The sequence below is a fragment of the Macrosteles quadrilineatus genome, unplaced genomic scaffold (genome assembly GCF_028750875.1).
Source record: "Macrosteles quadrilineatus isolate MER2022 unplaced genomic scaffold, UCM_ALF_1.0 Scaffold_1__1_contigs__length_201487025, whole genome shotgun sequence".
Taxonomy (NCBI): domain Eukaryota; kingdom Metazoa; phylum Arthropoda; class Insecta; order Hemiptera; family Cicadellidae; genus Macrosteles; species Macrosteles quadrilineatus.
In genome coordinates, this window is record NW_026542594.1 from 196,247,226 (window position 1) to 196,369,121 (window position 121,896).

General features: G+C 35.3%; 4 protein-coding genes across 7 annotated transcripts; 2 read left to right on the forward strand and 2 right to left on the reverse strand.

Moving 5' to 3' along the window:
• The first annotated feature begins 4,701 nt into the window (after positions 1 to 4,701).
• Positions 4,702 to 30,352, forward strand: LOC129003747 (uncharacterized). Its single transcript, XM_054432045.1, has 4 exons — positions 4,702 to 5,010; positions 25,768 to 26,002; positions 27,240 to 27,591; positions 30,032 to 30,352. The coding sequence occupies exons 1-4, from the start codon at positions 4,702 to 4,704 to the stop codon at positions 30,222 to 30,224; spliced, it is 1,089 nt and encodes a 362-aa protein (XP_054288020.1). The 3' UTR covers positions 30,225 to 30,352.
• A 6,343-nt stretch (positions 30,353 to 36,695) lies between these two features.
• LOC128993432 (dedicator of cytokinesis protein 1) lies at positions 36,696 to 92,462 on the reverse strand. Its single transcript, XM_054417325.1, has 37 exons — positions 92,319 to 92,462; positions 87,623 to 87,806; positions 84,712 to 84,808; positions 83,962 to 84,107; positions 83,139 to 83,262; positions 82,542 to 82,772; positions 81,712 to 81,965; positions 80,542 to 80,668; positions 79,398 to 79,604; positions 71,548 to 71,705; positions 70,497 to 70,614; positions 69,869 to 70,037; positions 68,872 to 69,059; positions 67,999 to 68,099; positions 67,646 to 67,780; positions 66,858 to 67,040; positions 66,496 to 66,670; positions 60,205 to 60,318; positions 58,584 to 58,739; positions 58,000 to 58,193; positions 57,350 to 57,582; positions 57,019 to 57,221; positions 56,244 to 56,372; positions 55,812 to 55,925; positions 55,081 to 55,332; positions 54,045 to 54,245; positions 53,410 to 53,545; positions 52,696 to 52,789; positions 52,148 to 52,366; positions 51,870 to 51,993; positions 51,363 to 51,578; positions 48,485 to 48,594; positions 46,684 to 46,776; positions 41,092 to 41,305; positions 40,245 to 40,380; positions 38,653 to 38,813; positions 36,696 to 37,570 (listed from the first exon to the last, which is right to left on the reverse strand). Exons 1-37 carry the CDS (start codon positions 92,368 to 92,370, stop codon positions 37,475 to 37,477), a joined length of 5,844 nt encoding a protein of 1,947 aa, XP_054273300.1. The 5' UTR covers positions 92,371 to 92,462; the 3' UTR covers positions 36,696 to 37,474.
• A 1,176-nt stretch (positions 92,463 to 93,638) lies between these two features.
• Positions 93,639 to 101,185, forward strand: LOC128983468 (general transcription factor IIH subunit 3). Its single transcript, XM_054402765.1, has 7 exons — positions 93,639 to 93,890; positions 94,539 to 94,716; positions 95,151 to 95,345; positions 95,890 to 96,013; positions 96,323 to 96,587; positions 96,887 to 96,923; positions 101,035 to 101,185. Exons 1-7 carry the CDS (start codon positions 93,878 to 93,880, stop codon positions 101,099 to 101,101), a joined length of 879 nt encoding a protein of 292 aa, XP_054258740.1. The 5' UTR covers positions 93,639 to 93,877; the 3' UTR covers positions 101,102 to 101,185.
• Positions 101,186 to 101,733: 548 nt separating this feature from the next.
• On the reverse strand, positions 101,734 to 121,540 carry LOC128993438 (protein O-GlcNAcase). 4 transcript variants are annotated; one of them, XM_054417347.1, is made up of 17 exons: positions 121,145 to 121,540; positions 118,694 to 118,745; positions 117,714 to 118,047; positions 116,809 to 116,971; positions 116,315 to 116,590; positions 115,468 to 115,802; positions 115,045 to 115,221; positions 114,556 to 114,629; positions 114,175 to 114,364; positions 112,899 to 113,073; positions 110,923 to 110,976; positions 108,914 to 108,999; positions 106,945 to 107,123; positions 105,973 to 106,165; positions 105,182 to 105,344; positions 103,698 to 103,845; positions 101,734 to 103,253 (listed from the first exon to the last, which is right to left on the reverse strand). In XM_054417347.1, exons 1-16 carry the CDS (start codon positions 121,419 to 121,421, stop codon positions 103,715 to 103,717), a joined length of 2,859 nt encoding a protein of 952 aa, XP_054273322.1. In that variant the 5' UTR covers positions 121,422 to 121,540; the 3' UTR covers positions 101,734 to 103,253; positions 103,698 to 103,714. The 4 variants fall into 4 exon arrangements, 3 of the variants coding, with proteins under 3 accessions (XP_054273322.1, XP_054273313.1, XP_054273330.1); XM_054417338.1 differs by having other exon boundaries at positions 114,175 to 114,367; XM_054417355.1 differs by lacking the exon at positions 110,923 to 110,976 and having other exon boundaries at positions 114,175 to 114,367.
• Between the last annotated feature and the right edge of the window lie 356 nt (positions 121,541 to 121,896).

A 121,896-nucleotide genomic window follows, 5' to 3' on the forward strand; every position in this document is an offset into this window, starting at 1 on the left:
AGTGATGATACTATTTTTAACCGTATCACCCTGAAAAAACACGTTTTAAAATACACGTAATCTATACTTATTTAATACGCAAGCAGGTTTTTTGTAACAATTACTCCTCCAAAACTACTGAACTAATTGACACGTTTTTGGTGTCATTGGAAAGAGCGTAACGTGAAGTTGTACAGGAAACTTTCTTTTTATAGAAATAATTAGAGAGTGAGGCCCTAGGGTCCTTTAAAGTTTCGTATTTCTTCATAAGATTAACATGGGAAACAAACATTGTTTGTTATGAAACTCCAGCTGTTGTCAGAAATTAAAAGTGCGAAGAAGAACATTTTGCTAATTTAACAGTTTGCTACAAACATTTACTTACTTGGTTGAAATGAAATATTTACAATTTTAATTTGGGTTGGCGTAAATATTACATTGGAAAAACGCAAGAGAGCCTGGATAAATTGATATACTAAAAACAAAACTGAATTAACACTGTGCTGCATTTCTTAGTAATCATTGAAAGAACCGATTTGCAAACTATGGGAACATTGGAAAGTCATAGAACACCACCAAGGATAAGAAATAGAAATAATGTTTTTTAGAATTTATAGTCGTTATTATGTACAACCTAATGCGGCTATGAGTAAGGCTATTTGTAGAAAACAATAAAAACAAGATCAGCTTTTGAAAAATGATAAGATATTTACAACAAATGTTGAGTATATCGATCTGTTATATACATCTTGAGTATTTCCATAATCTTTGAGTCTAATCTTTTAAAGTCATCAGAAATTATGACTGTTATTTGTTTAAAATAACGCACAGGCGATTAAGTATCACAGGATACTTAGCAATTGCTCGAATTCGAGCAACAGGGACACTAGTACATTTTAAACCCGGACAAAATTCTATCGAACATTTCCTTCAAAACATTTTGCATTGCCACAATTGGAAATGTGCTCACCAGAATCAGGGCATATCCTGAAATTTCAACAGGTTAAATCTGTTTCCACATTAGATTGAATCTTTTAATGCATTGTTGAAACACTCACCACAGAACAGCTGATCATGACCTCATCTCCCATCATGCACTTCGCCGCTCCTCTTTCACGAACATGTTCACCAATTAACAACCTATTGGCGATCATATCGAGACTGACTGCTGGTTAATAACTTTAATGTGTTGGTATTGAGTGGATACTCCCACCTATGTAGTGAGCATGTATTGTAAAGAGATGATGTCAAACTAGTTTTTTTAAATCGAGGTACGCGACGCGACGAGGTGGGGACGCAAAAGAATATAATGTTGTCATTGTGTTTTTCTAAGAAACAGTTTAACATCCACCATTTAATTGTAACTTAAATAATTAAATACTAAGTTGTCAGTTTAAGCATAGTTGAAACCTGTTTCCATATACATTTATTGTCGTGTTGAGTCTGCTGGTAAAAATTTGAAGGGGTAGAATGTTCTTTGTTTACAATTTATCTCTTATAAACTCTCACACTCTCATACATTTAAAAACATGTTTCATCAAGATCAATAAAAGTGTTTAAAAAATATTTAACTAATATGTAAACAATTGGAAAACTTATATACAAAATGAATATACGGTATCAGCAATCTGACATATTCTTTCCCCCATTAGCTTGTCAACAACCTTTATCATGGGTAAACGGTGGGAATAACTATGATATTTAATAAGGAAAATCAAAAAATCCTCAATAACCCTTGAGCCGTAATTTTTACAGGAATGGGGGGGTTGCACTATTGTTTAGAAAGACCATAACATACTAATTTTAATCAAAACCAAAGTTTTTCAATAAATTCCTTTTTTTATTTTATGTGGTTTTTAATAAGAAAATAACAAAAGTTACAATAACTTTTGAACCATAATTTTGACAGCAATGAGAGTTACATCATTTTGTTCAGAATTTAAAGGGATATAACATACTAAAATTATATCAAAATCGTTCTGGCCATTTCCTAGAAAATTCGACTGTTCTATTAATTTATAGAGTTTTATAGAAAAATCACCATTGAAAATCAAGTTGAAAAAAAATGGAAAAACATACTTGGAAATATCATGGACTAATACCTGAGGATAGTAAGACGGATGTATCCACTCAAAACACACTAAAATGTTGACGAAAACAATAGTAATTTCTCCTTATACTATGGTATAAAGGGAGAAAGTAAAAGTGTGAGCACTAAGAAGTAAACATTAATTTACTTAAGGAAAAAAGACTCACTATTCATAATACTTTATATTGTATAATCTGCTCTGAGGTATAATATAGAAACAGTGTGGACGTAACTGCGTGTGTCTACTGAAGTTTCCTGCGCTCCTGATACCTCGGAGGTCCTGCCCGCAACCTGCTAGAGGTTTGGAATACCATCACCAGTGTGAATCACTTCCCCAGTGTCATAAATCGTTTACCGGTCCGGTACCATTGACTAGTAGGCTACACACGATGTCGTGGTATCTCTTCCAGGTGATATCTGACTATAACACCTGATCCAACCTATGCCACAAGAAAAAATACAAAATCCTGATAATTTAATTATTTTTTCCTACCACCTGACAAAGTGGGCTTCCTTGCACTGATAATAGCACGCCAAGTACAGGTTAAGTGTAAGAGAGGGCCATGTGGCCCCTGTGGCCCTAACTTTGGCTGATTAAATAAATCATTTTCATTCATTCAAGTAGCTAACTGCTGTATTTACTTACTTTTTAGTAACTGTAGGAAAATATAATGTGTAATTCGAGTGCAAAGTGCCACTTTGCACACTAGTTACACACAAGTATAAATATTTCTTTTCATTTTGTTTTGTGGTTGTTTACTATTTTATTCATTACTTAACTTGATCATGGCCCAAGAGCCAAAACATGTTAGTTGTTTGGTAAAATTAAAATAATAACTTCAAATGTGTTTTTCTTTAATTATTTATTATTAATTACTATAATATAGCCAATCTATAAGAGTAAAATGTATAACTAAGGAAAACTTATTCCTTGTTTTGCAGTAAATTCCTGTATTGTTTTATTATTTATAAGTCGACAGTTCTTTGCATTCTTGACGTGCGTTTGTAAAATAACAAATACACTGCATATTTTAACCTACACTAACCTAACCTAACATGAACTAACTGCCCAAACCTAGCCTGATAAGAAATAAGTTATTGCAGCGTCCAGTTAAATAATCAACAAACAGTCTTTTTAGGTTTTGATGAGTTCAAACAAAATCACTTTCAGCCTTCTTGTACAGAAGCAGGGGTTGAGAATTATCTGCAAAATAATCCTTGAGTGAAAGGTAGTGAGTTTCGGAGAAGTTGTTACAAATAAACTTTATGACTACAAAATGTCCGCGGTCGTACGCTATACTAAATATATAGCTAATATATCAAGATAAGATCTAATTACTTAAACGTAAATAATTCCTTATAGCACCACACAATGCGATAATTTTAAAAGGTTTAAGAGTAGTTATTTTATACATAGGAATTCGATCACCGGCTTTCACAAACTTTCAACAATTCCAATTTTTGTTGGTAAAACCGTTGGGTTCCTACCCAATGGACCATTTCATAGATAATATATACAATCGGTAAAAAGTTGAAGACAGACACAGACTGGTAGATGACATGTTATTTATGAAATGGTTCATTGTTGAGAAGCATAACCTGCGGCGATGCTGACTAGCAGGGCATTGAAGTGATCTTCTCATATTATTTCGAAATTGTGCTATAGAGACGATTAAATCTTTCTAATAAATAAACGAATGACATCCGAAATTTGCTAATGTTAAGGGATTTGCTTAGCAGACGACTTTGGGTTCAAGAATAGTGGAGTTGTGGGAAGGATGTCTAATTCGGCTGGGTCGAATTGGACAATATTCTAAATGTTTAGGAAACGTCTAAAAGAATGTATACATTTCCGAATTCGTTCTATCATAGATAAAACCTACTCCATTAGTAGATTTCTCATCCTTATGGAACAGCTTAAGCCAATTTTATTGTTAAGTTCTGTCCGGTGCACTGTAGATGTCGTGTTTTGCTATTTCAGTCATTTAAACCCTCGTTCAACCAAATAAATAAATCAGAAACAATAACTCGTTCCCTAGTTATATAACTTACCATTAAAGCACAAATCACGAAATTAACCCTAAAATAATAGGAACAATATTTTGTCGACACTAGCGATCAGTGTCACCGAAAACTAGACACGAAAACGAGCTTCAAAATGTACAATAGAGTCATAACACCTATCCGGGAATAACTACTCGCACGGGCCACATCATATTTGCACCGTAAACTGCGTTAAACACTTAATTCCTAGCCTTTCAGCGTAATATATACGACCGACCCTTAGCCTGCCTGACCATAGACTAACCAATACAAGTAGACTTATAATCCCATTGTAAATTTATAAGCTCGTTTTTCGTGTCTAGTTCATGTCCGGTGACACTGATCTAGTGTCGACGAAATTTTGTTTCTATCATTTCAGTGTTAATTTCACGATTTGCGCTTTACCGTTTGGTTAAACTAGGGGACGAGTTATCGTTCATGATTAGATCATTTTATTTGACGCGGTTTTAAATTGATGGAATAATAAGAAATGAATTGTAAACAAAACACGACCTCTACAGAGCACCGTACAAAACTACCGCAAATTGTCTTCAGCTGTTCCATACGGATAAGAAGTCTACTAAGGGAGTATGTTATATCTATGGCTCAACCCTAAGACTGTCCCACAACCCCTGGAGAGGGTGAGGTCCACGAGAGCTCTGGCCCAGTGCCCAGGAGCCCAGAGGTATATATGGCGCAGGAAGTCCGCGCCGCGTCCAGTCGTCATGTCCCCCTCAGTCGCGCTCGTCCTGCTCCTCGTGTCCTCGGTCCTGGCCCAGGACTCGTTCCTGGAGACCGCCCGCGCCGCCTGCTTGCGACAAGGACATCTTCTACCCTGCGCAAAGTACAAGATTGCCAACTTCGTACATAGGATAGCATCTAGTCAACGCTCCTTGGATGTGAGTTCCGATTTGTTGTGGTTTAGACTGGAAATACATTTTACACCTTTGACTAGTGATATACACCATTCCTATGTTTAAATTGTAGCTTGAATAAAATGCCCCCGCCGCAGCAAACCTGCTGAATGCGAATTTAATTTTTTCTTATTGGGTTTACACTCAAATGTCTCGTCAAAAATGTATATCTCACTAATTTTCCACGTGAAGTATATAATTCCCATGTTAAGCGATTTTCTACGGATTGGGACGGACTTTTAATTTAGATTTGGTTAAAAACCCATAAGGAGATCTTATATTTTCAGCTATTTTTAAGGCAATCTTCAAACTTATGGACTTTAAATTGTAAACTTGACAAATTAACCCCGATCAACATTAATTCAGGACATATAATTTTGTGGGATTACTCAGACCTGGAAATGCATTACCTATCACTAGGTTTGATTAGGCAGTTTAAAAATAAAAAAACCCTGCCGCCTAGGGTAGAAAATTGTTTATTCTAAACTATAGAATTTGTTAATTTGTTCTTTGTAAAAATTCAAAACGTTTGGTAGTGAAGGTCAAGTTTTAGTTGTCTATTCTACTACATAATACTCACTGTAATAACTTATTTTGATTGAATAGCAACATAAATTCAAATAGCATTGAGTATGCTGATTTTGAATATTACTCCGCATACAATTTTCGACCTTGAACTTTTTGTGGAATTTAGATGATCGTTATACTTTTAAAATTGTACACAGCCATTTAAAACTAAATTGGAGAGCCTGGTTTTAACTTAATAAGTCAATTTGTACTTATATTTTTTAGGTTAAAGGTAATTTGAGCAAAAAGCCTCTTTAATATTGTCAATGCATTTTTTGGTCGATTACTTAAGGACACCCAGTCTTTATAGTTTTACATAATTCCATCGGTATAATTTATTTGTTTTCAATAGCAAAATGAGCTGCGATACTACAAAGTAAGTACAAGTATATACTTGATACCCTAAATATAATTTAACTAAAATTTGTTTTAAATGTTCAATAATGTTCTTTTTAGGCCTACCTAGGTATTCAAGGTATTTGGATCCTTTGAATGTTACATTCATTGGTGAAATACACATTGAAATAATTACTTTTAAATTATTTGTGATATGAATTTGTTTATTATTTTTTGTAAGTGGTTATTTTAATTAAGCCTTAAATAACTAAAAAAAAAAACTCATTAAAGGTACTGAAAATTTAAAATTTATCTATAAATCATTTGACCCATGAAACTCTTCTTTTCTTTTATCAGTATTCGTATTGAATTCATAACATCAATTCAAGTTGTCTATTTAACAGTTCACCATGATACTAAATTATTTTAGCGTTGTATTAACAATAATATGGTAATTTAATATTCTGTCCATCTTCCTATCTAATTAGTTTACACAGTACTCTAAACGATTTAGCTCAAATATTTCTTTAACGGATTTTTGCAATCAATGTATAAATTATTTAGTAATGTAGTAAATGACCACAAATATCAGGAACATATCAAACTACAAACCTCAAATTTGATTTAGTCTTGGAACGGCTAAAATAAAAATCATTAAATTCTATGGAGTAGTTTTTTTAACGCTAATGTAAATAACATTAATTTATTATTTTCGAAATAAATGTTTTTATGAAAATGTGTACTTATGGTAATGAAAATGTCGATTATTCTGTACAAAAATTATTTTTATAAAAGTAATATACTGCATATGAACACGGGTTTTTATGTTTAATTTAAATCTGAAATACTTCGAAAATTAATTTTGAACCACTTTTTGTGAACAGTCTTCAACCTTTTGCACTTCCTTAACGAAGTTTCGTTAACATTTAAATTTAAGTAGGTACACCATGTTTAAAACCTTTAAAAATTATCAACATGTATAATAATAATACTAAAATAGGCTGAATGTATTTTGTATTTATTTTCATATTATATTGGATATTTTAATTTTAAAATCAAAAGAACCAAATCGTTTAACATTTATAGGGAAAATAATCAAAAATAATTTGTAATTCCCAACAAATATTTCGTGTGCATCTTTTTATGCTCTGGTGAAAAAGGCTCACGATTTGTTAACGTTTAAAATCTACATTTTAGACACAATTTTTTGAATAGCGTTAAAATAATTGTTGATTCATTCATAACACATTACATTTATTAAATATTAAATTTGCAGTCACTATAAATCAATTAATTGAGATGAGAAGTTAATTACCACTGAGTTAACTATGAATCTGATTTAAATTAAACTATTAATAATTAGATTTTAGAAATGTACTGTATAGAAACGATGTTTCTGAATAGTGGCATAGTTTCTTAAAACGTATAAACCAACACATGAAGCATTAACTAAAAATACTGCAAGGAAATAATTAAATAAATACAGTTTACATAACTTATATGAAGTCTTAAATGAAACCTTAGGTATTTAAACGAGAATATATCTTTGTTAATAGGATATTTTAAACATTTTTAATTATTTGTAAATTTTCAGTTGTATTGTTATTTGGTAGCCGTAAAAATCTCCTTTCTTTAATTTTAATTTAAAGTGTTACAATGTGGTTTGGTCAAACTAAACTTTGATCAATAGTCATGTTATTTGACGTAGTTGATTTTTCTAGTACATAAAAGCTTAGAGTGAGAATTCCAAATTGTTTACAAAGTGTTTAACAGCGCCCAGTTTGACAACAAACATTATTATTACCACTTAGTTAAATACCGACATTTATTATTTTATTAAATTATTAGTTAATAAATGAATATAAAATAATATTTCGTAACGATTGTTATACTAAAACTATTACGGTATATTTTGTTTTGTAATTTAAAAAATAAATTTTACAATTATTTTAATTCATGTTTTAATTGTTTTAAGTGAAGTATGTGACTTATTATCCAGTAAAAAAAATTTGTACTTAGGTGATATAAATATGTATAATAACGCTATGTGCATGCTAGAAAAAAATCTATGGTAAAAATAATTTACAATTAAATGTTAATAATAAATTATTAGCGATAATACATAAGATTCTTACCTATTCCATTCTATTGATATTTTACATAAAAAGAAATTGAATAGTCGTATAGTGAATGTGTTTCACGAGATTAAAAATAAAATTCCAAACAATTAAAATAATACTATTGTCATTTATCCACATAAAACTGTCACGTAAAACCTGCAGACTAGAAGAATATCCATTTGTCCGATTGGATTTTTACTAAAGAATCTCTTTAAATATCATACTTATTCTCTATTTTTAAATAACATTATTTTAAAGAGTACTGATGTATTATGCTACAGGAAAGTAATAACATTTTGATAGCTTAGTATAAAATAAACAGTTTAATCAAAATATTATGTCCATAAACAATTTATTCTCCATAAAATAACATGATAATTTTAAATGTACAACATTTTTGAATTTTCCCCTTGAACATTAAGTGCACAGCACTTCGATATACCTAATAATTTGTATTTAAACTATAAAAATAGTTTAGAAAGAAATTACGACATTTAATATTTTAGGACAAAAATGGGAAACCTCAATATTACCCCATACACCACAGTTTCCATAGTCCAATCATGCTGGTTCGCAAAATCGGCAGAATAAACAAAAGGTTTACACTTTTGAACCAAATTTTATCATTTCGGTTGATTTTTGCTCGAGTTACCGCGCTAACGGACACACATGCCGTACTTTGTGTACACAGCCCCTCAAGTCATATTGATTATTCATGACTAGAATATATAATTACCAACATTCTACCTTTCTAACTAGATAAGTGACTCTTCGGCTGAACTTTAGCTCTGCTTGTAGTTAATTTAAAACTACGAAGAGCAGTGAAAGGCGTGATGTATTTCTGCAGTTGGCAACACTTTTCATTACTTCAGAGCGATATATTGCTTACAGTGGCAACCCTGCATGCAAAATACTTGGTCCAATCTAGTCATATAAGTTATGCATTTTCTCGCATGTTAAGATTTCATTTATGACCTTTATGCAACTAAGTTGAAAATGTAATGTAAGCTAGGCTGTAATTCAAAATAACGAATTGCTAGATTGAGATGGTAGTTCCACTAATTGAGAAACTTCCGGGGCGTTAAACGTGGTAGGAGCGCGGTACTTCGGTCCATGAGGCGCACGGTTTCAAATACTATGAACTGTCTATGACTATGAACTATGAATCATCATGGTTTTAGCAATTTGCTTACGATAAACAATTTTCTTTACTGTACACATAATTTTTTATGAAAATGAAAAAAAAAACTAAAGAGGAGTAGTAGGCCTACATGAAAAATGAAAAGAAGAAACATAACTTAACAAATTGCCCACCCTTTTTTGGAGACTCGTCCTACTACCGTATGATGTATTTGTGCAGAACACTGAACACCGTTCATAGTCTATCCTATGCATCCGCAATCATATCTTATTCGGTTGAGTCAATAATACAGCCAAGTAGAAAAACTTCCGACTGCTCTAAATGATGGAGAAATTCTGTCACAATCACGACGCAACCGTTGCAACAAAGATCCAAAACTATTATTTTACAATTCGGCCTAACCCACATATTCCTCACGACCTTCTAATAACTGGCTTAATTTATTGACAGAGCCTTTAGAAAGCGAAACACGCGAATAAAACTTAAAGAAAGACTTTCGCCAGACCGGTGAAGCCAGAAGCAGGTTCCGTTTTGGGACAGACAACTGGACTGGTCTGATTTTGTGCAGCCGTGGGACAAGTTACAAGAACTTGAGAAAGTGGATTAGATTATTTTCTACACCACAAAACGTGTCCCACATATTATTTGGGAAAGCAATAATTTTACATAAATCCAATTTTATTGCAAACTCAAATCATAGACAAATTTTTGGTGCTCAAATATTCGTCAGTTATTCTTCTAAAAGAGAACTTTATTTGATTCTACCGTTTGTATGAGCACCTGTCAGGCAAAAGCATTATCATACCATAGCTTCCTCTATGCAAGGCATATTCTATCCCTATACCTCTATGTATACTTCTATATCTCTATACGTCTTCTACTCCCGCTAGTTCATTCCCTAGGGAGTAAAGAAACTACTTTAGACCCTTAACGCATATTAAAACAGCTGTTTTTATTGCAGTATGACGAAAAATACTTCATACCTATACACAGAAAAGTATCAAAATATCAAATACTTATAACGATCTAATCTAAAAACAGATTTCACACATACAGAACCTCCTGGTTCTTCTACAGCGCAGGCTGTCGAACATTATAATCTCATAAATAAGAACACAGGACTCGCCCTAGGGAGAGGTGGGACTGATCAGCTGATAGGGAGGCGGCACAACCCAGCTGATAGCTGCAATGTATCAGGCTTACCAATTACTCGCTTGGACTTTCAAAATTTATATCGAAAATCTGTTATTTTCCCCTCAGCTACTGCTTTATCAGGCGCCACATCGTAAAATTACAATCCGACATGATTTGGGATCTGGGAATCTGGGTAACTAGACTATTCTCAAACTGCGTAGAATGGGTTGGAACTAAGTGGAGTATCTATGTGCTTAATACAAGCATTGTTTTCTCTGCAACGTCCTATTTAACCGATTTTCACGATTAAGGTGTTATTTTAAAACTTATGATCCAGCGCACCTGCAAATGGTGATGAAAAGCGTAATTTCTTTAAGGGCTTATTTATTTCTAGAGAACACTTTAAAAGATCCAGTGCTGCTTACAAACTTTCTTTATGACGGTTTAATTACTCAATTAATTTTACAATTTTTTTTTACAATTGTTTAATTACAATTACTTCACTAGAAATCGAGAAAACCTGGCCACAAGCTCACATACTCTGCAACTTTTTACGAAGACACCTAAATATTCCGGTTCCAAATTTTATAATAAACTTCCTAAAGAAATCAAATTAGAAACTTCCAAAAATAAATTTAAATCAAAATTGAAAAAGTTTCTTATCAACAAGGCTATGTACTCCTTTGAAGAGTTTTAGTTCTTTAAGTTATTAGTTGCTCTGTTTAATATCAATTGAAACTTTTGGTTTTAAAATAATTTTATCTATATTTTTAATTTTGATATTTTCATGTGTAAACTTTCATATTGCACTGCTTGTTTTAATTTATTTGATCTGAAAAGCTATTAATATTGATGGTATGTTATTATGCCATGCATGATAATGATGAGTATTTTAGTTAGTTAGTTTTATTAAATTACTCTTGACGCCATTCCTGTATCTATGTATTGTACTTTAATGAATAAAGTTATATGAAATGAAATTAAATGAAATGAAATTCAATTCAATTCAAACAATTTTATTCATGCAATTTTTAAATTAAGTACATAATCCCATGTGCCATGCAAAGCACGCGCGGGATGAAAAACACATTTTTATTAATACATTTCATTTTCTGGCAGCAAACAGTTCATTTTTTTCTTCTTTGTCACTTTAACAGAACAGTGATTAGACATTTCCTATTGCAACAGTTTTAATCATATAAATAACACTTATGCTATAAATAAACAAATTAGAATAATTTAATAAGAACACGGTTTTTAAAAAGACAATAAATTCTACATGCAAATATAAATAGTAATTTATCTAAAACAAAGCTAAAAATAAGTTACAGATTATTTATGCTATATTATGATTGATAGAAAACAACAAAGCTTTTGACTTTATCACAGACCTTTTATCATTATAAACTTCATTACCGAACATTTTTACATGATGTTTTACATGATCGTACAAATCATTATGAATTGTAATCTAACACCAACACCTGATACTTAAGTTGAATGTTTAACCAGTCAGATTGTAAGTCTAGATTCAGACGAAACTGTTTATAATAAACGGTATCAGCATTCTGACACATACTTTCTCCCATAAGTTTGTCAACAACCTTTATCATGTGTAAGCGGTGAGAGTAAATATACAGAAATGGGATTTGTACAATTTTGTTCAGAATTTAAAGGACTACAACATACTAAATTTTTATCAAAATCGTTCGGGCCATTTTTGAGAAAATTCGATTTTTCCGTAATTTTATGGGTTTTTATGGAATAAACATTAAAAATCAAAATTTTAAAAACAAATATAAAAAAAACTCCTGGAGGGGAAGAAAGTAAAGATTATTCCTGTTATGATTTATTTCATTTTTTATTTTATTTAATTTACATTCCAACGGCAAAGACCATTACAAAAATGATTACGATACTTAATCTTAAATTAATAATTAAATATGCATTTATATAATTCAATAAATAGATATTAACAGGAAAACAAATAAATATATAAATAAACATTCAAGAGATCAATAAGACAAGAAACACAACTCAATTTACATGCACATTGATTAATAAATATTCTAACCTACCTATATAACAAATATAATAACCTAGAATCAATTTTATAAATTTTATTTTATTAAATTTTATTTTTGATTGGTACCATGAGTTTAAAGTTGAAACAAAATTGTTTAGATCGTGTCAATTAGGATGGCGTGTGTGGGTTGAATGATGGAAAGATTCCCAACAACATTGAGAATCACACTATACGCTAGTGTACATTCATTTATAGGTAATTAGTTGATGAGATGGCCGTGCAAAATAACAGAAGTGACGATGGAAGAAGTGTTATTTCGCACACACGTATCCCACTGGCCAATGTAATTGACACGATCTACACTGTGCTAGTTTTGGTCCACCCTGGGGGTCCATTCCCAGTACCCGCCATGTCTGACGAGCCTTCCCCTATCCGCCACCTGGGGAGGCGCCCGATAGGAGACTAGCAACTCCACACGGGAAAAATATGGTAGAGGTGGGCGGAATCATTTCTACAATATTTAACCCTTCTAATGCCAGTTAATAAATTTATAAAAGTCACAAAGCACGATACCCGTTGTGGAAGGTGGTGCTAGACATAGTAGTTTCCAAAGACTTCCTAACTTTTTAGGGATATTACATAACACTCTTCCAATAGATAAGAGTAATTTATATTTACAAATAAAAAAGCACATGCAGGGTATTATAGTTCTGCTGCTTCCCAAAAGGTATTCTAGCACTACTCCCAAAGATAAAAAATGACTCCGGAAGTAAACATTTTGTGCTGTTATAGTAAAATAAGAACCTTGTATTGAGAGACTTTCCAGAACGATCATCGTTAAGAAATGTTAACATAAGTGGAAAACGTAATAGATACCCTACCCACCTGATACAGGCCACCTCTAATACTTAACCTAACGTGACTAACCTATACTGCCTATGAAGGTGTAGCCATAGAGATTAGTTATACCTACTAACTGTAGGGGTATTTTCAAGAAGAGAGAGCCTGATCAAAATAATGTATATCCTCGAAAATGCATTACTCCTTAATACAATATTCAAACGAACGCAATTCATTTAATCTCTATAGGCACACCTGTAAATAATATTTAGTTGACTGCAATATATATTAAAGGCCCAGTTTTAAAATAGTAATATGCACCTTAGTACGTTAGTAAACTGAGTTAATATCCTGACAAACTAGAAGTAAACCATTTAAAAAATATTACGGAGCCTTTCAAAGATTTAATAGTAAATTAATAATATTAAAATTTATGGAATAACCCTTACTAAGGCCAAGATACCAGCCTAAACATATGACAATTATTATGCCTACTAAACCAGACAAAAAGCAGTGTAACTCAACCAACCTGTTTTCTTAAGAAGTCACAGTAGGTTTCTTAATTTAATATCAACTAAACTTTGCAGCTATCAAACTCTTTTCACACTATTCACTGCTCCGACGTTAACAAAAGTATAACATTGTTATATCTTTACAAAATATATTTTAATTTAAATTGTATTTCAAGTCACTCTTTAACCATTACCAAGTACTAAGAAATTTCATTTAGTAAAGCCAATTCATAGAATCAATGTTGGCAGATATTTTTCCGTGTATCCAGGCTAAATTAAAACACGTAAATTTTAGACAAACAAAATTAAATGCTTCCTACCTTTGGTTGGCTTCAGCTGAAATTTGACCGATATGATGTGAACAAAGGTATTTATATGAATTTCACTTAGGGTTTTCTCCAATGCTTATTTAAGAAACCTTTATATCTTTACAGCTATGTTACTTAAAGCTCCCAGCTATTTATAATGGTATGGCCTACACTATAATTAACCTGTATATACACTTATTTTTTGTTTCCAAAACCAATATACCAATGGACCCATGCATAACCTCCTCTAATACGTATGCCCATGATTTAGCCAAACCCATGTGAAAAATGTCTTTTTTATTTAACTTTACTACCAAAAAAGTAAGTTAAAACCAAAACTTCAAAAGGTTAATAGCTTAATCTAAATATGCATTCTATTTCAAAATTAATTTTGTTTTGTATTTATTTTACACGAATTGTACATTTTTACTGTCTTGATTTAAAAATAACAATTCCATATTGGTCACTTGCGTACTATTTTTATTTCCCCTTTAATAAATCTGTACGATAGAATGATTATTTAATTTTAATCAATTGCTTATGGTAAATTAATCTCTTTGCAGCTTGATGAAGGTGTTCACATCATATTGGACTTTTTTTTAGCAAGACACAAGACACAAACAATGAAATAATGTATACAATTGCCAAGATACATGTAACAAGAGAATATAATGTTGCTTACAATTACGTAGGCACAAGAAATTTCGTAGACTAAAAACTGTCAGCGTCGATTCAAACAACATATCGATATTTAAATCATCCGGCTTGTTGTTGGAAAATATAGAAAATTGCGTTTCTCGATAGTCTTCTTTCTGTTGATATTTTAGTTAACTGGCCAACAACACCAACTGACTAACACTTCTTCCCTTCACGCGGTTGAAATAGTACCAAATAATTCGATGTATGTTTCTACATATAAGGTACTTCGAACCGGTAGAACGTATTCGTATAGTAAACCTACCCGAAGCCTGGATACAAGAAATTATTTAACACCTTAAACACTCAGAGATATAAATTCTTACCTTTGGTACGACTGCAACCACTAACCTGAAAACAAAGTTGTTTTTACTATTTATGTGTTTAAATACGCGTTAAAAGCTTATCAAAGGTACATCAACATATTTTTTGACCATAGCATTTTTTATACAGGAGGTATCTTCAATAGTGGTTTTATGTTGTAGGCCCTATTAAACTATCGAAATTATAACACGTAAAAGGAACACTCTCCAATAAAATTGGAGTCAAAAAGCCTGCTTGAAATTCCTTCTAAATATTTCATTGCCAATGACAATTCATAGAAATGTAAATTTTACTTGAAATGCAAATATAAAAAACGAGAATTAATTTAGAGTTTCTTAAAGCTTAATAATTCAGGGTTTTATTACAAAAAATATTAAACAGAGCTTACGTAAACATAGGAGATAAAATATCATATTTTGTATTTTGTTAAGAATATACCAACGAAGTATCTTAATTTTTGTGGCTTTATTTGGTTGTTGATGTATTTTTATCAATAGGCCTAATAACATAAAATATATACTATTTTCTTTCAGGCTAAATCACAGTTTAAAATAAAGCTCTTAAATAAGCTTGTTAGTAATTATAATTCTATAAATAAATGTGGCCCTTGTTTGGGCTATGCTATGATTCTAAACTCCATCGTAATTGGAAATTGATTAACTCAAGGCTTAGTCACAATTTAAATACACTGTCCTTCAAAAACTGTTTTATTATTGTTAGGCTAAGATTAATTATTTATTTATTTACATCCTAATGGCAGCAATCATTGGTAATACAGTCCTATCACGTTAGAAATGATAAATAGGGCCAAAATGTAAGCTAACTATCCCTAAATTTTATGAAACTAAAATTTTATAAGGGCTATTTTTCCCGATTATGACTATGAAGGTCGAATAAAAATAACTATGTTAATATTTTACCGAAAAGTTGAAAATATGTAGTTGCAAAAGTTTGTGAACTTAGCAAGAATATCAATTTTATCATTAGAAGTACCGTTTATCAACACTTCATTCAGTTTTAGTAGGCCTAAATAAAGCACTGATTCAGCGAAAACCTAAGTAGTCATTTTCTAAAACAAAATAAGCCGTATGAATCATAGAGCCATTATTTAATCATTCTAATGTACGCCAGACTAGGATATTATCATAAAACAACAAGTAGACCATTGCGTAATCAACTGTGGTTTAATTTTTTCAGAAAATTTAAGCTTGTTTAATAATGCTGAATAATTGAAAGTACATACCAGAATTAATTCTGCAATGAATCTCCAGAACAAAGATGCATGTCGTCGCAGGAAAATCTGCATAAATATTATCACTGAATAAGTCACTTGACACTAACACTTTAACTAAATGTCTACTAATACACACTAACAAACACTACGTGATACAGATACTGACATTCACTACAAGGTCACGAATACTACGAGTAGTAACATGAAATACATAATACATCGTACAGTTCAACGACAGTTACGAGACAACAATGGACCAATAAGAAACGAGCACGTCATGCGAGTAGGGGACTCGCTGATCAGCTGATCAGCTGACAATGAAATAGGTTTTGGTTAGTTTATTAGCCAACGTTTTAATGCGCTACAATACAATGTATTATAATATTATTTATTGTATTATTTATGGAATATAATTATGTACCCTATGTATGTATTATATACTATTTAAATTAATATAACATTAAAATAGGTAAATAGCTCGACACGAAAAATATATTTCCGTTACAATGCAATTACGAAAGTAATCAACAGTCATAAGTAGTATTATTTTCACTAATAGTTACTAAATTAAAAGTAATATAGTTAGTAGATAGTAATATAGTTTAATGTAATATTTAGCTCAGTTCCTAATTTTGTGAATACCATTATTAAATTGTGAATATCGTAATACTGTGCTCATGCTATGATTTAAGAAATGTTAAATTTAATTATGCTGTATTATAAAAGAAATGATTGCGTTTATGCATGATATACATTCGGATTAATAACATTGAGAGTGTATTACTGTGAAATGGGATGAATACGACTGTTTTTACCTAGAGTATTTAACAGCAAAAAACTATAAATTACATTGTTAAACTAGAGTCTTGAGCGTTGTAGCACATACTATAGAATATGTGGTTTACTCTATAGTCTGTGGTTGTAATTTTCGACTACGGGTCGCCGGCGCGGGCGCGTTGTTCCACGATCCCATTGTTGCGACGTTCCGCGATCCCAGTGACTAACGCGTCGCAACAATGCTGACGAACAGATGTTATCAGGAGTTTGTTGTTGCTGAAATTTATCGTGGGAATTTTCAACATAAATGCTCGTATGCATATAAATGTTTGTTATTGTAGAAGAGAAATAAACTAGCTTTCTAGCTATAACAGTTAGGTTGCAAAAGTCATATTTTAAAACGTTTGGATTTACTTCTAATCTGCAGTTGCTACAGTATTTTACAATTGACCACATTTAGTTGTACTGGCTTTTATTCAGTCATTTATTAAACATACACCATTACAGATTTACAGTTACTCTTGTACGATTAGCTGGATATGGTTTTTATATTTTTCTGTCCGATATACAGTACATTTAACCCCTTTTAGGAGTTTAATACTAGTATAACACCATTATTATAACATAAACCGACTTAAATGGCTTAACAATTGAATATAAGCGGTATCAGCATTCTGACACATACTTTCTCCAATAAGTTTGTCTACAACCTTTATCATGTTTAGGCGGTGAGAGTAAATATACGGAAATGGGATTTGTAAAATTTTGTTCAGAATTTAAAGGACTATAACATACAACAATTTTTATCAAAATCGTTCGGGCCATTTTTGGAAAAATCAGATTTTTCCGTTATTTTATGGGGTTTTTATAGGAAAATAACATAATTTACAATCACTTTTGAACCGTATTTTTTACAGAAATGGGATTTGTACCATTTTGTTCAGAATATAAAGGACTATAACGTACAACAATTTTTATCAAAATTGTTTCGGCCATTTTTGGGAAAATCCCTTTTTCCCGTTATTTTATGGGGTTTTATGGGAAAATCCCCATTAAAAATCTAAATTTATAAAAACTGAAAAAAGCTATCAAAATTGTAAGGACCATAACATACTATGTTAAATCAAAACAGAATTTTTTTTAAATCCTATTTTTCATTGTTTTATGGGGTTTTTATGGGAAAATAACATATTTGACAATAACTTTTGAACCGTAATTTTTACAGAAATGAGATTTTTACCACTTTGTTCAGAACATAAAGGGCTACAACATACTAAATTTTTTTTCGAAATCGCTCCGGCCATTTTTGAGAAAATCCAATTATTCCGGTTTTTTTATGGGAAAATCCCCATTAAAAATCAAAATTTCATAAAAATGAAAAAAAGCCTGGAGATACCATGGATTAGAACCTACATACCAAATTTCATCAAAATCGGACCACAGGTGTAGTCCCTAGCTCTGTATACATCCAGACACACACAGACATCACTTCGGAAACCACTTTTTTGGGTACAGGGGGGCCCAAAACGAATATATCCAATCAAAACTCAAACTCGAAAATTTTGACGAAAACAATGCTTTCTCCATATACTATGGTATAGGGGGAGAAAGTAAAAAAGATTTTAAATGGATTATAATTTGTTATAATTAATTGCAGCCTGATTGAGGTAGGTAAATACTGTATCAGTCTTTATGGTGTAGATATCGATCTTTGAGTAGTAAAAGGGTATCGCATTATCATCTCTACCTTGTATTTAAGCTTTGGACCTTATTAAAATGCACGAATTGGGTATGGGCCCCGTCGTTGGTTGATATGATACCAAGTGGGGAAAATGAAGTCTACGTTTTTATTTGAAAGCTAATTTTATTTGCATTAAACTTAAAAGCTAGAACGCCCCTGATATCGATTGAAGCAATATCGTTTTGTAAGACAACTTTACAATAATTAAGGCTGGCAATACTTTTTGAGAACCTAAGAGTATTAAGTGTGTCGTTCATATAGAAACGACAATGCAACAATGTATTTCTCGAGTGTGGTTGATACATCTTGAATGTAGGTTGTAAAGAATGTTAACAAATTTTAGTATCACAGACGTGTTTATAGTTACTTTATAGATTACCATGTGTTTTGTACGAAATACAGAAGTCAATGTACTGTTAATACTGTTCAATGAAATGGCGACCATACATAGTAGGTATTTTAAACCAAGTATGAATGGAGATGAGTGTAGGATGAGTGGCGCGATCTTGTAGTCTTGTTAGTGACTAAGACCGACATTCCTTAGACACAGCTGTTAATTAATAGCCCACACAGCCAATGGCAACTAAGGGACCTAAAGTTTATAGTAATCCGAACCACATGTTTTCCTTGATAGTCTATATACGAATTGGTCTAATTATCAGGATAGTACTGCGGATAGTCGTAGTACTCACTCGTGCGGACGTTAATCCACACCAGGGAGTATCGCATCCACAGTGCATGCCTATAAATATCCACAATTCGTGACCTCCTAGGACGACACCACCCGTCCCAGTCGTTTATAAAGGACTTAAATAATTTGTATGATACAAATTTCTCCCATAAAAATTTCACTGGCGTAGATAAGAGACAAATATTGTAGAGATTTTGTTAAATTCTGTTCGTAAACAGCCAATACCAAAGAATATCGTTCAATACGCGTGTAATGAACTGCACACTGTACTGTACTGAACAGTAATCAAATCACTAGGTAGTGCATTAAGCTATTGGCGCAGGGCAAGAGGCATTCGCATAGCAACTACTGTCAAGGGGTGGGGGGGGCGCTGCTTTTGGGTTTGCCCAGGGCGCCACTGACCCTTAACGCGGCCCTGATACCAACTTTGCTGGCGCATTTCACCCATACGAAGTACTTGACCCCGTTCAGCAAGTATACAGACACTATTTACCCAATTCTACAGTACCGGGATATCTAGACGTTTCGTACGCCGAACTATACTAATGTTAGTTTCACCTCACGCTGTCTGCGCCCCAGGCTAGATAAGGAGAGCAGGAGAGGAAGTATCATTATCTCCGATGACCGATGCCGCGGAGTGGGCGGTAGTACACGTTCTTCACGCCTTGATGGTTGACAAACAGAACTGCAGGTGTCATGGTCACTTGGCGGTTCAGGGAGCTGAAATGACCCTGTAAAATGACACCCCGACGCAGAAAGCTTGCAAACTACCTCTTGTAATAGTCCGGTGGCTTAGGGCTTTAATTTACGAATACCGTTACCTGGTGGATAAAAGCACCAAATTTGGCATGAAGGTACCTTAGGGTATACTAATAAATTTTAGCCTAGGAGCCCTTTTGAAATTTTAAATATTTCCACACACGGCACCAAAATTCAAAATGGCCGACAAATACGACAAAAACTACCTTTAAAACAATCCATTCTCCTGTTAACTCTAAAATATAACTTAAATCCAACCAAGACTCTACAATACAAACCGGAGACATACTAAATTATATGAAAGAAATCTTATGTGTGTCTGTGTGTGAGTGGGTGGGGGTATGTGTGTGAGTATTTATGTAACGAAACCTGTACTGGACATTGCGCAAAAATGGGCAAACCAATTTACTGCAAATTTGGTGTGGACTTTGTTAGTATCATATGTCAACATTTAGATCTGTTTCCTTTTATTTATCTATTTTTATAATTTTATTTAGTTTATTTTTACAATTTTCATCTATTTTTTTTAGATCTACAGGGTTAGGCAAAAGTATGGAACCCCCCAGTTAACTTTTTAACGCGTTGCAGTACGAAAACCAAACTCAGCATATATTTACACAATAAAAATTGCACTTTTTATCAAAGTTACAACTTTGCCTCAGCCCCCAAAATGGGGTATTTTGGGGGCAGCCCCAAATTTTCAAACTTAAAAACCTATAATGTGACCGCTCATTTTAAAGGGTTTATCAAGATAAATTGAATGGTGAAAACCATGGGTCGATATCGCACCCCTAATCAAAATGGCAGCCATTTTAATTTAAGATGAGCAAGCAAAAGATAAAGTCTGGAAGCCTCCAGTTAACTTTATAACGTGTGGCAGGGGGAAAACCAAACTCGGCACATGTTTACAAAATAAAAAAAATTACTTTTTCATTATAGTTAGAACTTGTACCCGGCTCCCAAAATGGGGTATTTGGGCGCGGTCCCAAATTTTCAAATGTAAACACCTATCATGTGACCCCTCATTTTAAAGGGTTTCTCAAGAAAAATCAAATGGCGCAAACTAGAAGTCAATATCGCCCCCCTAATACTACTTACTTACTTTCCGTGCCCGGAAATCAGACTTCGCATTTCCAAAAATTAGCTACCGATATGGCTTTGTCATTCGCATGTAAAAGATCATCAAATGTGCAAGACTGGTCTAGGCGTGGGCAGATCAGCAGATGGCCAGGATCCTGGACAGCACCACACGCGCACAAGATGTTTTCTTTGTCTGGTAAGAGACCCCATTTCTGCATGTTTGTCCTGCATTTTGGTACCTCGACCCTAATTCGATTTAGGGTCTTCCACACCGTGTAAAGAAGGCCTCCACCAGGAGCCAGTTCCTCCCTGGCTGGTAAGGAAGGGTTAGTCAACGTGGCCTCCCACCTTGCCACCCGATTGATTGAGAGTGATCCATCCAGGACTCGTGTCCGTGATAAAAAGCTCTTTCTGGACCGAAGCTGTCACTCTGCAGCAGGTTGGTGGCCGTGTAATGGGTGACGAGGGTCTGTCTTTTGCTTAGTCCTTTCTGCGTCGGCAGCGACATCACGTCGGATTGATGGAGGGGCGATCCCTATGATAGGATAGTTTGTGTACTGGGGTTGGTTTCAAAGACCCAGTTACAATCCGAGCCATGTCATTGACTGCTATGTCAACCTTTTTTGCATGTGACGATGCATTCCATACTGGTGCAGCGTACTCCGCAGCCGACACACTGAGCACTAAAGCTGAGGTTCTGAGGACATTAGGGTTAGCACCCCAGCATCTGCTGGTGAGCTTCCTGATGATATTATTCCTCGCTGAGACTTTACCTCTTGTCGCAATACAATGCGCCTTAAATTTCAGTGTGCGGTCCAGTATGACACCAAGATATTCCCCCCTAATCAAAATGGCAGTCATTTTGAAATATGCCTTATTAACTTTGTAACAGGTTATAGCTGGAACACTAAACTCTACATACCTTTATTAAAAAAGATAATTCACCTTTTTGCCAGTATTAAAATATTAAATTTTTAAAGTTAACTGGGATTATCAAGACTTTATCTTTTGCTTGCTCATCTTAAATAATTAAAATGGCTGCCATTTCGATTTGGAGTGGGATATTGACCTCTGGTTTACACCATTCAATTTATCTTGATAAACCCTTTAAAATGAGCGGTCACATTATAGGTTTTTAAGTTTGAAAATTTGGGGCTGCCCCCAAAATACCCCATTTTGGGGGCTGAGGCAAAGTTGTAACTTTGATAAAAAGTGCAATTTTTATTGTGTAAATATATGCTGAGTTTGGTTTTCCTACTGCAACGCGTTAAAAAGTTAACTGGGGGGTTCCATACTTTTGCCTAACCCTGTAGATCTAAAAAAAAATAGATGAAAATTGTAAAAATAAACTAAATAAAATTATAAAAATAGATAAATAAAAGGAAACAGATCTAAATGTTGACATATGATACTAACAAAGTCCACACCAAATTTGCAGTAAATTGGTTTGCCCATTTTTGCGCAATGTCCAGTACAGGTTTCGTTACATAAATACTCACACACATACCCCCACCCACTCACACACAGACACACATAAGATTTCTTTCATATAATTTAGTATGTCTCCGGTTTGTATTGTAGAGTCTTGGTTGGATTTAAGTTATATTTTAGAGTTAACAGGAGAATGGATTGTTTTAAAGGTAGTTTTTGTCGTATTTGTCGGCCATTTTGAATTTTGGTGCCGTGTGTGGAAATATTTAAAATTTCAAAAGGGCTCCTAGGCTAAAATTTATTAGTATACCCTAAGGTACCTTCATACCAAATTTGATGCTTTTATCCGCCATGTAACGGTAATTACACTAAGCCACCGGACTATAAGTGTGATGCAATGCAAAGTAAGCGAATTTCCATTTGTCTGATTGGATTTGTACTAAAATCTATATTTACAATAATGGATATCTCTGCAACATATCCTGTAACATAAGCTGAAAAAGCTATCCTAATAGGCCTAGCACAAAAACCAATCTTTTTGCCCTTCTTGGCGTCAAAAGTCTTTTTGGTGTGTCTTAATAGTAAAGGATGAAAGAAAGAAATTTGCCAAATTTGATCAAAACATATCCATAAACAAGCAAACTACAACAGTTTACATGTTATCATTTAGGAAAATGTAAAAATTTTTATTAATCTAGGCTAAAGTTTCATTTTATTTTAATCGTCTTAGTACAGGTACCTTTAATTCTACAACAACGCTTCAACATACAAAATAATTTGTTTTTAAGCTCAGCACGATGGTTTCAGAAAGAAATTGGCATTTTACCCTTTTAAGGGGGGAAAAATTGAATAAAAAAATAGAAACATTTTTACAACCCCATTAAATTCCATTTCCATAACCCGTCCTGTTGGTTCGCGAACTCATTCAAGTTTATTCAGCTCTACCCGGGTCTAGGTGTTACCAACGGAAATAGCTTCCTCCTGAACAAGGGAAATCGTTAAAACATAGATACTGCCATAGATTAAACAGGAGTATGTTTAATCTATGATACTGCCTGCCTGCGAAAATTCCCTGAGCCATTAGGCCTACGATATACACTACACAGCTGTGTTTGAAGTTTTTCACACGCCATTTGCAGGCGCAAAACTTGAGTCTTTCCTCCAGAGTTTTGAATTTTGAGGTTATGGACAAAAATTTAATAATATTATTGTATTGTTTCCACTTTTAATATTTGATGAAAACACTTATGTAATATATAGCAATATACCACAATGAAGTAGATTTGTTCAACAATTTTATTTACAATCTGTTCAGTTTTTTTAACTTTCAGCAAATACAATAACAATTGATAAAACGCTAGTAGTTAGTCTCTATCTCTACCCATCACAGATCTGACTTTAAAATGTTTCAATAACAAAAATAACAATAGAAAATTTAAATCAAATCGTGAGCTGAGGTCTAAAACATGAGTTCTTTTCAGTCTGTATGTAGTGGGAATGATTTTGATTTTTTTTTACTAATCCATTTAACAGCTGGTAACAAAAATAGGTACCTAGTAGACGAAACATATTTACCCGACTTAAGGTAAACAGCTGTTATTTAGGAGCTGGATAAGTTATTTAGTTAAAATAATTTAAAATCAATGATTAACTAGATAAAATAGGTTTATTCACAGTTATAATTTCAGAAATGATTGTTAAGCTGATTAAAATTAAAATTTAAAATTCTTCTAGTATAAAACAGATTGTTTAATACACTTTTTATACAACCGGAAGATTTTAGTTTATATTTTTAAGTAACAATATACTGTACCTAGATCGAGACCAAGCTAGGCAGAAGATTAACTGTTTGTTATTCAAGGAATTCAGTAATAATGGTTTAATTTACCTCTGTCAATATGGTCCTTGCGTGTAGTTTGTCACTACTGCAGTTTCGTGCTCGTGGAGCACATCTTCAGGTGAAGGTCAAAAAGTTAAAACATTTTCCTCACGTGAAGAGGTCGTCAATTTTTGAAATCACACCGAAAAACACATAAGACACGAACGGTACGAAAAAAACATGTATAAACTTGGCCAATACATTATAAACGTTACACACAGGGTCCGGCGCCAGTAGAAGACAAGTCATGACAAGGAATTCAGCTTGGGAATTAATTTTTACATATCTCCATTTTTTGTAATATAATAACAGCTCCCAACAACAGACATTAAACTCATTACAAATAAATTAAAAACATGTATATGTGAAAAAGTAAAAATTTGACATAATTTGCATAGTGCTTTGTAAAAAAAAATCAAACACAAAAATAAACCATACATAAGGAACATATATTCAACATTCTGCAAGCTCTAGCAAATTGCTGATATAGTAAACCAATAGAAAGTAGTAGGGAGTCTGTAATACAAGAAGGTTGCCTGGGGGGCAGAAAACCACAATGCGTAGTTTAAAATTACAAACGCCCTACTATACATAACTACATAGCGTTAGGAGAAAGTTTTGTAACCTTTGTTTTGTCAAATTTTTCAAACTTAGGTTATTCAATTGGAGCTTTCTGAATTAGAAAAATTTTATGAGTAACTGTTTGTAAGAGCGTGTGTTAAGGGCAAATAAAGATTTTTTCAGGGGGACTATGGTCATATGTATTTTGATCTGTGGGTGGGAGGGGGGGGCAAATTGACCCCTACGGAATAAGGACTAAAAAAGGATCTCCCCACCAAAAAAAGAAATTAGATAAAACACTTAAAATTCTTTTTAGGCTGTATGTTTAAGATGTAACTTGCGATCTCTACCAGAAATAAGTTACCTTTTTTTATTTTAAGCTATACATTATTGCAATTGAAAGAATCACTACCATACGGTATTCACTTGTAATTTTTCATCAAACTTTTATTAGCTGCTTAAACAGGTTAAAGTTATACTGTTCAGGTCAAGATAAAAGTTGTGACCCCTACAAAAACTATTACCGGTACAAAATACCTTTTTAATGCTATACAAATGATGAAGAGGTAATTTTTTTTGTTACAGCTAGGTCCGCTGCGCCTAGTGTCGATCCCTGGAGGAAACTCGACCCAAGATGAGCTCATGGCCCGAGCTGCAGAGTATGCACCCAGAGAACCCGAGCTTCTGCGGATGTTCAAGTATGGAGTGCGGCAACTCGACCTGTTCCTAAACTCTCACGGGTTGTCGCTGCCTTTAGATTCCGCCGGAGCAGGACCTTACGTGGTACATGACGACGGAACCAGAGTCAACACCGTTGAGGGTAAATATCAACTAACTTACGAGTGTAGGGATTGAAAAGATTTCTAGTTATGATGGGTTTGGTTCAATTTGGTACTTAAAGATAGAACTCATACACTACTTACCGGTAACTTTTTATTCACACATTCATTTACAAAAAAAAAAAATAATAAAAATTCTTTCTTGAACCAAAGTCTTTTAGTTTCTACCAATTATTTTTCATACACCAATTTGATCTGTTGTTTACTTTTTGACGTTTCTAAAAGATATTTGACAGAAAACATTAAATTGCTATATCAAGAATTGTTTCAAACTGAAACATTTTTGTTCAAGAAAGTATTTTTGTATTTGTTTTAGGTAAATAAATGTGTGACTGGGGAGATAAGTACTTTTGCATGGGGATTAGTGGATTGGTGATAAATTAGATAATATTTGAGTCAAGTTTAATTGATTGGGTCTTCCAAATTTTAGTGTGAAAGTTTTAGGATAAGTGCAAAATATTTTGGATATTTCTTAGAACTTTGTTGCCAACAATTACGTGATTGGTCTGGTAAACGTTACTAAAATTTAAAGAAGAAAATACATTCAGATTTTCAGGTGTAATTTAGTTTACCTTTAAATACTTGATTTAAAGTCAACCATTTTAAACAGTCCTAGGAGAAAAAAAAAACAATACAACCAACTTAATTTTACAGCATGAAAATTTGCTTGGTTACAAAAAAAAGAGAGGTACAAATGTTGGTGTACAGATTGATCGATAGTTTAGCATAGTTATTAACATTCTAACCTACAAATATTGACTTGGATACTGAAGTAGACATTCCATTTATGTGCATCAGCTTTGGCCAGTTTTTGTAGTCACAGAGCGACTTTTTTGGTGCTACATGTTAAACTTTCTAACAGTTTTTGTGTAAACAACTTGGAATGAAATAGAAGCTCCAGTTTGTAATCAGTCCTTCTTTATTCAGCCAATTTTAAATATTTGGTTTGTTAGAATGGGGTACTTTAAAAAGAGGGAAGCAGTTTCAGAAGAACTGAAAGCTTGAATTAGATAACAAATATCTTTAGAAACTGGGAAAAATTACGTTTTAATTTGTTACGGCTAGTTATATCGTTACTTCTGTAACCAAAATTTCCAGCTCAATTTAACAGTGCTTTCTTTTATTGTGAACTGGCTCCAGCTTCACTAATGTAATGTCTACTCCACTGTTTCCATAGTCAACCCTACAAGAGCATGCTCTAACACTCTTTCCCGACAGCTCGAGGAATCCACTCCAAGAAGAAGCTGGCGTTGCTCTTCCCACTTCTTGTCATACTCAAGTTCGGCATCATCAAGGCAATCCTGGTTCCCATCTTGTTAGGGGTGTTATTCATTAAGAAAATGATAATTCTGGGGGTAATGGCTCTGCCTTCGATACTCTCTGTGATCAAGGCTTGCAAGATAGTTCCGCCATACCACACGGCATACCATTCCGCGGTATACCAGCCGGTAGAGGAGTACGGCCATGATGTGACGTCTTACGGAGGACAAGGTTACGGCTACGGAAGCTATGGAGGTTACGAAAGTGGAAGTTACGGGAAGGACTGGGGCGCCAACCAACGGAAGACACGGTACGGAAAATCCACCATGTCTTTTGCAGAACCGGAGCCATTTCCCCAGCAAACGGAACAGCCGTAAATTTAGCTAGAGTTTTAAATCTGATTTTGAACATTCATTACTGTCAGAATGTTTCAAGGTTATACTTTTGAAATATAAATTCAAATTTTTTGGTTGAATCCAAACTAAAAGTCATTTTTGGACCAAAATCTTGAGATTAAACTTGCAAAGATGCTTGGTATTAGTTCAAAAATAAAAATAAAACTGACTAATTTTATTTTTGAAATGTGTTTACTTTGTGTTATGAAAGTAAATTTTCTGTTTTGTTTGACTCCAAGCAAAGCATATTCGAAAAATATAACTAAGAAAAACTAAGTCGACATGCAAAACACACTCAATGTGTTTCAATCTTATACAACTTACAATTTTCTTTTATTTAGATAAATTCTTCAGATTTCACAAAACTTTCAAAACTAGTTGAACTGACAAATATCTTTTTAGCATAGGATTGCCAAATATAGTAGAATAACAAATCTATGTAGTAACTTGTACTAACCAAATGTGCTTTATACATTAACATTGTATGCATTGCTTTTTGCTTCATTAACAAAATATAATATTTGCTAACTAACCTGAAATAGCACAAATCCCTCACAACCCAGCACTTATGTATATATCAAACTACTTTATTTATTGTACATAAATTTGCAATTCATTTATTTTACTCAACTTTTGACACAGATTTTAACATTGGTAATTTTTCATCTTGAAAAAAAAATTACCTAAGAAACTTACTACAGGATTTTTATAGAAACTTCACTAGAAAACAAATCTTAGAATCCTATTTTTCAATTAATTGTGCCATTTAAAAATAAAACCATAACACTGCCAGATTAAACTTCATGTTTGAATGCAGGATACAGTTTCAAACATCATGTACATTACTATCCATAGCAAACATCGTAAAACTTGTTTTGTGGTTTCTTTTGGTGTACAATCTAGAGAAACCCATCCTCTCTTCTGTTTTCTGATATCTCCATATGATTACAAACATCTTTTTGTTGCCATTACAAACATATTTAACTAATAACAGCTGATTTGGTTAACAATTGAAATTAATCAAACCTGTCAATCAGCTGATGTTTCTTTCAGACTAATTGGGTTATGGCAAATTATTTCTAAAAATTTCAGACATTACAATAATGAATGTCATCTCTCGATACTAGAGCTATAACTAAATTATTTATTAAAATCGTTTCAGGAAAATAATCTATTATAGGTGAACCTTGTTAATCCAAAATCCAAACAACACGATGAGGGGAGGGGGGGGGAGTTTAATGGACAAGTAACAGAAAACAAACGTTTAGACAGGGCCGTATTTAGAATCGATTCCCCCGGCGACTCTCACCAGAAGTGCCCCTTTATTTTCTGATTCTTCAAAAGGATGGAACTTACGGGTTTAGAAACACACATGGTAAAGCTTCAAATCGATGAATTGACCTTTTATTTCCAACAATCCGATCGACAACAAGACCTAGGTTACTAAGCTAATAAATAAGGCTATTCTTTTTTTAAATAATAATATTAAGGGGTCTTAGGTCTTAGCCAGACATTTTTCAATTCTTGCGGGTCGATTAACAAATGTTGGCGTTCGGGCATCGGATCAAAATCGGGTGGTTGTGTAATTAATTGAGAGACTTTAATTGGTTTATACAAAATCTGTAATCACAGCCAAATTGTAAGCGTCTTCTGTGGTCACAGTAAAATCGAGGACAATCTGCCGCGGTCGCTGAGGGATTTTGAACATTTTCTATGTTCACAGCAAAATAGTGAACATAGTTATCATGCGCGATTGCGGAGACATCATGTTCGTCTTCTGCGATTGCAGGCAAAATCATGAAGGCTATGGCCGTGGAGAAATAGTTATAAGCGGATAAGTCATCTTCATCTCCTCCGATGGCGATCACAGGGAAATCATGAACACTATGGCTGTGAGCGTGGAGACATAATCTTCGCCTCCTTCAATTGTGACAAAATCTTGAAGATCTTCCGAGTTTGTGGGGACATGATCTTCGACTCCTGCGGTCACGATAAAATCCTGGATATCTTCTGTTATCGCGGATGAATAGTTACAACTCCTACGTTAATGGTGAAATAGTGCAGATCTTTTGTGGTCGCGCAGATTTCATTAACGTCTTCCGCGATCGCGGCGAAACAGATTATCGGTGAAATCAATTTATCAAGAAAAAAATTTTAGGCCACATGTGAGGACCTGGCAACCGCCGTCTCCGTCGTTAGGGAAGTACGGCCAAGCGTTTTTTATCTTGAGGTGTCAAGGATTGTGTATTGCACTAGTTTGGATTAACGAGGTTCGCTCCGTTCACAAAGCTTGGTGGTGGTAGCGTACTTGTCATTGTCTGTGCCGAAGTGTACAGTGTAGTGTTGTACATACAGAGAACGGCAGAGCGGCTCAGGCTCGAGGCAGAGGCAACCTCCATCTCATCGTCCCGCTCATCATAATGGCCAAACTGATGAGCATCAAAGCTCTCCTAATTCCGACGCTACTGGGCGTCGCTGCCATCAAGAAATTCATCATTCTCACAGTGATGCTTCTGCCCTCCATCATACACAAGCTGAAGGCATGTAAGATAGTTCCCCATTTGGTGCACTACACCCCCCACCACTCCCATTCCCACGAGTTCCATGATGATTACCTACCTCACCACGATCACCACGAACATCACGACCACCACGAATCTTACCACCAAGGAGACATCCACAGGAGGTTGGCACATTACAGGTCACTAAATGTATAGTCCTCAAGGTTTGTATGGAAAGATATTGAAAACTAGTGATATTGCTGACTTGTTGGTAAATTAAACAGAAATTTGTACGCTTATTAACATTTTTTTAGTTAGGTATGTATATCTTTGAAGTTCCAAAACTCAACCTTTCTCTCCTATTAACTTATCTTTAGTCTGTCTTCTTGTTCAGTCTTATTTTCATCTTTTTGTTTACCTATTATAAGTGTTGGCCCTTCTCTCGTGTATCTATTTCTCGTTTAATCAATGTTTCGATATTCCTTCGTATTTTACTATCCTTTCTATGTTTTTTTGTGCATAAATAGTGGAGAACCAATCGCCAATCTATTGGTATGAGATAATTCTATAACATGACGGTCCCACGGTAAGCTATAAGTTTACTAAGTTAAAAAACTAAAAACTTCTCAGAATAACATTTTCTGTATTGGTGGAGCGAGAGATCGCTCTAAAACGCTGAAACTTATTACTTAGCTAAGTAAATATTTTACTTTATCTTCAAAAATCTTTCAAAACTTGATATCTTTCTTTAAAAAACCTTTATCTCCTACAAAAATTTCAAAATACTATATTTCTTCATTTCAATCTTTTACTTCATTCTGTAAATTTAAATCTATCTCTACTTCTTTCACACTGTATAAAACGCTCAATGGAAAACATAACTGAAATTCTCAGTTTATAAGTTACCTTCAGCAATATCATTGGTTTATCTAAATGTTGGTACTTAATTTCAAACCAAAGTCAATACGTAACTGCAGTCCTCATAGCTTATTTACCTCTTTAGTGTATTCTTCGATTTTCTTTACTATTGTACGAATATTTCTAATTTTCAATGTCTCTCAGTATATTTGTTTACGAAACAAATATACACACTTCTTCCCTAGTCTGTTACTATAAGCTACATTCACACAATGCTTACAGCTTTTGTTACTTCTTTTTTTCTGTTGTATTTCTCAAACATTGTGACAATGCTTTTGCGTAGCACTTTTAGTTGTACAGTTTGTGCTTAAAAAAAATTGTGTTTTTGTTTTACCTTCATTTATATATTTTCTTACATAAATTTTTCAATATAAAAAATTGTGTATTTTTTTAAGTACACAATTAAACTAAACCTTGTTCTATTTTGTAGTGAAAATAGGAAACTACTAGATTTGTATATTTTGGTCTATGACCTACCCACTTGAGGTAGATTTTCTGAAAATGTTTAAAAGATCAGCAATTTTATACATTTACTCTTTTACATTTATTTTCAGTGTATAAAATAATTAACATACTACTCTATATAACATTTGATTTATATGCAAGTTATTCTTTCCAATCATACTTATTAACCAGGTGCCATTTTTACAATAGAATTGCTTTCTTCATTTTGATTACTTAAGTTTGTTAACCTCAACTCATGCTTTTACCATTACTATCATGAATATCACATAATTTGAAAAAAAATAAATAATTGTGTAGATGGGCTAGTTCAAATGACTTTGTTCAATGTTCAGTTCTATAAAACAATTCATTACTGTAATTTTATTATTTGCATTGATTTGATCAATCAATTTCTTTTCTTTTTCAAGTCTTTGCTCTATTATGTTACTTGTAACTCTTCTATGTATTAAAATGTTTTAAAATGACTATACACTTTATGGTAGTACAAATGCAGGAATTACAATTGGAATTTTGTACCAATGTAAATATTGTGTCATTACCAAGGTAAAAAATTATAGGTAGTACATAGCTTTTACTAAGTAGGCCTATTTATTTATTTAATATTTAAGGTATTTATTTATTTATATACAATAAATGTTTTGTTTATTGTAATATTGTACAATATATTATTGAACTTGTTATGCCTGTTATAACTTATTAAAAAAATATTTTGCAATTCATAATGGAAGTTTAATTACCTAGTAGAATCATTGTGTGCTTGACAAGCATTGTGAAAATTAAAACTTTCTGGTAGACGATTTGACGCAGTGCTGCTTGTTGGGTGCTAAATGAACCCTGAAAGTTATCTCTAACTATTCACTTATCTTTCGCCTACAGTGGCGTCATTTCACCAAATCCTTGGGGGGGGGGCAAACACCGGGGGGCATGGGGGATATGGAATACCCCCCAGTAAACAAGGGGGGTCCGGGAAAAATTTTGCAGTTTTGAAACAAAAAAAGAGGGGTTTAAGCTTATTTTAATTGTCAAAAACACTTCAAATAAAAATAAATATGAGTAAAATTTATTTAAATTTAGGCAGAAAATTGATGAAACTAAGAATTATTGACAACAGACAGAAACACAATAATTTTATGTTGGTAAGTTGGTCATCTAAGAAACGTGATCAATAGTTCCATGATGTATTAAAATTATGTTTGTTATTAGATTCATGACCAATTTCTCTTCTACAACATTTAGCAGTGAATACGGTTGTTCATAGCCTATAGTTTATAACCGTTTATTTTGGTTTTTAAATAAAATACAAGTATTTAAGAACTTAAAAGCAAATCAAGTTTTATCACCAATAAAATAATTTGACACAAAAGTACAAAAGGTTCTATTTAACTATATTAAATTGGTAGTCTACAATGTTCAAAATAAATTACGTAAAATTTATACGCATGTACGATTTTAATGCTTGAATAATTCATAAAAGTAAATGACAAAGCAATGCTTCTAAAAAATCTGAATTTGTATGTATATATATAAACTAGAAGTAAGTGGTTTATTGTACAGCACCAAACAGAAAAAGTAAATGAATAACAAAACTACTAATTTATGTAAACTCAAAATGTGCTGTCTAAGACAATAAAACAATAATAATTTTTGTTTCAAATTACTGTACAAGAATATACAGATTTTTGTCTGCTGTGCTTTTTAGGATTTGACAGGAGAAAATATTTGTATATTGGCTAGTACAGCATATTTTTTTCTCTAGCCCAGGATCCAGGGGGGGGCAGATGCCCCCCCCCCAAATGACGCCCCTGTCGCCTAACAAGATGTATTCTGGTGATGTAAAAATCTGAAATTTCTCTAAACATGTTTATCATAAAAACAACGTTTTCACTATTAAACTTATCAAGATGGATTATATTAAGCATGATTCACAAATATAAAACCAGCAGTACAGGTAATGAACAGTCACCTCCTTAATCTTAGAATATTTTGTTTTACTTTTTACTGTGGAAAGATAGCAAATGTTGAATATGGAGGAAACATTCATACGGAAGAATTTGCTACGGTTGGCAAGAAATTGAGCACTTAGTTGCAGCGATTAAAGTCAATTCCAAACAGTTGTATCATCTTCAAGTCATCTGTAAATATGCTAATGTGTGTTTCTGTCCAGGACAGAACGTTTTTAATGTTTGTTGAAACCCGATTTTTTGGTCCATATAGATGATTTGTGTTATTAAAATCCGATGTCAATAATTATGCGCAGAATGACATTAGGAAATAATTATTAATTTGTATACAGAATAATATTGTAATGTAATTGGATATTTTATTACTTTGATATGCATTTACAAAATGTCAAGGTTTACAAAACCACTACAGTAAAAGCTCTTAAAATATGTATGTAAAAAGTTTCTAGTTTAAAAATGCTGTGATAAAAATGTAAAAGCAAAGCTATAAAACTATTCACGTATTGGTAACAAATGCTGGCTTAAAGTAGCCTTGTACTTTCTATGTCTTTATCGATTCAAAACATCTACTGAAAGACATAATTTATGCTAAAAAACTGGCTAATGACTATCAAATGTTAGTACTTAACTCACCTAAACCATAATTAGGTCACTAAATTATGGGTTACAACCTGAAAATATTACATTATTGGACAGTTAGTAAATGTACAAAAATAGTGCAGCAGAAAATGTAAAAAATTTCCATCTTTAAAGTGATTAAATAGTCAAAGATGGTAAAACATAACCAATTCCTGATAATTATATATACATATTTTGTAATATTTGATACGCATCAGCAATAAAGATGGAATGAACACACAAGAAAATACATAGAACATATTGCTTGTACAGAAGTGCTGGTCATATCACAAAGTAGATTACAAAACGAAAACAAACACTTTTTGTCAATGGATCCAATGAATAAGAGTAAGACCTCATGGAATTTACGTATATTAAGGCAAAATTATTTTCTGTCATATCAAAAAATACAGGTATATACTCACATTCACAAGTTTATTACTACACTACGATGCTTTAGAATTCATAAGTAGTTTATGCTTTAATTTTTTTTACTACGACTAGGTTGCAAAAGCAAAGGCCAATTTAATATCATCTCAAAAATGGTCTCATTGTGGAAAAGACAATAGAAGAAGGAATCATTCAACCATGTTTTTTTTTTTATTATGGTGTAATTTGAAAGGAGAAAGTTATCTTTTAAATTTGTAAATATAACCAATGATATAGTGTTTATTCAATGACTGATATGTGATGATATCATAATTTTGTGTAAGTCTTTCTTTACATATTTGTTATGGAAAACAACAATAGTATATTACGTTACTAGTCCTGAAAATAGGTGTTTACCAGCCGAGCCGGTAAACACATTTTGGACGAGTGACGTACGATATTTTACGCCATACTACTAAATCCGTACAAATCCTTATATATTACCACCGACTAAAGGACTAACAATCACTAGTTATAACCTCTAAGAGAGGTTATGTTTTTGTTTATAAACTAACCACTCTCACTCATTTCCAAGACAGTATACAGGGTGTATATAAAGTCCCGCACGGGCTTAATATTTTCTACCCTGAACGAGGAGCAAGCTGGTCTATGTGATAGAGCGTGGGACTTCGGTTCCCCAGGTCCTGGGTTCAAATCCCGCGAATCAACAATGGATTTGATCTAAGTGATAATGACACAACCCTCTCTCTAGCCTGAAGTAACGTGGAAAACAATTACAGTCTAGAACATAGATAAAAATGACAACAAAAACAAAAACTTATGAACAACATGACACAACTTATATTGTTCACGGTTCAAAAGTGGTTGCCATTTTTGTGATTTTTCTTCAAAAAATCTACAATTCACCCCCTTCTACTATAATGGTTTTAAAGTTTTTGCTTCAAAAAGTAGTAGGATATTCAATATTAGGCCTAACGTCAAGGTAATTTTATTTAAATTTTTTAAGTGTATAAATGTCCATGATGTAGACAATGTTTATTTTGATGTTTGTCCATTAACTACAGCTAGAAATAGTTCAGAATTTATATTTTTACAAAAGTAGATCACAATTTTTAACACCAGGGTGGACCTAAGTTCCACACCAAAAACTATTATACACACAATTTCTATAAAAAAAAACTTTAGAATGCTTAATAGCATATTTTTAATTTTTTTTATTGAAATATTGTTTTACTTGACACAAAAGTTATTTAATTGTTTTTTTAGCAACACTTTAAAAGGTTTTTTCAATAAAATTTTATAAAAATAATGGGACACCTTTGAATTTCTGTAAAACTAACACATGCATGAATGTGTCAGAAAAATATACTAACCAACCGTAATCTTGTACAAAAATGGTTTCCATGTATCCTAGTTTTATGGAATCATATCTACAACTTTATCAACATTAGACGTCCTTTTTAATTCCCAAATACTATTTTAAGAGATACATAGACTTAAGTCTCATTAATACTTTTCAATGGCAGTAAAAATTTGTGCTGAGAAGACCGTTAATACAAGGCATAGCTAAGAAAAAGCTTTTCTAATGTCTTCTGACCTTTTCCATTAATACTATAAAAAATTAAATTTCTCTCGGTCTGTCTATCAATGACGCAAAAATTGCAAATGTGAAAAAGTTTGTTGAGCACATGCGATTCCTGCTTAAAACTCTATTAATTGATATAATTGCTCATTTGGGTGTCTACTAACGGCTTGCCTACTTGGGTTTTTAAATTTCTGAAGTGAAGGTTCGAGTAGTCAAAATATTAATTGACATTTCCTAATTTAAAGTAGCTTATTAAAAATGATAAAATTAAACATTTATAAGTGTATTTATTTATCTTCTGGAAACCCCTGTTGATTATAGAAAATAAGTTATATTCTATAATCAAAGGAGATTAAATATATCTGTTTTCCTAAAGGACATTTGAAGGAGTCGCTTTTTCAAAGTGTAGTCATATTATATTAAAAGCACAATTGTACATATTGCTTTGTAATTGTATAAAGCATAAATTTTATAAAGCTAGTTTATAAATTAAATTTTTTTAGTAAGAAACATAATGAAATAGTTTTTTTAATGTTCTATCAATGGGAATAAATTTTCACTAGTTATCACAATACATTGGTACTATTTTGATATTTTAGTTTTTTACTTCCTTTTAAAATGTGATCTCATAGTTATAATATATAGATATAAAATATTTCAGAACTGATATTTGACTAGTACACTATAGTAGTACTTTAAATTTATGTTCAAAATACTCAAGGCTAGCTTATTTTTTTATAAAAATGTAATTAAAATAATATCTTTTCCATTTTCTGCAGAAACTACCTAATAAGCATTCCCTTACTTAACTTTGGCGTGAAAATATTGCAGATTATCATGTATATATTACAAGAATACAATAAATACAACTTAACACAATAAAACTTAATAACTAAAATTACAAACTATATCAATAGGTGTTACTTAATGATACTATACAGTAAAATATACAAACTAATAATGTACAAATCAACACAATATTTATATGAAAAAACAACAACAAATAAATTAAACTAATAACAACAAACACATTAAAAAATACTATTTTCTGACTAAAATTGCTCTGATAAACAGAATTGTTGAGATAAAATTAGAAAATAGATACATAATGTAAATAAAATGATAAAATTCAACATAACACTAGTATTCATACTTAAATCTACATGCTAGGTCCAAATTGTGCGGCAGCTTAATAGTTTATGTAAAACTATTATCGCTTAAAAAGCTTAGTAAAATAAAACTTAAAAGGCACAAAGATTTCAGCCTTTTTACGTTATCATTATTGCAAATAGGAATAATTGCAAATGAAACTGCTCAGATAAATATGTTTAAGCATTAAGTGTGTCAGTCATGGTGTAGTTTAAACGAGTGGCATACTTAGCGGGGGTTTGATGTGAGGTCGTTTAGGCGGAGGGGTGGGCGGGGCCTGGCGTTCAGTGGGCTCTGGGGGTACAGGCTGTAACAATCATACAATATTTTGCAAAGGGAATTTATCAAATAGTTGTGTAAGTATAGACAAATGAAGAAGAAAAGACTAAATCTTGCAACATTTACTAAGCTCTCTAACATCCAGGAAAAGCAGAAAGATCTTTATAAATTATTTAAAAACAAAACCAACACTAAATACAGGGTGTTTCTTCAATGTTATTTCCATTAATTGCACGCAAATAATTAAAGTCCAGTTAGGATGAAATAAGAATAAGACCTAAAGTAAGGCAATATATTTCAGCAAACGATACTTTGTCTGAGTTCTTCTTTGGTGTTCACTTTACTGACAGCCTCAATGAAGCCCCACACAAAAAAGAAACACAGTCAAGTGACACAACATTAGACTTGGTTTAAATAAACCACTCCATGAGGAATGGTTTTTAAAAGTTTTTTTATAAACACCCTGTAGATTACAGAAATAAAACAAGACATGGGGAATCTGTGCGCAGATTGAGTATTTTGATTAATTGTGTTCGGAACTGGTTTCCGAGCCAAAACAAATGATTCAATACCCTTTAAATTTTCAAAGATTATGTAGTTTACTGACAGTCATTAGGTGAATAATATTACTAATTTACTGTTATACAAATATTTGAATTTTAGATCCACAAAAGGGATCTCCAACCTTCATCTTGTGACCGATTTTTTTCTGGACTGTAGAAAGCCAATGAAAAAAAATTCTTTTTGAAAACACACACCAAAGATTTTCTCCCACAATCCCCTGTGTTCTGGCGGTCTCTGCGAAAACCGCGATTGTCTCCCACGATTATGGTATCATTGTAAGCTTATGTTGCGATCTTGGCGATAACGTGATAGTCTCCATATCAACCTCTAAACTACCTATTATTACTTTAAGATAAATTTAGATTACTCTTTTCCATTTATTTTTTCATTTTTTAACTTTAAAGAAGTCACATTTTTTCAAAAAGTAACATTACTCTAGACAATATCGTATCTAAATAAATTTTTTAGGTGGTCAGAAAACAAAACTAATTTAAATGGCCTAATATTAATCCGTAAGTTTGTTAGACTATAGCTAGGAAACATTACCTTGGCTCGTACGGGTGTCCGCGGCGTGTGAGGAGAAGACGGAGAAGTGACGGAGGGGGAGGGGGACTCGTCAGGTAGGTTACAGTAGTCGGCTTCTCTAAGCTTCACTGGCAACGGAGGTGGAGTATTGTCTTCCTCACTGTTGGTGCTGTCTGTCGTTCCTGCCAGCAAAACATTAATGATAGTGAAAATTAGGTACTGAGCACCACAAATTATGTTGCCAAAATTAAAATTATATACATTTTTAAAAACAGATTAGGGATGGTCAAGTCTCGAAATTTCGGGAAATTTTCGGGAAATTTTCAATCTCGTTACTTGAGACGAGATTTTTTATTGGCCGAGATTTTTATCGAGACGAGAATAAAGAAATTAAAAAATTAAAAACGCCTGCAAAAAGTTAATGCAATACCCGCAATACAGGAGCGTGTTGTAGTTGCGTTTCCTTTGCGAAGGCGTTCTTATTTATTTAATTCTTTCAATGTAAATATTACTTTAATTATTTTAATAATATTACTTTAATAACATTTGAGAAGTTTTGTTAAGTGTAAGCAGTGTGAGGAATGTTTTATTACTATAAAAAAGTCAAAACAAGTAACTATTTTATAAAAATTAATATTGCTTTTATTTTATGATTTATTTTATTTTAGGATAAGTTGAACTCTATCCTAACTGATATCACCATGTTTCCTAATCGTAGGCATTTTTAATAAGTTAGGTGTGATTAATAAAAAAATGTTATGCTGATGTTATTTAAAAAAAGATTGTAAATATTCTTGCCTATTATCATTATTTTTGTGTTTAAAGTCATCTAACAATGTTACAAAATCAGGTAAAAATTTCGAATGAGCATTTCCCGTTGGGTATGAGAAGAGAAATCTCGTCTTTATCTCATCTCAAAATTTTATGAGAAATAAAAAATCTTGTCTCGTCTCGTCTCGAAGTAAAAATCCAATCTCGTCCATCCCTAAAACAGATACAATATTTTTTAATCTAACGCCATGAAGGGAGTAATCCAGCACAGTGAAAGTCCTGACTTCATAAGGATCCATTTTTTCATAGTTAAAAGGACTTAAAAAGTAATTCCAAATTACCAGATGAAGACATTTTTAACATTTGTTTCTATTTGTAATTGGCAGAATTTTAAGAAATAAACTCCAAGATATTAGTGTCATGCTCTAACTAGTGTTATTTTATGTCTCATCAACTAAGGCAGAAAATAAACAAAGAAATAGGCAACAGCTGATTCATATAGGCTCTACTTCAGTAACCAAAATTCAATACTTAATTTAATACTTAAGCCTTAAATACAATAAAACGTTAAAATGTTACAAAAAGGTTCAAAGGTCAAATGCCGAATGTCTACAAACCAAAATGTACAGTAACCACAGATAAGTAAGATAAAGAGGAAACTTGCTTAAGGGACTGCTGTGCGCTTTCAGCTCTGGTATGTTGTGTCGGAAATATACATGATGATGAGGGGGTGGTGTTGGACTTTGTCCTAGACACCAGCGACTAGTGCTAGACACCACTTAAGTGCACCATTGAATGTTTCCCTGTACCTTACTCCTCTGTGCAGTAACTACAATACCTACCAACGGAATCTCTGCTTGAGCCGTTGACCGCGGTGAGTCGCTGGTTGTTGAAAGCAAACTGTCCACTACTTGGTCTGCTGAGACTGAGTCGCTTCTCCCTCTCCATCTCCGACCTCAGCGGTCTCGTCGGCGTCAGCTGTAACAGACGAGTTGTTAAGGGGCGAAAGTTACATTAGTTGTGTCAGGTATGAAATAAAGAGATTAGAGGTAGAGAGCAGAAGGATAGCTGCTAAGTTACCTTGGCAGGCCATAGAACACACAATTGTATACAGAATTTCATAAAAACATCTTTAACACGTTTGATACCAATCGCCACATATTTTCGACGCTGCGTTCATTGCCACGACCTGAGGTATACATAATAATATTACTTGTCTAGACCTGGTGTCACTTGGTTAACAGTACACGAAGACCGTGGACCAGTGATGCAGCAAAGTAAAAAAACAGTTTTGCCAACTATCATATGACCTCACTAATCATCATATCCACAGGCCAAGTGATGCACATATGCGACAGACATCCCTATTGACCACTGCAGAGAATTCAGGATTTTCAAATAAACCATTACGGGGATATAAGTTTTTAATAACATTGGTACACCAATGCAAATATGCAACATCAGTCTATTTTAATGTGACCAGCAGTCTATGGGTAGAAACCGGCTGTCGCATATATGTGTCACTGGTCCATAAGAATGAAAAATGGTACTATTGCGGTAGAGAACATGTTAATAAAATCAGAGATATAATTGGCAAAATTCTAGCTAACGTGGCAGACACAAATTTGTATATTTGATTTTTGTTTCATTTTGACCTATAAAACCATTTCTCGGTAATCAGCTACCCACCTCCTGAGTCAGTTCAAACACAGGTGTAGACGACGGAGGTGTAGGTATAACAGGTGGTGTGACTGGGGCAGGCGCAGGCGTAGGTTCCACCTCGGGCGACGTGTACCACTGACTAGACCCGACGCTCTCTCTGTCGCTCAACTTTGTGGTGCTGCTGCGCCGTGTCGCGCGACGCTTCTTCTCCTTCTTCCCCGGACTCGCCTGCGACTGCGGCCTGTGCAAGCAGTGTGTTACAAGCGTGCTCAAGCGTTAATTACTTAGTACAAGAAGAACAGTGGCTTCAGCTCTAGGCTGGTCTGGCGATCCCTGGAAATAATGTGTGAATTACTTGACAAAATTACACAACCAAATCAACATTTACCCGCTGTGTTAAGACGAGGTTTTCATTCACTCAATTCACCTTATTAAAAATGCAGCTGAGTTTGTTAAATGCATCCAACAAATCCTGAGATAGGATTTTTTAGTGAGAGTTACAGGCTTACTTGAATGGGAAAAAGTCAAAACTAGTACAAGAAACTCAAAATATCAAATATTTCACTGTCACTGATACCATTTTCAACTAAAGCCGCGTTTACACAAGGCCAGTAGAGCAGGCAGGTTAATTGCCTCTAATGTATTTCAAGTTACATGAGTCAAGTAACATGCCTGCCAATTGGCCTCATGTAAACGCGGCTTTAAGAAGGATTTTTCTTACCCATTGAGGTAAGCCTGCTATCTTCACTAAAAATTCTAAAAACCTAGGATCTTTTGCCCTATGTTAGTCTTTGAATGCTAAAATAGGTTTGTTTGAAGATGCATCACAGGCAGAGTTTTATTGGAAGTTATTATTTTTGTTTGTTTGTTATAATCTAAAAAAGTCATTGCAGTGAAATTTTTTACCTATCTGTTCTAGTCTTGCGAGTCAAGTGTAATACTAAGTAACTGAGTGTTTTTGAAGGTAAAGATCCTAACCAAAAGTTCCCTTGTGTAAGCAGATTTTTTGTCAAGTTTTTATTATCAAATATATTATGTAAGTAAGTAACATTTACATACATATTTTTATGAAACAGTGACAAGATTGGATTGCAAATGAAAATGTTCTATACAAGTTGACAAACAAATATTTTTATTAAATAATTTCTTTGGGTATAATGAATAATGTTTCTGTTACATCCTTTCCACCTCAAAATTTAACTCTCTTCCTCCTTAATTCATATCCATTTAAGCAATTGACATGACAATCTAAAGCAGACACAAAACATTTATTTTCTACGGTTAGTAAGACATAACATAGCAAGTGCTTTAATAAGCAGAGTAGTCACAGAGAAATGTACATAAGAATCGTCAAATGTGTGAGAATTGAGTATATCATAAAATAAATATGTCTATATTTGTATTTTTTAAGATCTCCACAATATTTTTTTGTTGAGATTGGTGGCATCTTAACCTCGCATTTTCCCGTCCACATAGGTTTTAGGCCTGTGCGTAGAACGTATTAAGCTAAGCAAAGAAATTTTGATTCCGTTCGCAATTGACATGGGAATCCAATTTTTACTTGAATCGTAATATCTGAAAATGTCTGATTGAGATAAGATATTTTTAGACCTACATTTATTATTAAAATTGTGTTATTTTTCAATTTTATTTTACAATTGACTTTGCACAATTGGTTTTATTAGTTAAAAAATCTACAAAACAATTTTAGTGACAAATAAGTAGGGATGGACGGGTCCCGAAATTTCGGGAATTTTTCGGGAAAAAAATATTCCCGATTATCGAGACGGGATTACATTTGATTCGGGAATTTTTCGGGACGGGATTTAGTCCGATCGCCGGCGATTTTGCCGCTTCGCGAGTGCCGATGACGCCGCTATTGCGAGCGATAGGTCCGCGAACGAAGGAGACGAAGTCGTTTCGACGATTGCGCCATGACCGCGGAGTCATAACGACGATTGCGCCGTGACCGCGGAGTCATAACGACGATCGTGCCGTGACCACGGAGTCATACCGACGATCGCGCCGTGACCGGGGAGTCATACCGACGATTGCGCCGTGACCGCGGAGTCATAACGACGATCGTGCCGTGACCACGGAGTCATACCGACGATCGCGCCGTGACCGGGGAGTCATACCGACGATCGCGCCGTGACCGCGAGTCATACCGACGATCACCCCGTGACCGCGGAGTCATACCGACGATCGCGCCGTGACCGCGAGTCATACCGACGATCACGCATTGACCGCGGAGTCATACCGACGATCGCGCCGTGACCGGGGAGTCATACCGACGATTGCGCCGTGACCGCGGAGTCATAACGACGATCGTGCCGTGACCACGGAGTCATACCGACGATCGCGCCGTGACCGGGGAGTCATACCGACGATCGCGCCGTGACCGCGAGTCATACCGACGATCACCCCGTGACCGCGGAGTCATACCGACGATCGCGCCGTGACCGCGAGTCATACCGACGATCACGCATTGACCGCGGAGTCATACCGACGATCGCGCCGTGACCGCGAGTCATACCGACGATCACCCCGTGACCGCTGAGTCATACCGACGATCACGCAGTGACCGCGGAGTCATACCGACGATCGCGCCGTGACCGCGGAGTCATAACGACGATCGTGCCGTGACCACGGAGTCATACCGACGATCGCGCCGTGACCGGGGAGTCATACCGACGATTGCGCCGTGACCGCGGAGTCATAACGACGATCGTGCCGTGACCACGGAGTCATACCGACGATCGCGCCGTGACCGGGGAGTCATACCGACGATCGCGCCGTGACCGCGAGTCATACCGACGATCACCCCGTGACCGCGGAGTCATACCGACGATCACGCATTGACCGCGGAGTCATACCGACGATCACGCAGTGACCGCGAAGTCATACCGACGATCACGCAGTGATCGCAGGGTCATACCGACGATCGCGCCGTGAAAGCGAGTCATACCGAAGATCACCCCGTGACCGCGGAGTCATACCGACGATCACCCCGTGACCGCGGAGTCATACCGACGATCACGCAGTGACCGCGAAGTCATACCGACGATCACGCAGTGATCGCAGGGTCATAACGACGATCGCGCCGTGAACGCGAGTCATACCGAAGATCACCCCGTGACCGCGGAGTCATACCGACGATCGCGCCGTGACCGTGAGTCATACCGACGATCACCCCGTGACCGCGGAGTCATACCGACGATCACGCAGTGACCGCGAAGTCATACCGACGATCACGCAGTGATCGCAGGGTCATACCGACGATCGCGCCGTGACCGGAGAGTCATACCGACGATCGCGCCGTGAACGCGAGTCATACCGAAGATCACCCCGTGATCGCGGAGTCATACCAACGATCGAGCCGTGACCGTGAGTCATACCGACGATCACCCCGTGACCGTGAGTCATACCGACGATCACCCCGTGACCGCGGAGTCATACCGACGATCACCCCGTGACCGCGGAGTCATACCGACGATCACGCAGTGACCGCTAAGTCATACCGACGATCACGCAGTGATCGCAGGGTCATACCGACGATCGCGCCGTGACCGGGGAGTCATACCGACGATCGCGCCGTGAACGCGAGTCATACCGAAGATCACCCCGTGACCGCGGAGTCATACCAACGATCGAGCCGTGACCGCGAGTCATACCGACGATCACCCCGTGACCGCGGAGTCATACCGACGATCACGCAGTGACCGCGAAGTCATACCGACGATCACGCAGTGATCGCAGGGTCATACCGACGATCGCGCCGTGACCGGAGAGTCATACCGACGATCGCGCCGTGAACGCGAGTCATACCGAAGATCACCCCGTGATCGCGGAGTCATACCAACGATCGAGCCGTGACCGTGAGTCATACCGACGATCACCCCGTGACCGTGAGTCATACCGACGATCACCCCGTGACCGCGGAGTCATACCGACGATCACGCAGTGACCGCTAAGTCATACCGACGATCACGCAGTGATCGCAGGGTCATACTGTCGATCGCGCCGTGACCGGGGAGTCATACCGACGATCGCGCCGTGAACGCGAGTCATACCGAAGATCGAGCCGTGACCGTGAGTCATACCGACGATCACCCCGTGACCGCGGAGTCATACCGACGATCGCGCCGTGACCGTGAGTCATACCGACGATCGCGCCGTGACCGGGGAGTCATACCGACGATCGCGCCGTGACCGCGAGTCATACCGACGATCACCCCGTGACCGCTGAGTCATACCGACGATCACGCAGTGACCGCGGAGTCATACCGACGATCACGCAGTGACCGCGGAGTCATACCGACGATCACGCAGTGACCGCAGAGTCATACCGACGATCGCGCCGTGACCGGGGAGTCATACCGACGATCACCCCGTGACCGCGGAGGCATACTGACAATCACGCCGTGATCGCGGAGTCATACCGACGAAAGGCGCCGTGACCGCGAGTCATACCGACGATCACCCTGTGACCGCAGAGTCATACCGACGATCACCCCGTGACCGCGGAGTCATACCAACGATCACGACTTGACCGCGGAGTCATACCGACGATCACCCCGTTACCGCCGTCATTTTGACGATCGCACCGTGACCGTGAGTCACAAGTTTCTATAGGTACCTGAAAAATTGTTACCAATTTTTTGGTTTTTATAGATCAGTGCCACAAACGGTAAAGATTGATTTTGTATCCTTTTTTTGGTAACTGCAATACTCAAGACTTTCTTTTTATGCACAGAAAAAAATCCCGTCCCGTCTCGTCCCGAAAATCGGGAAGGAAATAAAAATCCCGTCCCGTCCCGTCCCGAAGTATAAATTCAATCCCGTCCATCCCTACAAATAAGTATGTTGTAAACGTCTCTTATAGGATAATTCCGACTTTTAGACAGCTCAAAATACGTTTCAAAGCGTTAAGTTTACAAATTGTTAACAGAGAAAGGCTATTTCCACGAGCTCTGGAACAAGAAACCGGTTACTTGATATTTGGAAGTCTCCCAAATATCAATCCACTGGAAGAACTTTAATCCTAAATATTTCTCGCAGGAGTCCTCACCCCTCAGCCCAGATGCTAAAGAGCTATCTTATGTATAATAATAATATAAAAAAAAACTGTTTGAATTGTTGTATATGAAACAATGTTTAACGGTATCTAAACTACATTTAAAACATTTTATTATCACCTAACACCTGTATTAAAGCTTGACTGCATTTAAGTCAATGTAAGTTGTGTCTCAAGCATTTTAGGTTATGTTTGTATTATCCATCATCTTTCAGCCACTCAATATCGTAGATAATCAAGAGTCTCCTGAATGGCCTAAATTATTAAGCACAATCAATGAATACTGAACCTTATAAGAAGCAAAACCGTCGTATTAAAAGAGGCGACGCTACGAAGATTGCCGCTAGCGGTAGTTCACGAAGACTTGGCTGGCGACGCTAGCGCTTCCTACATAAATCTTCATGAACTACCGCTGGTGGCAATCTTCGTAGCGTCGCCTCTTTTAATACGGCGGTTTCGCTTCTTGGTTCAGTATTCATCGTCACAATTTAGTAAACACTTTCATAACGATTCCTCTGCCCTTCTCTGTGACTCGTTCTTACCTGGTCAACGTGCTCGTGGACGAGAACGGAACGAAGCTTTTCAGCCCAACCACCTGGGCCTTGGTCAGACTTGACACGCGAGAGCTACTGCCCCTGGTGGCACAAACATGCACTAAGCAAAACAAACAGTGCGCCACGGTGCAATATTGTGCAAACACATAACATTCAGCTTACGAAGTTACTCGACTAATTGCTAAACTAGCTTCTTAGACGGTAATAAAATTGAAGTAAAATTTATAATATTTTCGGGAATTAAGGTTTATGCTCTGGAAAATTCAAATCACAAGAGAATCTTGATTGTCCAATGTTCAATGCTGCGATCTTCCCCGGTAATGGATCTTCTTCTCTTTGAGTAATGAGAGAGTGTACTAAATGTTTTATTTAAATACAGATACAAAAATGTTGTATCTCTATTTGGATAAAGCTTTTTTGTCTGGAGAGAGTGTACACCATAGTTTAGACAACTTTTATGTAAAGCCCGGCTGTACCTACTTCAAAGATACAGTGGAGTCCCGATAATCCGAACTTCGGTAATCCGAAAGTCCGCTTAATCGGAAACAAAAAAATATAAAAAAAATTTTTGAAAATTTTTTGAAATTTTTTTTATTAGACTTTTAACAGAGTTAGCTGTATCTCGTCAAAGTATTCTGTAGCGGCTGGGCGAGATAGACTTTTTTAGAGTATTTTAGTAAATATTTCACCATTTTTGTTATTAACATTTTTCATTTTCGTCCCGGGTTCCAATCCCGCCAAATCACAAATGGATTTTATTAAGTGATAATGCTGCAGCCACTAGGTCTAACCTTAAGTAATGTGAAAAATAATCATGGGCTTGTGCCTGCGTCTTAAGACAAAAAAAAAATTAAATAATTAAAAAAATTAAATATTTTTTTCAAAATTTTCAAAAAATAAAAAAACAAAACACTGTTAATCCTAAATATTTGGTAATCCGAAATGGGCCCGGTCCCAACCATTTCAGACTAACAGGACTCTACTGTACATTGTAAAATGTTTGTGCCTATTCTTGATAATATTTATTCTACATCCCAGTTTATGGCAAGGGGTATTGAATATAAGTACTTGAATAAAGGTGTTTTTGGATTAAGTTACATCTTTACATTGTCACACAAATTTTAGGAGTATCTACTCTAGCTAATTAGATAAATATAAACTAAAATAAAAGCAAATCTAATTTATTTTTAAAATAAGCCAAACCTATACAATTTTCTGATATTTATCAAAAATTACGAAAAAAAATATATATAGGTACTTGTGAATTGATTAAACAACACTGAAAATACTTTACTACTTCATAACGAGTAAAAACAAAAATTGTCTTTACAACTATAACAAAACTAAATCAATACCAATATTTTATAACATATATAAATATACACCAATAAATCAAAACCCTACTATCTCTGAAGCTAATTAGACCAAAAGCAACAAAATGCTAGTGACAACAACAACAAATACAACTTACCTTTTAACTATTAGATTGAATAGATTCAATATGTATTCAATATATAAAATATCATCAGCACCGAAAACAACATTTGATAATTACATTAAGGAACAAGGTTTAAAAAAACAAAATAGTTTTAAAATGTTGATAGTATAAAGGTTTCATTATTTAGGTTATAGGTTTTGTTTTTCAGTTATTTATAGTTTATCGTCTTTTCAAAGCCTCTAATAAAATTTTAGACTTACAGTCGCTGGTTCACACACTGAATTTTATCCAGTACTCGTAGTACACATAGCACCATATATTTATGGACGAATAGTGATTTAGCCTACTCACTCTGAAGAGCCGAAGCTGGTGCCTGAGAGCCTGTTGGACTCAGCTCCGATGGTTGTAGCTGTGCTGACTTGTCTCCTCAGCGTAACCGGCTCAATCTTCAGGTCACAGGTCTGGCAACACAACAATAAAAGATGAAGAAAATCACTATCCAAGCCAATTAAAAATAAATTGTCATTCTGTTTAGTTTTTAAATATCAATAGACATGAAAGGGTTCATATTATCATGCACTTTCTGTAACCACAAAAATAATAGGTCGGCTGGGAATGACAACAAAAAAATTCCAGCCTGAACCAATTCCTCGGATCAACTAAACCCCACCAGCCGCACCAGATATTGGTGACCTGCAGACCCCCAATGACCAGTACTCACCTTCTTGCCATACTTGGCCTCCACATGGCCTCTCATGTCACTAAAGCATGTCTCTAGTCTCTGTTGTAGAGGCAGTAGAGACGGAGGTGCTCTCTCTCCATGTAGCCGTATCCCCACCTCCAGTAGAGGTATCTGTAGAGCTATCAGGTCCTGTAGTCTGTGTATATAACCAGTACTCACCTTCTTGCCATACTTGGCCTCCACATGGCCTCTCATGTCACTAAAGCATGTCTCTAGCCTCTGTTGTAGAGGCAGTAGAGACGGAGGTGCTCTATCTCCATGTAGCCGTATCCCCACCTCCAGTAGAGGTATCAGGTCCTGTAGTCTGTGTATATAACCAGTACTCACCTTCTTGCCATACTTGGCCTCCACATGGCCTCTCATGTCACTGAAGCATGTCTCTAGTCTCTGTTGTAGAGGCAGTAGAGACGGAGGTGCTCTCTCTCCATGTAGCCGTATCCCCACCTCCAGTAGAGGTATCTGTAGAGCTATCAGGTCCTGTAGTCTGTGTATATAACCAGTACTCACCTTCTTGCCATACTTGGCCTCTACATGGCCTCTCATGTCACTGAAGCATGTCTCTAGTCTCTGTTGTAGAGGCAGTAGAGACGGAGGTGCTCTCTCTCCATGTAGCCGTATCCCCACCTCCAGTAGAGGTATCTGTAGTGCTATCAGGTCCTGTAGTCTGTGTATATAACCAGTACTCACCTTCTTGCCATACTTGGCCTCCACATGGCCTCTCATGTCACTGAAGCATGTCTCTAGTCTCTGTTGTAGAGGCAGTAGAGACGGAGGTGCTCTCTCTCCATGTAGCCGTATCCCCACCTCCAGTAGAGGTATCTGTAGAGCTATCAGGTCCTGTAGTCTGTGTATATAACCAGTACTCACCTTCTTGCCATACTTGGCCTCTACATGGCCTCTCATGTCACTGAAGCATGTCTCTAGTCTCTGTTGTAGAGGCAGTAGAGACGGAGGTGCTCTCTCTCCATGTAGCCGTATCCCCACCTCCAGTAGAGGTATCTGTAGAGCTATCAGGTCCTGTAGTCTGTGTATATAACCAGTACTCACCTTCTTGCCATACTTGGCCTCTACATGGCCTCTCATGTCACTGAAGCATGTCTCTAGTCTCTGTTGTAGAGGCAGTAGAGACGGAGGTGCTCTCTCTCCATGTAGCCGTATCCCCACCTCCAGTAGAGGTATCTGTAGTGCTATCAGGTCCTGTAGTCTGTGTATATAACCAGTACTCACCTTCTTGCCATACTTGGCCTCCACATGGCCTCTCATGTCACTGAAGCATGTCTCTAGTCTCTGTTGTAGAGGCAGTAGAGACGGAGGTGCTCTCTCTCCATGTAGCCGTATCCCCACCTCCAGTAGAGGTATCTGTAGAGCTATCAGGTCCTGTAGTCTGTGTATATAACCAGTACTCACCTTCTTGCCATACTTGGCCTCTACATGGCCTCTCATGTCACTGAAGCATGTCTCTAGTCTCTGTTGTAGAGGCAGTAGAGACGGAGGTGCTCTCTCTCCATGTAGCCGTATCCCCACCTCCAGTAGAGGTATCTGTAGTGCTATCAGGTCCTGTAGTCTGTGTATATAACCAGTACTCACCTTCTTGCCATACTTGGCCTCCACATGGCCTCTCATGTCACTGAAGCATGTCTCTAGTCTCTGTTGTAGAGGCAGTAGAGACGGAGGTGCTCTCTCTCCATGTAGCCGTATCCCCACCTCCAGTAGAGGTATCTGTAGAGCTATCAGGTCCTGTAGTCTGTGTATATAACCAGTACTCACCTTCTTGCCATACTTGGCCTCTACATGGCCTCTCATGTCACTGAAGCATGTCTCTAGTCTCTGTTGTAGAGGCAGTAGAGACGGAGGTGCTCTCTCTCCATGTAGCCGTATCCCCACCTCCAGTAGAGGTATCTGTAGAGCTATCAGGTCCTGTAGTCTGTGTATATAACCAGTACTCACCTTCTTGCCATACTTGGCCTCTACATGGCCTCTCATGTCACTGAAGCATGTCTCTAGTCTCTGTTGTAGAGGCAGTAGAGACGGAGGTGCTCTCTCTCCATGTAGCCGTATCCCCACCTCCAGTAGAGGTATCTGTAGTGCTATCAGGTCCTGTAGTCTGTGTATATAACCAGTACTCACCTTCTTGCCATACTTGGCCTCCACATGGCCTCTCATGTCACTGAAGCATGTCTCTAGTCTCTGTTGTAGAGGCAGTAGAGACGGAGGTGCTCTCTCTCCATGTAGCCGTATCCCCACCTCCAGTAGAGGTATCTGTAGAGCTATCAGGTCCTGTAGTCTGTGTATATAACCAGTACTCACCTTCTTGCCATACTTGGCCTCTACATGGCCTCTCATGTCACTGAAGCATGTCTCTAGTCTCTGTTGTAGAGGCAGTAGAGACGGAGGTGCTCTCTCTCCATGTAGCCGTATCCCCACCTCCAGTAGAGGTATCTGTAGTGCTATCAGGTCCTGTAGTCTGTGTATATAACCAGTACTCACCTTCTTGCCATACTTGGCCTCCACATGGCCTCTCATGTCACTGAAGCATGTCTCTAGTCTCTGTTGTAGAGGCAGTAGAGACGGAGGTGCTCTCTCTCCATGTAGCCGTATCCCCACCTCCAGTAGAGGTATCTGTAGTGCTATCAGGTCCTGTAGTCTGTGTATTAGAGCTGCGTCTTCTGGATGCCGCTCACTGTAACTCTCAGTGAAAAACGCCTGTGAAATGCCACACATAACATTACAGAATGGAAATACATAACATTTTGTTAACCAACCAAACAATGGATTTATCATTTTGAGATGTGAAAAATCTCTGTGTCTATCATAAGCTAGTAAGGTAATTTGACGCCAAAATAAATACCACACAATCATGCTAGTGAGAGAAATTTTTTTATTTCACATGAAACTCTTTACTTAAGATTTTGATTCAAAGGAAAAATTCAAAATTCCTCAGTCAAACCTTGAACATAAACTGTATTATTGATGGTGTAAAATGTTTTCACACACCTTCTCATAATTGTTGATGCCGCCCATGACAGCTGCATCGACAATTCCGTTGAGCTTCAGACTTAGGGGGTTGAGGGGGAGGGTGGGGTCATGGCGATGAGCAATGATCAGCTGTCTCAATTCTCTGTAATTAAAAAAATCAAATAACGTGTCTATCAAGATAAAGCTATATTACTGCAAATGTCAGAGCTGTGATAGAAATTCTGGTATGTATATTATATCAAACAGCTCTTGTGGCCAATGACAATGAATATTGTTAGTTATGACGAGCGGCTTACTTATTAGTCGCCTCCATAGTCTCGATGGCGTTGCGCAGAGGTGAGATCTCGAAGGTGTCGGCCGCAGTGACGGGGAACCACCGCAGTATACCAGGGAGTGGGTAAGATGTCACTAGCACTGTCCGTTCTATCCACAATGTCGCAAACTCGTTGTCCTCCACACCCTCCTCTTCACGGTGGAATGGCCGAGAGAAACGAAACTTCTGCACGTCGTTCACCCTGACACACAAACAAAACAGGCATAACTATGTGAAACAGACAATTAAAAGGTCATAAAATTGTATCCTTTTTTGTGCTGTGCGTGTTCTCAAATCATATTGTGACTATTCACTTGTATTTTGTTGCATAAGACAGACCAAGGGGTAATCTACAATATGGCGGCTAGTCAAAATTTTGCAGAGAAATAAAAGGTTTCTCTATGGTAAAATCAGTATAAGCTTATTTCTTTTGTCACTATCATTAGCCCTAAACTTAATAATTTTGAATTCTCAAAGTATGAAAAACACTGCACTAAAACAGAGATTATACAACATATGTTGAAGACTCACTGGTGGTATCTTAGAATCTGATCGCTGATTGGCTTCCCTGATAGACGCTTCTTGCGATCATCCATAACAGGCTCCACATGGTTGATTTGGACAACTGCAACAAAATAATCATCATTATTATTACAGCTATTATCATTAATGTTGTCACTATCATCATTGTAGCCAACGTTATTGTCGCCATTAACCATTGTGCAACTAGAGTAAGCAATAAGATTAACTAAATTGTCTTTAAAACATTGCAGTGACAGTAGCAGCAATTGTCCATCACTTTGTATGGGTGAAGTGTTTGATTAAAAAAAAGACGTTAGCGGCCTCCTTTAACCTTGCATTTGCCATTCCATATAGGTTATGGACCTATGCGTGGAACGTACCCAGCAAAGCAAGGGTTAGGCCGGTACAGTACAAGGGTGAACTGTACTGATAAAAAGTAGCGGCAGTGACCAGGATCCGAACCCACGACATCGCTGCCTGAGCCCGAAGTCTGTGACCCTAGCGACTGAGCCACCAACTCACCAAACACATTATTTCATCTGACTGGTGTTAGGTTTGTGGAGTTCCCTAGGGTTCAACATATTATTTGTGAGATACCCCAAAATTCAACATACATGTGATGTATTCCAGGATTCTACAACTTCAGGGGTCTAAATATTTTTGGTGTACTCCAGGGTTCAACACTTGATCCAATAATTTTTATTGAGGTTTTGTATAGCTCACACTGGTGAAGAGACTCCATGATGTCTTCACTAGGAGGTGTGAGGGTTGTCATTCTCTCAGCGTTGGGCAATTGGTTGAGAGTACGACTGCTGAAGTCACTCAGGCGCTCAAACTCCTTGCCTCGGTAAATAAACACCTGCAAAACAATCCAATTGATAAATTGGTTGTTTAATAAATAAAATATAAAATGAGACTAGTTTGATTGTTTTCTACCCTAATAAATTGTTACATGGTAAAAAAATCTGTGCTTAACAGAAAGTTCCTAAAAGTATCCCTAAATGTATGCAAAATTAGGACACCAAATTAATGTATAGGTGAATCACAACTAAGAATAACATTGTTTTTCTTAGATTTTCAACTTTTCAACGTGTGATTTTTATTTATTCTGAGAATCCTTCCCACCTCATGTTAGGATCAAGGAACTTATTAACAACCCTGATCAGCGCCAGCAATATTTAATATGTTCAAAGTCATTAGCGAGTATTTGCAATCATCGCTAATTTATCTGCTACTCTTTGGTTCACACAGTGCTAATTTACTCACTGGTAGTAAAATAACGCAAACACTAATGAAATTTAAGCTTTCCTCATACCGGCCAGTTTAAAAAAACAATCCAAACCAGTTGTATGGTTTACCTTGTTGCGGAGAAAAGCGGGGAAACCTCGGCCATAGTAAGCGACCCGGAAATACTCAGGGTTGGGCCTCATCTGTTTCATGATGCTGTCGTAGTACGTCGCCATCTTGCGTAGCAGCTCACTCAGCTGATGGTAGTCGTAGATCTCCTCCTCGTACTGACGCACCAACTCCTTACACACGCTGAGGGCACACTCCCACATCTAGCACGCGTAGGGAAATTAGTGGCCGTTCGGTTGGCAGAATCGAAAGTAAATTTATAGGTCTACCAATAAATAATTGGTATATAACAATACAAAATTATGACATAAATATTATAGATAATACTACCTAAGGAATATTAAGCAAGGAATTTTTCAAGCCCAAGGAAAAGAGGCGTTTGGACTCTTGCAGAGTTAAAACTCATTCAATCTACATTGTGCCTACATAACCATTCAAGTTGAAGTTTTAGGTTATGTCTTTGTTATTATCTAACCTAACCCTAAGTGAAATTTGATTAGTGGATGATTAAAAGATTTCAGCTTGAAACACATAGTGTTTTTCATAAAACGGAAGGTTCCCAGTTAAAGATTTAGCAAATCAAATCAAAATAAATTTTATTTCCAAGTGAAACAGGAAAACATTAACATAACTTACACTTACAGTTCAAGTGAAACAAAAAGTCTTGCTATAGTATAAAATATTCATACAAACCTAAAAATAAATGACAAAGTGTTCAATTAATTATAGGTTTCACAGAAAGTTATGTTCGATACACTTATGAAATAAGCTTACATGGGCTGGAAGCCTGAGTGTAGGCTCAGTCCTGACTCACTTAATGTATGTGTTGGAAATACTAACAAAACAGCAAATACATTTTCTAAAGTAACGCTTTAAATAATGTAGTGGTAATTTGTGAATTTTTGTGAATGAATGTAATTTGTAGGTCATATTTTGCAAATAAATTAATCATCACAAAAAGACCACGATTCTACAATAAGTGACCGTAAAAGCCTATCCAGGAAGATCTGTGACATTGCCGGATCAGAATGTAATCACCTTGCCCTTGTCGAAGTAGTTGATGATGTCCAGATACAGCGCCTCCTTGAGTTGGCGATGCGTCTGACACAGCGGGTACTTGTGACTCCGCAGCAGCGGCGGCAACAAGTTGTCCGACCAGTTGAGCAGCTTGCTGTGCAGTTTCAGCGTGAACGCTGCTTCTGTGAAGTTGTCGCAGTCCAGGTGTAGGTCGCACAGTTTGTTTACGTACCTAATGTACATCTCCTTGCGGTTGATCTCACTGTAGAAATCCTATGAGAGAATGGGATCATTAACACTTCAAACGCCTTGGTTTTATTTTTATCTTATGAACTGAAAACCCTAGTAATTAATGCAAGTTTTTGCTGGATACAGTTTGTAAATGGTGTGGTGTGTCAGATAGTTTCACAAACATGGGAATGAATAAATTTCTACCATTGACAGAAGTAGACTTCTGATCCCATTGTAAGTTTTAAAGCATGTTTTTCATGTCTAGTGACACTTTCATGCTCGAGACACTGGGCGCTAGTGTCAACGAAATTTCAATTCTAATATTTTAGGGTTAATTTTATGATTAGATTGTTTTATTTGGATAAACAAGTTTTAAATAACTGAAATATCAAGAAACAAATTGTAAACAAAAACACCACCCGAGCGGCACCGGATGGGACTAAAATTTAAGTTTTAATCAGCTGATCCATCAAGATTACCTATTTACTACAGTAGTATGATTGGTCTATGATTATACTGACCAGCAAGTTGACAGTGCAGCTCATGCGGTTCTCCTTGTTGTCGTCCAAGATGATACATCGGTACTCCAGTAGTCTCTCCATCAGTCGAGTCACTGTCTTCACAAACCTAACTCCCTGCAAGTAAATAAAGTGAAAAACTACTCAAACACCCAACTATTGAATAGATAGCTGAATGACAGTACAAAATATTATTTTAATTCCATTTTTTATTTATTCTAGGGATGGACAACATTGTACTTCTTTGGTTCAGGAGATAGGGTGAAATTTTTCTTTCCCTGCAAAATTGTAAGTGGTCTGTTTTAAAAGTCTTGAGTAAAATTCTTACTGATGGCAATAATAACAAACAAAAATCTTTATGGCAGATAAACTTGGCGAGTGAAACTAGAAAGAGTATTTGGCTTTACTACCTCTTCTACTTGTATTAGGCTTTACCTGCTCCCTCATGGTAGAATGGTTCTCGCAGAGGTTCATCATGATCTCGTAGAAGAGATCCTTGTAATGTTCGTCGCCTCGGCCAGCCTCCACTAGGTTGTCAAGCTTGGCGATCATCTCGTTCTCAAACTGACAAACAAAAACACATCAGTTTCATCAACAATCTTGATAATGCAAGACTTGGTAACTAGATACAATTGGTAATCTGGCCATGAGATAAATGAGTTAACAGCCAACCTATACTGCACAGCTGTTTCATTTGTGTTTTGATACGAGTCTTTTGTCTTTACAGTCTATTCTAATTATGCAGTCCTCACAATGAACTGTAGTGACTATTGGGTAAAATAATTGTATTTTTGTGCTTTGTTGTTTATTTTTAACTGAGCTTAAAAGTGAATTATTTTGCATTTAAACTTATACAATACAGGAAGGACTTGAGTGTGATAAACAACATTTATACTTACAAGGTACAGTTCTACATGATAGACTAAATCAAATTGTTTTTTACTAATTAAAACTTGAATTTTTGTAAAATAATTTCCAAACTGATTTCTCAGGTAAGCTAACTGAACTCTTCCTCTTCAAAATAGTTCCTAACCAGCTGGATGCGTAAACTACTGGATGTAGGTAGCTACTTGGCTTTCCTTTTAAGTTACAATCTTTAAATTACAACCAGAGACTTTTTAGTGAATATCGGAAGCCCTGGTAAGATCAGGCACTTCAATGACACCCTGTAGCAGGATTTTTAGAGACAAATTAGACTGTACTAATATACCTCAGAGAAGTTTGCCCGGATGTTGGCCGCATCTCTCTTCGTATCGGAAGGCTTAGTGAAGGCGTCGCGAGGGGAGTAGAACTCACACTGCATCATGTCAAAGAAGATGGGTATCGTAGCTCTCCTCAGCTCTGTCTCCGGTATCAAGGTCATTTCTAGGAACGACCCGACTAGGTTCGGAACAAACTGGATCTTGTGTTGTCCTGCAAAAATATTTTATTTATATTTTGAGACAACTGTAATCCTAAAAGTTTTGTAAAACGTCAAAGAATATTTGTATATGCAAGAAAAATAATAAATGACAAAAAAGCCATCACTCAAGTAGAAATACCTAGGTTGAACCACATGCTACGTATCTCGAAGCCAGTCTCTCGTCGCATGTCCTTGTACCGGGAGATGATCCGCCATCGCTTGTTGGCAGAGAAGTTGTCCAACTGGAGCGTCGGTTGAGTGAGAAAGGCGATGGCGCAGTGGAAGAAGTTGTTCCACGCCTGGTGCTCGAACTTGTTGGAGAAGAAATCCCTGATTGTGTGGGAAAAGTGGCGGAGGGACTTCAGGATGACACTGAAACAATAAGATTCAGATGTTACATACAGGGTTTTATCATCAGTAAGCTTGCATATGGGAAATCAGCTGATCTAGTGGTAGAGTGCAGGACTTCAGTTTAGGAGGTCCTTGGTTCAAATCCCACCAAATCACCGAATGTATTTACCAAAGTGATGAAGCTATGAAACTCTAGGTAAGTCTAGAGCCTAACGTCTTAGTATGTGAAGATGAGACAAAAAAAGAGTTAACTCACAAACACAATGCAAAAGAAAATGAGTATTTGTCACTGACAATCATTTGAAACTTGTTACTTCTTTACCGCTATACTTTTCCACCCATGACTTTTTCATCAAATCTCACACAGTATTTCATTAAGTTACTTTGCGTTAGATGGTTTTACTGCTAATTTATTTCACATTCCGTGCAGTAATTCACCTGTTCTGCAGCATTATCATTTCCGTCCAATCACAAGGATAGACAGGTCGGGACACGAGGTCTTTGAAAACCAACAAGATCTCCATAAGAAAGTCCAGCAGATCCGTGGACGTGGCAAAATGACCGATGTAGGTGTCAAAATGATGAGCCGTCATTTGTCGAAACACGGAGATCATCACCGCAGTGAGGTTACCCTGAAACAACAAAACTTTCAATGACTCTGTACCCGTGGATTATTCAGTGACAATTATGCCTTTACTCTCACTCTCACATGACAAACACAACATTTTAAATTGTTTAGGATAGTTAAGAAAATAAATAAACTACTGATTGTTTATCTTAAATTGCTGATAGAATTGGACCCAGATTATTTTATTTAAAAAATCGTAAACTCGTAAATGCTTACCAGGTACATCAGCAAATTGATTGGTTGACTAACAAAGTCGTAAATGCTTACCAAGAACAACAGCAATATTTTTTTAAATTTACAACTTCGTAAATGCTTACCAAAGTTTGATTTACCAAGTCGTAAATGCTTACCAAGAACATCAGCATACTGATTAAGTTAGCGTTTGTCTACTTACACATAGAGGCTTGTCACGCTCCATAGCTATCGTAGACTGTATGACCGTCCTCAACACAGTCAACATAACCTCGTTGATATCTCGTATCGTAGAGCCTGGCGGAGCATTGAACAACAGGTCCATTATATCACTCAGGATCTTAACACATAGCTCCACCTACAGAAACACACACACTTGTAAGTTTTACAGATAGTGGCAGATCGTTTGTAAAAAATTAGGTTCTGTCAGTTACAAATAAACATTCTAGGTTTCAAGATAGAATAACTCACCTTCTAGACATGCAATCACTGATTAAAACCTTAATCAATGGTTGTTACTGTCAGAAAAAATTGTGGTTTAAAAATCAACTAAAACAGTTTGGCGCTACAGAAATATTGCACACCTTCAGCTCAAAATGACTAGCTGATTAAAACTTCCTCACGATGCTTCTGATGATTCATCAGAACATTATAAAAGTAACACAAACAAAACGTAACATTTAACATTTTACAGACTTGCAATACATTTCATACTATAATTAGACTTGAAGTACAGCACAATAATTTACCATCCTTAACATATGGAATAAATAATCAACGAGACATTCTGACCAAAAGATATGCTCTACTTTCGCAGAAAAAAACAGCTGTAGTTTTGTCAGCCAATTTGGCTAGGTTTATTGTTGACAAAGAAAAGTAAAAAAAAAATAAATGATTGGTGTAGAAGGCTGTTCAGGAAGTGATTGATCTTCAACGTTCAGCCTGATCCATAATCTTCGGTGATTATTTTGTGCATTGGTCTTGTCCAGCTCTGGTTTAGCTGGGAGCTGAAAAGTTCTGACAAACTCAAACCTTTTCCCAAAATCCATTATCCAACCCTTTCTTCTTTTTCTATTTCTACAAATCCCTTTCTCGAATACATTAGAACTCCACTCATCCGAACTCCAAGTATCGAACCAACCGAATACCTTACTGTACTGCGTTGTTAAATTATCAACCATAATACTTATTATAGATTGAAGGTAAACAAAATATGCAATTTTTATGTTACTTTAGTTTTGTTTAGAACATAACAGAAAACTGAAAAAAATTCTTCCCAATGAAATTACTTAAGTGGTCCAATCATAGACATATAAAAATTAATAATTTGGATATTGGTTTGTTTTGGATATTATTTTGGTTTGTCATTCTTGTCAGGTGTCTTATAAGTAAACTTACACTATGAGTTAATAATGTACAAATTAACAACAAATTGAATCTTCTATGAGCTCTACAGTAATCTAGTTACCTACAGTACGGTCCACGAGAGTCTGCAGTTGAGAGAGGAGCCTATTTACCACGTGACTTCGAAGTAGGCACTGAGGACCTCACGTTGTTGCCAAATCTAATAATACCAGCTGGTTTGAAAATATTGTTTAGTATTTTAATTAGTGTGGACAACGGGCGATATGGCAACGTCGCACTACCTTGTCTAGTGATTGGCTGCCACCAACTGCAGACTCTCGTGGTCCCTACTGTAGGTACCTGCTATTACCTACACACATATACAGCGCTTTTACGCTAAAACCTTTACTAACCGAAACTTACAGAAACACAGTAGAGCTAGAGCATTAATGTGTTACATTATCGAACTCTCTTCTTACCTCTTCCGCAAGATCGTTGAGATTAGTGATCTTGTCGATCGACGACGCTCCCAACATCTTGGCCAACTTGGCCACCGACTTGGACTTGTTGCGGTACTCTATACTGCTTCGGGCCTTACAACAGTGTGCACTCATTACTTGATACTCTACTCCACTCACTCACTCCAATCTACTCCACTTCCACTCCACTCACGCTACTACCATCGTTTACGACTGCTGATAGACTCTACACTTCACTTACTCAAAAGCTATATTTCTGACACTATTTTCTTTGGTTCTTTGGTATTATACCGACGACACCTAAATTGGTTACCATTAGGTTTATCTTATTATAACCTAACTTAACTAACCCAATTTAGGTGTGGTATAATACCAAAGTACCCGATTTTTATACAGTAAGGTCTCGATTATCTGATGTTTGGTCAAATCTTTAGTTTTCATCTGACTCTCCCTTAAGACGATTGAGTAATTGAGATATCATGCTATTTTTGAAGGGTTGAGACCACAACTTTTGCTGTCCGTGATTTTATTTGGAAAATACCTAACTGCAGTTGAAAGTGATTTCTGATTGTTATAGCCCACTGGTTTCTACACTGTTAGTCAACTCTTCACAGGAAGGTTGCAGTTTATGATCTATTTTATTTTGTGCATTTTCTACCACAATGACACTTTTTACATTTTGACCGGTCAAAACCCTATCTAAATGTCGACCTTTTTGTTAGATCATTAATCCATAGCCAAATGACAAAAGGCATCTGGGTCTGGAAACGACCTCCCTTGGAATAGAACCAGCCATCTTTAGATTTGAAGGCTAGCACAATAACCAATTAGTTACCCAGATATTTTTACTTTTGTCATTTGTTTTTAAGGTTATCTGTGATGATGGTTTCAAAAAAGAAAATCTAGTGGTTTTAAGTCCAACTTAAAGGCTTGAATAAATTTGACTATTTTACTATTAATTTAATTACTTTACAAAGGTTATTTTGACAATGGTTTTTTTTCCTATTACATTCTGAGTTTTCGGTTAGTTTGGACCAGATTCCAGATTCAAGATTCTACTGTTAGTATGTTCAACAGAATTGAACTACCGTAGGTAATTCAAGGATTAGAAAATCAGGCCAAAGATAATTCTGTTATGAGTAAGTGTGAGTGTCTCTGAATCCATCTTTTCATCAGCTGGGATCTAAACCTGCTAAAATCATAGGGCATGGTCTTTATTGTTTCACTGTCAAATATGTAAATATGGGTTGACAATATTATTTTACTCCTAAACCCACTTCAATACTCATTTAAATAAACACAGAAAGTTTTGGTACAAATAGTATGAAAAAATTAGCAAACTATTTCAAAATATAGGTAAATCATGTTTAAATTTAACAATTATTGTTAAGTTCATAAATAACTTTTATCCCATTTACATGGTAGTGGTAAAATTAATAAAAACCATATAAGTGGACCACATCTTATAGAAATGGCTTATCCACCTATTGAATTTTGCAGAGCATAACCTTTTAAACAAAAATAAGTTTTAAATTAGCATATTAATAATTTAAAAAATGTTCTTACTGACATAACGATGTGGAATAAACGACCAACTGATCCCAGTCTTAGGAAATGCATGTTTTACGATCAAACTAAATTATTTACAAAATATATAGGCTACTACAAAGATGGAAATACAAAAATGTGAGACCAAATTTGAGACCAAAATGCCAAATAAGCATTACACAACCTGTTTTTAGAAAATGCTGACATAACCAACCAAGACTCCCAACCCGAACAAAAATACTTTCTGTGATAATGAGACATGATCAACCAAAAACCAAATTTTGAAACAATAAACACCATGATCTATTGAGGGACGATAGTAACTTATTTTACCCATGCAATGCAAGCTGTGAGTCTGTTATACCAAATGTACGTCTACACATGACAATGAGGTACTTTTTCCTTTACAAAAAAGTACTCAAGACGCTTTTATTTTCACGATATTTTCTGCGAGATTACACATTTTATTTTAAATTGTATTTTTATAAGGAAACGCATTACTTAGAACTACTCTTTTAAAACTAAATATTTAGAATTAAAATTCTGAAATTTTATTATTTTAACATTTAACACTTTTTGATCCATCTCGGACATAGCATGGGTGTTATTATGCACAAGCAATGCCGCACAGCTTAAAGCAAATTTTTTGAACCTATCTGGCTTTTGGAAAGTTTTTTTCGTTGAATAGAATTGAATATTCTTTAAACTTAAACCTCAGAGGCAAATATTTACAATACTCAACCTTGGGTTTCAGATTTATTAGTAATTATCTAGCTTTTGGTAGTAATTTATTTGACATTTTGTAATTTCCTTTATCTTCTGATTAAATGTTCAAGACGCAACTTATAAAAGCAAATTACCTGTGATAAAAATAAATTTAAAAAATCATTTTTCGTCTTCATTCACACAGACATGAAGCATTGTCTATCAGTAACATAATCATGTTAAAGCAATCTTAGGACTGTATAAATTATTCCCAACAAATAATTGTTTGGCATAAAATATGTTAACGTTACCAAACAGAAGGAAAGTTCGCGTTAGACATTAGTGTAGAGACCAGACTGTGCAATGTATGAGTTTGATTAATTTAGACATCCAGTGGAGAAAGTGCTACAGACTTCAGACTCCTCAGTCACATTGACACATGGGCAAGCTTGCAATGGTGTAATGGAAGGTGGCGAGGAGGTAGTAGAAAAGAGGGTATAGTTGGGGGTAGTGGAGAAAAATTATTGGAGTGGGGTTGGTGGCAGTATTGGGGCAGGGGAAGTTGATGAGGTAGTGGGGGGTAGTTGATGAGGTAGTGGGTTGGTAGTAGTAGTGAGGGGTAGTTGATGAGGTAGTAGGTTGGTGGTAGTAGTGGGGGGTAGTTGATGAGGTAGTAGTGGGGAGTAGTTGATGAGGTAATGGGTTGGTAGTAGTAGTGGGGGGGGGGTAGTTGATGAGATAGTGGATTGGTAGTAGTAGTAGTGGGGGGTAGTTGATGAGGTAGTGGGTTGGTGATAGTAGTAAGGGGTAGTTGATGAGGTAGTAGGATGGTGGTAGTAGTGGGGGGTACTTGATGAGGCAGTAGGATGGTGGTAGTAGTGGGGGGTAGTTGATGAGGTAGTGGGTTGGTGGTAGTAGTAGGGGGTAGTTGATGAAGTAGTAGGTTGGTGGTAGTAGTAGGGGGTAGTTGATAAGGTAGTAGGATAGTAGTAGTAGTGGGGGGGGTAGGTAATGGGTTGGTGGTAGTAGTGTTAGGGGGGTAATTGACGAGGTAATGGGTTTAGTGACAGTAGTGGAAGTAGTTGATGAGTTAGTGGGTAGTTTATATTGGGAGTGGTGGTAGTAGTTGGGTAAATGTTATTGGTTGTAGGTGGGTAGTGAAAGAAAATAGTTATGAGTAGTGGTATTGGGTGTGGTGGTAGTTGTCAGAAGTAGTGGTGGAGATGATGGCTATTCTGCATTGTAGTCCAAGGTATTTTATGGCAGTGGTAAATAGTTGTGGTGTGGCAATGGTAGTAGTGGGAAGGGGTAGATCTAATTAGTGGTGGTGGAAGAGGTGGTAATGGTGGTAGTAGTAGTGGAGGTGATGGTAGTAGTGATACATTCATGAGTGCACACAACACAGTGGAGTCCAACAAGCAACACTTACCTTGTCTACAGGCATCACTTTATAACTATAGATAGCTGGCAATTAATATAGAGCAGTTACTTACAGTTATCTGAAGAACTAACTAATCCTTGGATGGAAGACGCTTACCATTAACTGGTTATAATAACGTTGTTTTTTTTACAGAGGTTGTAAATTAATTGACTTAATATAGGTTTCATATTTTGTAACAAGGGTTTGTAAATGTTAAAATTCATTCTGGCAATCTTTAGGGTTCGGTTTATATAATTATTAACACATATTTTCCCAAAATGGACAAAATCAATGTGAGTCAGTGACACAGGCTTTAAGCCCAAAGAAGTTCATAACCTCTGTTAAAGACAAACTCGACTATCACCACTAAAACCACTTAACACAAGCCTGGAGCCCAAATTTACCATCTAGGAAGTTTCAAAAGGGTACACAATTGTCCCATGTCATACAGAATAGCAGGAAAATATACACTCAAAAACCATATTTGTACATACTTTACTTTATAACTTTTCTCATTCTCTAGAAGATATCAAACATGGTCTACAAGTACAAATTTATTCACCTCGAATATCAATAACCTTTTATAACCAGTACTTACATTATACGCTGATGTCCAGAGTAAACAATTTCCTGAGATTAAAGCATTATTGTGTTATAAATAGCACAAACAAATTACCGTACCTGGTCTTGAGGCTTCTGGCCCATGCAGCAACACACACAGATATTAGTGACACACAACACTTTTGTTAACAAACACTTTCAAAGACATATATATTGTAGGCTGAAGTTTATTGAACGTAGCTTACAACACAATAATACCCACAAATGGCAAATATATAAACACCCTTACCAAGACACTTTCCAACTAGGTAAATATGTAAAGAAAGTAACCTTTAGACAAATATTTTTAATGGATGATTTATTCTAACATTTGATAGTGAAAAATGACTTCAAAATGATTAAACAAAGTGTAAATATTTGTCCTTTATACCACTCAATAAATAAATTACAATTTTTCTCTAAACAAATTTGTTAGAAATGAACTGTGATCATCTTATAAAAACTCTTGTTAAAAAAATTAAATGTTACAAACTTGTTAACTGTTACCAATTCAGTCCAATTAGTAAATAAAATTCATGTTTTTCATGATCATACTTGCACATTTCTTGTGTCATAAGGTCATTGGACTGAAAGCAGGGAATCATTGGTATTCAATCTTAAGTCACAAATTATTGAGAATTAACGATTCCAAAAAACCATTGATGTTAAAAAATTGTGGAAGTATGAATCAAAAATTACCTATCTCTATTTTTAAATGTCCCACGGCATGATCCAGGTTATTTCACAGTTACCAAAATCACGGTATTAAAAAAATGGATACCCTGACACACATAAAAAAATTAACCACTTCAACAATATGCTGTGTTATTTATCCTGTTGATTATTTTGATGAATGCTGTATTTTAAAATGTTAAAACTATTCTATAACCATGCTCAAGCACAGCTGTGCTATCGCAAAGCCAGCAGAAGCTCATGCTGCAAGTTTTGTGAGCAACAAACAAGAACACGAGTCATTAACTTTTGAGAAATCAAATCAAACACAATCTGATAATACAATCTATAATCTAAGTAAAAGTTAAGTTGGTTAATTATTTCTAAGCTAACTAAAAATCTTTGTAGATCTTATCCCTTAAGCAGATTAAATTTCCAATCAAATTCAAAATCCTCTGAGCTTTGAAATACAGTAGTATCTCAATTAGTACAAAATTACAACAGAAAAAAATACAGAACAACTTTTTTTAGCCAAAAAAAATGGCCTAATTCTATTCTAATCTCTATGCAAATTGAATTATTTACATAGAAGATGATGCTGAAGTAGAAATCAATTTAAAAATAATCACTTAAAACACTGTTGAATATTTTATTTAATCTTAGTTTTGTTCAAGGAAAGGCTCTAGGCCAGGATTTTCAATTGTAGAATAAGGGAAGGGGAGATAGCAGCTAGCTTACTTTACAAGACATACAACATAAAACCACCAGCCATAAAACACACAGAAGACACAAAAAAACACACAATATTGTCAAGTGTGGAGAGAGAAAGTTAAAAAACGCTGGATAGTAAAATAAACTGAAAGCTAGCACAATTTAATTGATCATTGACACTGATGACATTTTCTTTTAAGGAACTATCTAAACTCTGTTCTTGTTACTGTCTAACATCGGCCATTAGTTGTATCATCTTCATTAATTGATGGTGGTGAAATTAAACAATGAAGACAAAAGATAATGTTCTTGTTACTGTATAACATCGGCCATTAGTTGTATCATCTTCATTAATTGATGGTGGTGAAATTAAACAATGAAGACAAATGATAAAAGAGTTGACAATGGGATAACTTAGCTTTGAAACTATAGGTCTCGGAAAACTATAAGGATTGGCAACAGTAATCCAGGAGGTATTACTAAACAAAGCCAAACTCTACAATGCCTTACCCAAATGGAAAAACAGTCAAATTTATTCAACAATTTCTACTTTAGCATGTAATCAATGCTAACGTCTAGTAAGCTCTCAGCAATAATCTTTACTTGGTCACTGTCGTAGGTTAGGTTAGACTTACTTCGCCTCCGGCTTCCAGTAGTTCTCGTATCCTCACCAAGATAGCCGGCAACAAGATGGCTCTACACTCACTGTCTAAGAACAGCTGACTGTGAACTATATCTCTCACAGTCATCATCTTCTGTTTTGCGAGACGTTGCGCTGGCATTTTGTTGATCAAATCCATCAGGAGATTACTGTCAATTAAAACAAGAACTTAAATTGCCTGCTTAAACTACAGAGTACATTTTTTGTTCTAGAAAACTCTTGAAGAACACAAATCTTCAGAAGTTACTGAAATAAAACTCCAAAGAAATACTTTTGATAGTTTTCCTGGACCCCCTGACAAATTCAGACTCTAGGACCCACAAACTCTTGTCTTACCTCAGTTGGGTAGCGCTGAACACCTGAAGCACATCGGAGATGGTGGACGGGAGGTACTTGAGGCAGTTGCCTTGGACGACCAGCAGAGTAGTGTCAGCGTTGTAACACATCATCACAGTGATGCTCTGTAGTAGCTGCTTCAGGGACAACTCAAACTGTTGTTGACCCTTACCTTCGTACAACCTGCATCAGCAACGGGGTATCGATATCAAGAATTCATTAAAAAGGAAGTACAAGGGTAAATATCTTGTACAACTGATGTTAAACAAGTGCCAATTTCACTATCGGGGGAAAAAATGTGTGTAGCTAGCGTATCGGTCAAAACCAGCTGTTGCTTTAGTTAGGATTATTATTTTTTGTACTGACACACAGAGAAATAAGGTACAGAGAGAACTTGCTTATGGGACGAGCATCTCTTGACTGAAAGTTGGCACTACAAAAATCTTATATGAGAAAACTACTACTGTACAATTTTGGGTAAAGCCAGTATTATTCCTTCCTGCTGTAGTACAAGGAAGAAAGGGCACAAGTTCAACTTGTAAAAACTGCATTTTTTTTTAGGATCAAACAGGTGATCTAATGATTAATGGAATGTGTATCACAAAAAAAATTAGTCAGAAAACTTAGGCCTACATATTCTTGGCCAAACAAGGTGTTACTTTAGTCAAAATTATTTATGACTGTAATTCAAGAAAAAAATATTTTAAGAGCCTAACGAGGAACAGCTGGTCTCAGTTGGAAGCATCAAATTACAGGAAAGTACTATTCTGTTTGGTGGATTAACTTACGCTGAGAACAAAAGCCGAGAGCGAACGATGAATTTCATTATGTATTGTAGGGATTTCATCGTCTTCTGTAGCATATCCTTGTCTTCAGTGAGGTTTGCGTTGTCCACAAGATGTTTTAGGACCACTATTAGTTTACTGAAACATTGTTCAAAGTATAATTAATTTTGTTCACATGTATAGAAAAAAATTGTTTGTTTATGTATTGTTTAAGATTATTTCGTTAGTTGGGGTTATTTTGTAGTCATTGGATTAAAAGTGTTTAAAAAGTAAATCAAAAAGTGTAAAACGTTCCTAATTTACCTATTTTTGAGTTAAATTATTGTTTAAAACATGTTATATACACATTTACTTACTTGTAGGCCAGAGTTGCACTAAATGTCTCTAAAATGTAGCGATCCAACACATGTTGAAACTGTTGGTATTTGCGGTCGGATACAAGCCCAATAATGAATAGCTGAAAAAAGACAAAGAACAATTAATTAAGAAACATAATTTGACTTTAAAATATTATATTTAATTTAAAGAAACTGTACACTGTAAACAGTTTACTATTGAGTTTCTTGATAGTCTTTAAGAAACGGTTCCCATCAGTTTGGTAATCTCTAGTTCAGTCAAACTGTTCTGCATGCACAATTCCACTTTCTTTAAATCATGAAAATCTTCTGTGGTCGTGTAGACATCATGATTGACTCAGACGGTCACAGAAACGACTTCATCGTTGTCTGCAATAGCGCCAAAATCATGAACATTTCCCGTGGCTGTATAGATGTCATCATCATCTACCGCAGTCACAGAAGAGTCATCGTCCTCGTCCACGACCGTGAACATCTTCCGCAGCAATGTAGACCATCCTCGTCATCCGCGATCGCGACAGAACCATGAACTTCTCCCATGCCTGTTTAGACGTCATCAGTGTCTCTTGCATGTTTGCGTCAATATCGGTAGTTATCCGATCGTTCGGGCGTGACTGGTATCATTATCGGAATCGGCTTTTGACGATCGATTGTCGACACCTATACCAATGGCTCAAGTATCAGTGGTTTTCGAGAATCGACACATCCCTAGTAAAAAATATAAATGGCGTAGGCCTTTATTTGGTTACAAATCTATTTTGAAATAAACATTTATTCTTGGTTTTCTTTATTTCGACCCCATAGAACCATTTCCTGGAGTTTGGCTGTTTACTTACAGGACATAAAATCCTTAATCTTGACTTGGATACTCACCAAACACTCAAACACCAAGTTGTCGTACAGTTCAGAGTCGGAGTTCTGCATGAGTATGTTGAACAGAGCGTCCAGCACGTCTTGTAAGTATTTGACCACTTCCTCTCCATCCACCTTCATCAGAGCTCGCAGACTCTCTTGCAACATGTCCGGCTGACTGGTCCAGTTCAGCAGTCCAAGAAGGTCCACTAAACATACGTCCACATTGGATTGGTCATCAATCAATTTTTAACACAGTAGACAAGCTTTTGAGTGTTATGGCTCTTTCCCTGCCATATCAAAAAGTGCTAGGTCCCGGCTCCATGAGACTTACGGTTCCTAATAGTTAATTCCCTATGCATAAAAGCTGTATTGTCATTGGTCAGTAGACTCTAGCCAACAAACCATTGTAACGGTGAAAATTGTTAGTCGAACTATGTGTATGATTCTCAATCTAACTTCAGTACGAAGTTTTATGTGAATATTCTCAAATAAGTAATAAACCAAAGAGGCAATAGAAGTTGGTATGGATATCTATTTTCGTTTAATACAAAGTCTGACTTTATAAATATGAGAAAGCATTAATGTGTCTATCTGTATTCTAAACTTATCTGTGCTCTAAGTTCAAAAATATGTCATCAAAAGTAAAGATAGGAGAACGGCCTTACCTTAGCCAGCTGTCGCTGGGTCTAGGGCAGACGTGAAGAGTATAATTTGAAAAACAATACTACCGATGGTATTACCTAATTTAGTCACAAAAAGAGTGTAAGAATGTGATCAGCAATTTGTTGTATATTTGCCCTACTGAATGCAAGAAGTAGCACAAAACTAGTTACACCCAGCAATCTACGCAAATTACTAACTTATTACGCAAATGCTGTACATGAGACACCTTCAACTTCTTGATTGATTGAAAACCATTTACAATATGGATTTTTGAGTGCATTACAAAATTGAATTCTAACCCAAAAAGTTCTACCATTACACTATCATGCACGAATGAATTTTTACAGCCTACCGTTCTGTGTGAGCTTGGTCGAGCAGACATTCGTCTGTATAATGAACGAGTCTTTGTTGGTGAGAACGAGTCCACCGGCCGATGGCTTGCTGCCTTCTATCAGCTCACTGCGCTTGGAGGGTAGGTTCAGATAGCTTATGTCGCTAGCATCATACTTCTTGTGGTCCACCTGTAAAATCAAAGCATGAATAACAATTTTATCTAACAGTATAAGAGTTCTAACTGAAATTTTCCAATATGGAAACTTTCAAATTTCTTATGGGACACCTTGTATTTTGTTTTATGGTTTTAGAATGTAAATGCAATTTTAAAACATTTCTATTCTTTCCTCTGAAGCTACTCGTTTAAGAGCTAAATGTTACATTTTGGAAAAAGTTATTTGCTGTGTAAATTCTACATCCTGTAGCTCCTAAACAAGCAAGTTTGGAGAGGAAATCCAAAGAATAAATGTCTTAAAATTGTACCTAGATTCGAAAAATATCATAAAATACTGGAAGTTACAGAACAAATTTTGAAGTTAGCCTCATGTGAAATTCATATTTTTGATGTTTTTTATGATTTATGATGCTAAATATCATTGTAGTTATGTAGAAATTTTATTTAGATATTTTATTTGCGTAAAACCCACCTTGTACACAAGAAGATCATGTTGTGTGTCCCTGAGTGTGGTGCCGTCTTCTTGCATGAGTCTCACGTAGGACATCGCAAACGGCTTCTCGTTCTTGTCTTTGGTCTCGTTTGATGATCTGTGAGAATAAAAACCTAACGTAATTTCAAGTTCTTTGTTTCAAGTTTATTTTCTGCGAGTACGTTTATTTCATTAATAAGATTATTGTTGAAATTTCCAACCCAATAAGTGCAAAACAAGTATTCAGAATATATCTGGATCTGTAATCTGATCGTCTGGTGAGAAAAAACCTCAACACCTATTATACAACATGTCGACATACCACATGAATTACGGTTCAATTGTATAGACATGTCCTTGGTATTCTATGATTTTAGCAAATATAGCTTTTAGGATATGTATCAAAAATGTTTTAACTTTCCATAATTTGTTTTAAGTATTTGTGGCATTTGCACTAAAATTTTCTTTACCTCAATATTTTGCCAGGTAAAAAAATAAAGGATTTAAACTACAGTAGACTACTGATTATCCACAAGTGAATTAACCACGCAGCGGATTAACCATGAACGCAAAAAATAAAAAGTATACAAAAGTATATGTGTATATTACACAAGTTAAAGTTTCGTTATACAGTGAGGACTAATAAGTTTAGCATGAGAAGGTCCATCATCTAGTGGGGAGACCATATAATTACTGATGTTTACTACACACACTATTGATGAGTCACTGTTGGAGTCACCATTTAAAACGGATGAGTTATTATTTTACATTTTGTATTTGTCTTTATATTTTGTCCTATCCGATATTATTTGTTTTGTAAATAGACATGTGTAAAACAAAATTATAAGGTATGTACAGTAATTTAAATTTGTTATTATTACTCAAACCCCTATTGAGGCTTAACTGTACATTCAAAGTAAAAATATTAGTTATTTCCCAGGTTTTTCAGGTTAGGTTGTCCTTGATTTTGACTATCCATGATCACTGAGCTACTCATTAAATTGGTTAATCCAGAATCTACTGTACATTTAATTTAAATGTAAACAGTTACCTGTGTTTAAATGTAAACCTAAGATGGCACACTTTGAAGTCCTCTATCGGCACAGCGATCTTGAACGTTTCACTCCAACGAGGCTTATCCTCGTGGTAGTAGATGATAGATTTGTACTCGTTTTGTGGAGGGACACCTCCTCCCAGCATTATCACTCCCTAAACAAATTGAAACCGGTTTTATAAAACATTTTACTATGCAAACAGAAATTATAACAATAAAGTTTATCTTCCCAAATTGAAAATTCTGTCAGTGACATTGAAACATTTAGTTTTGTGTCTGTTGTGCCAGTTTGCCAAAAACTCCCATTCAGGTAAGCCTGGCATCCTCACAAAAATCACAAAGATGGACTATGTTTTTAGGAAAAAGCATTTAGCTTGGATTAAAGAAATATATAGGTTGGAGAGGACACAGCTAACTCAACTACGGATGAAAGGTTGCAGATGAGTCAAGAAACACACAAAATATTTCATATTTCGCCTCTTTCAGAGGCTTCTTCAGAAGTAGATGGCAGTTACAAAGACAACAGTTTAAAATAAGATGTCACAGTTTAAATTCAAAATGTCTGATAGGTTATCCAATTGACATAACACGACACACTAAATACAGACACATTGCAATATTGTATTTAGAGTCATTCCACGTCAAATCACCCAAAAAATTTAGGTTATGAAACCCACCATCTCAGAATTTGATAAAACTTTGTGAAAATGTTTATTCCTATGCCCTAAGTAAAAATACAAAAAATTTTGAAGATACTGCTGATACTTTTTTTTATATTAATTTTTTTCCGATACACCGTTTTGACCATTTCAGGCCTCGGAATCGACAACCAAATGTAGCCTGGGCAACCAAAAAATTTAATTATTCACAAACCATTTAAGATAACACTTTCAAATTTTTAAGGCATGTTTCCTATGTCTTGAACATTAATAAAACAATATATAGGCCACTCTAGAGTATAATAAAAAATTTATAAAATTATTATAAATTTTAATTTAATTTTGCAAATTTGACCGTCATGGATTTGAAAAACGGCTATAACTTTTTTCTCCAACCACCTAGAACAATTATTTTTTTGCACAATTTTCCTTAAGCTATTACCTGTTTGAAAATATAAAGATATTAGTGGTTTTTTATGTACAGATATTGGAAAAAAAATAGTTTTAATAAAATATTAATTAACGCTAAAAATTTAGTAACATATATTTTGTATCTTATAAAAAAAATACTTACAAGAATTTGCAGTTATGAATGCTTAATTCACATAAGTCCTGTAGTTCTATGACAATAATAAATTAAATTTTTGAAGATTACTTGATATTCCCTTAAACAAATTTAAGTTAAAGCTAAAAGCTTTTGAGCGGTATACCTTGAAATGATTGTAACAAAATAGTTTAATGTTTTTTTTATTATTGGCTAATTTACAGCTTGAGTAAATTTTATGGCATGAGAGATTAGTCACATGACATAGTTATTTTTATTTGAAGTCCTTCCTGACTAGTAGCCATTTGTTCAGGTTTGATTCAGCCAGCTCTAAGTCCTTGGTTGTAAAGCTCGCTGAAGGCTTACTTTTCTGTTTGTACTTTTTATGGTACCTCCAAGACCATCTCAGGTTGACTTACCACAGCTTGTGGCATAAAAGGAGTGCTTAGCATTAATCCCAAAATCGTTTTCATGCTCATATATATTTTTTAAGTTTTTCCTGTTTTTATATTGCCCGTCACATCCATCCGTAGAATAGTGCACCTTTTTGACTGATGGAAAACTGTCTTTCAGCCATTTCATTAGTTTTATTTGGACAGCACTAACAAAAGAGACATCACGATCCAAGTCATCACTACCTTGATTTTACACAGCGATTTTAAACCTTTAGTTACAAACTTCGAACTTTAAAATTTGGTTATAACTTCGAAATTCTGCCAAATCAAAATATCTATGTATGTGTGTAATCTCTCATGCTATAAAATTTACTCAATTTGTAGTCCTTCCTGACTAGCATGCCATTTGTTCAGGCTTGATTCAGCCAGCTCTAAATCCTTGGTTGTAAAGTAATAAGTACTACCTGTAGAACTTGTTTGTGGAGCACCAACTGAACATACAATGTTACTAAAAGGGATCAAAACGGAATCTTTCTCTTTGTGGTCAGTAAAATGATTTATTAGCACCATATGGATGCATGAACACTAGTTCAGCATCTTCATATTCATCTGAAGTATTCCTCACAAGAGCAAAGTACTAATGGCAAAATCCCAAGCTAAAAAATCTTAAAGAAAACCTTTCTCCTAATGATGCAGTAATACTGTTGGACTTGAGTGAGAACTATTGTTTTGTGATTCAAAATAAAATTAAGATTCAGAGCTATCACTGGTCAAGAGGCGGTTGTACACTTCATCCCGTATGTGTTTATTTCGCGAGTGAGGGGGAACTAAAGGTTTCAAACCACTGTTTTATTAGTGATTACTTGGATCGTGATGTCTCTTTTGTTAATGTCATCCAAATAAAACGAATGAAATAGCTGAAAGACAGTTTTCCATCCGTCACAAAGGTGCACTATTTTACAGATGGATGTGACGGGCAATATAAAAACAGGAAAAACTTAAAAAATATATATGAGCATGAAAACAATTTTGGGATTAATGCTTAGTAGGGGTGTGCGATGCATCGAAAATGCATCGAAATTTCGATTCGATTCGATTCGATGCATCGAATCGCGATTCGATTCAGCATGCATCGAAATCACGATGCATCGATTTGGCCTTGATGCATCGAAAAAGACCGATGCAGCGGTTAACTCCCGATGCAACGATTACGTCCCGATGCATATTTAAAACTAATTTAGGACTCTAAAATGAGTTTTAGATAGGGAAGTGTCAATTATCGCTACCACCGATACTCGGACATTGCCGATACTAGGAATATCGGTATCAAGAATCGATTGCCAAACATCGATTTCGCCCGATTCCGCCGATACCGACAGCCGACAGGGATGGATAGATATTTTATTTAACATTTATTTATTTGATATCTATTGGTTTAGTAATCACGCTAACAACTTTAGTAACCAACTTAGTACTATTTAGTTCAAAACAGCTAAAGGTTATTTTCAGCTGTTCTCTCTGCAGGCAGATGATATTGCACAACACAATACAATCTACATTTCAAGATGTCAGACGGTCAGAATTCAGTCTCAGACAACCGGCGTGCGAGTGTCCTCAACACGAAATTATACTAAAAAATGTCTGTATCAATAAATCAGACCTTTAAATGTATTATTTTTATTTTTAGAACAAAATAAATAACCTAAACTTGTCTAGATGTTCAGTTTCATCCCTGCATTACGCATCATTAGAAAAATTCGATTCAATTACAACATCGAAGTCAGAGGGTTATTCGTATCGTAATCTACAACGCAGTGCGCGTGCGTGATTGGCTAAGTCGCTAATGACGACACACGGTTGCCGTGGCAACCTACAGTGCGCACTGAGCTCTGCGCCTTGTGTGTGAGGGAAGATTATACCAACAAACTATTTCAGGAATTCCATTTTGGGACGGATGAAAGATAAGGAAGAAACAAAAAGTGGTCACGTGTGCAAATGTAGTGGTCGAGACAATAAGGCTATAAACGAGTATTGTCGCGTCGTTGTTCCTTGTTTGTTTACTTTTTCATATTCCCTATCAAACGCCCTTATCTGCTATCTCTCTCTCTCCCCCTCTCTCTCTAGCGATGTACTGAACAGATTGTGGTTGACGATTTTTCTAATTAAGATTCCCTGTGGTTATTTTAGTTCAATCAATCCCATAACCTTTCTATCGTTTATCAAAATAATTAATTAATCTGTTTTGTATTTTATTTCCTTTAAACCAACCCCTATTTACCATCTGTATTTTATAGAATAAAATGTTTGTTTATAAAGTTTGACTGGCCACACAATTTTGTACCTATTTTATTTTGTATAAAGTAACAGATACTTTGATGATTATATATATACATATATATCAATAAGTGCTGCGTGCTGTAATGAATGCTTTTTATTATCAAAATAAGTAATGAATTATACATTTTTGATAATACATGGGTAATTGAATACCATAATGTCATGTAGTTTCCTATTTGTAACTTGCAAATAATAATAATTGATAGTTAATTCTGGAAAATGAAAAATAGTGAACACATTCATAAACCTGTTGACAAAACAGCAACGCAGGTGTAAGGGTTTATTGTTTCAGAGGCTAGGGTGTTTCAAGGACAAAGTGCTGGGCCTCCCGGCTCAGGGGGGGAGGGGTGGTGGTGAGACTGAGAGAGAAGAGGGGGAGGAAACTGGTTTTGGCTATTTATTGATTAGTTCACCGACCCTTCTAGACAACAAAATTGAGTGACAGTGACAGTGTTAAATCACCATAAAAGTATTTAATTTCTTGTTTACTTTGTATGTTATTCTATTAATTTTAGTGTTTTGTTCTATTTCCTCCTGGTCCCTTGCAAATTGTATTATCAATGCTAAATAATTGTGGTCAATTCAAATTATATTTTTGATTATTCAAATCTCCTACACAAAAAGACAAAAGTCAAACCAGGCAAGGAAAAAACCTGCTATTGTAATCCCCATACCCAGCCATTTGGGAAGTGGTGAAAGTCTAGTCTAAATATAGCTCAAAGGTCTCACCCTTCCCTTCCCCCCCTTCCAACCCCCTACTCAATGTTACTATTCAGCTCATTTCGAGGTCATTGCACAACGCCTGCCTCCCTTCTATTGTTTTGCCTTTATAGTGTTTCTATTCTGACTTTTATAAACATAAATTTATTGCTTACGTAACAGTTCAGTAGTGAAATTTTCTATTGTGAAACACTAGGCCTACTCTAAAACAAAATCACTACCGATCATGTCATTCTATTCTGTGTCAAGTCAGTATGCCATTGCCAGTCAGTCGCCGGCGACTGCTTTGAGTTGACCTATTCTGTCGTGACAGCTATAAAAATAGGTTAGGACAAGACAACTACCTCTTGCTTATTTCTATATTTGTTTGTATGACTGTAGAATCTACAGTAATACAAATCATCCATCATTTTATTCTAACACAAGTTGCATTTCAACAAATATTGATCTTACAATTTTATACCAAACTAGCGAGTTCAAATATAAGCTCGAGTTTCAAGGCCGTACTCTACTCGAACTCAAAATCTCGAATACTCGTCCATTTAATTGTATAAATTAGGGATGGTCAAGTCTCGAAATTTCGGGAATTTTAAATCTCGTTACACGAGATGAGATTTCTTTTTGGCCGAGATTTTTATCAAGACGAGAATAAAAAAATAAAAAAAAAATTAAAAACGCCTGCAGAAAGTCAATGCAATACCCGCAATACAGGAGCGTGTTGTAGTTGCGTTTCCTTTGCGAAGGCGTTCTTATTGAATTAATTCTTTAAATGTAAATATTGCTTTAATTATTTTAATAATATTACTTTAATAACATTTGAGAAGTTTTGTTGTGTAAGCAGCGTGAGGAATGTTTTATTACTATAAAAAGTCAAAACAAGTACCAACTATTTTATAAAAATTAATATTGCTTTTATTTTATGATTTATTTTATTTTAGGATAAGTTTAACTCTATCCTAACTGATATCACTATGTTTCCTAATCGTAGGCATTTTTAATAACTTAGGCGTGATTAATAAAAAAATGTTATTCTGATGTTTTTTAATAAAAGATTGTAAATATTCTTGCCTATTATCATTATTTTTTTATTTAAACAGTCATCTAACAATGTTACAAAATCAGGTAAAATTTTTGAACGTGCATTTCTTGTTGTGTATGAGAAGGGAAATCCCGTCTCGATCTCGTCTCGAAATTTTATGAGAAATAAAAAATCTCGTCTCGTCTCGAACTAAAAATCCAATCTCGTCCATCCCTAGTATAAATAAAATCGGATCCATTAAAACCGGATCCAGCCTAAGATCCGATTGTAGTAGTAAATACTGATTATCAACTTTTTTGGTTCATGCTGATTTAAGAATGAACCAAAAGTATTGAAAGCCAACAAATATAAATGTGAAAACTAAGTAACAATACTACCTGTACATCATAAAATAAACTCTATTTTATTTAATACAGGTCAATAATAATAAACTTAACGATTGCTTTATTGATATAGGCTTATTCTAATTGTTAGTGAAGGGTGAATTTCCTTAGGCAAACCATAAAATTAGCAGTGTCCATTAATGAGGTTAGGTCAGCAACTATCCTCTTGTTCATAATTTTATTTAGTACATTTTTTACTTTAACTTTTTTAAGGTAAAGGATCCATTACAGAAACACATGTTGTATTTAATTTTTGAAGAAAATTATGCCGTGCTGCATCGAATCGAATCGCATCGATTCGAATCGAAATTCTTTGAATCGCATCGATGCATCGAATCGAAAAAAATATGCTGCATCGCACACCCCTAATGCTTAGCACTCCTTTTATGCCACAAGCTGTGGTAAGTCAACCTGAGATGGTCTTAGAGGTACCATAAAAAGCACACACAGAAAAGTAAGCCTTCAACGAGCTTTACAACCAAGGACTTAGAGCTGGCTGAATCAAACCTGAACAAATAGCTACTAGTCAGGAAGGACTTCAAATCAAAATTACTATGTCATGTGACTAATCTCTCATGCCATAAAATTTACTCAAGCTGTAAATTAGCCAATAATAATAAAAAACATTAAACTATTTTGTTACAACCATTTCAAGGTATACCGCTCAAAAGCTTTTAGCTTTAAATTTGTTTAAGGAAATATCAAGTACCTAATCTTCAAAAATTTTATTTATTATTGTAATAGAACTACAGGACTTATGTGAATTAAGCTTTCATAACTGCAAATTCTTTTAAGTATTTTTTTTTAAAGATAAAAAATATATGTTACTAAATTTTTAGCGTCAATTAATATTTTAATAAAACTATTTTTTTCCAATATCTGTACATAGAAAACCACTAATATCTTTATATTTTCATTTTCAAACAGGTAATAGCTTAAGGAAAATTCTGCAAAAAAAATAATTGTTCTAGCTGGTTGGAGAAAAAAGTTATAGCCGTTTTTCACAATCCATGACGGTCAAATTTGAAAAAATTAAATTAAAATATATAATAATTTTATAATTTTTTTATTATACTCTAGAGTGACCTATATATCGTTTTATTTATGTTCAAGACATAGGAAACATGCCTTAAAAATTTGAAGGTGTTATCTTAAATGGTTTGTGAATAATTAAATTTTTTGGTCGCTCAGGCTACATTTGGTTGTCGATTCCGAGGCCTGAAATGGTCAAAACGGCGTATCGCAAAAAAATTAATATAAAAAAAAGTATAAGCAGTATCTTCGAATTTTTTTGTATTTTTACTTAGGGCATAGGAATGAACATTTTCACAAAGTTTCATCAAATTCTGAGATGGTGGGTTTCATGACCCGGGTGATTTGACATGGAATGACTCTTTACATATTTATATATTAAAAAGCAAATTAGTTTATGTAATGGAAACAAATACTAAAGAGTTAGCTGTGAGGGTGATGATAAAGGATATTATATTATTTTGAGGTTTGGTTGGGGTTCTGTAATTGGACACAAACTGGTAAGCCAATTCCCATATTCTTAAGATTTAACTAGTCTATTACATCATTGGTTTTTTGGCAATGATGTTCGTGCATTTATGGTGAAACAGTCATCAAATGGAAGTTGGTGGGATAACACATGTTGTGCAACTGGTTATTCCTTGCTAGTTTTAACATGTCGATGGCCGTTCATATGTTTTTTGGAGAGTTTCGGTTGTTAGGCCTATGTATTGGGCTGGACAAATCCAGAACACTAACCTGCAGTGGCTGCCCCTTCTCCCCGCACACCCTGACTGTCACCTCCACATTCTTATCTGTAGACTTGCTACCCTTAGAGAACTCTCCGGAGACCAGCGTGAGGTAGAGGTCGTTCCGGACATCTCCGGGCAATATCACCTCCGGGAACCCCATCTTGTGGGCTGTAGCCACCTGACCCAGCACTAGGTGGGGGTTCTCCTCTCGCACCTGCCAAAATAAACGCTATCAGCAAACTGACACATACTATCATATTAGCACATTAACAACCCTTATAATGGGGAAGCGGTGGGAGTATGATATGTTATGAGGAAAATCACAAAAGTTGCAGTAACTTTCAAACCGTAATTTTGACAGCGTTGGGGGGTTACACCATTTTGTTTAGAGTTAAAAGGGTAATAACTTACAGTAGACTCTCGCTCATCCAGACTAATGTGGCGGACGTCCGGTCCGGATTACAAATAATCCGGACTATCCTGAGTCGAGCAAATACAGTACTGCCGTTTTTTCAATTTTGTCCCAGGTCCACAGTATTGGTAGCCGGGCAAATGCAGTTCCACCAGGAATAATTTTTACCGCCATTTTATCCGAGTTTTTGATTATCCAAGGTAATCTCGGTCCCGTTTGGCTCGGATAATCGGACTTCTACTGTACTGTGCCGCAAAAAAATCAAAATTGCCGATCCGGACTAGCGGGAGTCTGGACAAAACCGATTTGGATGAGTGAGAGTCTACTGTACTAAATTTGAATCGAATTGTATTTTTTAACAAATTAATTTTGTTGTTATTTTGTGTGTTTTTATGGGAAAAACGCAAGCAAATTCAAAAATTCAAAATATAGATTGGCAGTATCACCTGATTCTCATAAAAAATCAGTTAAAATCTGACCTCAGGTGTAGTCCGTCTGTAGCTCTGTACACATGCTCACAACATACACAGTCAGACATCGCTTTGAAAACCACTTTTTTGTGTTCAGGTGACTAAAAACAAATATTTTTACCCACAAATCAAACTCTAAAATATTGACAAAAACAATAAATTTTTGTATACTAGTAGAAGGGGAGAAAGTAATAGTTTTGTTATGCTAAAAGGCCAGAAAGTAGGTGTACCTACCCTTTGTGGTTACAAAAATATATAAATATATATACCTGGTTTATGTCTCCTTGTAGCATTTTGAAACTGCAGTGAATCCCTTGACCTTTGTGATCTTTCTGAGACAACTCTTTGTTGGAAATGATTCGCTTTAGAGTTCCGTCTAAATTGTCCTTTTCACATCTGGAACATAACAAATTACATGAATTAAGTATTGAATATATTTTGTCTTTAAAAAATACACTATCAATTAAGGATGGAACATAGAGCACAAGGGCCTAAGTTTTTAGCATTTCTTGTGAGGATAGCATGCTTACCTGAATGGGAACAAGTTCTCTTTGCCACAGAAACACAATAAGTTAGAATACAAGAGTGGTTAATCAAGGTAATTAAGAAGTAAGGGTTATTTTGTGTGTAGCGACGTACTTGTGAGGAAAGCCTGGAGGCTCCTCACTGCTTACTGGCATCATTTGTGAACAGAATGAGCAGGGAAGTGCAAAAATATGCTAGGGAGTTTAAAAATGGCTGTGAAAATGTTCATTTAGGAAAGAATTGAGTTTTTTTTGTGTGTCCCCAGACTTCCCACAGAAGACCACAAAGGAAAAAGGATTTCAGAACCATTTTTTTCACTCCATAACATATTTCCGCACTTTACCCTCACTCATTGCATTACTGTAGAGTCATATCCCTCAGTCATCTAGCAATTAATTTTGGCATCGGATACGTTTCTTGTGGTAAAAAACGTATCACTGGCCTTATCTCCCACGCAGCCTTGTTGCAGCGTACAAGCAAACTACGGAACTATACGCAAAATGTCCTACTTAAAAACCCGCCCTCTTATTTTACTGTTAATGACAGAATCTTCAACCAAGAAGGGCTCCAAGGGTTCCTAAGGGACTCTCTCTTCCTAACTAAAGACTTCCTTGATTAAAGATGCTTTAGGGACAAATTCAAATTCAAATTTGTTTATTCAGCTAAAATTCACACACAGTGCTTTAGTGTATAATGGAAAATTATTTTGTGCTTCTTGTGTCACAGTGGACTATTTCCCATTAAGATAAGACAACTATACCAACAAAAGTTCTTGAAACCTAGACCCTTCTGTTCTATCTTACATTGTTAGAATTATAAATGATTTAAATCACAAAAACTGTGATCACCGTAAACGCACATTTCAACTAACAAACATTAGGTACTTCGTAAATGAGATGTAAAAACACACTAACGGTAGGAACGGCATGAAATGGTGTTTATCCTCATCGGACTCTAGTTTCCCCGCGATGTAGAGTGTCACGTCTATCGCCGCCACTCCGTAGGGTCGCCGTAAACAGTCCCCCGTCGCCACTGGGGGCTTAGTGATGCTCTGGCGTGATGACTTCTTATTCTCCTTGTCAGCATCTCTCACCTCCATACCTCCGAGCCGAACAACGTAACACACCAAGTACACCTTCTCTCGGCTCAGGTCCCGCGATCCCAGGTCCTGAACATCAAACATGTACATAACTACTGAAGATGTGGTATTAGATTGTGATTAGATGTGTGTCTTATGAGGGTGAAAAATTCCCAGGCATTTTATGGGCAAACCTTTTTTACCAAGAATCTCCCTTGGATGAGAGAATATCAAATAATTGCACTAACAGCTTTTTAAGTTATTAAATGACCAGAACTCTTATAAACACAAGTTAATTGTGTAAAATTATTTATTTCTACTTCTTATCTCTAAAAACTGATTAAACAAATGGTAAAAGTTACTTACACTTGCAAGTTAAGAATTTGTTTCAAAATGAATAGAGGACAGCTAGCTTATCCGAGAAAATTATATACCAAGGGCCAAAATATGTAATATAACCTAGATTCCACTTAAATCTAATTTCAACATTTAAACAATCGAGTATGATTGGAAGAACCTGCCTAGATTCTCAGGTGTATTTTCAGTGTACTATTTTGTATCAATGCTACACATTTTACAAAAGTTTGCATTTGTGTCAAAATTCTCAAAACCCCTAAGAAATTCACTCAAACGTAAAAAAAAACTTTTATTACTACAAATACTCACGGTAAACAACACCCTAAGGTTGTGTATTTGGTCAGTATTGCGAGACATATCCTGACTCCATCTGACGACGTAGTTTTCTGTGAATGCTTTGTTCTCCTTGCCGTCGTACAGAGTCATCAACAGTTCCGCGTCGTCTGCTAATCTACAGATAAAGTTCCGCAGAGACACGAACATAGTGTGTGTCAACGACTGACTGGCAGGCCGGGGAGTCTTCTTGTTTACTGGTTCCGACTGAAAATCAAGTGAAAAATCAAATACTATTTAGATTATAAATTAATACAGTTTTTAAAAAGGAGGAATCAAATTATTACACACAAATCTTTAATAATCTGAACTCTAAACCCCTTGTGGGACGAACAAAATATAACTTTTCTTAGCTAAGTTAGTTGTGTATGCATTTTTCCTTCTTCCTGCTTCCTTACTGTATTCCCAAGCCAAGTGCTTTTTCCTAAAGAAAAACGTAACAGTAACAATCTATTGCAGTTATAAGACCCATCTTTCATTGAATGTGAAACAACCAGATAAATTGCCTCGTGGTTAATACCAGTAACACGTAAACAAATTTATGAATAATTTGTTACGTGCAAAATCACTCACAATAGCTTTTTTTATCCTCTCGGCAGCAATTTCATGATGCCAGTAGAGCTGGATGGTTGAAGTCTGTTCAGGATTCAGAATATTACCATGTTCATCTCTGACCACCATGTCCAAACCTAATAAACTGGAAAATAATAATGGCATTAATATTCTGTAGACTGAGATTTTATTAAAAATTTAGGATTACATAAAATAAGAAACCACCTGTATTCAATTACTAATTGTTCCGCATATGTTCCATTGAATTTAATTAATTCAGGGGGTTGGTGATATTTTATTGAAAATAAAATGTTTTGTGAAATAAAAATAGTTAACTCTTTGTCATACAGATCGGCCAAGTTTGAACTACAATATGTTTTTCCTACAGTCACCTGACAAATTGCTTCCTTGCACTGATTATAGTACAGAAAGTTAATAATTGCTGCATTTACTTACGGTTTTTTTAAGCACGCTTTTTTTTCTGCACTTTTTTTGCCGCACACCAGTATTCTAACCAAACAACGCAAAACAGTGAGCATTTTTTTGGAAATAGGTTGGCAACACTTAGGGATACTACGACTACGATCAGCTGATGCAGTGTTTCTCATTCCGTTCAATGCTTGGATTTAACCTAACCTAAAACGTGTTATTTACTGTTTGGAATACTAATTATTTCTATGCTTAATAGTAACTGTAGGAAAAATATCATGTGTGAGTGCAAAGTGCCTTTGCTGCACTCGAGAAACTTTCCACACTCGCCTGCAGCTCGCCCGTAAACTTTTCTATCGTGCGCAGCAAAGTGCCACTTCTCACACAAATAACTAATTACAACATAAATACTTACTTATTCCCAACATCGATTTTGGAGGTGACTAGACGTTTGACTTGTTTCAGTTCATCAACGGGAAGAGTTCCGGACAAAATCTGACTACGATACCTCATCAGCTCGTACAAGTTCTGTTCTATCTTTTTGAAATTCTTGTCGTGCATCTAACAAACAAATTATCACAATTTATTAACATAATTCTGGTTAAATTTACTAAAAACTATTACCATTTTTTTAAGATAAAGTTAATCTTTTGAAAAGCGTGAAATCAATCATTAGAATTCAATTAAGGTGTTTAATTGAGTGAAGCTCATTTTGGGGTAAGAATGTAAGACCTTAATAAAATCCCACCTAAGTTTTCATTGCTCTAGAGGGAAGAGCAACTTTGATCTTGGACACATCAACCAATTCCACCAATGGCTAAACACATTTAGCAATATCATGACCACCAGTTCATTAGTTCACCTTAAGCATTGATGACTCCCTACACTGAAATACGTGATAATACAACCAACATGTATATAGAGTTTTTAACACTTGCTTTCATTTACAAATTAATTCAAGAAGGAGAAACAAGTATTTCATATCTTTATAACAAATTGATTGCTTGCATCTACGATAACAGAACTCTAATATAGATTTTAAAAAAATAACTGATTAGTTTACGATTAAAATAAATGTCTCAAATAAAAGTGGTAAAAAATGAGATGGTATATTTAAAATATAAACATAACCTTGAAGTAAAGAATAATCTAAATAAATACTTACAATAAATAAATGTTTCCATATAGTGCCCCATTCTCTAAGGACTGACGTTAATTCCTGGACGATTTGAGGCTGTTTTAACACTGTTGCTTCTGTTGGCCTGAAATAAAAAAAAAAATACACAACTTTTTTTTACTACATTTGAGTGTACTTTTTCTTTGTTTCCACAATCTGTATTCGACCAGAGATTAAAACACATAGGACAAAGTACAAGATTTCCATTCATATTTGCTTTTAGGTCATCTAGGTACTCCAGTATAATTTTCTTGAGAGATTAATATTTTATTAATACAAGTAATCATTTTTTCCAGTAGAAATTAAAAAAACTATAAGCTATTTATGCAGCACAGGACATCTATGTTTATTCTTTTGAAACAGAAAATAAAATTGAGGAGTAAATTTTTGTATCACAGTTTTCAAAGCATACACAAGAAGAAAAATTATGGAAACAGAAAATTATAAATACCGTATGCAAAATTTTCAAATACGGAAACTAATATATCCAGTAGGAAATATAAAAACTAAATATACTGTAGGCCTATTCAATTAATTTCTTCCAAAGGCTGTTAGCATTTCCGAGCTGTGCAGGAAATGGCAGACAGCCAAGGTTTGCATTAGAATTCACAACACTCCAGTCACATCTTATGATACACCGTTCTCTACACACCTCACATACTACGCTACCATTCATCCACACGCCATCTGCCATTCATTGACATCATAGTGATATTGTTAGGCGATTTAAAAACGTTTAAAGAATAAAACCTGCATTGGGTTACATTCTGAAAAGTTACTATCTACCTAGCAAATTACAAATGAGCAAGTTACGAGTTAGCAAATTGACCGAAATACTGTTGGATTTTGTTGGTTATGGGATATAATCACTTCCATTATTCTAAATGCCACCAATTTTTCTTAAGAATAAGATTATTCAATTGCAATATTTAAAATAATTATTGTAACATGTCTCATTTTGTCTAGTTAGCTGTATGGTATTTATTAACTGACTATGTTATAACTTTAGTTGTTATATGACATTCTCAATAATTTGTAAAAATCAAAGGACAATAAACAGATTTCATTTAATTTCAACGTGTGTTACTTAAGGACCTGAAAATAACCTGAAACGATATACATGATAAAAAATTTTGACAAGAAAACAATGAAACTAGATCTAAACACTACTAACACCCACTTATCAGTCCAAAGCCTTGAAGTAAGTATGGGAAAAAACACTCGCAAAACACTACGGAAACATACCATTACCTTGAAGACTTTTGGCTGAATGATATAATCTATTATGTGTTTAGTGTTAGTTTCATATGTTTTTTGTCGCCTTTTTGTTATTATAAAATAGATCACTTCAAAAGGGGAGTAGTATTAATAGTGTATTTTTAACACTTTTGTGGCAGGAAATGTCCATAACTTATATTTTAGTTTCAACAGTTTTTTATTTATTTTTTTTATATTTGCAATCTTAATGAATTGCCTAATATCAGGTAGCCTATTTAAACCTTTTTGAAGTTAAAACAATTATCCTTTGCAGCCTTGAACTATGCACTTTAAAAACAATTAAAGAGACATTAATTAATCTCTAAATGTGCTTGCAAAATTAATTTCTTTACAAAATAATGCACAACGATAACTTTAATCAAAGGTATTTTTTATGATAGGGTACTCAGTTTAGATTCTGGGTCAGATTTCAGTGGACCATTTATTTCACCAATTGACATCTATTACGTAGGTTCAATATTTCAACCAACCGGTCAATTCATAATGGTTAGGTATTGTTGACAAAGTTTTTTTTTAGTTAACTAAAGATAGCCTATATTGAAAACGGAAAACTTATTAGTAATTTAAATTAATATAGTTTCACTACTATTTATATAAGATCAGATAATTTTTAGTCAAATTAAAGGACCTAGTATCATAGAATTGATTACATTGATTGACATTATTATTTATAACGGGCAAAACAGGATGCATTTTTATCAAATAAAGATTGATTTCCTTAAAACAGAACTATTTTTACTAATATCCAAAATACCTCGATAAAGTTGTGTCAGTTATTTTTCTGGTTCACACATAAGCTACAGTTCACAAGTGAGTTTATTGAACGCTACTTCCAATAAAATGTTATTGTTTTATAAGGGGTATTATATCAGTTTCTTCCACTATTAATTGACTTTATTCATAATTTTTCACTTCTGTTTTAACGGTGATGAAAAATGTTTTTAAATGTATGCAAACTATTTAACTTGCTTAACGATTTACTGAATACAATATTCAAATGTATGTGCTTAAAGCTTCAATTATAACCATTTTAATCTTAAGTCGCGGTTATAATACCATCACACAGGAATATACTTTTAAATGATGGTTTATTCACGTTTCAAAGTTTTAATAGTTTTAAATTATTGTAGGCACTCCTTAACTAGTTTTCTCAAGCTATACATTAACTTAACATTCTTACAACCAAAATTTTCTTAAATTACCAGACTTCTCACAGTTCCAAAAAATTTTATGAATTAATAGACGCGAGTAATAGTAAAGATTTTTGCCTTAAGTTTGTTCTTGACAATGTTGAATTTATGTTGCTCTACGGATTATTGTAGACATTTTCTAAAAGTTATTGCTGATTAGTATAGCAGAAGTTTTAACTATTATTTTCACTAAATTTTCCAAAACTAAAAGAACTGCTGAAATTACTTTTCACTCTCATTTATTACGTCTTAAAACCCTAACTAATCCACAAATTACTGCAATAAACTGTAAATAAATTATACGCACAAGTATTTTTTTCATAAGATCAGTAGGCTATTTTCAATGTAAATATCTAAAGATTAATTCAAATCCAAAAACCTAGACTTAAACATTTCTATCTTAGGCTAATTAAGTTGTGCAAAATACTCACCCAGATTTGTCAACGACACTCTCCATAATCTTCACGTAGCATTTGGGGAAAATCCCTCTTAGACCTCGGTTTTTGGCGGTGAACCCGTAAAACCAATCTCCGTTTTCTTCCAGGATGTGAACACATTCTCCAACTGTTATCTTGATTCTCATTGGTGCATCTTCCTGCTGATAGTTGTGGATTGCTGAAAATAAATATTTTATAAATGTTTCTGATGTTGTATGTGGATCGCATGTTGTAAAATGGACTAGCTGCCTGGCAGTCATATATTGTTACAAAAGGGGTCTCAGTTGTAAACTCATAAAGGTCTTTTGACATTTATTAATTACTATCCCTACTTTGTTTTTGCAAGAGTTTAGAAACGTCAATTCATTTCCAAAATGTTCAATTCACAACTAAAATAAAAAAAAAAATTGAAAATATAGTGCTAATATGGTGAGTGCTAAATTAAAGAAAATATAACTCAAATATTTGTCAAAATAACAACAAAAAAATCTTTAAAGGAGAACACTTTAACTGATATTTTTTTCTAGCCAAAACAATACATGAAAACGCATCTTAATTTTTTTTATCATCAAAAATTTACTTAAATCGGCAGTTTTATTGTGTGATGCATGTTTCAACGGCTTAACCGTTTTACTACAGGTAAAAGTAATCGGTAATACAGTGGAACCTTGATAACAATAGTCATTTTCAAATCCCCTTTAATTTATTTTACCCTTAATCTTATGTTACTGAAGAAGTCAATCTTGATAACAAGTCTTACCAATTAAATAATACCCATGAGTGTCTTGTTATCGAGGTTCTACTGTAGTATATAACATTGCAAGCATTTAATGCATTTTTTACTGATTTAGTCATGTGATGGGCACTATGCATTTAGTCCCCTGCTTGAAAATAAATTATCCATTTGATATTTTTGTTTATTCCTAAAAACTTGCAAGTTTTGCTTTTTTAAAGATTGTAGGGTATATCACAATAGAATGTTTCATTGTGTTATGTAAAACAATGTTGATACAATTTTTAATATTTTTCTAATTATAAGAAATTATGCTAGCGCGTTGCTTGAGATTATTGTAACTGTTAATGAAATGTGTCAATGAAATGGCGACCATACAAAGTAGGAGGCCTACCTTAATCTAAATTAGAGAAACAGAATCAAAGTAAGAGATCAGGCTAAACAATGAATTCTGTACCTATTTACATTACACAATTAAAGCATCAGTCATATTACAGAAGGTGTACAAACAAATAGGCCTAACATCTGTCCAAGATTAGATCAATTTAGCTGATAAAATAAAAATCACAATTCGTAATTTTTTTTACAATACAATAATTTTTTCATTGGACTTAAAAATCATTTCAAATAGTAATTTATGAAATTAGTTATTTTTGCCATGATTTTTATACCAACAATGGAGAAGCTAGTGCAGGTGGGCTCTTCAATCTCTAAGCAGGATATCCTGCTTAACAATGAGCTAGGTAGGGCAAAAACTTACCCAGTCGTTTTGTAAATTCACAGATTTTATGTTAACGAAAAAAATAAGTTTAAAATGATGTACCTACCGTAATAGATTTGTAATGGCTACTTATTTTTTACCATAACTTAGTGGAAACGTAAATAAGGGAATTTAAAGGCCTTTTTAAACTTTATTTATAAATGTGTTTCACTGTTGTAACAAAACAAGTTTAATTTGCTGTATTGAAAAATACAACATAAAACTAGTTTAACCAAAGTAAACCTCTAGTACTATCTGACCGTTTTTTTCAATGCACATTGTAATCCTTACTGGGGAGACCAATCCTACAAAATGTTTGTGTAAACTTAATCACAATTAAAATTTAATTCAAACATTAAAAGATTAAATATTGGCATCCATAATGAGTAAATATTGCTCGGCAATTATTATAAAATCACAAACCACTTTAGTCAAAAAATTTATTTACCTATCTTAAGACACATCACCACCCCTCTAAAAAACGACAAAACATGTCTATTTAGCTGCTTCCGATACTATTTATCGAGACTAAATATGGAAAAATTGTTTTCTCGTAGTCGCCATGTTAAAAACTTTAGGGGACCTCAAATATATATTTTTGTTATGCCTAATTATTGTTTTTTAGAGCAAAAAAAGTAGAAAATTGACATTTTTACAAAGCTATACAAAAAAATTAACAATTCAAGATAGTAGATAGGCGCAGTAAGTAGCTCTTTTAGTAAAAAATGATAAAAAATAGATTAAATGATATGGTCAATAACGTCGCCGTAAAAGCTATATAAACCATGATTCGGCTGAAATGCATGCGGCTACTAGAAGCCGAGTTGGCAAAATTGCTGGCAGTTGTTTACGTCTTGCCATTAACCTGGACACACTTCAGCCCCCCGCAGCTTCTTTCTATAGTCATTGATTAGCACATGTGTAAGTAAGTTGATTCAAATTAAATGTTCTTTAATGTAATTGTGACCAATGTTTGTTTACACTACTTTTGTAGGATGGAGGATTATAGACAAAGTAAGGAGGGTGGACTTAACTTGAGTTTGTAACGGGGAAAGGATTAAAACGCTGGTCTCTTGAAATGGAGACAGCAAAAGCAGCACAACAGGTAAGAATGCACCAACAGAATTATATCAAAATTGAAAATTTGTTTGGAGGCACCTATAGTAAATTAATTAGGCCTACTGTATGTAAGGTACATAGCAAACAATAACTTACTATTATGTACAACCTAGGCTACATGTTATGTAAAAGTTAATTAGGGTAACTTACTTTCCTTAAAACTTATGTAGGTCTAATACATTTTGGAAACTCTGGTTCACATAAAAAAAACCTAGGCCTAAACCAATATCAATCTTCACCTACGCATTCCTCACTACGTAACAATTCTCAAATTCTCACTTGACGACATTTTTAAGAGACACTTCCATTAAGACTTACAACGGTATTACACTTATGAATCTAGCCTACTCACAAATCAAAGCAAAAAACTCTGGAGAGTTTCATTTCTATTCTGGAAGTTAATGCCTCTTGTCAGCATTGAATATCTTAAAAACTAGCCTATTTTGGACTGTTTCAGTCTCATAAAATGGAATTCTAACATGTGGCCATACCCCCTTTGTTCATTCGCTCCTACTTATACAAAAGGAAGTCTTCCGCACAATGTTGGGGACTGACCCTGCGGAGCACTGCAAACCACTTTTCATCAGACTACACATTTTTACAATGGTAAATCTATACAACTAACTTACTCTGTTTCAGTAAAAAAGCTAATTTAAATGAGTTTTCCACGAGGCAGAACTACCCACACTTCCCACAAAGGAAAGAAACAGCTAGACATACCCCATCACAGACTGGCCACCACAGGTAGGCCTAAGTTATTTCCTTAAAATTAAATTGTGTGAAAATTTACAACAAGCTGCCTGAGCTTCTCAAGATTTAACCTTCTCTTTCCACTTTCAAATCAAAAATTTGTATAGGCTCGTGGAAAACCCGTTTTAGAGTAGCCTACCTATTAAATAATTCATAGAACACAAAATGGAAATTGATCAAACGGCTACCTAATTCAAACTATTTGTACTTTTTTATTTTATTTACCGTAGGCCTACATCTTGGAACTCTTTAGAACTTAACTTAATGAATCTTGGTGTTATGTATGTATATTATGTAGGCCTACCTATTTACGGGTACAATTCCATATCTGTTGGCACAAACAACCGAATGAAAATATCAATCGATATATCAAATTAAACAATCGAATACCCGGTAATCAATATTAGGCTACTCATTCGGTTGTTTGTGCCAACAGATATTGAAGTGTACCGGTACCCCCCTTAATTGATTCTATTATTATGTAACTTAACAATGCCTATTCCTTCTGTAGCCTACATGGTCAATGGCAATAAACTATTCTTATTTTTCCTCCCCTCCCTCCAGCTGGAATCGGACTTGAACAGCGTTAAAAGACAAATACGGTAAAAAAAAATGTTCTTAGCTAAGAGTGACTACAGAGTTACTAACTTACAAGAGTGCCCTTGATTGTGTCGCTGATGGGTTCAGTTAGGCTATGCTTAGGCCTAGTTAGTTTTAAAAGGAGTAGGCCTATAATTTTGGACACCTTATCCGGACACCTTTTAACTGGACATTGGTTTAACCGTACTACACTCGGCAGAAATGACATCTCTTTAACCGAACAATTTTTATCAGTACATTGGTTTAACCGGACTAGATCGGCAGGAAGTGGGCCGATATTTTTTTTTGTAGCCTAAGTTAAGCTTAGCAAAGCCAACTTTACCTAACTTATAAGTTAAACAGCAATTTTATTCCTACTGATTTTTTTTTTAGGTGAGTACCTACTATGTTACTACCTAGTAACTTAGTAGGTATTCACCTAAAAAAATTTCCTCGGGCATTTTCACATTAAGTTATAGGCTATGAATGAAAGATGGGTGTGGGATGGGTAAATTGCCTAGGTCTATGTGTAGCTTTGTGGCAAACTTAGTAGGCATAGCTGTCTCAGAAAAATTTTAATTAGGCCTAGGCCAAAACTTTTTAAAGCTTTATACAATAATAAATCTAGCCTAATAATACTATCATAGTTGTAAAGAAGGTGTTAAAACCAGGGTAAGTCAGCCTGGGACTAATAAAAGGTTAGCAATGGTTAGCTCTTCATTAAATTAAATTGTAATATTTAAACTTACCAATTCCATATCTGTCCTTTTCTTTTACAGGAGCCCATAGTATAGACATCATGAGAACATGTAAAATGCAAACAAAACAAAACACTAGAAAATCTTAGCACCAAAATTTATTTACATCACATCACCATCACAGAAGAGACAGCTCTTCGGCCATGACCAGTGTTTCCAGTCATGACTGATAATGTTTACGACAGTGCTACAGGTTAGCCAACACAGTAAAAGTATTTTTTTTTTAATTACATAGGTATACTACATTTGTCACTATACAAATTTGTTTTAAACATTGGTAATATAATAAACATCACAAAACTAAGCCTTTATTCAGCCAAATTGACAAAAATGCATTAGCTAAGTCAAAAACAAGTGTCATCAACGGACGTGCAAAAGCATCCTAGATTTCCAACATGATATTATTTTTATTCAAACATGCACCTAATAGGATTTTCGTCACGATAGTCAAAATTTAACTTTACTAAACTCAAGGGCGTAGCCAGGGGGGTGCTGAAGGTGCTCATAACAATAACTAACTGAGGTTTTTTTAACCTGCATTTTCCTATGGTCCGGAATAAATTGAAATAAGAGATTTTAAAAGCTTAAAACCCACAATTTTGCTCTAAAATTTCAACATCCCGGACCATCTGTATGTTGGTCATTTCCAACAAACCCCCCTGCTGACCTGTATGAATATCATCAGCACCCCCAAAAGGAAATCCTGTCTACGCCCTTGACTAAACACATTGACACACTTAATGCTGATGTTACACCATAGATAAAGCATAAAAATCTATGGTTACACCTTAGGTTATCGTTTAAGTCATAAGTCCTTTATTCCAAAATTACAAAATGCGTTGCAACATTACTTTGCATGTACGACGTGATTTGTACCGTTTTTGTACTCTGGACTTCTGACCATTGTCAATATTCATATTCATAAAAGTTGAATTTAATTAATTAAACCACAATGCTTTTGAAAAAAACTGTTTTCCATCGATTCGAAAGAATCGTTTCCAAGGGAAATTTTAGCGACTCCTTGTTTGATCTATGATACTATTCTTAATCGATTTGATTGATCATCTTTTTTTAAGTTTACGTTTATAATGGGATGTGATGTTAATCTTTCTTTCCTTCCACCTCCACCATGATGTTAATCTGTAAAAACATTGCATGTCTCTTGCAATGGGGAAGAAGAGAAGACATCACAGCTTCATAGACATTATAGTAAGCGCACCCCAACCAAGAATTAAAAACTAAAAAAATAATAAAAGAAATAAGGTTATGTTTGGCTTGTGTCAAACAAAACAAAAGTTGTAGGCATTGAGATAGCTCAGTGGTTGTAGGCTAACTTGTTATTTTTGTAGTTATTTGTACTTCTTAATACCTGTAATTGGTTTTTTCCTACACATTGTTGTTTATTATCAAAATATAAATGAAAACCTTTCAAAATGCAAGAGAATCAAGAGATCACCTTAGTTATATAATTGTCTTTGCCTAAACTTAAAGAGGCCTATTTGTAGTTTCATTAATCCCCCAGACACCAGACCTGTCGTGCAAAGTCTACAATGGCTACAGAAGGTAATATTTTATAATATTTGGTATTTTATGATAATTTTATCAGATAATATAATTATTGTAGGTTCTCTGCATGGGAATGGTATGGTAGGGTAGACTTTCATAATTGGGGCCAAACCAACCGAATGAAAATATCAGATCGATTATTTCATTCGGTTAGTTTGAAAAAAACCAAAGCTTGATATAATTTATCGAATGAAATAATCGATAAATATATTCATTTCGATTGTTTTTAGTCCCACTTATGAAAGTCTACCCCTCCGATACAGTTTTTTAACTGGGCTAATATGTTAAGTGACTCTAATATTGATTGAAAGTATCAATTTGAATACCTAGTTAACTTCATTAGATTTTTTCATTATCAGCGGGTTTGGTTAGTTAGGATAATTTATAACAAACAAAGTTTGATAACAAAAATAAAACAACAGTTTATAACAGTTTTGTTTTATAATTGATTTAGTTAAATCTATTATTAATCTATAGTTTTAATCGATATTAGGGTAGCCCAGTTGAGTTACTGTAACCCGGTACTCTAACCTTTAGACCTAAAAACTCGCAAATGTTTGCAATTTATTAAACTTTCCACTGTGTATCCAACTAACTTGCTTGCTGAACAGTTTTTATACTGTTGTAATTTTCATTTGTAACCAGAGACGGAGACCAGTCTGCTAATAGTGGTGGTAGACGTGAACCCAGCCCAGCGTATTTTGGTGGAACAACGTCATCGGCTTTCCCAGTGTCTGGATGCCATTGTTGCATTCTCAAACTCTCACCTAATGCTTAAGTCAACAAACAAGCTTGCAGTTCTTGCCTGCAATGCTGATGGAAGGTTAGCAAAATAGTTGTAAATTTATTTTACCATTAACTAATTTACAATTTAATGTAGGAAAAGGAATAACATGTTTATTTGTGTTATTTTCAATAGTTGTTGAATAGAATTACATATATTAGGACAAAAAGTTGAGCTTTAGTAAAGTATAGTAGAAAATCAGTAAGTCCCTAACTAAAATCCCCCCTCCTTTTATGAAGGCTCTTACTACCAAGAGGTTTGTTATTGAGGTTCTAGTGTTATATACCTGTTGTTGTTGTTAGTAATTAATCTATTTAGAAGTATACACCGTCACATAAAATTTTACCTACTTGCCTGACAAAGTGTAATTCATTCGTACAATTCTGCATTAAATAAAAAGTGAGGAAATTATGACCATGACCAAGGCTTGACCAATGTTTGAAGACCGTTTAACATAAATTATATTATTTCAGTGAGTTTGTATATCCGAATGAGGACAAGTCAGCGTCTGCAGTAAGACAGCAGGATGGCCAATACGAGCTGTTCACACACACAGAAAAAACCATCCGCCACGGCTTGCAACAGTTTGTTCTGCGAAATACAAACTCTGTCACAGCTGAATCCCTTTTGGCCGGTGCCTTCGCTATGGCACTCTGTTACATTCATAGGTAAATCAAATTCCTTGTCTGCTACAATAGATTTTTAGTTTAACCCCACAAATCTTGAATTTTGCAAGATTAAGGTAGAGCCCCATCTTGGTGGTTTTAGTGAGTGTACAAAAATTAGTCTTTTCCTGGCAGTAGTGTTTAAGTGTTTTTATGTTGGAAATCCATGCACGAAAGACAACTGATATGAAATTTACCTATGCTGATACAAAAAAGTAAATCCAGTAGAGCTGGCTCCCTTGGACTTTTTTTTGTCCTAAGACCCCAGGCACGAGCCCGGAATTGTTTTTCACATTACTTCAGGCTAGACCTAGGGGTTGCGGCATTATCACCTGAAGTATAAAATCCATTGATGAATTGGTTGGATTTGAACCCGGGACCCCAGGAACCAAAGTCCCACGCTCTAACCACTGCAGTAGACCAGCTTGCTCCCCAACTTTAAAGACCCTCTTGGACGAAGACACTCTACCTAATTTATTTATTCTGATTGCACAAGGTTAACTAATATAAAATAAATACTTTCGCTTATTAAAATTTCAATTTTCAGACTCGAGAGGGAGTTGTCTGCCGGAGTCAAGATGAACTCTCGTATTTTGGTCATCACAGGGAGCGGAGACAGCGCCTCGCAATACATGAACTATATGAATGTCTTTTTCACAGCACAGAAGCAAGTATGTATTACATTCTAGATTTTTTTTAATATTATTTGCTTCACTTGCTACCTAAAATACATCTAGTCACTTGTTTAATGAAGTATGAAATTAGAATTAAAAAATCATAATTGTTACGTATTTTGTATAATTACAGGTACTGTTGCAGAAAAAATTAAACTACCAGAGGGTAAAACTTGTAGGGCCTAGTCCCAATTGGGTAAATCACAGAGTCATGTTTGGTAGTCTGAAGTAAAAAGCATTTGAAAACACACACTAAGTTATGTCACTAATTTTCAAAATATCTCACTTGCGAGTTCCTCTCCGCAGAATGTGATCCTGGACGTGTGCAGCCTAGACCAGAACCTGGGCCTGCTACAGCAAGGCTGTGACATCACTGGAGGGCTGTATCTGAAACTCACCGTTCCCAGACTGCCAGGCCTACTGCAGTACCTGTTGTGGGTGTTTCTGCCCGAGCCTCCGATTAGGAAGAAGCTGGTACTGCCGCCGCCAGTCAAGGTCGACTACCGCGCGGCTTGTTTCTGTCATCGGCAGCTAGTTGACATCGGCTACGTCTGCTCAATATGTCTGTCTAGTAAGTTTACTGAAGCTGGCTTTAGGTTGGTGATTTTCAATTGATACACCAGACGTATCAAACTTAAATGAGGTTTATGGGACCGAGACTACCTCAGTTGCCGACAATCCCGGGTAACAAGGAGGCATTTTGAAGTGTTGTACAGTACCCGTACCATATTATGAAGACTTTACTTGTGAAATATATATGTTTTAACAATACATAGCAATTTTAAACACATGTTTATTATAATTTCGCTAGGCCAATACACTTCACCATTATTCTGGAGAATTGTTTTAATAAAATGAATATTTTTTCAGTCTTCTGTAAGTTCAGTCCCATCTGCACAACATGTCAGTAAGTATTATTTTGATAGTAAAATAGTTTTAATGAAAACAAACAATAATAGCTTTTTCATCATAAGGCTTATCATAAGAACTGTAATCATTAGATTACCTTAACTTAGTAACACTTATGAAAATCTCTGCATCATCCTTATCTTACTTCCGTCATCATCATCCTCCTTATACTACTCCACCATCATCATCCTTATCTTACTCTATTATCAACTTTCTTATCTTAGTCCATCATCATCATCCTTATCTTACTCTATTACCAACCTCCTTAACTTACTCCATCATCATCATCATCATCCTTATGTTACTCTATTATCATCATCCTCCTGTTACTCTATTATCATCCTCCTTATCTTACTCCCATCATCATCATCCTTATCTTACTTCCGTCATCATCATCCTCCTTATACTACTCCACCATCATCATCCTTATCTTACTCTATTATCAACTTTCTTATCTTAGTCCATCATCATCATCCTTATCTTACTCTATTACCAACCTCCTTAACTTACTCCATCATCATCATCATCATCCTTATGTTACTCTATTATCATCATCCTCCTGTTACTCTATTATCATCCTCCTTATCTTACTCTCATCATCCTTATCTTACACCCATCCTCCTCGTCCTTATCTTACTCCATTTACTGCTCTTTATTTTATTCCACCATCATCACCATCCTTATATTATTCCATCATCATCCTTCTTATCTTACTCCACGATCATCATCCTTATCTTACTCAACTATCATGGTACTCCTTATCTTACTCTATCATTCCATCATCCTCCTTATCATACTCCATCATCATCATCCAATCTTTCTTGATTATTATACTCCTTATATTATTCCATCCTCATCCTTATATTACTTTATTATCATCCTCCTTATCTTAATTCATTATCATCCTCCTTATCTTACTCCCATCATCATCACCCTTATCTTACTCCATCATCATTATCATTCTAATCTCGTTCCATAATCATCCTCCTTATCTTACTCCCATCATCATCACCCTTATCTTACTCCCATCATCATCACCCTTATCTTACTCCATCATCATTATCATTCTAATCTCGTTCCATAATCATCCTCCTTATCTTACTCCCATCATCATCCTTATCTTACTCCATCATCGGCATCATGAAACTGATCCGCTGCCGCCTGACGTCTGCCGTGGAAGCTGCCGGAGATTTGTCTCCTCGTCAGTACGGCTTCAGAAAGGGTCGGTCAACAATCGACGCGATATCCGAGGTACACAGAGCGGTAGAGCGTGCCGAGAGCTTCAATCATTACTCTCGCCGTATCGTGCTTCTTGTTACGCTAGATGTCAAGAATGCTTTTAACTCGGCGAGATGGGTCGATATGTTGAGCGCGTTGAGGAATAGCTTCCGCGTACCAGCATATCTGTTGAGGCTGATCGAGGACTACCTGCGCTGCAGAACTCTTAATTACGAAACTAAAGATGGTTCGCGGACGATGGATGTTACTTCCGGTGCCGCGCAAGGTTCGATACTCGGCCCAGATTTGTGGAACGCTGCCTACGACAGCCTTCTGAGATCTGAGATGCCAGAGGAGACCGTTTTAGTTGGGTACGCCGATGACGTCGCAGCCCTCATTGCTGCACGCAACGTTGAGCTAGCCCAACTGAAACTGAACCAAGTCATGCGCGTTGTAAACGCCTGGATGACTGATCATGGTCTGACACTCGCTCTGAGCAAGACAGAGATCGTCATCCTCACGAAAAAACGGATTGAAACCATCGTTCCGCTACGAGTTGGGAACGTAGTTGTCCAAACCACGCGAACCGCCAAGTACCTTGGTGTCATGGTGGACAACAAGCTGAGCTGGAGGGACCAGATCTTCCGTACGGCGGACAAGGCTGCTAGGAGTGTTGCTGCTCTTAGTAGGCTTATGGCCAATGTCGGTGGTCCCCGGTCCAGCCGTAGAAGACTACTGATGTCTGCAGTCCAGTCCGTGCTTCTCTACGGCTCTGAGGTGTGGGCAGACGCGCTTAACAAGGAGGCGTATAGGTTGAGGCTCGCACGAGTGCAGCGTCAGGCGGCACTCAGGGTCGCTTCCGCGTACCGTACGGTGTCCGAACCGGCCGTTTTGGTGATCGCTGGAGTTATCCCAGTCAAACTCTTGGCAGCGGAGAGGAAGGCAATCTACCAGAGACAAGGCTACATCGGAAAGGACGCTGCAAGAACAGAAGAGCGCTCCCGCACTTTTCAGATGTGGCAAGAAAGCTGGGAAAGGGAGACTCGAGGACGTTGGACTGCCAGACTCATCAGGCAGGTCCAACCGTGGGTAGAACGGCGGCACGGTGAGGTTGACTATTACCTCACGCAGTTCTTGTCAGGTCACGGCTATTTTCAGTCGTACCTGCACTTGATGGCCAAAACGAATTCACCTGACTGCATTTACTGCCCATGCATTCCCGACGACGCGGAACACACTTTTTTCCACTGTCCACAATGGGATATGCTTCGCCAGGAGGCCATTCAACATCTTGGGGTGCTGTCGATTGAATCGATCTGTGAGACCTTGCTGAAGGGTGAGGACAACTGGGACTGCTGGTCGCACTTTGTCCGGAATGTCCTTCAAGCTAAAAAGAATGATCTAGATCGGAACATAGTCTAGATTTGATAAGAAATAAACGGCTAGACACGGCGTAAGCCCCTCGGGCGTAGGCAAACTCGGCCTAGTTCTGATGAAGTGCGACAAGTGTTCCCAGGCTAGTGTCCGAAGAGTAGAGGAGGTTTTTAGTGGGTAGTCTCTGGGCCTTAAGCCCGTTGGAGTCCCACACTACAGGCTAGCAACCTGTGTGCATAAATGCATTTTCCCACCTCTCCCTAAAAAAAAAAAAAAAAAAAAAATCATCGGCATCATCCTTATCTTACTCACATCATCATAATTCCAAATGTTCTTACTTTCCTCCATCTTGCTTTGGGCGTTCCAATTGGTTTTCTGCCTTCATGGACATTTCACATTATGTTTTTCAGTTTTGAGTTATCTTCTTTCCTCAAAATTTGTTAAGTTAGGCCTATGCATCAAAATACCTATATCTAGATTATATGGAATTAATGTTTCCATCTATCTGTATACAAAAATAGCTCATATTTACTTGTGAATATATATTTACATTTAGTTTGCACACAGATGAACTTTAGCCTACTAATATCAACGTTATCCATTCTATCAAAAAATATAATTTTGTCTGATTACTTTTCCTGTTCCAAACAAATTAAGATTCCGACCAGCTTAACAGGCGCTAGTTACATAATTTGTTTATGTTTATGATCCATACCACTTTCTGTTCTAATATTTGTGGTTATTACAAAAAGAGGCAACGTAACGGGGCGGTACATATTTGCAAAAGTTTAACATCACCTGTATACGTAGATCTAAGGGCCTACCATCAGGTATTAGAAAATACTGGTGCACCTGTTGCTCGAATTCGAGAAATTGCAAAGTATTACACGCGTTATTTCAAAATAAATAACATTTTAATAATGACTTGAAAGAGTCAACTAAAAAATAATGTAATCAATCACTCCACTCTAGTTATCAAAACTGAAAACTGAAAACGAACTCACTCTGAAAATGAATGCTCTTGTGTGTATCATGTGTTAATTATGAACAGCTGTAATTAATACAAATTATTTGTCTGTTTAAGTAAACAAAATCTTTTCTTCATGAGATATAAATTGGGATTTTGATGGCCTGAGGGGCAAAGTCCGAGGACTTTTATTTCAGGAATTGGTGAAAGGGGGCGTCTACACAAAAAGTACTTAATACACGCATCATTCGTAAAAATCCGTCCATTGTTAACGGAGGAGTAGCGTTTCGTAGAAATTGGTTTCACATATTACATATAAGGATGTTTGACAGCTGACTTTTAAATAAATTGTAAAACTATAATATTTAACTTAAAAACAAAAATCACTAGACAATAGAATGTTTTATTAAATAAAACCAAGAACTTGCTCATAAACCACAATCTCGCCCCGAAATGAGCCACTTTCAGAAATAGTAGTGAACAATAATTTATACTAAAGAAAATCAACACATTTGATATTGTTATGATTAAAAACTTCCATATTTTTCAGTGCCGTCTTCAAAACACCTGGAGCCCTGCCAGTGAAGCCAAAGAAAAAGAAACCAAAACTTATGTAGCTTTAAGATTTAACTTTCTAATTTTAATTTTGTAAATGTTTTTCTAAGATTTTAGAAGTAAAATATTAAACTTTTTCGTATAAAGTAACTGTTATTTTCATACCTTGTGTTCATGACTAATTATCAGTTTTGTTTGAGTGTCATAGAAGAATATGTAATCGAAACTACATCAAAAGTAATTCCACTTGTTTATAAAACCATAAATTAGTAAATTAACATGTTTTGTATAGGATACTTTTAGGTGATTGACTTGAGTTGATGGCCTTCTACCGTGGCCTTATCTGCTGTTATAGTAAGCCAAATAGCAGCGGGCCATATTTTTACAAGATAATAACTAATAAGATCATACACATCTTTGTAGGTCATTTTATTCCTACTGTTTTAGTTGCCAATATTTTGGTAGAGTTCTACACTGAAGGCAATAATAGTGTTAATTTGTTCTTATTTCAATATTTTTATTTTATGATTACCTTGGTTTTAAAAAATGTATTTGTAATTACTTTATAATAAGCCGTTATAAATTTGATATACTATGTATTATTGGACTATCTGAATTTGTAAGGTTTTGCACACTTTCTAAAGGTGTAATAGGTTAGGATTCTGAAATGGTTATAGAACAAATTCACTTTTAGTAAATATTTATTTATTTATTACAGTAGAATATAGTAAATATATAAAAGAGAACAAATTCACATCAAACGACCACTTAAAGACAGCCAATCAAACAGTATGACTTGGCAGCGAAATAATGTTACAACATTTATTATTGGTAGATAATGTGTTTTGGTAATACATTACTTTGTATATTGCTAGAAGTTTTGGGCAGTTTTACATTGTGCTTTTACTATCACAACAACAAACACAGCCACACAAAACACTACCTTTGCAACCAAAACGTTAACATTTTGTGCTTTAAACTTAAGATAATAGCCAAAGATTAAAGCAGTTATTGTTGCTTAAAGTATCAGTTAGAGCATAATATACGCTAGATATTATTTATTTACACAACAGATATATGTATGGATACATTAGTATAGTGGTAGATATAATTCTTACACGATGGGCTTCTATCACACTTAAATATCCCTTCACAGAAGGAAAGTCGACATAAGGAACTAAAAAATAAATTTTGAATGGCAACACGTGTAATACTTAACATACATTTAAGCATTTCTTACTGAAGTAATACTGAGTTCTATTTCAGCTAGTTTGTAAGAAAAAACATGAAAAATAAGGAGATTGTTTATTGTTTTACAATCAATTGATTAATTTACAATCAAGTTTCATGCTTTACATTAGGCCTACTAAAACTAAATCATGCCTTTAAACTATTTTAGGTGCCGAATGGTGCAAAAACAAAATCTTTATACAAAATTAAACACTACTTCGATGTGATTTTAGTGGTATACATTACATAGGATACAAAATCATAACATAATTTGTCAAATGACTAGACAATGGTTTTTCAATTTTGATTTGGCCAATTGCAATATTACCCTAATTTTATGCATTCAACTAAAAATAATGAGTACATGAAAGAGTATGTGATGCAAAACGTAAGTAAAACCCTGATACAGTTACAAATTAGGCCTATTTCATTTTCACAAGAAATAGTACTTAGATTTAGTACCTATTTAACAACAATCAGGGTTGAATTGTAACAAAATGGTCAGGGTTTGGAAAAAAATATAAAAAATGCTAGTGACACTAAAAAGGCAAACTAAAAATCATCTGGGAAAAAACTTCTAAATAAAGTACTAAAATATATCAAAAATATCCTTTGAAAACTAGTTCTAGTTACTATCCATCTTCAACTAAAAAAGGGTTGTAAAAACTACATCAAAAACCTAATTACGATTTTGAGCCCACACCACATGGGCTTTAAAATTAATAGTTCCTTATGATTTTATCATTGTTCCTTAACCACAGGAAAATGGACTGATATGACACAACTATAAACATATCCAGTGCATAATGTAACAATATAATATTAAATACTATACATAAGATATAACAATAACATTGAAAGGGTAAATGAAACTAGTTTAGAAGGAATGAAATAAAAAAACCTATACAGTAATGTATCTACATAATACTATATACACTGATTGAGAGTGTTGTGGTCGGTTAAGTCGTTGAGCAGTACTGGAACCTGAAAATATTCAAGTATTAATGAAAATCACAATACTTGTAACTGTTCTTTTTTTTAGAAAAATATATTTTTTAATGTTAATTTTGATTTATAGACTAACGGTCATCCATAAATTTCATCAAACTTGCTTTCCCAATGACCTCTAAATATTTATGAAATATAGACGTTAACCGAAGAAAATACGGATTTAATTAGGTCCGCAGAAATTCATCACCTAAAAGTCTTATCCTTTGTGGGAGTAATTAATAGTTTCAAGCACTTTTTTGTTTGACCTTTTCTGTGCCTAATATTAAGTTAAGCTAGCAGAGCTTTATTACTCCCCCCCCAAAAAACTGTTGTATTTGTTGGCTATAAAACTTTTGTGAATGTCCATCAGAGTGAAGTGGAAAAACACAGGGAAGATTCATAACTCTTTGCTGTTAACAATCACTAACAGATACTTACCTAAAGGTAAGAATAGTTTAAAATATCCTTCCGAGATACATAGTTTCTTGTGAAGCTCCTTGGGATAGTTCAACAAACCCGAGCTTAGAATAAAACTCAAGCAAAGCTCTGTCTTGCGAACTGACCGGTACGTACACTCCAAACGAACCTGGTAATACAATGCGGAGAATTAGTACAAAGGCAATGTTCTCTACGCTCTATCTTTAAATATTAATATTTTTATTTGTGATAAGCTAAATCCAGATATGGTCAATTATAAAATATGGGCTTGGATCTTTGGTTTTGGATGTTATTCCCAGTTCCAGACGGAATTAGGATACACAGTAAAAAAACTAGTTAAAATTAACTAGGAATATTATTAAATCCACAGAAAGTTTTTCAAAAGGTAAATGTTTGATCTATTCAAAGATATATAGATAATTATCAAATATATTAAATGTTATTATATATTATTATGTGTTAGGAATGTTTAAGTCCCAAGAATACAGAAAAATTGTAGGGATGGTCAAGTCTCGAAATTTCGGGAAATTTTCAATCTCGTTACACGAGACGAGATTACTTTTTGGCCGAGATTTTTATCAAGACAATAAAAAAAAAAAAAAAAAATTAAAAACGCCTGCAGAAAGTCAATGCAATACCCGCAATACAGGAGCGTGTTGTAGTTGCGTTTCCTTTTCGAAGGCGTTCTTATTTAATTAATTCTTTTAATGTAAATATTACTTTCATTCTTTTAATGTAAATATTACTTTCATTATTTTAATAATATTACTTTAATAACATTTGAGAAGTTTTGTTAAGTGTAAGCAGTGTGAGGAATGTTTTATTACTATAAAAAAAGTCAAAACAAGTAACTATTTTATAAAAATTAATATTGCTTTTATTTTATGATTTATTTTATTTTAGGATAAGTTGAACTCTATCCTAACTGATATCACCATGTTTCCTAATCGTAGGCATTTTTAATAAGTTAGGCGTGATTAATAAAAAAATGTTATGCTGATGTTATTTAATGAAAGATTGTAAATATTCTTGCCTATTATTATTATTTTAGTATTTAAACAGTCATCTAACAATGTTACAAAATCAGGTAAAAATTTCGAACGTGCATTTCCCGTTGTGTATGAGAAGAGAAATCTCGTCTCGATCTCGTCTCGAAATTTTATGAGAAATAAAAAATCTCGTCTCGTCTCGAACTAAAAATCCAATCTCGTCCATCCCTAAAAAATTGTATACCCATTTTTCTTATGCAATTTAAATAACATGGCATTTTTTATGCTCGCAAAGTGTGCAACGCTATCGCAATTTATGTAACAATCGCAATAGTCAACTACTGAGTTAGTGCGAAATATTCACAATGTCACCACAATCATGAGAGATTATCATGATGTTGCTGTCATGAAAGAAAAAACTGCACTATTGTGCAAGATATTATTATGACGCTATGAAAAATTCTGGAACTGGCATCAAAAGTGTACTATATTTACCATTAGCCCTGAGGGCAGCCAGAAGACAGATGATAAGTCTCTTGGCCACAGACTGATCAAACACCGTAGACAGTAGTGAGCAAGACATCACGGAGGGGTGCTGTGTGTGTATAGAATCAGGAACATCCTCCAACATGGGCGAGTGGAACCACTTGATCATGTCCTAGACAAACATTACAACTGAGAGGTTTCCGAACATAAAAAATCAATTGTTTCATAAATTGGTATTAGTGTTTTATTCTGATCAAAATACACTCCAAATCTGGATAGAGTAAAAGGCTTCAGGGGTAATCTCAGCCATAAACAGTTTTCTAAATTAGCTTTCATTACAACCACAGCTGCACGTCAGGTAAAAACCAATTAGGGATGGAAGGGTTCAAAAAGAATTTTTTTGGGAGAAATATATCTCCAACCTCTTGAGCAGGACTAGATTTCATCCAAGATTTTCTTGGGTCAGGATTTGTTTTGGCTGTCAGCGATTTTGCCACAAATGTGAGTGATGACGATGATGTCTTTGTGACTGTGAGACACAATAATGTCTCCGCAATCACTGAAGGTGGTCACAATTTTGCCGAGATTGCAAGAGACAGTGATGATGTCTCGGCAATCACAGGAGACATTCATGATTTTTCTGATCGCGGGATACAGTGATGGTGTATACTATGGAAAACTTTATTGGCATTGGAGACCAGAAGATTTTGTAATATCTGAAAATACTCACATGTGTCACTCGCAACGTTGTTCGATGGGGCTATTCCAAACAAGCAATAAGGAGTTAAATTGAAACTTACCTCCTCTGGAGTAGACTTTTCAGAGGGAGCGGTCGCAGGATATTTCTGGCACATCTCGGGTAGCCAAGCTAGCCGTACCTTGCCGTAGAACTGTCTAGCGTCCAGGGCTGCCACTGCATACCCCACAATCCCCGTCTCATCCTCCACTATCATGCTCAGCTCAGGGCTCAGAGTGAGGAACGCACCAACCAGTCTAGACACCAATGAGTGCATGGTGAGTAAAATGTGTGTCCAAAGAGTAAGGTATAGAGGTAACACGCTTATGGGTACGATTTCGCCTCTAGTATGTCGGATCCGAACGGCAAGCAGTGTGTGGAAATTCCTATCCCACAAGGCCCAGGGGCATTCTCCACCATGAGCGTTGTAGTCCATGATGGCCAGGGAGGGTGGTGATGGACTTTGCCCTAGACACCACTTAAGTGTACCATTGAATGTTTCCTCTGTACCTTACTTCTCTGTGGTGTGTCTAAATACTGCAATTATACTCCCATTTTCTATTGTAAAGTTTGAATATGAATGACACGAATGTATTCTTATACCAAAATGTTTTTCTATTGCATGCTATAACATTTAAGTAAAAAAATTTATTATTTTCTTACTCCTGGACAACATTTTCAGATAACTACAAGCTAACCTGTGGTTGGCCAAGCAAGACGTTCTGAAACGACTGCACTCTCGAAGTAAAAACACAGTAGAATACATATTTCAAGGGCACTGATCACTTTGTAAGCCACTGAAAAACTTATAATCACTTGAACGTTTCGGTTTCTTTTTAATTTATTTTATTTTTATCGTTAACACCAGTGGAATTTTGTAAGGAATTATCATTAACATCCCAAATGTAGACTTAAAGATTGGAAGAAATCATTGAAAATATTTTATTCCAAAAATGCTGATTGGGATTAGTTGTAAACATGAGATTTCTACAAAATTACACTTAGTTTAAAACATATCCATCTGCGACATTCTAACCTGTCTGGTATGAGGTTAGGCAGAGCAGGACTAGAGAACATATAAGTCTTGCGGCAGACAGAGTATACTCCAGGTTCATCCTCCGGCAGGTAGGGACGGACTGTATAGATCTTGCTGCAAGGTACCTCTGGCGCTTTGTACACAAACAGGTCTGAACCTGCGTCCACTGGGATCAACCGCTACAAACACAATGGGACATGAGATACAAACACTTTTGCTTTTTAACTCTTTATAGTGAATTAGTTTATCAAAAATCAAATACAATACAATGTTTAGGGACAAAGTCTATAAAGAATTAAAATTTATTCATCACAGTATGTGAAACGCAAAGGAAAAGGCTGTTTTTTTTTTAACCTAGGCTACAAACATAGCAGGTTATTATTTCTGTAAGAGAAAAAGCTCAACACAGTTATTATGATGACCTAACCTCAAATGGTAACTAGGTGTGGAATTTTAACATAAAAGTTGCAATCAAAATTTGAAAGACCCATTGCTCTTGTATTTCTAGGTGTTAACCATTTTTAAATACATACTACATAGTAAATAATAGAAACAAGATACTTAATTACAACACGGGAACCCTTTTATCTTAATAAAACTTTATTACAAAATTACAAGGGAAACCTTTTCTCAATAAAACTTTGTTACAAGATTACATGGGAAACTTATTTTTCTCAACAACAAAAAAATGGTTTTTAATCAGACTTATTTAAATTTTTAAGGAAAATAGTGCATGATAGTATATTGAGCAAGTCTAACGACTCAGTTGACAACAAGCCTCAAAAAGGTGATAATATTCTTTGGAGATTTTTTAGGTTGTGGAGGTGACATAAGACTTTTCCATACAATAGAAATTTAATGGTTTGTGTAAGCCTAGATTGTAAAGGAACTCTATGGTTTGTATTTATAAATAACATTTAACTTTATCTTTAACAACAATAAAAAGCTTAATGGACTGCTTGAGGTAAAATCTAAACTATGGCCTTTAAAAAATAAAGCACCTTAAAATTAAGCCAACAATTCTAGTTTTAGAATGTAATTAGGTTTAAAATACTAAAAATTAAAGTGAATTCAGTGTGTTACTGCATTACACCAAGAACTCTTAAAACAGAAATTGACTCCATATCGTAACCTGACGGTAAAAACCATATGGCTGATTAAAGAATTTATTTTATTCTTATGACATAGAATTCAGCTATCTTATCTGAGGAAAATATGAGTCTGAGGACTTCTTCAAAGAATTTATCGTGACTAATACAAGAAGGTGTAGATGGAGTAAGTAAAAGCATCTAGCTAGCTTAGCTTTACCTTTCCGAAACAACTTCTACATCGGTTTTATAATATTTTGACACATTTTGTCATGAAAATATTTACCAACTACAGAAATAAACCATTTTATATCCAAAGAAAATGTGTTGTCGGATTGCTTAGTTCACTTGATACCTCACACTACCACAATATGTAGAAAGTTTTCAGTGATGGCTAAAAGTTGCAAACAGTTCAAGATGAACACTAGGTTCCATCATTCATCGGACTCATCATGAACTCCTTAACAAAACCAAATAAAAATAATAATTAAGTTAAACAAACCTAGACGGAGGATTTCGCCGGCTATCCAATCTAAAACAGAGACAGACAAAACATAGATAGCAAGACAAAACTGAAAATAAAAACCGCCACTTTCAACGCTGCTGCATTTTCTCTAATCAAAATTAATTGAGTGAACAAGATACGCATTAATTGTCCTTTTGTAGTAATCGTTTGTTGTAATTTATTTACCGAACATTCTATTACAGGTTTTATACTTGGATATTGTTTCCAAACAAAATGTCAGACAAATATTATGATTTAAGACACAAACAAGGCATTGCGTATGTGACAACCAACGTGTATCTTGTTGACTCGCGCACGCGTGCCGCCAGCGCGTCAGAGCTTGCGCGTACACAATTGTGTGCAATAGACTACCTACTTGCAGATCCGCTGTGAGGCCTCCCCTGAAAACCCAAGGTTCCTGGTCTCCGGACATGAAGCTTTCCTTCCAACCTTTGGAGAACCCTGAATCATGGAACCAAACTTTAATCAAACATTTGTAGCATTTCGATAAAACTCAAATTTTCAACATGTCTCAGTTTGTAAAATTAACTGATGAAATATTTGTACGTCTAATTGTAAAAAAAGGGTATGTTGCAGTAGAAAATTGTAATATGACGTTGTTTGTTTATGAAATAAAAAAATATTTGTTTTTGTTCATGTGGATATACTGTTTCTTCGTGATTATTTCAGTTAGGCCTATTAGTATATTTCCCATAGAGGAAAAATGAAATATCACAGGAGGCACCAAAAGTCTATTTTAAAATTAGTCTCTCAAAGTTTATTCTATAGAATTTATATTTTTTATCACTCCGTACAAAAGTAAATATTTTTGATAACAGCTGATATCAAAGAAAGTATTTTTTTTCCTAAGCTCTAATTTAGAACAAGGTAAAATGATCAGCTGATTTTCCTTGCTCTCAACTCAATCAGTTCTCCTTTTGCTCACTATGGGCCCTAGTGTTTGTTTACAATTTATTTCTAATATTAAAATCAGCTGATTTTACTGTTCAAAAATAAAAAATATGCACTAAAAGCACAATGAACATAACCTTGAACTTTAACTTATAATTGTCACATTGTTATGTAGGTTTGATATAAAGTTTTTGCTTTTAAAATAAAGTTAATTAGGGAATAATAGTTTTAATGTTTTAAATTTTACATAGGTTCTGTGAGAGTATTTTGGTGACATGATGAAAAGTATCGTTCATAACGTCAACCAAAAGTGATAACCTTTCACCTGTCCAATAATTATTCCTGTCCTTAACAAGGGGTTGTGTAAAAATGTTATTAGAGTAAAAAACCCTCTAAAGTTGTTTATCAAAATAATCAACGAAAACTGAAACATGTTTGAAAACTGAATAGTCTAGTTTAAAAAAAATCCATGACCTGTTTAACTTATTGCACAAAATTAAAAAGGAAATACATTACACTTATAAATCACCAATATCCACTGAAATATTTCCCTAGAGCACAAATGTAAATTACTATAAGTCAAGTTTCTAGAAGTACTAACTAGATAGAAATTCATAATTTCATGAAAACAAAGCATTAATGAGATTTATTGTAAATGTATGCGCCAGCGTTGACAAAACTCAAATATAAAACACTCTTTGATAGCTATGTAATTGAGTTTGAAATCAATAGAATCAATGGTTTTGGGCCAGAAAAATAACGCCTTAACGCAATCTGTTTGCAATACCCTTATGTTCGCACAGCGCAACCGTATGCAGCTCGTTAAATTACGCATCGTAAAGCCAATTCGCATTTGCCAGATTTTAGCGGCAAAACAAACCTAACAGTTAAACATAAAGATTACTTGACAGTAGTCATTACTGATCCGTAATCCCATTTAACTGTATTGCTTCCAACAAAAGTCAGGTCACCTGAAAACAGACACAAATGATCGGAAGGGCCTCTGGAATAAAACAAAATTAATGCACACACGCGCTTTGTTGATGAATCCCACCAGAGGTATAAGATAAGAACTGATAAGATCTATTACACTTCTACAGCAATTCCTTTGGAAGAAACGCAAATATTGTATAATACTTCCGTTTAAAACGTTGGAGTGAAATTTATTTCGAAAGGTAAACAAAGTAAACGTAGTTCAAATATATCAAAAATAAAACTTATTGTTTAAGAGATTCATCAATGTGTTTAATTTGTTATTACATTTAGAAATTCTATCGTGGAACTGAAAAAAATGACTACTTATTTTAAAGCTTCTGGTGAAATTCAGCACAAAAATCGCAATTTATATTTCGCCACGTATTGCCGCTCGCATCGCTACCGTCCCAAAACCATTGTTCCGCAGCCCAGCGCAGGCATTTATACTGAAAGTCTTACGCAGCGCTTATACTTAGGCAAAATACAAGTAGCTCGTACAGGTGTAGTTTCCCAGCGTGTAGTTAGATACCATCTGCGGAAATCGTCCCTTGGCTAGACAACAGAAAGCATACACAACCTATTAGTAAATGTTCTGATGCAGTTAAACCTGAGCAACATTTGACTACGTAACAAAAGATTTACAGCTTTAAGGTAAATCAACTTAATGTTGGTACAAATTTTGCTCAAATATTGTGAATGATAATTTGATAGTAATGGACAGATTCCAAAATTGATTGATTCCGATATAGAAATGTTATTCTCACTTTCGATTCAGAATGCGTTTCTCATTACAGACTAAACTACGATAGACGATGAATAAAAACAAAGCAAATTAGGTAAAGTAGGATTTATTAAATTACTGTAGAAACTATTTTGAAAAATTCAGCAAACTTTTTTAAACAGAGATAATAATAATCTATTAATTTTAAATTCCAATAAATCTTTTTAAGTGAGAAAGTTCATGAACAAAATTATAAGCAATTATTATTCTCATTTGACCAGAAGGATTCAAATAATAACTGTAGGTCTAGTTGTTTTAGACAGCAATCTCGCAATTGTGGAAGGCGTTTGCAAAAATCAATTAATTACTATGTAGCCGAGATAGCGATGGACATGTTGTTACCGCAAACGCAGGAGATGAGAAAAATTATTCCACAGTTGCAAGATATTCTTGAATGAGTAACGACTCTTCATAATCAAAACTCTAGGTTAATAAAAATTTATAATTTCTCGATATTCCTACCACTGACATAGATTTTTATCAACCAAGATTCAGAATCTGCCCATTTATAATATCTTAATCAATAAAAGATATTAAGAAGTGAACAAAGTAAAACAATAAATTTACCTGTTATCCTTTAAATTTATGTTTAGGCTAGATTAGAAAGTGAATTCCACTACAGTTAGTAAACTACTGTCAATTAGATTGCAATAAAATGAAAACCATTTTACTTTCTACAAAGTCCATAGAGCAAACTTGTATATAAATTTTAAGAACCATGTCCTAACACAAGAAAGGCTATTTTGTACCTAGACGTTTTCATTATTAATTTCAAAATAAATTATTTTTTTAATTTTTCAATTTGTTCAATCCATATGCTATATTTATTGGAAATTAGCACTATTAAATTTTAAAATCCAGGGGTTATTTACAAAGTATAAGTTATACAATAGAAGAAGAGGCCTGTTAAAAATTAAAGTGTACAGCTATCTTTCATTTCTGTTTAATTTTTGATAAAATTTTACATACAATTGCCTACAGTAATAATCAACATAAAGGTGACTACAGTATTACCTATTACTTATTGGTTCATAAACCAAATTTAAAAAAATTATTTAAACGTATAACTCTCCAACCAAAATAAAAATATGACGTTTCTGTAAAGGTCAGGCTTTTTATGGGTTTTGTAATGGATTGGTTTAACAGCAGGATTATATTACTGACCAAAGTTGATGAAAATGCACAAATAAACATAAAATATCTGGAACTACCAGATCCTTTCTCAGTACTAGCTCAAAAAATTCTGTTTGTGTGTTTATTTAAATGCATTTTATCTATTTTTGTCATTAAGGTAAGCCTGCTGTTAAACCTCAATACACAAAATCCTCTAAAAAAATATTTCATTGGTGATTACTTTTGCTTCAAGAATATCATTGTATTTTTCTAACATTGTATTTTTAAAATGTGTTAAATCCTAAGCATTTAGAATAGGTAAGTATGTTCAAGTAAGGTATATTGAAATAAAAACTTAATTATCACAGCAAATTCGTTTAGCTACTTTTAAAATCAAAAGTTTGTTGCACAAGACTTTTATTCCCATAAAATCCAAAGCCCATTGATTAGTAAGACACCCTACTCAACCGTTAGGAAAATATAGTTTTGTATTTTCATCTACACGCAAAATTTCAAGGCAAAATTTAGTCCAAAGGAAAAGAAGGAAAGTGGGGTTAGGTTAGGTTAGGGGGAAACTCACCTAACCACTTGATGTAAGAGTTAAGCAGTGAAATGACCCCTCTCATGTCCCAAACGTAGGGATACAAGTCATACAACAGCTCTCGGTTGTGGGCGAACGTGAGCCGCTGGAACAGACGGTTGACACTTTGACTCATCTCTTCTAGTTTAGCTGCTCGTTCGTGCCATTCTTGTATCTGCAAAAATAAAATACCATGAAATGTTATCGATAAGCTTCAGCGGTCAACGTAAACTTTTGAATCCAGATCTTCAAGAGATGACCACTTAAATTGAACTGCCAAAAAGACTTCCCTATGTTTTGGATGCGTTGCAGCGATCCTTCAGGCCAATTACTGTTAGTGTTTATTTCTCAATAGAATAATCAATGGATAAACGTTAACATTCCATAATGGCCTAAGGCTAAAATCAGGTGTTATATCGAGGAAATCAATATTTTTGGAGCTATTTATGATTACGATTTATGAGAGGACATTTCTCTTCAATCTACTCTCTTAAGAGGTCCTATTACGACTAAATGTCTGTGTTATTTTGTTGTGTATTAAGTATAACTTGGTATAATATGGACACTAATTTTTCTGTCGATAGGCCACACTTTTTTACTTTGGGTCGGGTTAGGTAAAAATGCTGGTTTACCTAGGAGTATTTTATTTTTTTAACATCAATTGCAATACTAAAATTGGTCTATACATAATTATGTAGGGCCTACATGATCTCCCCCATATGACGGTAAAATATTGAATATCGTCTATGGTCACGACAATCTCTTGAACATTTTCAGAAGTCAAAATGAAATTTAGAACATCCACGGTCAAGGAAAAATCATAAACATGATCCGCAGTTACGGCAAAATTGTGAACATTCCCCACAGTCAGAGAGAAATCAGGAACACATTCTGCTACAAGTCTCTTTCAAATACAAGTTATAGTGCAATCGTAAACGTTTTTCGCTGTCATGGCAAAACCAAGAACATCTTCAGCAGTCACCACATCATTGTCTCCAACAGTCGCAGCAACGCTGTAAACATCACAGAAATTTTCAATCGCACATCTCTGCAGATGTTTTCTATCATAACAGCTCTTGCAAAAGAGCCGCCGTCTACTTAATCTGCCTTGATCCGAAAATTATTTCTGACCCAAACCGATCTTTCAAAGCCAACTGCTGAACCAACCTAACTTGAAAAAATATCAGGGACTTGCATACTCCTAATATTTTCTGCTTTGCCAAAATACCCTTTTTCAAAATATTTTAGAAACTTTTAAATTTCTGGCATACTGTACCTCAGGTGTTGTCTCGGAAGTTTTGGCGTTTTGCAGGGTAATGAGATGAGCGTTAGACTTGAGCCAGTTAAACTCCTGTAACAGCTGGACTCCCTGACTGCCGTGCTCGAAAGGCAAGTAGAACAGATCACACAGCAGAGCCAAGTCCTCCAGAGTCAACTCCTTGTCTGCATCTCTAGGTCTCTCGTCACTGCTGCGTTAAAAACCGCACATATTAGTTAAAAACTGTATTTTCATGTCATAATTCATAATATTTTACTTCAACAAAAATATATGTCTAGATACTATTAAGATTGAAAGAATTACTGGATTTGTCAAATGTAAAGTAGGTACTTGCAAATATTACGTTGAAATACAAGCGAAAATAAAAAAAAAACTTACCTCTCGAGATTAGATTCTGAAACTGGTTCAACTTGCATCGTCATACTGCTGGAACTACTTAATCCTCCAGACCCCTACAATATCAAACAAAATTATTGTAAAGTACAATGTTGTATTTTTACAATAGGTAAATAAGTACTAACTTTCATAATTGAAGATATTCATTTTTCTCCTTCTACAACCTGCAAGGACATACATAGTTAAAGATTACTACTGAAGAAGGAGCTAGTAGCTCAAAAAATTATGTTTATGTGTTTATTTGTGCTATTCATCTATTTATTTTTGTCAGTAAGGTAAACTGTTCAACCTATCCATTAAAAAATCATACAACTCAACTCATGTTAATTTTAGCTTGGACCACTAATTAAAAGCCCAATGTTAAGAACAGCTGGACAGAGTTCCAAGTAGGGCACACTATGTCCACTCATCCTTGAGCTATATTACAGTCAACCTCTTATTAAGTGATAACCAAACATCGTGTTCTCTTACAGAGTTGTTGTCCATGGGCACATCTTGTGTAGGTGTGGCTTTGATGTGAGCCGGAGAGTTGGTTGGAGTAGAGTTGCAGTCCATCGGTTCGCTCATCACTTTGCTCTCGGATATCAGAGAGTTCATCACTATGGGACAGTTGCTCACCGGTTGCATCAAGCTCTCGTTGCCGTTCACCTGATCATGTAAATCCATAATGTTAAATATAGTATAAGACTAGTTTGATTAAAAAGTGTGCTTGAACTGAGAACCTAAAATAGTTAAACTAATCTTTTCTTTAACCCTATCCCACTTAAAAAACACAAGCAACTCTAGTAAAATGATTAGGCCCTAATGTATTTCTAGTAGGGATTTACAAGTCCCAAAATTTAAAGAAATTTCCAGGAAAAAGATATACTATGAAATACTTGTCAATAACCATACCGTGGAGCAAACTTCAGCAAGTGCTTGTAGTTGGTTGGTGTTCTGTTGGCCAGCCGAGGCAGCAGTGTTGGTCGTGGTAGTGACGGACATACAGGTGTTGACGGATGGTATGATAACTGGCAGCGGCAGTGGGAGTGGCAACGCAGGTTGTGGCTTGGTGATCGGACCCCACGCTTGCTTGACTCGTCTAAACTCCGGAAGCCACTCTTGTATGGCGTTGCGCAGAGCTCTCCGAGGGTGGTACATGTTGGCTGGCAGAGAGGTGGGAACGTCCTCTCCCACCCCTCCATCCTCCGTCTCTGTCTCTAGCTTGATGTCAGCTGATACTGTGTCGTCTGCAACATCACATTAAAATGTCAGCTGATATTGTCTGCAGAATCACACATGACAGGTGATAATGCATTGACATCTGCGACTTTACATCAACATGGCAGCCTTCTCTGTTGTCTGTGATTCAATAGGCTAGTATTTTATCATGATTATTTACATGTCTCATTATTAATATTATTGCATAAGTAGGGTGTCACAATAAACCAGTAAAATGTATTTGTATTAGGTAGTGGGAGTAATGAGTCACACTGAAAACACAGCAATATCTTTACATTCTCATGAAATATAAAAGCAGACTAGTCATTTTCATTTTACAGTATTATTTTCAATCGCACACAATTTTTTTTTAATTATTAAATTGAAAATATTGTCTACTTGGAATGTATCTTGTAAAGCTGTGTTGCCTTCTCTTTAACCAAGGCCATCATACAAACCGAGGTTATACTATAATCCAGGCTTATCTCGTTTAGCCATTTAGTAAAGAAAAAACAACAATGTAAACTAGGTAAATACTTACTGATGTCTCGTTTTCCGTCCACATTACATCTAGACCACTGAGCGAGTGTGTGAATCGCTACAAAGTTGGCTCCGAACTCACAGTTGGGGTTGGTAAGAACCCCTCTCAGTTTGGGGATGAGGTCGGGTGACCGCCCCTGGTAAGGGCCCAGGAATACTCTTTTTTGGTCGTAATCGTTGGCGTGCAAGTTGTCCCATATGAGCGGTGGCCGCTTTAACACGTCCGTGATCTCTTCGATCGATTCCACACTGATCACTCTTGAAATTACTTTGTTGCCTAAAACAACATTGAGATTATGAGTTGATGTCTATTGTACAAGCATAGGTACCAACTATTTTACAGAAACAACTTTACTCATAGCATATTTTTCAGTAAGAATAAGAATTGATAAGGAAATCTCATTAAAAAGCCAATTGTATGGCCTATAATATGCTAGACTTTATTTTGAGTGTGCCTACTGATTAGCACACAAAATTAGCAATAAAGATTCTAACCTGTCCACATAATGTCAATCTCCGGTGCAAGTTTAGATCCTAGAGTGTTCAGGTACTCAGAGTTAGACACATTGGGCATAGCTCTAGCAGCGCAGTATTGTGTCGGACAGATCATGAATCTCGGTTGACCCAAGTGCTGGTAGATGTCATTGGTAACTGAGACCTGAAAGCCAAAATGTCCAGTTAAATACTACTGTAGTTATGAGTTTAAATAAAATCTAAATACCATAAAAAGTGCAAGCTAGGCAAAACATATGCTAGGCCTACTTATGGTAAATTAAGGCTTATATAAAATTAAACGAGATGTTCTCAGCGATAATAATTCAGATAACCTAAGCCTAACTACAAGAGCCTGTGTGTAGACACCCACTTAAGTCACATTCAGTTCTTAATTGCCAGTCTAATGAGGACTAAACTACAGCCCACATGAAAGCTTGCAAGATTGATGTAAACTTAACCCACTAGTGAAATCTTCTAAAATATTAAACCTCCAGTCAAGTAAAAAATGAGTTTAAATAGTCTTGATTCCATAAAAAAATGAGTTAGGCCTAGGCCTACCTACTAAAAGCCTTACATTTACATTTTTGTTATCTAATGGTTTAAGCAATAAATCATTCTGATACAAGAAGCTGTGAGAACATGAGATGAATCCAGTTCTTAGAGAAGAACCAAATGAAAATTATATAGGCTACTAAGCTTTGCAAAAGTTGTAGGGCTATGTAATTCAGGTTCTCCATCTTACTCCAAAGCGAAGTAAGAGTGAGATCGAGACTGTATTTAAGGATTTCAAACTAAATTTGAAATAATTTAAATTTTTCTAAAGACGTAAACAGTTTTGAATCTAATAACATATGGAAACCCAAAATGTTAAAGACAACCTAATTAGATTTCAACACATAAGTTACCTGAGCGTGGGCAAACGACTGAAAAACCTCCTTATCAGCTTCAGACATTTCTGGTTCGATATCGTCGAACAGCAGAGCGAATGCATTGCAACCAAACTGGGAGACTTGTTCCAGCTTGCGCTTTAGAGCCGCGACTTCCTTCACACTAGAGTACGTTATGTCTAGTCCAGGTGATAATGCGTAGTAGAAGTGAATGCCGTTATCTCGCGCTGCACTGATCAGTCCCGTGAGGTGTTCAGCTTCTTCTACAGTGTACAGTTCTCGCCAGTACGCTCTATGTTTGTAGTCATCCTTCGGGGCATATAGGTACGAGTCCATTCCCCATTTTTTCATTCTGAAAAAAAGAGAATACAGTTAGACATTTGGTATGTTAAAGTAGGAAGCTTTCACAAATACACTCATGGTGAATCAAATATCTACGTTACCTAAATTATTAATTTAGGCTAGAATTCATATTAAATTTATATAGCCTATAACAAGTTCAATAAAAATTTAGATAGGTAGTTTATCTTAAATCTGCTCAGGACAAAATACCGTAGGTCTTACAGTAGAAAACCCCTCATATCCGACCATGACGGGACTGGGCCATGGTTGGAACGGCCAGAAGGTCGGATATCGGGAGAATAACCTGCAGTCTCCGCGATTACAGTAATCGTCTTCCCCAACTGCGGCACGGTGGCTCCTTTTTTGGCAACAGTGCTGATCGTATGCCGCGATAACGCAACATCCGCGATTGGCCTTTCAGTTAACCGGTTGTGTCCGGTGTTAAATTGCCCCAGACAGGACACAATAGACAGTCATACGCTAGGTCGGATATTCCGAGCAGTTGGTTATTCTGAGGTCGGATATGAGGTGGTTTTCTTACTGTAGTTTATTTACAAAAGCTCTTTGAGGTAACTTATTAAAAATAAGCTACTAAAAGTATGGATATGGTTATGTTTAAAAGTTTTTAAAGATGGCCTAGGCCTAGGCCTACTTACTTTTGGAACAAATCTTTCCTTTGATCTGTAGTCCATGGTCTACCGTAAAAACCTGTAACAGAAAAAAAAGTTAAGTAACTAACTTATGAAGATAAAGTCCCGTTTATCCAGATTATTAACTTAATTGTGAGGATACAAATTACCAAATAGGCTATATCTATTAAAGTAATGGTTATCTTTCTGAGAATATATGTCTACCTGACATTCACATGGGCACCGATCTTGACAAGCCCCAGTAATAAGTTAATAACTTAGAGCTGCATTCGTTAACTTACTGTGTTTGGCTACCATACAATGGAAAATTATAGGCCTAGCAACTTTGCCCTACTAACTGCTTCCAAGCAGAACGACCACTAAGGGCACTGTGAGACCTTGAACTCAAAGTGAACATATTAAAATTGTGCTAAGTTAGAGTACGGTACCTTACCTAAGTTATGCATTGTGCACAACAGCTACAGCATAAAAAATTTGATTGCTAACTGACAAGCACCCAAGTCCAGTACATTTGAATGTTAAGTTAAAAAGGAGACGCAAGTTATTAAGTCCACTCAATAGGATGCCCTGTTTGAGTCAATAGACTACTTAACGAGGGAAGTCTCCTAACTTTATCCAACTTGTCATAACTTATAGGCATGAATAAATTACAGGGTACCCGAACATATACAGTCACATCGCAGGTCGGGAACAGGTAGGCCTACCCTAACTTACATTTTTTTATTTATTAAGTTAATAAGTTTAAGCATAAGTTTAGGCCTCCCTATCAATTAAACATTAAAATAGTTTGTTCTTCATAATCGATCTTGGTGACATTTACGAGTTATCTAGGCCTATTGGATTTGATTCTACAGTAGAACGTCAGTTAGTACTATACAAAGCTCAGTCACCGGATTGCCTAAGGCTAGGTATACACTTCATGTATGATTTTAATCTCGGATCCCATAGTAAAAAATACTAGAATAGTAGGTCATTTGTAACAAATACCCCCGCTGCAGCAAACCTGCAGACTAAGCACATTTCCATTTGCCTGAACACTAAAGGTCTCCTTAAAAATATCACATTTATTCCCTATTTAAATAGCATCAGTAACGAGTAGCCTACAACAGTTTGCTGCAACAGGGAGGGTAAAAAGGTGTTTTTTTTTTTTGTGAAATGTTAATAGGTACCGGTAGTTTAGTAGGTACCTATGAAATTAATGCATTTTCCAAATTTGATCAAAATATGCTCATAAACAAGCAAACTAGGCTATAACAGTTTACAATTTTCTCCATAAAAATAACATGAAAATTTTAAATTTAACACTTTTTTAGAATTTTCTCCCTAACCACTGGGCATACAACAATACTTCAATAAGTTATATAGGCTATACTAAATTGTTTTTTTTTTTTTAACTCTACAAAATGGTTGGGAAAGAAATTCCAAAATTTTAGCCTATGTTATTGGGGTCAAAAATGGGAAAAACCAATTTTTACCCCATAAACCCCTGTTCCCATAGTCCGATCATGCTGGTTCGCGAACTCATTCAAATAAACGTAGGTTTACACTTTTGTACCAAATTTCATCAAAATCGGATGATTTTTGCTCGAGTTATCGCGCTAACGGACACATACAGTAGAACCACTTTAATCCAAACTAATTGGGACCGGGGGTAGTTCGGATTATTGAATAGTTCGGATTACAGAACATAGGCTATTGTTGTTTTTATATAACAATATCTATAGGCCTAAGTTTAGGCCTAATGTAGCTGAAATGGCTCTTAAGTTAATTGTTACAGGAAAAGTGAAAAAATGCTTTATAAATTAAAATACAGTGGTTTATTTGGGTACAGTTTCTTAACTGAGCTATGCTAATATTGATTGAAACTATCGATTCGATTAGTAAACCTTCGTGCGATTTTTTAACCATAAAAAAAAAATATGGTTTGGTTGGTTAGCCTAGGTTATGATAGTTTTATTTTATAATAGGCCTAGATATATTTAAAAATATTGATTTTTTATCAATATTTTCAATTCCATAGTTTCAACCAATATTAGCATAGCCCAGTTAAGAAACTGTACCCGTTTATTTAATACAGTAGTAAACATAGGGAATAAACATGACTGTACATAACAATAGAAACAATTACGGTGCGTAAGTAGGCCTATACAATAAATAACTATTCTGTAACTTCAATGAGGCGTTCGGATTAGTGGACGTTCGGATTACAGAGGTTCTACTATAAATATATATGAATTTGAACGGATGGTGTTTTTGGCCTCTAGGGACCTCAAAACGAAAAAGTAAATCGGTTCCGGGTCCAGGTCTTACCATGAGTAGGTACTACGGTATTATTCCCTATATGGGAAATTCGCTAAAACATAATACATAGCAAAGAGTGATCACAAACAAGCTGATTCAACTAGTAGCCCTATTTATGTCTTAGTCTAAGCCTCCTAGGCTGTAGGCCTACTTTACCTTCAACAACACCACAAATAAAGTTCCCATTTTTAGTGTTTAAGTTATCAATTGGTGTTCCGTTTTCACTCATTTTCTCACAACTATGTAAACAAAAACACTGATGATGATGAACACTTATCAAGCGATTATAATTCCTTATAAAAAGAGTTTTTATCTGATATATAATTACATTTACTGAGCACCATAAAAAAACGAGCCCTCTACGAATGTTATTAAAAAATAACAAACTAATCTGTTTCCGTATAACTTTGGAATTAAAGCAGCGTAAACTCATACAATTCTATTCCATCTATCCACCACTCGTAAAATCTTAACTTTTATAAAATTAATGATCAAATTGGAAATGGGATGACAATATTGGCGATGGCAGATGTCGAGTCGACGACTATATTATTCAAGATGGCTGGCGTTGTCGTTGTCTGTCAGTTGTCGTTGAACGTTGAAATGCGTGTAGTAAATTAGGAAAATTTTAGAGATTGAATTGTCATACTATAAAAAGTTGGTGTTCCATGTTTCCTAGTTTTGATTTAAACAAAGCTATTACTAATTACCGTATTACTACAAACTATTGGTGGGTTTTTATTGATAAATCTACGGCTGTATAATGTTAAAAATTCATGTAGAACATTACCATAGATCATTAAATTGTATGTAATATAATAGATAAAACATACTCCTCAAGTATATTAGGTATTTATTGGTGCACTACTAGCTTTTGTACCCGTGCTTTGCAACGGGAATAGGACACA

Coding starts and splice junctions, on each gene's coding strand:
- LOC128993438 (XM_054417338.1), bottom strand. CDS start 121,421: ATGAGTTTACGCTGCTTTAATTCCAAAGTTATACGGAAACAGATTAGT. Junction 118,746..121,144: donor TATTTGTGGTGTTGTTGAAG/GTAAAGTAGGCC, acceptor TTTCTGTTACAG/GTTTTTACGGTAGACCATGG. Junction 116,591..116,808: donor GATTGACATTATGTGGACAG/GTTAGAATCTTT, acceptor ATGTTGTTTTAG/GCAACAAAGTAATTTCAAGA.
- LOC128983468 (XM_054402765.1), top strand. Junction 96,014..96,322: donor TTTTCACAGCACAGAAGCAA/GTATGTATTACA, acceptor TCCTCTCCGCAG/AATGTGATCCTGGACGTGTG. Junction 96,588..96,886: donor CTGCTCAATATGTCTGTCTA/GTAAGTTTACTG, acceptor ATATTTTTTCAG/TCTTCTGTAAGTTCAGTCCC.
- LOC128993432 (XM_054417325.1), bottom strand. CDS start 92,370: ATGATGTCTATACTATGGGCTCCTGTAAAAGAAAAGGACAGATATGGA. Junction 66,671..66,857: donor TTCAGCGCTACCCAACTGAG/GTAAGACAAGAG, acceptor TTTAATTGACAG/TAATCTCCTGATGGATTTGA. Junction 48,595..51,362: donor AGGCCAAGTATGGCAAGAAG/GTGAGTACTGGT, acceptor TTGTGTTGCCAG/ACCTGTGACCTGAAGATTGA.
- LOC129003747 (XM_054432045.1), top strand. CDS start 4,702: ATGTTATATCTATGGCTCAACCCTAAGACTGTCCCACAACCCCTGGAG. Junction 5,011..25,767: donor CTAGTCAACGCTCCTTGGAT/GTGAGTTCCGAT, acceptor TTTTTGTTACAG/CTAGGTCCGCTGCGCCTAGT. Junction 27,592..30,031: donor GCCAACCAACGGAAGACACG/GTACGGAAAATC, acceptor TTGTACATACAG/AGAACGGCAGAGCGGCTCAG.